Below are 138,050 nucleotides of genomic sequence, written 5' to 3'. Positions count from 1 at the left end.
AGCTTTTTTTTTTTTTTTTTTTTTAGAAGGAAAAGTGTGGTAGAGCTTAGTGAAGCCTGCAGAGCCCTACACTATATAGACCCACAATTAAGGGAGACAAGTGTAAGAATGCACAGGAAACATTAGCTAGCTAGGACGAATTGTGCGTCTCATCATCTCATGCTGTGGCAATCAACTCCTAGTTGGTCGATCTGAAATGCTTTTTACCCATCTTTGTTTGTTCAGCCCCATCAAAGTGCACCAAATGATGCAAGTTCCGTAGTGCATGTCAATGTAAGTTTGTCGCGAGCCTTTCGATTCAGCAGAGTTGATTCAAAAGTTTCATGTATATAGAGCTTGTTTGGTTGTTATGAATGAGAGACCATGCATCATCATCCACCATAATATATAGGCATATATATTTTAACCCTGCCTTTATATATCACAGAAGCAGTCGGTGTGACATTTGATGTGTCTTCACTCTCACAATCTCACTTTTTTTTTTTTTTTTGATGAACACAATCTCACATGTAAGTTAATTCTAAAGGCCCCCACATATGCATGTTTGAGTTGAGACAATGCATGTGTACCGGCATAAATAGAAATTTACTCTTACCTCCCATGCTTATATCTAAAAACCGGACAGGCAAAGAAGATGGTAATATATATAGAATTTTACTAATGTGTGGCCTAAAAGCTACCCAATAATACACCATTTTTTTTTAAAAAAAATTTATTGAAAATTAAAAAAATTTTAGCAACTTTTTTTATTTTTGATAAATTTTTTTTAAAAACAAATTTATTAATATATGATCTAAGAATATATATTAATCGGACCTATATATATATATATATATTATCCATTGCATTTGATAATTGATATTTGATAGTCTCTCCTTTAATGGATAATGGAGGTGAATATTGAATACAAGCATGTGAGAGGCACACATGATGAATTTGACACCAGTGGTCCTGTCGTGTAGCCCTGACATGTGCTGTGACTGATAATTTATAGAGCTAGCTAGGTGCTCTATTTTCAGTACTAATCAAGGCACTAGCTTGACCGCCTGGTTGTGACAAATTAGGTACAACATCATTACCGCATAGAAGAAACCATTATCAGTGTTTTGATTTATCATTGCTTCAAATCTTTCAATCAATCAAACAGTTTGCTAAGGAGTAGGGAAAATATGCCCTGTCCTTTATCCATGTTGTGCTAGCCCACGGGTTAAGTTGGGCTTCAAAGTTCAAACAATTACATTTACCCTGATCCACATGTTTTTTTTTTTGGATAACACTGATCCACATGTAGTTGAAGCTACAGAAACAACCACTGGTAACTTTACAAAAATGTAGACAATAGTCCAACTTAAAAAGGTAGTCAATAGTCAAATTCTTAACACTCATGAGCCTAGGGAACGGTTTTAATGGCACATTATGTAAATGTATTGGCCTATAGGACCTACGAATAATTAAATTACAATAGAATTACATCAGCCAATTATTGCGGGTAGCCTTATATCTTTACTTGTGATGATAGAAAAGGCCAAAGCTTGTTTGCAAAATATTAATGTAACTTCATTCATGTGTAGTTTTATTAGTATAATTTTTTTTGTTTTATTAGTATTAATTTTTTTTTTGTTAAGTTATGTGACTTATTTAAATAATATACATAAATAATTTTATAAATTATCACGTAATAGATATGAAAAGATAAATGCCAAACTACCATGAGCAAAATTTTGTCTAATAAAAAATATAATTGTTGGGATTTCAATAGAATTATGCTAGTATCATCAAATTGGGTACAACTTTGACCCACTAACAAAGGTCAATCACAACTCGTCATATGACGAGTTGTAGCACAAAATTGTCCCCTAATTAAGTGGTCTCAGCATTACTCATTTCAATGCAATTCTTAAGTTGCAAAGATGACATCATTGCATACGAAAGAACAAGATACAATAGAACTGTTGATGTAGTTGATTGAACTAATGCAGAATGGTTTTTCCTTATATGCACGAGTGCACAATAACACAAAGGATGAATAGGAATAAACAGCAAGGGTACTGAAGGATTTTTTCTATCTATAAGGAAGTCATCCCAAAAGCATTGAAGCCCTTATTAAAATAATGGAACTGATATCCATCCTGCATCATAATTTCACTCCAAAATCAGTTTTCTTACTAAGTTGCAAATTTGGCAAACTCGGATAAGCATCCATGCTGATGCAGGTACATTAATTAACCCAAACAGAAGCTCCAGAAAGCTTTACACAACTGTAGCCATGAGGATAGAACTAATTGCAGTAATATAGCTTACAATATTTTCTTACTTCTTATAATTCTCCTCCCAACCGTCCTTGATTTGTTTGATCTGAAAGTAAATACTAAGGGTCCGTTCGGTTAGAGAAGTGGAAAAGTAGGAGGATGGAAAATTGTGAGAAGATGAAAAATATTTAGTTTTCCCTCCTGTGTGTTTGGTTGGAGGGGTGAAAAAGTGGGAGGGTAAAAAACTCTTTTTTTTAGTTAGAGAGAAAAATGGAATGATGGAAAATGTAATTTATATAAATTGACTATTATACCTTTGTTACATAATATGTAAAAAATGGATTTATTTGTACTCATTAAATAATATAAAATTTACCACATTATATATATAAATTTTTTTTTAATTATTATTATAATGTAAAAATTAATGTCATGTGGAAAAAAAAAAAACCAAAAAATCAACAAGAAAAAAAAAAGATTAATGAGTAGTATCATGAGGACAATAGATCAAGTCACGTTGAAAAAAAAAAGAGAAGAAAAGCAAAATAAGTTTGAGGGCATTTTTGTAAAAGTGCTACACTAGCACTTTTCTCCCCAAATTTTCCTCCCAATTTGGGAGGAAAAAAAATGTGGACCCAGAAAGAAAACTTTCTCTTGGGTTTTTTTTTTTCTTCCTATTTTCCTTCCCCAACTAAACAGTGAAAAACAGCATTTTCCACCCTATTTTCCTCTCTCTATTTTTCATCCTCCCTATTTTCACCCCAAACGAACACACCCTAAAGGTCCATTTGTTTAGGTGGAAAATAGGAAGGATGGAAAATAGAGGAAGGAAAATAGGGTGGAAAATATTATTTTCCACTATTCGTTTGGGAAAGGAAAATAGGAAAAAGAGAAAACTGAGGAGAAAGTTTTCTCTTCGGGCCCACATTTTTTTTCCTTCCAAATCGGAAGGAAAATCTGGAGAGAAAAGTGTTATGGTAGCACTTTTACAAAAATACCCTCTTCCTACCTATTTTTTTTTCAACGTTCTCTTCTCTCCCTTTTTTTTTTCAACGTTACCTCAACGTTTTTTTTTTTTTTTTTTTTTCAACATTGCTTGAACGTTTTGTTTTTTTTTTTTCAACGTGACCTAATCTAATTTTTACATTATAATAATAAAAATAATAATAAAAATTTATATACATAATGTGATAAATTTTATATTACGTAATGAGTACAAATAAATCTATTTCTTAAGGGTATAACAGTCAATTTATATAAATTACATTTTCCATCCTTCCATTTTTCTCTCCAACCGAACAAAAGAGTTTTTCACCCTCCCACATTTCCACCCTCCAACCGAACACACAAGAGGGAAAACTAGTATTTTCCATCCTCCCACAATTTTCCATCCTCCCACTTTTCCACTCCTCCAACCGAACGGACCCTAAAAGAAAGTATAAAAAGTAAAAGAGAGAGAAGTCTGTGACAACATAGAATTGATCTTAAGAGGATTTTTGTACTAGAAAACTGCTCGAATGAGATTACAAGATAGGCTCTGTTTTAAAACTTTTTATATACTCTAAACAGACGTCTCTGTTCTCTAGCCATTAAAGAACAATTGTAACCGACTAACAATTTGTTACATCTAACTCCACAAAACCCGCTGACTAATAATATTAATACACATGGTTAACTAATTAACAGACTTACTGATATGAGACACTTAGTTAACAAGAGCTAGGAGTGAGATATTAAACTACGTGACATCTACTTTAAGATGCTTAATACATGGCTGGAGACAACATGTCATGGAGAACATTAACAGTGTTATCTGTTGTACCAAACACAATCAAACTCTACCTTCAAGAGTCATTCATATCTACTTCAACCAAATTCCTAACTGCAAATTCTGATAATTGTGAGTCAAGATGGATCTGATAAGGACCAAGCTGAGATTTAGAATGGCAGCATTGGCTTAAAAGGCATTACATCATTTAAATTGACCAGCTCTGATATTCCAACCTGAACTAAGCGCATTACCGTGCAAACAAAATGCACACATGTTGGGGGGACACCATAATCGTTATCCATGGAATTAAAGTAATGTTAACCTTCCTTTTCAGAAGCTTGAAAGGCTACAACCCCACAGAACAGATACATAGCTTATCTTTCCAGGTGCAAATTTCATATTCAACATATTTTCAGAAAACTCAATGACTTTCCTGCCTTTACTTCTATAAAATGATGACTAAGAGCTATAATGTCACATTATAATTAGGGATCACACTATGTTACTTTCCCAACGCATTCAGAAAATAAAATACACTGAAAGCACCAAGAAAGGTAATGCCAAGGGCATAGTACCATGTAATTATACTATGTTGCTTATTTTCTATATTGATGAAATACATTAACATTGACTAGTTGGGTTCAAGTCAAACAAATAAGATAGTTTTGCAACTCCGTCCAATTATTGTTAACTTTCCATTGAATTTCTTAATGCCAAATATCTACATTGCTAACAAAGCTTTAGCAATTGAATGCAGGACAAATTCATATTATCATCACCAAATGTCTAAGAAAGTTGATAGGCAGCTAACCCATGTTAAAATTTAACCATTAGAGTATGCATGTGACTCTTTTTCATTATATTGGTGCCGTGGTTTAACACCAAAACCCTTCTAATTGCATGTAAGAAAGCTTCTAAATCTGTGACGAAGAAACAAAAGAACAACTCTGTACATTCTCTTCTATAACTGCTGCTGCTACTTTGTTCTTGCTTTTCCCATATTTTATAACAATGATAAATGATAACGTCTTATATCCAACCTCACAGGGACACAGGGTTTATCTGGTCACCAGGTTACCACTCATAAAATGTAAAATTTAGAGCAGGTGGCCAAGCACTTTGCTGAGCTGCTTTATGATATTAAAACATTTCAAATATTTGGAGAGGAGTTAAACACTCCGCACAATAACTTAGGTTCATGTAACAACACAATCAATCACAGCTATTCTAAATTTGAGCATTCATACATTCCACAATGTTTAAATGGGGGCAATGCTGTCTTGATTGTATAACACTTAATTGTGAGCAAAGCCACAGAAAAAAGGAAACTACTCCTCAAAGTTCTTCAAACAAAAACATGCATTCATCTCTCCAAATATACCTGAAATTCAACAATCATTAGATCATGAGTATTATTACATACCACCTTTTACCAAAGACTTCTGCAAAATTGCAAACATGCATGCCTAAGCGATCGAGATGCCCCTGTAAGAAGAGAAGATTAAAAATTAGTCACAATCGAAGTAATGTTACAGAAAAAGGCACAGTTGTTCCACAGAACCAATTAAGAGCCCTTTCACTGGAGAGGAAAGAAGCAATTATGGAAAGGGAAAAGCTAACCCAAAATACAAATTTGATATATAATAAATGGCAGAAGGATAAGGAAAATGAAAAAAAAAAAGTTTTTATGTTAAAAGTAGAAAGACAGTTTTCAAATAGCCCTAAATCCTAATCACAAAACTTTAACTCCAAAGACTCCCATAAGATCAAAGCAGATTTCACAAAACTCCAGGAAATATATCACCTGCAAAATTAATCTCATAAACTATATAGCAAATGAGACTCTAATGCTGAAACAGGGTGCTACTGCTTCTATTTCAAACATTTTAATTCCTTGTTTTCTCCAGTAGAGAATAGGGTTGCTATAAATGAATCTGGTAAGTGGTGTAAGAAAGGATCATACTTTAGAGATAGATGATGGCCATGAGTCCCTCTTAAAATGGATGGGCATAAGAAGAATAAAAAGCTCGTTCCAAAAGAATTGGAATACTTTCTCGCATACAAGTTGTTACTATTACATGGTTTTTTTTTTTGGATAGGTAAGTTGTCATTATTTCATGGTTGGTTTCAAAAACAAGAAAAACTCCGTGATTGTCTACTTTTCTGCAGAATCTCTACTAGTCATCCAAAAAATTCACTGTCCATTTATTGGAGGAGAGTACCATCTAATGCAAACATACAAGAACTTAAATGTTTAGAGAGGTCTCAAACAACACCATGTTTAGTATTATATTTGAGATGCTAAAAGATAAGTGATCATTTTTTTCCTTCTTCTTTTATATAATATAATGTATAGAACTTTTATAAAGAAGAGTTCTTTGGACTTGCCTCTAGTTAGTAAAACCAATGAGCAACTAAGCCCATCGTCACAACCAGTTGCTGGGGTAATTTAGGGGGCATTCACCCCCTAATGAGCTAAGCAGTTTATGCTCCACACAGGAGATTACCAAACTAGAAATACAGATTACCACTCCATTCTCCATTTTAGCTACCCTAACAAAGTAAGCATTGCCCTTGATAGCTTTAACAAACAATACGATGAACATGACCCTCAAGCTGAGATAGATTGTAGGATCAAAATTCAAAAATCACATTTTTATTATTATTTTGGATGACATAGAAAAACTTCACTCATATTAGTTGCACGTCGCAAAGCATAGAGTACAACAATCATCCTTGTTAATCAAATTCCTAAAGGTAAATGACCCCACTCGCCAAAACTAGTTACCAGGTAATTCACGAGGTTTTCACCCCTGATGAGTTTATCCTCATGCCCAGAGCCAAAAATCGATCATTAACAAGCCCGGAGGGCCAGAGCTTGTACACATTTCTTTCTTGTGGCCCAATTTTAGTCAAGACAGAAAATATATTAGTACCCCATTTTACTGTAGCCCGAAATCATCATTTTAAAAATTAAACCCAACATTTTTTTTTTGTTTTTTGGGGGGTATATTTTGTAACTTAGGGGGGAGAAAGCAGGCTTATTATCGGGTGGGAACAGAACATGTCACTCACAAACTTTGTGTATCTAAAAAAAAAAAAAAACCAAGCAATTGAACCATCTACAATTAATGAATAAGGGGTGATTATTTAAAAAAAAAAAAAAAACTAAATTTCATTCTCTCATCCAATCTCTTATTGTTTCAAAATTGATTCAGAGTCTATAGCTCTAACCAGAACAACCATTACCATTTACCACACACAATCAGAACCTCTAAGAACAAATCTAGGAAATTTGCACATACATAAAAACAAGAGCAAAAAAATCCAAACCTAGTCCAAAATAAGAGTGACCTTGATCTATTTGGGGGAGTTGTTGGAGGAGGAGGAAGCGTAATCGGGAGGAGAGTAAAGGACAGCAGCGGCCATGGCTCCCGGAAGAACCACGTACTTGGCTAACACTGCCAGCTTCGTCACCAATGGCTCACCCCTCATCAACGCCATTATTATTATTCTTCTTCGATTGCTTCAACTGATTGATGATTGATCTCGCTTTTCTGCTTTCTCTCTGCTATTGCTATTCTATTAACTTTTGCCCCCTCCTATAATATTAATTCAATATTAGCTTAATAGCTAAATAAAAGTGTATAGTTAATGATACCAACAAGTCGTTGTAGTATAGTGGTAAGTATTCCCGCCTGTCACGCGGGTGACCCGGGTTCGATCCCCGGCAACGGCGAATATATCAATTTTTTTTTTCCACCAAGTTTGCAGCGTATATCATTTCCATTCCACTAAGATGACATTATTGGTGGTCATGGCAGGTACTTTGGCAAATCTAAACACTAAAATATTTATGACATGTCTCTTTTTTTATATATTATTTTTCTACTCTTCGTTAATGTATAAGGATTAAGGATATTTTAATTAGGAAAAAAAGGTATTTTTTTAGGATTTAGATCCTCTAGAGTTCCTAGGGTACTCTACCAAGTAGAGTTCATTAAATCCTAACCACTATTTAATGATTTAATGGTTTAGATTCTGCCATGTCAGCATTTCATTAATAATATTCTTAAAATAATAAAATAATGTTGTAAACAAAACAATTAAGATGATTGTTAATGAAATGCTGACACGACAGAATCTAGACCATTAAATCATTAAAGAGTGATTAGGATTTAATGAACTCTACTTGGTAGAGTACCTAGGAACTCTAGAGGATCTGAATCCATTTTTTTATTCTCTTATTAGGCCATTAAATTAGGAGTGGTACTATAGGATGAAGAGTGTGCATCAATAAGAAGAAGAAGAAGAAGAAGAAGAAGAAGCTTATTGGTGTATAAGTTAGGAATATTCTACAAGCCAAACACTAAGTATGTACGAACTAGCTAGAATTTTATTTTTGAGGGGGTCAAAGTGTGAATAAAAGTTTTTTATTTTTAATTGAACAATAAGAAATATATTTAAATTCAAAACCAAAGTAATACAAGGAAATCTAAACTAGCATGTTTTTAGTACCAAAAATAAATAAATAAAAGAAATATAAATAACTAGCATGTTTTTTAGTACCAAAAATATATATGTAAGTCGCAATTTGCACCTAAGTCCAATAATAGGAAGAATATAGGCCCAAAGAACCCAATACAATAAATTTGTAGAGAGTGGATTCGAAATCTAGTTTCTCATGAGTTTAGATAACAACGGTAGTGCCCAAGATCACAAAATGATAATGATAGACTAGTTTGTATGATGAAAAATTGTCCTCGGACTCAAGCCGAGGAGCTGAATCTTATATTTCTTCTTTCTTAAAGACAGGTTACAAATATTCAGTCTCCCCTCCCCTCTCTCCTTTTTTCCTCCTCCTTTTATACTTCACTTCACCCTCTTTTTACCCTCCACGTATGGATCAGATTGTCGGGCTGAATATTTGTCCCATCAGTACCTTCTTGAAGCCTTTTGAAAATAACTGAAAGGCTGAACACTGCTACACAGACATCACTTCCTCACTAATGTGGCCAGAGAGTTAGCTGCAGCATTCAATGTAGTGACGGTAGCTTTTCCTTTAGATATTTCATGGTTTTCCTTTATCCTATACCCATGTGATGCACAACCTTATCAATAGAGTCTCTTGGGACGTTGTCTCTGGATGGCAGATAATACATTCCAACCTCTGCTTAGCTGATCCGAGGAGATATTCCTCCTTGAACCAACTTCTCGGATGATCACGACCAGACTTTGCTTCTCTATAAACTAATACGGACCCTTAATAAGATGTTTACACATCCTCGGACTACTTAATGTTCTCGGATTGGGCCTCCGGCCCAATATACATATAAATATGTACTCCTGGACCCATCCCCCCACAATATAAATAAAAGAAAAAAACATAAAATAATTATTTGTAATACATTTGTTCTTGATTATCAATCAAAATGAAACTCGATATTCTTTAAATCTTAAAATCATATATGATTCAATCAATACTAAATTAGATCCTAAATAACCAACAGCCAAAATGTCAAACATATTGAATTTTTTTAACCGAAACAAATTGATTCTTATTGTGAAAAAAGGGTGTGAGCTCCACTGACCAGAGGATGGGAGTTTCACCTGATTTAAGAAATATACCATCGCAACATTAACTATTAATTAGGTCGCTAAATAATATCAGTCTCCACAAATAAAAATAAATATGGATTCGCTACATAACTTAATGAATTAATATTTGTTAGTAACTAAACCAAGATTACTTATATATAATGATTTTTTTTTTTTTTTTGGAAAAGGTTAATGCATTAACAATTTTAAAGGACAGTTTTTTTTTTTTTTTGGAATAAATCTTAAAGGCAAAGAAACAAAAACATTAGAAACCGTCTATTTTCCTGGTCAAAAAAAGAAAAGAAAAAGAAACTGTCTATTTCTAACATAAAATTAAGTTTATTTTGTAAATTTTATAAATACTCATCGCAAGTGAATGAACTGTACTTAAGTATCTTAAGTCTAGTTTGAAAAATACAAGGTCTAAACTACAATGACATGTATGAACATAAGAAAATTAATCAAACCTTAATACTAATCTAGTTCAATAAAAACTGGTTATTTTAAAATTAAATAAAACTAGAAAAAAAAAAAAACTAAACTAAACTAAGCAAAGGATTATTAAAGTAGTAAAAATGATGAAAATTGTTCAGAATAATTTAGAATTCAATCTTGTTATCATGAGAGATATTAACATTAAAATCTCTATTTTAAAATCTAAAACAGCTCTTCTTTATTCTTTAATATAAAATCAAATCATTAATTGTATTTGTTAACAAACAAATTATAAGAGATATCCAATTTTAAAATCAAGAAATAATAAATTAAGCATTCAATTGATTAAGATCACCTTAAATCACGAGTAAAATATGATTTAACGCATATACAAAATACCATCTTCGTCAATTGATATGAACAAAGAACAATTAAATCATGTGGGTTCCAGTTAGTTCAACTGGTAAAATCTCTGATGGTTGAATAAGAGATCTGATGTTCAATTTCCGTCTACACCAAAAACTGATTGGTGTCTTGATCTGATGATAAAGAGCTATCATCAAGAACGGACACCATATATAGGTTGAAACTCTCTCCCAAAAAAAAAAAAAACAACTAAGTCATTAAAAAACAATCACTTTAGAAAAAATCATATCTTATAAATAAATACCAATAATCTTCAGCAACTTTTTATTCAACTTTAATTAAAAATTTCGCTACTCATAATAATTGAAAGAAAACGTATTAAAAATTTCTCACACAATGAGTAAGGAAATTCATACTAGGAAATTCGTCAAAATTTGAGAACCATGTTACAGGGCGATTTTGACCTGGTAGAAGCGAGAATTTGGCCTTATAACTACAAACTTGTAGCCGCTTGAGTTATATATGTAAGACATACTTAAAGATATGATTCCAAATGTTGGACCTTTTTTCCTTTTTTACTCCAATTAATTTCTTTCCTTAACTTATTCGTCTTTGACTATGAGTTAGGTTTCTCTACATCTTTTCTTATAGGTCTTTTGAGTATGAGTTGGGTTCAGCCCACTTGAGTTGGAGTACATCCTTCTTGAGGGTCACTCCTGCTCCAAGCAGCAGCGAGAGCTTGTGAATGCTTTGAACAACTCGAGTTGATACATCTGGCCACGTCGTAGTTTTAATCTCTGCTAAAGAAGGAACGAAGGGAACAAAAGCTCGAATGTTATCCAGTATAGCCCATACTATTCCAATCTTCCTCCACTTATCGGTTGCAATATCATACAAACAAAACTCTCCATTTTCCCCTGCGTTTCGTTGATACAAAAGAAGTCGCTCACATCGTAGAAGACGGGAATCCTTACAAACCATTCACTATTTATTATATATGTAATTCGGGTTTTAAGCACCCACTCAACGTTCTTGTAATCATTGAGGATCCAAACCAAGATTTCTTTACTTGAAGTTGAGATGAGGGTAAGCAAACCATTTACTACTCCAAACCATGATGTCCAATACTCAAATGGAAGTGGTAAGTTCAGAGGAAGTTCGATGATCCTAGCCTCTTCTTTTTCAATATCAAAGGCAAGGATATCATTACACTTCCTTATCCAATGTAAGGTCCCGTGAGAATAGATAGGTAGAACATCGTTGTTGAAGTTACTCATCACCATGCAAGTATATTTTGTCGAGGATCGTCTCCAAGACATTGTATCGGATGAGAATATATCAAATTAATAGCTATCCCCATTACTAACACTAATACGAACAACCTTGTAGCGGTGCAAGGAGGAAGAGATTGGTTCCACAGCCAACCCAATTGCATCATAATGGAAAATGTCTATGATTTGGTGTCTTTTGGTAACTGGGTTTAAAACTAAAACACCTTCGGTGGGAAATAAGAGAAGCAAGCCACTACAATAAGCTAAAACTTTAAAACGGCGAGGTAGTTTCACAGAACTCTCAGTTGCTTTGTCAGAATTGGGAGGATAGAGAGGAACTTTGAAGTAGAAATTAGGAAAGTCTTTTGTGCAATGAAATATACAAGAATTGTAAAGAAACAGTTTCGATTCAAACCCTGGGTCGGAGATGAAGGTGTTGAACCTCTTGCTTATGCTTTTGCACGTGACCACGGACTTAAGGAGCAAACGGTAAAGAATATCATCAAAAAGATTGTCGCATAGGTCTTCCATTGTTTTGTTTTGGCTGTAATTTATGAAAGAGAAAGATTACCTTAAGCTCTATAGAGTATAGACGTAGCGCAATAGAAGAGAGAAGATGCGTTCGGTGCCGTCTGGATTTCTCTATCACAACATTTATAGAGAGTCACATAATTAGGGTTTAGGATTTCCTAAATACATACGAATACACTAAATCACATAATTAGAATATAGGTTTAGGATTTCCTAGATACATACGAACTCTATCACATACTATTAATTAGGGTTTAGAAACTACAAGATGATCAAATCATCTATCTCACCGTGAATGTCCCATATAATGGACGCCAGCCATTTTATGACAAGTGTCTATTTTAATATAATTATTTCCTTCTAATCTTCGTTAGTGTCTAATAAGGATATTTTTATTAGGAAAAAAATCTGGTTCTTTTTTTCTTATTAGGCCATTAAATTAGGAGGGCTGGTATTATAAGATGAAGAATGTGTATCAATAAGAAGAGGGTGCGTATTGGTATATCTATTAGGAAAAAACTTTGTATTATGCAAGCACTAAGCATGTACAAACTAGCTAGCTGACTTCTTTTTGAGGGGTCAAAATGTGAATAATTTTTTTTTTAATTTAACAATAAGATTCAAAACTGAAGTAATACATGAAAATCTCAATTAACAGGTATTTAATACCAACAAAACATAAATAAAAGAAAAAGTGCAAAATAATTATTTGTAATATATTTCTACTAAATTATCAATCAAAATGAAACTCCATATTTCTTTTTAAAAAATATCAAAAATCATATATGATTTAACTCAGTATTAAATTAGATCCTAAATAACAAACAACCAAAATGTCAAACGCATTGAATTTTTTTTTTTAAATTTGAATTATAACCAAAACACTGTCATTTAATTTTTTTTTAAATCAAAAAAAATTGATACCTATAACACTTAAGAGCACTCACATTAGTGTGTATAATAAAAAAAATGTAAAATTTACACATTTTTGTCTAAATATGACCAAAACCAATCAGTATATAATTGTATAAATTTACAAGTTTGCTGTAGTAACTGTGTTAATTTAAATTGTCTCTATTAATATTGCATTTAGTTTTTTTATTCTTTTTTTTATGTGTCTAGAAGATGAAGGAAGAGAGTAAATGGTGGTTGTGTATGAAGAAAGAAAAATAATTAAAAAATTAAGAAAATTTGATATTTTAATGAAATATAGTGTAAAATAGATAATCCAATATATGATGTTTTGTAAAGTGGGTGTAAGTGCACAATTGCACCTGGACCCAAGAATAGTTATGGGCTCAGACCCAATGAGCCTTAAACAATAAGAATTTGTAGAGTGTGGGCTTGAAACCCAGGTTAGAAGTGTATGAGGATGAAATGACAAACTAAAGATTCCAAGTACTTAGAGACAAAAAGGAGTAATGTAAATAGTACCTCCTGACGTAAGCGAAAGCTGTTCTTATATTATATCTCTCTCTTTTTCCTTCTTCTTTTTAGGTTACAAAAAGTTCCGTCCTGTTTTTGTTCCCGGTCCCTCCTTAAATACTCCTCTTTTTAATACTTTATCCACGTGTTGCCCCCCAATTCCTCCCTTAGCCTAGATATTTCTTTTCTTAGTGCCTTTGAACAGTAACTAGAAGTTTCCCTTCCACTGTTTAAGTGTCACTTCCTCATTAATGCGGCCAGGGTGGTAGGTGCAGGGTCTTTAATGTGGAGGTAGCAGCCTTTACCTTTGATATTCTTCCAACATCGGCGCTTCTAGGACATTCAAGGGTTCTCTCCCTTTAACCGTTGGTCTTGACCGTATCATTCCCTAATCTTTACCATGAAGTCTTAAGTTCTTCGATGTCGGTCAGGGGAAAACCATCCTCGGCCGGATCCTAGGATCCCTCGGCGTATAGGCCGACCCATAGCACCAACAATCTTAACCCTGGGCCGAGGTCGCCTTCTTTAACAAGGCCCAAAAGGCCCACATTCCCACCAGGATCCTTTTGCCCCACACGATAGCCCCTCAAAACTCTAATTTTCGACATCCGAGGAGAAAAATAGGGTTTCGATCCGACGAGAACTCCGGCTCTACACACTTTATAAGTGACGACACGTGTGGAAATCGTTTCGCGTCCCGAGAAGATGACACTTGGCGGTTTCATTTTCGAAAACGCGCGCATTTATTACTCGTAAGTTACTCTTTGTCTCCCACGCTCAACGGTGAGATGGGCATCCAACGGTTCTCCTCACTCCACGAAAAATTTTAGGCGGGACAGACATAATTCTCGAGGCCGCCTTTTCGCACGTCGTGACGCTTCGGAACTGCGCCTTCATTTAAGTCATCGGATCAATCCCATCAAAACAACAACAATCATTCTTCACCACAGGAAAAACGTGGAAACCCGTACCTTCAACCTTGTAAGTTCTTGCTCTCTCTAGTCTTGACCTTTTCTCCTGGGATACAAGTCCTCGGCTACCAATACAATCACTCTCCCTTTTAAAGTTTAGTCTATCGTCTCTAATGGGAAGATTCAAGTGTCTAGTTGATACCGCCGGGGATGGAAGGCTTTAGAGCCAAATACCATATTCCCGCCGACGTAGGGTTAGAATACTGCGCGCAAGGCCGTGGCCGGTTCTAGGAAAGAGGGAGAGGTTATCATTCCTATGATAGCCTTCATAGAGGGTGGGACGACCCTACCAATGAAACCCGTAATGAGGGAGTATCTTCGCAACCACCGGTTGTGCCCCGAACCAATGCCTTCCAAATGTTTTTAGAGTTTTAGGTAGTGTAGATGCTCTAAACGAGCAGATGAGTTTAAACCTCACATGGCACGATGTCGTGTTCCTATATGAGTCCCACAAACTCTCTAAGGTAGGCTATTATATGAAATCTCGGTCTAGCACCGTTAGGCTAATCTCCTGTCTGCCCAAATCAAACAAAGGCATGAAGGACGACTACCTGATCGTGTCTGGGAACTGGCACGACGGCCTCCAAGCCCAGTTCAGTGGGGGGATCCAGGTGCGACACCATAGGATTAATCTCCCCACAACACAACTTCTCCTAACACACACACAGAAATGCGTATTTGTATTTACTTAAATTCGTTAAATATTTGTGTGAATCTGACCAGGTTTGTTTGTTTGATGTCTTTTTTGCAGATAAGCAACACGTGCGTCCTCGTCTAAGTCACTGTAACGTTGCCGATCTAAACCGAGTACTTCGCTCCGAGGTATTCGTTAGTGCAGGACCTACAACTCCGGGCTGCTCATCTCATTCTAGGATACACCCCCCTTTCCAAAGACTTTCAGAGATAAGGGACGCCATTATTGCCGCGACCGAAGACGAAGAGGATAAACGTAGCTCGGCCCCATTTTTTGGACGACCGTGACCTCCGACGCTCCCGACACTATTTTGTACAACCGGCCGATAGCAGGTCCCCCTCGCCATACACTCACACACAACTGTCATTCCAGAAGAGGAGGTGTCTTCTTCACCCACTCTTGACGACGAGATAGACCAATTCCATCTTGAAGACACCTCGCGGAAACCGGTCCGGACGTGGTACTTTCCGACGAGGAGGAAGAAGCCACCGAGGCCTCTGGAATCGCAGGGTTTGTAGTTGCCCTTCCCGAGGACGGAACATCGTAGAAGGCATGGGACGAATGGAGGGTCTTCTCACTAATAGTGGCTGCCAAAGTTGCAGCAGAAGAAGAAAACGAGGACGTCCCAAGTTCCCCAGCTTTACCTCCTCCTCCTCCTCCAGCTGAGCCAAAACTGCCAGCCGAGGATCCCAAGAAGAAGAGGAAGGGGGATAATGAGGGGACGATTACTAAAGACCCCAAGAAACCACGCCAACAACTCCCACCGGCCCAGCAGCCAGGAGCCGGACAAAGGCAAGGGTAGAGCCCGTTAAGACCGAACTTGGGAAATCGGGGATGAGGCCGTAGTGCACCGAGCACCGGCCACTTGGTCCCCCGATCTAAGGCCGGACGGCGCTCCTATCTCCGTCGAGGCCCGGCGTGTGGGCAAGGCCACGCCCACCACTGGCCGAGGTCCTAGAACGCCCTCTCCGCCGCCCAAGGACATGGAGACCTTGGAAAAGACGGGCCAACCACAACTATTCCTCTCTAAAAAGAGACTTAGCACGGTAAGTGTTTCTCCTTTTAACAATATTTATAAGTAAATTAGTTTTTGTTATTCCTAACTCCATCATGCTTTTTTACAGGCTATTCAGAGGTCTTTGTAGCTGAAAAGTTTATTGAAGACGCTCGGAAAGTAGCCAGGGCTGAGCTCGAAATTAGGGTGGAGACCGAGAAGTCCTTGGGCACGGCCCTTCCGAGAACGAAAAGCTGACCTCGGAGGTAGACAGAGCCGAGGAGAGAGAAGAATGGGGTCGAGTCAAAACTTGAAGACAATGAAGACCCGGATAGAAGGACAGGCGCAAGCTCCTTCATGCAAGAGATGAAGAGCTCTCCCAAGCTCAAAAGGAGTGCTCGGATCGAAGAAGCAGTTGGCGTACGATGAAAGAAGAAGCCAGTTCCTTCCAACTCTCTCTTCAAGCCGCGAGCGGGCAAGTTTTGATGAAGGGGTAGCCACTACCGAGGAGCGCTGAAGGAGGAGTTCGCGGCTTTATGCCGCGAATCGTCAAAAGTACGGGGGGAAGCTTTAAACGTGAGCAGGAGTTCCCCAGTCTTCGGATTTGAGGAAGTCCAGAGAACGTTTGGCTTCCCCTAGAAATACAGGAGATTGAAGAGGCTCCGCCTTGGCTACTCCTACCCCCGAGACAACTCTTCCCGTCCTACCTCAAATGGTCCCACGCAAATTCCTGATCCTACAGAACCTTCGGTTCCAATAAAGAAAAGGAAGGAGGGGTGGATGCAGAGAGGGACTTGAACAGGATAGTGGAACCCAACGTCCTTCCACCAAAGACGGATAAAGGAAAGCGGGTTATGACTCCTTTTGAAATCGGAGTTGAGGAGCCGAGGGCACTACTACGTCACAGCAAGAACCTCCTCCAACAGCTTAGGACTTAGCTTTGGGCTTCTTTTTTTCCATTTTTTTTTGTTTTTGAATTATATATTGTAATGTATATTCACCTTGATTAATGAAGAACAATTTCGTTGCTTTTCACTTGGATTGTGTCTGCTTTTCTTTATTCTTTATGTACTTATTACAAAAGTTTTCCCATTAAGTCATATCGAAGTTTCTCGTAGCATAAAAATCTAACTCCAAGGATTGCATAGTCATAACTTTCACATAATCATGCGTATATTATTAAAGATTTAATACAAGGTGACATGGTTAATTCCTTTGAATAATACCTCGATTAAAAAGGAAAGAGGACTTCATATAACAATTAAGCCCTTATAATGCATAACACGTTTTTAGTAGGTTGTAAGATCCGAGTTAATAAACGTAAGGTATTAACATCCAGGCATAATCAGAAGTTAAGTTTAATCAAAGTCATAGTCCGAAGATAAATCTTAAGCAATCTTTCGTTTAATTCTTCAAAATTGTAACCGTAAATGGTAAGACATCAATTTCCTCAAGGTTTGTGGTCCGAGGACTACACTTAACCAAGTTTCGTTTGATTCTCAAAAATTGTAACTTCAAATGTTAATTTTCCCAAAGTAGGAGGTCCGAAGACCCGGCATAACTAAGGTCTCCGTTTAACAAATGACAAGACATCAATTTCCACAAGGTTTGTGGTCCGAGGACTACACTTAACCAAGTTTTGTTTTGATTCTCAAAAATTGTAACTTCAAATGTTAATTTTCCCAAAGTAGGAGGTCCGAAGACCCGCATAACTAAGGTTCCGTTTAACAAATGACAAGACATCAATTTCCACAAGGTTTGTGGTCCGATGACTACACTTAACCAAGTTTCTGTTTGATACTCAAACATAGTAACTTCAAATGATAATTTTGCCAAAGAAGCAGAGGTCCGAAGACCCGGCATAACTAAGGTTCTGCTTTAACAAATGACAAGACATCAATTTCCACAAGGTTTGTGGTCCGAGGAGGACTACACTTAACCAAGTTTCTCGTTTGATTCTCAAAAATTGTAACTTCAAATGTAAATTTTCCCAAAGTAGGAGGTCCGAAGACCCGGCATAACTAAGGTTCTGTTTAACAAATGACAAGACATCAATTTCCACAAGGTTTGTGGTCCGAGGACTACACTTAACCAAGTTTCGTTTCGATTCTCAAAAATTGTAACTTCAAATGTTAATTTTCCCAAAGTAGGAGGTCCGAAGACCCGGCATAACTAAGGTTCTCGTTTAACAAATGACAAGACATCAATTTCCACAAGGTTTGTGGTCCGAGGACTACACTTAACCAAGTTTCGTTTGATTCTCAATAATTGTAACTCCAAATATAAGAGCTAGCCATAACTTTAAAATATTAATTGACAAAAGCTTATTTGATTAATAATAATACCTTCTAAGGTTATTTACATTCCATGGACGTGGTACAACTCGTTCATCTAGGTTAACTAGCCTATACGACCCTATGCTGCTATTGAAACAATGCGATAGGGGCCTTCCCAAGTAGGTCCTAGTTTACCCCATGCTGGGTTCTTAGAAGTGCCTACAACTTTCCTTAATACAAGATCACCATGTGCAAGTGGCCTTAGCTTCACGTGGGCATCATATCCTTGTTTTAGCTTTTGCTGATAATAAGCCAATTGGACCATAGCTGCCTCACGCCGTTCCTCAAGTAAATCAAGATCTTTCTCCAAAAGTCCCCGGTTATTCTCGGGCTAAAAGAACTTGTCTTTAGAGTAGGAAAACCAGATTCTAGTGGTATCACCGCCTCGGCTCCATAAGTCATAGAAAATGGTGTCTCTCCAAGTGGACTCGCGTGGTGTGGTCCGATATGTCCACAGAACATGAGGGAGCTCTTCTACCCATCCGCCTTCGCATCATCCAACCTCTTCTCGAGCCCATTGACTATGACTTTGTTAACGGCCTCGGCCTCGCCCATTCCCTCGAGGATAAGCCGGGGTAGAATATCTATTTATGATACCCATGTCACCACAATATTGCCTAAAGGCGTTGCCGTCAAATTGAACGCCGTTGTCCGAGACAAGAGTGTGCGGTATACCAAATCTAGTAACAATGTTTTTCCATATAAATTTCTTGGAATCAACATCTGGATATTGGCTAATGGCTATGCTTCAAACCAATTAGTGAAATAGTCGTTCCCACGAGCAACCATCTTTTGTTGCCGCAGGCTCTCGGAAATGGCCCGACAATGTCCAGGCCCCATCGTGCGAAAGGCCAAGGGCTAGACAGGGTTAAGAACCCCTCGGTTGGTGGATATTAGGAGCGAACCTCCGACATTGATCACACTTTGGCATAGTCCTGAGCCTCCCTCCGCATATTGGGCCACCAATAACCCCGAGTAAGGGCTCTATGAGCTAAGGACCTTCCCGTATGACTCCCACAAATTCCTTCATGCAATTCCTCCAAGAATGATTCCGTTGATTCAGGGTGTACACACAACAAATACGGTCGAAAAGGATCGTTTGTATAGCTCGGTCCTCGGACAACCGAAACGCGGCGCCTTCGACGTACCTTCGCTTCAAATTTGTCTTCGGGAAGGATGTCATTTTTGAGAAAAGATATGATCGAATCCATCCAACTAGGACTGGCCTTATTAGATGGACGCGAGGTGCGTTAGCTTCAGGCTATAGAGAAGGTTCTACCAAATCCTCAACGAGAATAACCCTTGGTAGACCTTGAGCCGAGGATGTTGCCAACGTAGCCAAAGAATTCTGCATGAGTATTTCCACTCCTAGAGACATGAACTAAGGCAAAGGAGTCGAATTCAGCCGACGCTTGGGGCCTGGGCCAAATATTCCCGCATTCCGGAATCTCTAGCCTCCATGGTCCCCATGACTTGGCCGACCACTAATTGAGAGTCCGAGAACACATGGATTTCCTTGCCACCCATCTTATGTACCATTCGCATGCCTACAAGCGCTTCATACTCGGCCTCATTATTAGTCAGCCGAGAAAGCCAATCTCAAAGATTTTTCAAAGACAATTCCTTCGGGGACATTAGAACAAGTCCAACGCCGAGACCCTTTATGATTAGCACCCCATCCACATAAACTTTCCAAGCCGAGGGCGATACCGGCTGTGATCACACCAACCGATTTTTCACCCATGTGCGCTACCTTTGAAGTTTCTTCTAACAATGGCTCGCAAACTCTCGCCACCAAATCAGCGAGGACTCGACCTTTCACCGAGGTGCGAGGCTTGTACTTAACATCAAAGGCTCCCAAAATGGTTCCCCATTTTGCCACTTGCAGGAATAATCAGGCACTACGCAACACAAACCTTGAGCCAGAATCGGGTCAAACAACCACAAGATGAGATTGGAAATAATGAGGAAGTTTGCGCGTGGCGTGGACTACCAGGAAGTGCTTTTTTCCAAGGGCAAATAGCGCACCTCGGCTTCATTCAAGGACTTACTAACATAGTAGATCGGCCTCTGCACTCCCTCTTCATTCCTTATAAGGACTAGACTCACCGCATGAATAGCCACGGCAAGATAAGCGAATAAAACCTCGTCCACCTCGTGGCGAGATAAAATGGGTGGCCGAGATAGATATTGCTTAAGCGTTGGAAAGCCGACTCACAATCCTCGGTCCATCGAAACCCTTTCCACTTGTTCAACAACCGAAAGAAAGGACGGCACCGGTCGGCTGACCGAGAAATAAATCTGTTCAACGAAAGAATCATTCCGGTCAATTCGAATCTCCTTTGGGTTCCGAGGCGGCTGCAAATTTTGAATAGCCCTAACCTGCACCGGGTTCACCTTTATGCCCTATGAGTGATCATATATCCTAAGAACTTTCCAGATCCCACTCCAAAAGAACACTTGGAGGCGTTAAGGCGCAACTTATACTTCCTCAGCATTTGGAAGGTGTCGGCCAAATCTGTGATGTGCGAAGGTACCGTCTTACTCTTTACCACCATGTCATCCACGTATACTTCTATGGTTTTCCCCAGTTGCTGTTCAAACATTCGGGTCATCATTCTTTGATAAGTAGCCCCAGCATTTTTTAACCCAAATGGCATGACTTTATAATGATAGTTCCCCATTGGAGTAATGAAAGCAGGTCCTTTTCTGATCCTCTAATGCCAAGGGGATTTGGTGGTAACCCGAAAGGCGTCCAAGGAAACTCATCCGAGGATGTCCGACAACAGCATCTACAGTCTGATCAATCCGTGGCATTGGGAATGAATCTTTAGGACAGGCCTTGTTCAGATCGGTAAAGTCTACACATACTCTCCACTTGCCGTTCTTCTTCTTAACGACAACGATGAGCCAACCATTCAGGGTAGAAAACTTCTTTGATAGCCCCCGCCCTTTTGAGTTTAAGAACCTCTTCCTTCACAGCCTCAGAATGTTCTCGGGAAGATCGCCGAGGTGGCTGCCTCCTCGGAACAATGGCCGGATTGACGTTTAGATGATGACAAATAAAGTTCGGATCCACACCTGGAGCCTCATAGGGGTCCCATGCAAAGAAATCTAGATTATCCTTCATAAATTTCAACAACTCCATCTTTTCTTGGTGTGGCAATCGTATGCCAACTTGAAAGAACCTCTCTGGATCGTCGGTTATTACAAACTTCTCTAACTCCTCGCAAACGCCTCGTCTTCTGTCCTCGCTCCAGGTGCCTCCGGAGCTGTTAATTGCTTTGACTCCTGGACGGGCAAGGTTGATAACTCGACTTATCGACGAAGTACCGCGCGAGATGCATTGCCTGGCCACTACTCATCGCCGAGGATTTCCTCAACATGTTCCCCCGAGGGGAATTTAACCTTAACGTGCAAGGTAGAGGAAACGGCTCCCAGGGCGTGCGGCCATGGCCTCGGCGAGGATGGCCGTATATGGAGAGTACGCGTCAACCACAATGAAATCTACTTCAACCGTTTCGTGCGGATTGAACGGGTAAACGGATCTGTCCTTTTGGCACAACGGCTCTCCCTTCAAAGCTAATAAGAGGTGAGTCATAAGGAGTTAAATCTTCCAACTCCAACCTTAACCCCTTAAATAGATCAGGGTACATGATATCCGCACCGCTGCATCGATCTATCATTACTCTTCACGTCATAATTACCTATTCTGAGGGTAACCACAAGAGCATCGTCATGGGGCCTGGATAGTCCCTACTCTTATCCTCCTCGGAGAAACCCAAGACGGGTAAAGTGCTCTTTAATCTCTTCGGCCTCGCTACCCACATCCTCGGGCGCGAATGGGAAACCGCCATAACCCTAGTAGGACCCGAGCCGTCCTACCAGGTGCAGCGAAGATAACATTAATCGTCCCCAATGCTGGCCGAGATGAACTATTCCGCCGGTTGTTTGAACCAACTTGACCGACTTGCCCTGGCCAGACACAAGTGCCGCTTTAACTTTCCCTCATCGACGAGTCGCTCTAGATGGTTCCAGAGTGGGTTCGACAGTTCTCGCAGTGTGGCCCACATCCCGATGACGACAGAAAGGTTTTGATTTCTTCTCAGGGTCACCTGCCATTTTGCCGGGCCACCTCGAAGAAGGGCTCTTTACGAACTTTTTCTAATAACCGATGCACCTGGTTCTCGGAAAACACATTTACAGCTGGGTGCTGCCGAGCCGGATTGTCCGAAAGTAATCCCTCCTCGGCTTGTTGTTGTGATATCCGTCCGACCTGAAATCCCTTCTCTCCGGGATAACCTTCTCCTTTCCTTTTCCCTCGTTGCCGGTCTTCCTCTACCTTTTTATATTCATCAATACGATCCATAAGACGACGTACGCTGCGGACGGGATTTTTCGTCAAAGACTTTCTTAGGTCGTGATCAGTAGGGAGGCCTACCTTAAAGGTATTTAGCGCCACCTCATCAAAGTCGCCGTCTATTTCATTAAACATCTCCCAATATCTGTCGGAGTATGCTTTCAGTGTCTCACCTTCCTTCATGACAATGAATAGCAAAGAGTCCGGTGGCGAGGGACTCGCTACAAGTAATGAACCGAGAAGCAAACGCCCTAGTTAGTTCCCCAAACGAGCCTACGACCCGACTTGAGACCCTTGAACCATCACATCGCCAGAGGTCACAAGCTGGAGGGGAAGCCTTTTCACCTCACATTCACGTTCTGAGAGTAATCGCCATCCTTTGGCCGAAGTGACTCACGTGCTCCACCGGATCAGTCCGGCCATTATAGATGGTAAACGTGGGCTGGGTGAACCTCTGGGAGCCTCCCCTCTCGATCCTTCGTGAAAACGGAGATTTAGAGAGTTGGTGCAACGCCCTACTCATGGTATCGTTGCCTAAACCCCTAGGACGAAAGCTTCTTACGTCTGGATTGGCGGTCGTTCTCCTCACCGAAGGATGTTGCACAGTGGGGGAATATGACCTTGAACCGTAGCCATGTCCCCCATCCTTCTCTCGAGGAAGAACTAGATGAGGACGGGGAAACCTTACGTTTAGCACGGCGTAACTTCCTCTTCAAACGATTGATTTCCTTCTGCATGGATTTAGAGCCCTCATCGTGGGTAGTGCTACCCCCTCCACGAGTATGGCTAGCCCCCGGATATTCCGTATGGACGCTTCCCTCACGATCCCTACGTTGTTCAAGACGTTCGAAATGATCTTCAGGTCGTGACCCCGTGACTCGCATGATGAGAGCCTAAGCCCTCGCCATAATATCCCTACTACTTCTAGACTCAGATTCCTACGTACGGCGCCAATTGTAAGTGCACAATTACCCTGGACCCAAGAATAGTTATGGGCTCGACCAATGAGCCTTAAACAATAAGAATTTGTAGAGTGTGGGCTTGAATCCCAGTTAGAAGTGTACGAGGATGAAATGACAAACTAAAGATTCCAAGTACTTAGAGACAAAAAGGAGTAATGTAAATAGACCTCCTCGGACGTAAGCCGAAAGCACTGTTCTTATATTATATCTCTCTCTTTTTCCTTCTTCTTTTAGGTTACAAAAAGTTCCGTCACTGTTTTCGTTCCCGGTCCCTCCTTAAATACTCCTCTTTTAATACTTTATCCACGTGTTGCCCCCCAATTCCTCCCTTAGCCTAGATATTTCTTTTCTTAGTGCCTTTGAACAAGAACTAGAAGTTTCCCTTCCATCGTTTAAGTGTCACTTCCTCATTAATGCGGCCAGTGGTGGTAGGTGGGGTCTTTAATGTGGAGGTAGCAGCCTTTACCTTTGATATTCTTCCAACATCGGCGCTTCTAGGACATTCAAGGGTTCTCTCCCTTTAACCGTTGGTCTTGACCGTATCATTCCCTAATCTTTACCATGAAGTCTCAGGTTCTTTGATGTCAGTCCGAGGGGAAAACCATCCTCGGCTGGATCCTAGGATCCTCGGCGTATAGGCCGACCCATAGCACCAACAATCTCTAACCCCAGGGTCAGGTCGGCCTTCTTTAACAAGGCCCAAAAGGCCCACATTCCCACCAGGATCCTTTTGCCCCACACAGTGGGTATATAAAATATAATAATTAGGTTTTTATACTGAAATAGACATGAATATATGCACAAGCCGATGCAAATATCCTAAGAATTCATTATCTTAAAAGGGTGGGAGCTTCACCAAGTTTCACCTAATTTATGAAATGTACTATTGCAACATTAATTATAATAATTAGGTTGCTAAATAATATCACCCTCCACAAATTAAAATAAATATGGATTTTTCATCACATAACTTGATGAATTAATATTTATTAATAACTAAACGTGGAAACTAAGATTACTTTTATAAGTGGGTTCCAATTAGCTCAACTGGTAAAATTTATGATAGTTGAATAAGAGATCTAGAGTTCAATCCCCGCCTACATCAAAAACTGATTGGTGCCTTGGTCTGATGATAAAAAGCTATCATCAGGAGCGGACGCCATAGATTGAAACTCTTTCTAAAAAAAAAAAAAATTACTTTTATAAAATGAATTTTTTATTTTTGGAAAGGTGGATGCATTAATAAGGGAAAATTACATTCTACCACCCTAAACTATAACCTTAATTACACTTTGCACCATAAACTTTTCAAATGCATAGTTTGCACCCAGAATATGATCCTTATTACACTTTGCACTGCAATATCAAGTTTATTGTTAATTTGAATGGAAAAATATGGCACCACGTGAAAAGACTTAATTACCCCTCTTTTCAATGCTTTAAAAATAAAATATAAATTACATTTTACCACTCAAAACTATACTTCTACTTACACTTTACATCCTAAACTTTGAATTTTCATCCAAGTTAATAACAAACTTAACTTTAAGGTGCAAAGTGTAACAAGGATTATACTGTAGGATGCAAAATGTGCATTCAAAAAGTTTATGATGTAAAGTATAGTATAGGAAACGTATAGTTTAGGGTGATAGAGTATAATTTTCCCACATTAACAACAATCTTCAAGGCCAATTTTCTAAATTAAATAAAAAAAAATCTTAAAGGCTAAGAAACGAAAACATTAGAAATAGTCTTTTTTCTGGGGGGGGGGGGGACATAAAATTAAGCTATTTATGAAATTTATAAATAATCACAAATACATAAACCGTACCAAAGTATAATTTGGCAAGCAAGAAGTCGAATGCACAAGACTTGTATGAACGTAAGAAAATTAATCAAATTTTAACCAAATAATCCTTGATCTAGTTTAACGAAAATTGATTATTTTAAAACTAAATCAAACGTCGCAAAGAGATTATTAAGTAAAAATATGTAAACTATTAAGAGAATGGAATTAAGATTCTGGAGACTGCTTGTTAATTCATATATATAGCATATATTCATGATTATAGGTTTTTTCTGAACTATAAACTATATGATAATTTAGAATTCAATTTGAGACATTAGCATTAAAATCTAAAGTATGTGTTTCTCTGCCTTATAAAATATAAAATCAAATCATCAATCGTATCAATTACAAAAAATGTTAACAAATCACAAAAGATATCTAATTTTAAAATTAAGAAATAATAAATTAAGCATTCAATTGATTAAGATCACCTAAATCATGAGAAAAACATTATTGAATGCATATTCAGAATACTATCTTTGTCAATTGAAATGAAGCAAAAATAATTAAATCATCAAAAAAATCACTATGGACAAAATCAAATCTCATAAATAAATACAAATTTTCAACCTCAGTTTTTTAATTAAAAATTTAGCTACTTATAGTAATTGAAAGAAAACACAAAATTAAAATACTAAATATTAAACTAAATAAATAAAATAAAATAGAGAAAAGAATAGTCATTGTGCTGAAAGATCAACTCACTTTTAGGGTCTATTTGGATTGAGGGGGGAGAGAAGGGGAATAGAGTAGAACATAGTTGGCTGAAAATAAACTAATTTTAGGCCAATTCTATTCTATTAAACTCTACTCTCCCTCATTCCCCCTCAATTTAAATAGATCATTAATTCAAGTCAAACAAGGAGTAAACCCTAAAAGAATAAGAAAATTTAGATTGGAAAATTCATAAGATTTTCAAGTCCATGTTAAACTACAAAGTTGTAGTCCTTAGAGTTAATTTCCAACCCAACTTGACTTACTGAGATACATAGAAAATCCTAATTCTGAAATTTGACTTTTTTTACTCCAAGCTTCGTTCTTGAATTGATTAGTCTTCTCCACTTCTTATAGGTCTTTGGGTATGATTCTTACTGTAACACCTCAAACCCATACCAAGGGTTTAGATGCACAACCTGTCTTATAAATAATCAAAAATAATATAATGGAATAGAGCGTAATTAAATATCCTTGAACCAACTTCAAACCATCAAAATCTTTCCTATGAAATCCATAAAAATAACTTAGTTCAACAATAAAGTCTCCAAATACAATCTCAAAAAATTCCACAAATGCCAAACTTACTATCTTAAGTGAATATACTAAAACATGCCATCAACTAACATAGCTCCAAAAGAAGTCTTCAATCTATGGTTTTAATGATCTACCACCAAAAGATATTTCATTGCTCTAATTTGAAAGGGTGGAAAAAGAGGGGATGAGCTAGAAACTCAAAAAGAGACTACATAACATGAGGATGTCTTTCAAAACAAAACAATAGTATCATTGACAAAATATAATCTTTACAAGACATTTACAAATAATTTTAACAGTAATATAATATATGCTATAAAACTGTAAAAAAGAAAACATGTACTATAACACTGTAATCTATAAATAAAATAGTAACCACTTTAGTTAGCAAAAATACACTAAATAGGTAGAAATAATATATTATAGTAATAAACAATTTTTCCACTTATAAAAGTCGATCCCAATAAAATAATAGTTTGATATGGAATATATTAAACATTAGCCAGATAAGATATACGTTGCTAAACACTCGGTGGGTGATTTGCATGGGAACAATAATACTAACCTCAAAGAGGCAACACTGGCTTCAAAGAGCAAACAATAACACTGCACCACATCACAATAACACTACATCGGCCGAAGACCAACACTTAACCCTGTGTTAGCAAAGGTTGCAGATTTTCTAGTTAACCGTTTGAAAACATTCTTACTTTATTACAATATTGTCAATACCAATCACATATCATATAACAAATACTTTCTCAAAAATATAGTTTTCAATCATTCTTAACTTATATAGTTTCAAAACAATATACAAGAAATAATAAAATTCAAGTATGTGTATAAAACATTGACAATGGTATAAGTTTTTGGAAACTTCACTTTTGCAATTATGTGTATATACTAAGGCTGGTTGGGGCCATATGCGGAATATACAAATAAAGGCCGATTGAGGCCATGGGGTTATAATTGTGAAAACCGGCTAGGGTATTACAAAAGTAAGGATGAGCCATCTGATTACAATGCTAAAGGTTGTAAAGAGGAGGCAAAGCTGAGTGAGGTATTTTGAAGTTCTTCCTAAAATTTGAACCTCTGAGGTATTTTGGAACTCTTCCTAGAATTCAACCTGCCTCAGAATAGAGTCTTGGCTGCCTTATATAGACTAGAGGGAGCCTTGGATGTCATCTGAAGATTGCTGGAATCACGGAAGGTGAATTGCTTTTACTGGGGTGAAAACTCTTTCCACCGAAAGCAACAGTGATCCTGAATGATTGTGTCTGTGAACAGTAACTGTTACTGTACATGAATAGTGATTTGTCCCCTTGCTTTTCTAGAGTACTGTTCATCTGTCGTTTTTGGATGAATAGTAATCTGTCGGGGAATCTGCTGAGTGCTAGTACTGTTCATGATACGGGTACTGTTCATACCAGTGGCTGGTGCTGATTTTTGAATAGTAACCGGATTGGAATCTTATCCTGAGTTGCTTGGTCAGGATGCTTTAATCAGTATCAGGAGCATCTGATGGATATCCTTCGTAAGGATCCCACTAGGAATCATCGTCACAATTATGCTCGTGATACATGACATAATGGTTGCATAATCCACAGTATATTAATGGCTCATAATCTGGTTCTTTTGTGATGAACTGACTGGGATTAATGTAACCAACCCTGTGGAGATCTAGAATAGCAGTAGAGTAAGGTTTGTAGGTGAAAACAGAAATTCTTCCTGTGTTACCAACATGATGGTAGTCTCTCCATAAATCTTGCACAGTATCAAGGATCTTATTGGTGGAATGCTTTTTCCAACAGTTTGCAAGAGTGTATGGATAACTATATGATAAGTGGGAATCTCTTTCATACCAGGGCTCTTGATGGGTATGGCCATTAATGAGGACAAGATGAGTGGATGGTTGGACTGTCATCCAGTTGTTTCTTTCCCATTGTGGGATTGTGCTCCAGCATCTGATAGAAACAAAAGGACTTTTGACCTGTTTCACAACCTGTTGAATGATTTGTGGAAACTGGCTGATCTGGTCATGGCTTGATAGTTTGATCATTTTATGAAGCCATATTCGAACATTTTTGATAACCAGCTAGGGTCATTGTCGGGTTCTACTTCAAAGTTTATGAGGAGTCCTGGAAAAGGATGTTGTTGCTCATATACTCCGAGACTGCTCCCAAAATATTTCTCCCACTCATTCTGAACTGGGTTATCACCTGTATCTCCTAAATTTGCATATGGATAAGGAGTGGTGATCAAGACTTTGAAATGCTCAAACCATTCATCAGATGATTCGAACATTGCCTTGGATCCTAAAATACTGGTTTGTATCTCAGGAAGCAAGTTGGCAACAACACTTCTTAAGATAGACTAAGTCTAGCATAGTCAGTGCCCATGATAGTCTTTCTATCCATGGAATGGATATACTCTTTGCCAAAGAGTTGACTAGGGAAGGATAGATTTTCTGCCTCAAGGTTTACTAGGTGGATTTCTATTGCTTTGAGGGTTCTTTGGAAAAGTTTATTGCTGTTTTGGGTAAAGGCCATTTGAAGGTTATCAAGGATTATAATAGAGGCTGGCAAATTTGTATAGGCTCCATTTTTGAAATGGTATTTCCTGGATAAGACTTCCTGCAAAATAATAGCCATATTACCACTAGAATATGTCACCTCTGCTGGGACAAATTCCTAAAGGGATATCGATCCTTTATGGCTGGTAGAGGATGCGCCTTCATGCATTACAAAAGACTGTCTCGCTGGTAGTCTTTTGTCTTAAGGATAGCCCCTTGTTGGTGCTTTACCCTTGTTCTTCTTCTCTGCTGAAGAAGTCATTGTCCACTTATTAGTGGTATTAAATATTGCTTTCTCTCTATCCTGCCAAGAAATGTTTGGATCATTTGAGATTTTCAAATAATTGTTAAAAAACGTTTTGTTTTTAAAACTGATGGATGCAGAGATGCAATTACTTTCATGATCAATGCATGATGATAATTGGGACCAATTGGGGTCAAAAGAATCATCAATGGAGATGAAAGAATCAAGGTGCTAGGCTTGATTATGAGATGGAAGGGGTTGGATGGTGACAGTACTGAGAGTTTTTGATATAGAAGCTTTCTGGAGGGAGCTAACCTCCCAAGGTTCGGGGCTTCTCATGAACTCAAACTTGACAGACTGACCAACGGGATGGGCTGTGATTCCTTCATTGTCTGTGATGAAAGGGTATAACAAACATAAGAAAAGATTTCCTAAGATGACCCTATCTGTAATGTTTTTAACAAGGAAAATTTTTGTCATGAAGGATATGCCGCCTTGGCAAACCTTGGCTTGAGGGAGATTGAATTCAATTTGCATTCTTCTGCCACTTGCAGATGTCAATCGCTCCGTAGATTTTTTGAAGTACTTGGAAGAAATGATTCCTTCTTGAATGCAGTTAAGATCAGCACTTGAATCTATTAAGGCTATGACCTCGAATTCAAAATCTTTGCTAATGATAATCCTGACTTTGGAATGCCATTTATGGAAGTTAATCCTACTGATGGTATCTAAGAACAATTCTTTGGAAGGTTCATTGATAAGATCAGCTGTGGGGTTAACTGTTTCTTCATCATCAGAAGGATTCTGAAATGAGGGACCTTCCTCATTGCCTTGATGAGAAGTATTTTCCAAAAGTTGGACTCTTCGATTAAGAAGATCATAGTCAACCCTGAGAATGGTTAGTTCTTGCTTTAGGGTTCTAACTTCTGACTTGGTCTCCTTATTTTCTCTTTGAAGGTCGTTGATCGTAACTTCCTTCTTGGACTGGGTAAACCTATTGTAGATTTGCTCTAAATCTACCTTGGGTTGCTGGATCCTTAGTTCAGGTTTGCTGGTTTCCTTTACTAAGGTCTGATGGAAAAGGGTGAGCTTCTGAGCTTTGATGACAGGATCTTCTATTGCCTTAATGAGGTCTAGAAGAAGTTCTTCTTGTCTGTTGAGAACATTAATGGTTTTGTTCCTACAACAACCATCTTTGCATGGTGTGGGTTCATTTGAGCTACTAGAGGTACTGGTTTTAGAGGGTTCAGAGGATGACCGATATATTTGTCTGAGTTCACTGTCACTAGCACTACTGAATGACTCACTGTCAGAGTGATCAAGTCCTGGTAACTTAAAGATCTCATGCTTACCGGGTTGGTCACTAATGAGGGTATTGATAAGGGATTTGGCCTTAGCTCTACACTCACTCTTAAAATGACCTTTCTTTCCACAATTGTAGCATTTGCCTGATGCTTGTGGAATGGATTCCTTGGATTTTCCTTTCTTATAGAAATCATCAGTCTTGTACCGCTGTTTTCTATAATACTTGGTTGCTATTTTTTTCCTATGAGATTTCTCAGAGGATTCCTTTCCTTTGTGCTTAGATTTCCTTTTGGAAGGTTTGACAGAGGGTAAGCCATACTGTGTACAAAAATGTCCCATTTCATACTTGGCTTTGTTCTTGTTGACTTGGCTCTGTATTTTGAGATCTCTGCACATCTTCATCCCTTCACTTTGAATGATGCTAGAAATATCTCCATAAGTTAGGTTATCATAATTTATGACACCTAAGGGGCTGCAAAGGGTTTCTTTGACTTTTTGGCCAAAGAGTGTTGGTAATCCATCAATAAATCTCTCCTTCCAAAACGGAGAGTTACAATCACTCCTATGCATGACACGGGTAGTAAAGATATCTTCATACCACCGGTAGTCTCCTAGGGTTTTACATCTAAGGTTACTTAGCTGCTCGTAAATCCTAGATGTGATATTGCTGGGTTTTCCTATGAAGTGTTTCATGATCGTATAGATCAGGGTATTGACTCCATCAGGAACTCCTCTATCAATATTATCAAAGATGGGGGTTCCTTCCTTATCTTTTTGGACTGCATGCTTGATGTCTTCCTTAGACATATCTGTTAAGCAGTTGTTCCACCATTGCAGGAGTTTTCCTGTGAATCCTAACACCATCATATTTATGACCTCTTCATGAGGACGGCCTTCGTCCAGGTAGTTATTGGCTACCATTGTCATATGCTGGATTTTGTTTAGGATTTCTTGTTCCGATAAACCATCTATGTTCCATTCATAGAGTTTACCAGAGGATACTGAGAATTGGTTGCTAACATTTCTTTCCTCGAATTGGAGGTCAGGGGGTGTAGGTCGAGGGTACCAATTCTTGGTTAAACTGGTTGGATTTATGTTGGGATGGTAAAGTCGTTTTACCTGTAAATCCTGAAACTGACCAGTCCATTTTGACTATTTCCCAGATTTTGCTGTCTACATCCATGATAAGAATGTTATCAAAGCCCTCACATTAAATATCAAGACCCATGGAACCCTCATGACGTAGGGAACTAGCCAGATCGCCTTGATATACAGAGTATACTACAAGTGCATGAGAACGAACATGAATGTCGGAGCACTTGACAAAAGGGAAAGAGGTGAGACAACCCTCATCCAAACCACTGACCCTAGTGCCAAGATTCAGGTTCCAAGAACCCTAAAATGGACAGAGGTCACTTTCCCAGCCAATTGGACTTTAGAAAATGAGAATCATACTCTACATATCCAAATCCCAGCCCAGAATCCAGATCTAGAATTTGTCCAACAGCTAGCCGACGGCATGGTTAGGTTAAGTTTTGACAGATCTAGGCTTAGCACTCCTCTAGACTATGAGTGTAAACCATCCCTGGATATATCTCAGTTTAGATACCCAACAGATCTACACCAACCCCATAGGCAGTCACCTATCTACCTTAGAGATAGATCTGCATCCTAGTGTAGCTCAACCAGACCTCTAGGATCGCCATTCCCAAGGTCTAGAAGAGATCTAAGTGTACAGCTCCAGGGAGTTAGAACCAATTCCTAGCTGACCACACCTTGCTACACAACCAAACAAGATTCGATTGTCAATGAGGAAGACGATCGTGAGCAATCCCCCCATCCCCATCTGGAACTGATATGGAACAACCACCATTTCAACAAGAGTCCATAGATAGCCAGCTTCTGGTATTAAATAGAGAATTCATTCCTGACCTAGAAGAATTAGGAAAGGAATTTGGTTCTGAGGAAAACAAAATCAAAAGAGAAGCCTATAAAGCCAATTACACCAGACAACAAAAAGAAAAAGTATTTGAAGCATGGACAGCATTCATGAGGGAAATATCCCGTAATGTCCCCTTTTTCATCTACTTTGAAAGATACTTTGGTCAGCACAAGCAATTTTGTGTTCTCACCAGAGCTTGGACCGTAGAAGGACCTAATGCAACTAAGGAAGTTGTCAGGTCTAGCCATCCACCTCTACAAGTCATAACCTTTAACCACCGCAAGAGAGAGATAGTTGCCTCTCCCTTCAAAATCTCCACTGATGAGGATAAACCAGTCAACAAAGTGATTAAACAGAATAACTATACCAACCAGTGTTTAAGCGTTATAGGAAAACATCTTGACAAGATAGAAGATAGGATTGAAAACAAGGTTATCCTCCAGCCAGGAAGCTCTAGTAAACCTATCCAAGCCTTAGAGAAACCTCTAGTCAAATTACCCATAACTAGGCACACCAGCCTCAGTTACCCTAAGGACAAAACAACCTTAGAAATAGTTGTCTAGAAGCTAGAAAAGCTAGTAAAGAAAGAACCAGCCACCCCTTCACCAGTTGCAACTAGTCAGCTTCACATTTTAGACATCCAATCAGCTTCTAGTAGTTCTAGTCAAGAATCTGACAAGGAAATAGAACAACTAGAAAACCAGTTTTAGGATTTACAGGTAAAAAGGCTTTACCATCCCAACATGAATCCAGCCAGTTTAACCAAGAATTGATACCCTAAACCAACACCCCCTGACCTCCAATTCGAGGAGAGGAATGTCAGCAACCAATTCTCAGTATCCTCTGGTAAACTTTATGAATAGAACATAGATGGTTCATCGGAGCAAGAAATCCTAAATAAAATCTAGCATATGACAATGGTAGCCAATAACTACCTGGACAAAGGCCGTACTCATGAAGAAGTCATAAATATGATGGTGTTAGGATTCACAGGAAAACTCCTGCAATGGTGGAACAACTGCTTAACAGAGATGTCTAAGGAAGACATCAAGCATGCAGTCCAAAAAGATGAGGAAGGAACCCTCATCTTTGATAATATTGATAGAGGAGTTCCTGATGGAGTCAATATCCTGATCTATACGATCATGAAACACTTCATAGGAAAACCCCAACAATATCACATCTAGGATTTATGAGTAGCTAAGTAACCTTAGATGTAAAACCCTAGGAGACTACCGATGGTATGAAGATATCTTTACTACCCGTGTCATGCATAGGAGTGATTGTAACTCTCTATTTTGGAAGGAGAGATTCATTGATGGATTACCAATACTCTTTGGCCAGAAAGTCAAAGAAACCCTTTGCAGCCCCTTAGGTGTCATAAATTATGATAACCTAACTTATGGAGACATCTCTAGCACCATTTGAAGTGAAGGGATGAAGATGTGCAGAGATCTCAAAATACAGAGCCAAGTCAACAAGAACAAAGCCAAGTACGAAATGGGACATTTTTGTACACAGTATGGCTTACTCTCTGTCAAACCTTCCAAAAGGAAATCTAAGCACAAAGGAAAGGAATCCTCTGAGAAATCCCATAGGAAGAAAACAGCAACCAAGAATTATAGAAAACAGCGGTACAAGACTGATGATTTCTATAAGAAAGGAAAATCCAAGGAATCCATTCCACAAGCATAAGGCAAATGCTACAATTGTGGAAAGAAAGGTCATTTTAAGAGCGAGTGTAGAGCTAAGGCCAAATCCCTTATCAATACCCTTATTAGTGACTAACCCAGTAAGCATGAGATCTTTAAGTTACTAGGACTTGATCACTCTGACAATGAGTCATTCAACAGTGCTAGTGATAGTGAACTCAGACAGATATATCGGTCATCCTCTGAACCCTCTAGAACCAGTACCTCTAGTGGCCCAGATGAACCCACACCATGCAAAGATGGTTGTTGTAGGAACAAAACCATCAATATTCTCAACAGGCAAGAAGAACTTCTTCTAGACCTCATTGAGGCAATGGAAGATCCTGTCATCAAAGCTCAGAAGCTCACCCTTTTCCATCAGACCTTAGTAAAGGAAACCAACAAACCTAAACTAAGGATCCAGCAACCCAAGGTAGATTTAGAGCAAATCTACAATAGGTTTACCCAGTCCAAGAAGGAAGTTACGATCAACGACCTTCAAAGAGAAAATAAGGAGACCAAGTCAGAAGTTAGAACCCTAAAGCAAGAACTAACCATTCTCAGGGTTGACTATGATCTTCTTAACTGGAGAGTCCAAATTTTGGAAAATACTTCTCATCAAGGCAATGAGGAAGGTCCCTCATTTCAGAACCCTTCTGATGATGAAGAAACAGTTAACCCCACAGCTGATCTTATCAATGAACCTTCTAAAGAATTGTTCTTAGATACCATCAGTAGGATTAACTTCCATAAATGGCATTCCAAAGTTAGGATTATTATTAGCAAAGATTTTGAATTTAAGGTCACAGCCTTAATAGATTCAGGTGCTGATCTTAACTGCATTTAAGAAGGAATCATTCCCTCCAAGTACTTCAAAAAATCTACGGAGCGATTGATATCTGCAAGTGGCGGAAGAATGCAAATTGAATTCAATCTCCCTCAAGCCAAGGTTTGCCAAGGCGGCATATCCTTCAAAACAAAATTTGTCCTTGTTAAAAATATGACAGATAGGGTCATCTTAGGAAACCCTTTCTTATGTTTGCTCTACCCTTTCACCACAGACAGTGAAGGAATCACAACCTATCTCTTTGGTCAGTTTGTCAAGTTTGAGTTCATAAGAAGCCTCGAACCTTAGGAAGTTAGCTCCCTCTAGAAAGCTTCTATATAAAAAACTCTCAGTACTGTCACCATCCAACCCCTTCCATCTCATAATCAAGTCCAGTACCTTGATTCTGTCATATCAATTGATGATTCTTTTGACCCCAATCGGTCCCAGTTATCATCATGCATTCATCATGAAAGTAATTGCATCTCTGCATCCATCAGTTTTAAAAACAAAACGTTTTTTAACAATTATATGAAAATCTCAAATGATCCAAACCTTTCTTGGCAGGATAGAGAGAAAGCAATATTTAATACCACTAATAAGTGGACAATGACTTCTTCAGCAGAGAAGAAGAATAAGGGGAAAGCACCAGCAAGGGGCTATCCTCAAGACAAAAGACTACCAGCGGGACAGTCTTTTGTAAAGCATGAAGATGCATCCTCTACCAGCCATAGAGGATCAATATCCCTTCAGGAATATGTCCCTCCAACGGTGACATATTCCAGTGGTGATATGGCTATTGTTTTGTAGGAAGTTTTATCCAGGACTTTACAATTCAATGATGGAGCATATACAGACTTACCTTACTCCATTAAATGTCTCCTTGATAACCTTCAATTTGCCTACACCAGAAAAAACCAAGACCTTTTCCAAAAAACCCTCAGAGCATTAGAAATTCACCTAGTTAACCTTGAGGCTAGGAATGAAGTTTTAACCAGTCAACTCTCTGGCAAAGAGGATATCCATTCAATGGATAGAATGACTATCATGAGCACTGATTATGCCAGGCTCAGTCTTAAGACTCGAGCTACTCTAAGAAGTGCCACTGCCAACCTGCCATCAGACTTACTATTTCGTATTCTGAAAAGCAAGGTTATGAACAAATCTCTGAATCTTTGGTATAAACATTTCAAAATACTGGTCACAACCACTATCCCTAATCCAGATGATTCATATGATATCGATAATGTCCTCATGCAAGCCACATGGGAAGAATACTTTAGAAGCAGCTCCAGAGTATATGAAAACAAACATCCTTCCGGGACTTTTGGTCAACTATGAAGACGGAACAGACGATGATGAAAGAGATCCTGCTTGGCTCTCACAAATGTTTAAATCCGGTTTCATCAGACTTATCAAGCTAACAAGTCATGATCAAGTCAGCCAACTACCCTAAATCATCCAAAATGCTGTTAAGCAGATCAACAGACCTTTTATTTCTATCAGATGTTGGAGTACTCTACCAAAATGGGACAAAGATAATTGGATGGAGGTTCACCCCTCGAAGCATCTTATCCTCATCAATGGTTTTACTTATCAGGGCCCATGGTATGAAGAAGACACATATATTTCATACAAATACCCTAATGCTCTAGCATAACGCTGGAGGAACTACTTCAACAACCAAATTCTTGATGTTAGCCATGATCTATGGAAAGATTACCATTTTATAGGTTCTATAGATAGAATCTATGTTTTTGGAAGAAAACCATATGACTCTGCTATTAGGCATCTTAAAAAGCTTGGTCCCGATAATCCTAGGGAGTTCCTTACGGGGAAAAAGCCTGTACATGAGCCTCTTTTATATTGTGGACTTTGCAACCACTATGCCAGGTATCACGAGCATAATTGTGACGACGATTCTCAGTGGGGTCCTCACAAAGGATATCCATTAGATGCTTCTGATACTGATTAAAGCATCCTGACCAAGCAACTTAGGATAAGGATCCAATCCGGTTACTATTCAAAAATCACACCAGCCACTGATTCGAACAGTACCTGCATCATGAACAGTACCAGCACTCAGCAGATTCCTCGACAGATTACTATTCATCCAAAAACGACAGATGAACAGTACTCCGGAAAAGCAAGGGGACAAGTCACTATTCATGAACAGTAAAAGTTACTGTTCATAGACATAATCATTCAGAATCACTGTTGCTTTCGGAGGAAAGAGTTTTCACCTCAGTAAAAGCAATTCACCTTCCATGATTCCAGCAATCTTCAGATGACATCCAAGGCTCCCTCTAGTCTATATAAGGCAACCAAGACTCCATTCTGAGGCAGATCCAATTCTAGGAAGAGTTCCAGAATACCTCAGAGGTTCAAATTTTAGGAAGAACTCCAAAATACCTCACTCAGCTTTTCCCCCTCTTTACAACCTTTAGCATTGTAATCAGATGGCTCATCCTTACTTTTGTAATACCCTAGCCAGTTTTCACAATTGTAACCCCATGGCCTCAACCGGCCTTTATCTGTATATTCCGCATATGGCCCCAACCGGCCTTAGTCTATAACTTACCCCCTTATATATATATATATATACATGTCTTGAGAGATGTCATGTTCTGAAGTCCACTGACCTCTAGTTACTAAACCAAGCTTCAACTCAACTGTCTGAATCAATGTCAACTAGAACCTAAATAAGGATTAAATAAATCAATAAGGACATGTTTCGAATGACTAAAAAGTCCTCTAATAAAACTTTTCCTTAGCCACTATGAAGATTTGGCAATGTAAAATTTAACATATCTTTCTAATATACATCATACCTATTCTAGATTTTATATAATTGTAATGCATTCCCTAAAACTAAAATCTATTATACCTATATATAAGTACACGTAGACCATCTGAACAGTACACGTAGACCATCTGAACACCACCCTAGGACATCAACAAGTGCTTAACCTATATAGGATGTGATGCTACTCCACGTGCATATATGAGGATTTGTTTCAAAATCAAATAAAATAATGTATGTCTATGCAATTGTTATTATAATTCTAATATTTTTAAGCAGCCTAGAGACGAAGGTTCCTTAGTCAAATATGTGTCCAACAATATCAATTAGGCTTGCATAAATAGATGTTTACCTTAATACAACAAATTTGCTGGCTGCTCCTAGTAGTGTCACGGTCTTTTATCCCTTCAATTTGAGAAACCCTAATTCTCTACTCTTAATCTTTTATACGCTAACCACTGATTTTTTTTTTTTAATCTTGCAGTCTCTCTCTACTTGTCACGTGATTGACTTAAAAGACCCAGTATATATACCTTTAAAATAACACTCCAATTCAGTCTAGGAAGACCAATCCGACTCTAATTAGTACTCTTAGATAACACTCCTACTAGGGCTAGAGTCCAAGACTTATTCCCAATTAAACTCAAATCAAGGTTGTTTAGATAGGCTAAAACTCTAAAGAATTCCAATAACACTTAAACTGCTAATCCAAATAGGAAATCTCTTATCCTTTTTCTTAAAAGATAAGGAGACTACTCCTAATCCAAATAGGTTTTAATCTCTTATCATTTTCCTTAACTGATAAGGAGACTAAAAGTTTAATATGAATAATCCACAAAATAACTCTCACGTTACATCTTCTTTTATTTATTTTCTTTGTAGATATCATAAACTAAAATAATATCACCTTCAAAAATAAATTAAATAATTCATCAATTTCACTCTAGAAGTAATTAAATTGAATTTAAGTGAGGCGGGTGTTACACTTATCATACATCCTTCTTGCATCAAATAAAACCCATTAGCATGTAAATTCTCAATTACTTATAAAAAAACATGCTAATTCTCAATTACTTATAAAACATATGCAAATATAAGAATACTTTTTTTTTTCATGCACTATCACTACCTTTAAAAGGAAATCTTCAAGCCTGATGGTCCTCCCACGAGCAGCGAGACGTTGTCAATGCTTTGAACAACCGGAGTTGGTACATCCGGCCATGTCCTAGTTTTAATCTCTGCTAAAGACGGAACAAAAGGAACAAAAGCTCGGTTGCTATCCAGAGCATCGCATGACATTCCAATCTTCCTCTACTTATCGGGTGCAATATCATACATCCAAACCTCTCCATGTTGCCCTAGCTTTCGTTGATGCATAACAAGTCGCTCACCATCATAGAAGCTGGGAATCCTTATAGGCCATTCACTATTTAATATATTTGTAATTCGGGTTTTAAGCACCCACTCAACTTTCTTGTAATCATTGAGGATCCAAACCGAGATTTCTTCTCTTGAAGTTGAGATGATGGTAAGCAAAGCATTTACTACTCCAAACCATGATGTCCAATTCTCAAATAGAAGTGGTAAGTTTTGATGAAATTTGATGATCCTAGCCTCTTCTTTTTTCAGATGAAAAACAAGGATATCATTGCGCTTCCTAATCCAATGTAACGACCCGTGAGCATAGATTGGTAGAGCATCGGAGAAGTTACAACTCATGGAAGTAAATTTTGTCGAGGATTTTCTCCATGACAATATATCGGATGAGATTATATCAAATTGATAGGTATCATCCCTGGGTAATTTTCTAATACAAACAACCTTGTAGTAGTGCAAGGAGGAAGAGATTGGTTCCACAGCCAACCCAATTACAACACAATTTTTATTTTCTATGAATTGGTATCTTTTGGTAACGGGGTTTAAAACTAAAAAACTTTTTTTCAAGAGACGTAAGAGAAGCAGGCCACTACAATAAGCTAAGAGTTTGAAACAGCGAGGTAGTGTCACAGAACTCTCAGTTTCTTTGTTAGAATTGGGAGGATAGAGAGGAACTTTGAAGTAGAATTCAGCCCAGTCATGTGCACAATGAAATATACAAGAATAGCGAAGAAACAGTTTCGCTTCAAATCCAGGGTCGGAGATGAAGGTGTTGAATCTCTTGCTTATGCTTTTGCACGTGACCACGGACTTAAGAGGCAAACGGAAAAGAATATCATCAAGAGGATTGTTGCATAGGTCTTCCATTGTTTTGGCTGTGCATTTGGGGAAAAAAACTGTGTACAATCAAAGAGAAAAGAGTCTAGATTTCAGTGTCGTCTGGATTTCTGTATCACAACATCAAAATATAGAGACATAAGTGGGGTTTAGGATTTTCTAAATACATAGGAACTCTATATTTTACCCCAGGGATAGAACTACTCAAGGGCTGAGGGGGCCACGACCCCACCCCCCCCACCCCCACAACCTTTGAAAAAAAAAATATACTAGTATGTATATTAACAAAAAGAATTTTATATACTTAGCCCTCCCTCCCCAAAAAATTTACAAATTGACCCAAGAAATCCAACAAATAGATAACAAGAAAAATCTATAAAAAATGCACATATCCAGATGATAAGAAAATCTTTGAAGAAATCATAAATCCGGTCTAAGCAAAAACAATAACAACAAGTCAATTACAAATTCTAGCAAAAAAGATAAAAAAAAATATTGATCGCTTCATCCACACATTAGTTAGACCTTGAAAATATTAAGACGTGCCAATTGACTTGCAAAACTCTTGATTATAAAATCCTATTATTAAATTTTTTTTCAAAAGAAAAAAATACAAATAATAATTAATAAATTAATGCTAATAATGCAACTTTGTTAACCTCTAGTATTGATATTCCAAGTTTTTAAAATCTTTGAACAAATAACTTCGGCCCCCCTTAAGTTTGAATCCTAGTTCCATCCCTGTTTTACCCAAAAAAAAAAACTCTATCACATAATTAGATTAGGATTAGGATTTCCTAAATACATACAAACTCTTTTTTTTTTTTAACTCCAAGATGATGATCAAATCTTCTATGTCACATGTCTTTTTTTTTTTATTTTCTTTCTAATCTTCGTTAATGTCTAATAAGAGTTGGAAACTACTCAGCTTAAGGGTGTGTTTGGTATAGTGGAATTTAGGGAGAATTAAAAAAAAAAAAAAAAAAAAAAGAGAGAGAGAGAGAGAGAATGACGAGGGAAACTACTAAGCCTAAGTCTGCGTTTGACATGAATTATTTTTGCCAACTTATTTTATGATTTAACTTATTTTTGCTACAATTCATAGGTCCTACTGCAATTTTTGGTACTATTTATGGCTCCCACGATATTATTTCAGCTAATTTTTATCTTTATCTATAGCACTTTCAGCAAAATAAATGGATCCCAAATGAAAACTAATTCTCTCAATATTATATTCTTTACTATGTCTAATTTTATCCTAACCTGTTTCCAAGTAACAATAATTAAAAATATAAAGAAAGAAGAAAAACCCAAATGAATTGTTTAGTCAAAGCTAGATAACAGCATAGCAACACCCAAATCCCAATCTAAAATTTTAGATTTAGGTCCTAAATCTCAGAAAACCAAAATGTCAAACATATGGTCATTTAATTTGAAATTACAAAAAAAAAAAAATCGAAAAAAGTAATTTGAACCTCTTTTTCTTTTTAACCCAAAAAAATTGATAACTTTAGCACTTAGGTATTTTCGTATTTGTTATGTTAAAAGTTTGGCAAATCCACCAACCACAAGATGCATCTTTTTGAAGGGAATGGAGTGATCTTATCCCATCGCTTTTTGAAGCACTAGAATAGATGGACCATATTCCAGCGCTTTTAAAAGCGCCAGGATAGGTCTTTCCTAGAAGGGAAATCAGTAACACTATTCCAACGCAATAAGACTTCCTATACCAGCGTTTTTGAAAACTGCTGCTATAAGCCTCCTATTGCAGCGATTTGTAAAGCGCCAGTTTTGAGCTGCCGTAATAGGGTTTCCTATACCAGCGCTTTCAAAAAGCGCTGGTATAGGCTTGTCTATTACGACGTTTTTTAAAAGCGTTGAGAAAAAAAACGCTGGGACATGATGATTTTTTTGTAGTTAATGATTGACCGATTGAGTGACCAATTTATTAATAAGATCAAATAATAATGGTGGGAGAGTTCTACCGATCACATCATGGGAGCTTCATTGGATTTATGAAATTTACCACATAACTTGATGCATTAGTAATTATTATTAACTAAATCAAGATTAGTTTTGTAAGGACCAAAAATTTTGTCAACCCAAGCCCACTTAGAATAGTGAGCTTGTAGGGTTCAATTTAGGCCCAAATTAATAAATTTGTTAGAGAGGGAATCAAACAACAAGAGATGACTTAGCCCGAGGATGAGAATAAGGGAGGAATGCCTCATTTTATAAAATATGTAGGTCAGTGCATTAATACAAGCTTGCCCGAGGAGGCTAAAATTACATAGAGAAATGTACTGTTCATGTTCTTCTCTCAATGATCTTTTTACAGTGATCTTTATCTTTTTGTCCGAATCCCCTTCTTTGAAAATCATCTTTTCCTTATATACTCTCTCCTACTTCACATCTTGACCATCCATCCTTTCTTAACCAGCTTCCTCTCATGACACTTGTCTCTTTCTACATTTGAAGAAGGTGGTGGAAGAAATCTGCTTAGTTGTGACTTGCACTGTTCAAGTCATTTTCTTATAAATGTAGCTGATAAAACTGTTGCCCACCATTTAATACGGCCAGGAGGTTAGATGCAGAGTATTCAATGCGGAAGCTATAGGCTACCCCAAGCTAGAAACTTTCCCCATGATCTCTGATTCTCATTTGGTACACCTTAGTACTTTTGACTTATCTCTTCCCCTCCCCGAGCAACCTTCCTCTTCGGGCCCGTGGCTCGTGGCATTCCCGCCCCCACACCACGACTCTTCAACTTCATCCTCGATTCTCGGGCACCCACAAGTTTTATATTTAAAAATAAATAAATAACATGAATCAAGCATAACATTTAACAATCTCAAGGTGGTTATTGTATTTTACTCTCTCTTTTCTTTTCTTTTTTGAACAAGCAAAAATGTGTATTACAACAAAAAAAAAATGCATTTAAGGTTGATTTTCTAGTTGCATACATAATATTCATGTTGTGAATGAAAATTTTGATCCATGTAGATATTTGAAGTTATATAAAATATGTTTATTAATAATGTTCATTGCATGAAAAAAAATAATCATGTAACTTATTTTTAGGACTGTAACAAGGCAGATGAGAATGAACCAATTATCCAGAAAAGGTTAATTTTTTTAAGTTAAAAAAATTGTTTTCATCTCTATATTTTGCTTAAAGTTTTTTTCCTAAATTTCAAAAAATTCTTTCTTTGATATTTAAGGGCCCCTTGGTACATGTATATGAATACATGTTTTCAGTTTTTAAATAACATTACACATATTTTCATACACTTTTTCACTCACATATATTTCCAAAAAATACAAACAACGTTACTAGAACAATGTTACCAAACGGCCCCTAAATTATTGAAAACGTTTACACTTTCTTTCTTTTTTTAAAAACATTTTTCAACCGTTTTTACTTATCAAAAACTTTCCAAGATTTTTTTAGAGCTTAATATGGATTGATTATCTCATGTATCCAAAATATGCATCATATGTCTTAGAGTGCATGGTCTCCACATCTATATGGGATCCACATTAGAAGGATACATCATACGTGTATTATATGTGTTAAGATACTTAGGGCCTATTTGATACATGTGTTTAAACTCATGTTCTCAGTTTTAAAACAACATTACATGCATTTTTACAAACTTTTTCACTCATATATATTTTCAAAAAAATATAAACAATGTTACTAGAGCAACGTTACCAAACAACCCCTTAATAAATAAAAAAATGAAATGCTAACAAATGCCCTTAGGACATTTGATTAATAATTCATTTAAAGAAAGTTTTTATGGGAAAAGCAAAAAAAAAAAAATTATTATTTTGAGAGTTTTTTTCATTTCCTATAAAAGTGATGTCAAAATTTTCCTGAAATGGATTCTTAACCAATACTCTAAGGGTGTTCATTAGCATTTTTCGTAAAAAAAAAAAGCCTTGAGATACCTGGTCAATTTGGATTTGGGCTCATTCCATGAAGAAGGCTTATAACTATTTACTTATATTAGAAATGACGTTAGCATCCAAGTCGTTGTAGTATAGTGGTGAGTATTCCCGCCTGTCACGCGGGTGACCCGGGTTCGATCCCCGGCAACGGCGATTTTCCTTTTACTGCTCGAGCCTGCAGTGATTTCCAATTTTCCACAACTCCACATTCCTTTTCTCATTACGCTCCCACAACTCCGTATCAATTCTCAACTTTTTCTTTGTGCTTTGCGTAATCTCATTGATATTTTAGAGGTGCCCTTCATGTGTTTGCTTGAATGCCCAACTGGTGATTTAAGATTAATAAAGCTTTATTTTTTGTCCTTGCCAGCTAATGCAGTAAGTTAACTTCCTCCATCTCTGAATTTACAAAAATGAAGAAACCTCCAAAAATTTTAGAAAACATATCTGCTTACATTATGTGCTGCACATAGTGTATGATTTTTTTTTTTTTTTTGGGTGTAAATGCAAATCAATTTATACATTTAGGAATTTGCATTCTATTATAGTTGATACATTTTTCCCCCTTGGTGCTAAGAACACTGGGGTGTTTGTTATAGACTTCACAATAGAATTTGTGAAGTGAAAGGCAGATCTGTATCCTGATATATAAAAAGAAAGTGAAAGGCAGATATAAAACCTTATCCTGATATATAAGAAACTTGACTTAAAAAAGAAGTAACTAGTTTGAGAAGTAACAAAATGAGACATTAAAGAAACATATCAACAAAATACATTACTCAACATTAGAGAAATCACTACATTAATCATTAAACCATGCTAGTTTTCAGATCACTCTTTTTAGTCTGCTGTCCAATGGAACTTAAGAAAAATCTTATTCTTTTTCTTGTTTTTGTTTTTGTTTTCAAAACCACAGGCCAAAAGTGTTCAAACCGAGTATTGGAGTGAATTTCTTCCACATTATTATTATTATTCAACGCGGCAGAGTCCAACCATGCTAAAGAAGGTATAAAAGGAATGTACTAGTGCATTCCATCCTTAGAATCAGAAAATCTCTTATCTTGTTCCACTTATACAAACTCACATTATATGAATAAATTTCTTTCACTACCCCTCGGCTCTGCAAAACAATCCACTCCCCATCAAAAAAGATGGGACAGAAGCCATTGAAGACGCTCGTTAGTGGCCAAGGACGTAACACACCCCCATTCACCTTTTTCATAATCAAGGAGTACAAAGACGACGATCTGTGTCCTTAAAATACGTACTAGATTAATTGAACCCCTTCTAACTCCAAATCACGTCATCTTTGAACTTATCAAGAAAACGGGGCTTGCTTATGATTTTTGGCTTGTTTTCCTTTAAATCAAACACAACAATATCACCGGATTTCCTCATCCAATGCAAAGATTTTTTGAAGTAAACTGCTTGACCATGTTTGACAAACTCTCTTGATTCACACTCTAGTATTGCATCCACTCTTTCCCACCATGCAATTTCTTTAGATGAGAATATCGTAAATCCATATTGTTCTCTACCACCTAGGACAATCTTCTTCCTATAAACAAGAACCAACTGGCAATGGTTATTGGAAATCAAAGCACTAGAATGATCATAAGCCAACCCGATATTTTGCTTAACACTTGGCAACCATTCTGTTGGTTTCAGAATATATTGGTATTTCTTTATTGTTGGGTTATAAAGACTAAAGAGATTGGTTTGTAGAATATTGAGCAAAAGAAGCCCATCACAAGAATCAACAACTTGATGTTTAGAAATAGGCCTGATACAACTGTTAAGGGAGTGGTGTTGAGGATGAAGAGAAAGGTACCTTATGTTTTGTGGACTATGAAACGAAAAGTGAAAGAAACCATGGACAGATTGGAGACCAAGAGCATGATCATGTGTTGGCAACAACTTAGGGTCATAGATGATGGAATTGATGATTTGATTAAAACGTTGACTAACACACTTCAACCTGAACAAATATTTGATTGGCCAAACCTGAAAAGATTTCAAGGAGCACATCGTCACATACCATAGTTCTTGATTTGTTGAAAATCCTTGTCAAAACCAAACAAACTTTATTTATTGGATCAAATTCTTGGACCCACGGTGTGGTTTGGATTGGTCACGAATTACTGAGCTGCTGTTTTGGGGAAAAATGAGAAGGGGGGGGGGGGATTTGTGTTTGGTTTGGGAAGGATAAAATAATAAGGATTAGGGTTTTTCGATTTCTAAGCTAGAATGGTATTTTTTTTTAATATTAATATTTTTATATATGTATAAAAGAATAGAATGATATACAATTTGATTCCCATATGTGAAGTCTATGAGTGATCTTATTAGATAGCATAATAAAGTATCAATACTAATTTGATTCCTATTATTATAAAAATACTATTTTCTCAAAAAAACAATTACTAATTTGATTGATTTAATGGACTTGGGTTTTGGGTCAGTAGCCATAATTGGATTGAGTTTGGGTCACTCAGATTTTTATTATTTCTCTTTTGTTTAATCTAATATGTGTAAAACTACCATTTGGAAATTCGTACGCGGTGTTAAAATTCCATATACAATTAACCTCAATTTTAGGAGACAATATCTGTTGTAACAATTGTTCACTAACGCCCTTTTCTCGTATCTGAACAAACATGAATACCTTTTATTATATAATAATAATAGAGAAAATCGAAGTTTATCAAGTATAGTAATTTTTTTGCAAATTTAGTATCGTCATCTGTTGATCTGTTAAATATGAACCAGTTCAACCAATGGCAAACTCTAAATTATATCTGACAGAAACGGGCAAACTCCAATCCCAACAGCCACTCTTGTCTTGCCGTACATTCCGGTTTCAATACCGTTACAACAAACCAAAAATTAAAAAGAAACCAAACCGCCCTTCACAGAATGCCTTGTCTAACTGAATCTTGAAATCTCAAAAACATTTTATGATGAATGTGTCATTGATGGAATGCATGCATAGGTAGATTTTTTGTTGCTGTTGTTGTTGTTGTTGTGGTTGTTCTTTCGATCATTGTTCATAGTTTAGGAGCTTGTTTGGGAGTTATAAAAAAATGGCCGGAGGTGGAGAAGGTGGAGGTGCCAAAGAGCTTGATCAGACGCCCACGTGGGCTGTCGCCGCAGTTTGTGCCGTCCTCATTGTGGTTTCTATTCTATTGGAAGAAGTTATTCATAAGATTGGACTGGTAAGGTTTATGTATTCTCAAATCTTTTTTCTTGTGATCTCATTGGGGTCAATAGGAATCACGAGGGAATGTCTTTTTTATGGGGGGGGTACTTTCATTTTTTGATAGAAACGATGGGAGTTGAATTGAATTTATGGCATCTGTTCTATAATATATATATATATATATATATATATATATATATATATATATATATATTTTATCATCATGCCAAGAAACCTTTTGGTTTTGGTTCTTATAATGAAAGAAATGCTTCTTCTTCTTCTGTTTTTTAGTTTCATGCAATAGTATGAAATATGAATGTTGTGTGATTTAAGTTTTGGATTTGTTTTTTGGTTATTGGATGGTCTTGATTTGGAAAAAAATGATTCTTGGACATGGTTGAAGCACTTAGGGAAATTTTTAGTCTGGACGAACTTAGAAGAATTGGATTGGTCTAGCATTATATTATATGACTTGCTTGCTTTCTTGTGATTTCCCTAAAATGGAAACCCAATAACATGCCACCATGTTCAACCATTTGTTTGTTTGTTTGTTTGTTTTTCCTCCCCAGTAAGTAACATCTTAGAGAACTTGATATGTTGCTCTTCTTTCAGTGGTTTCAAAAAAGGAAAAAGGACGCTTTGGTTGAAGCTCTTGAGAAAATTAAAGGCGGTAAAAGCACCAACCCTGTTTCTTAGTTTTTTTTTTTTTTTAAAATGTATTTCCATTAGTTTTTGGTCTGCCCAATTGACTACCAATATTTCTGCTGCAGAGCTTTTGGTTTTAGGATTCATTTCTTTAATTTTGACACTCGGGCAAACCTACATTGCTAGAATAAGTACAATTGACTAACAATATTTCTGCCCATGTTTTCATATTGACCAAGCTTTCTCTTCCTGGTTAATTTTTGCAGAGCTTATGGTTTTAGGATTCATTTCTTTAATTTTGACATTCGGGCAAAACTACATTGCTAGAATATGTATTCCCGTAGATATTTCAGAGACCATGTTACCTTGTCCCATTAGAGGAGGAAGTGCTGAACCTGAGGGGGGACATCGCAGGCTTCTATGGCATGAGCGTAGATATCTAGCTGCTGAAAGCAAAGGTCCAGCTTGCAAGGCGGTAAGTTTATCTTACTGAGAAGGTAACTTTAAGTCTCAAATAAAAAGGAAGTGTTCCTTCACACAATTGGGCAACTTATTCATTCTAGGAAACTGTCGTTCTTAACTGATTCCTTGAACCCTGCCAAAAAAAGCAAGGAAAAGGATCACCAAGTCAGTGGACCTGAATGTGGTATTAAAAAGAAACAGATTCCTTGTTCTTTGTTATGGACTTCACCAAAATCTTGTATATTTTTAACCTCAGTTATAGTGTGTAGGGTTAGTACTTCATCAGTCCATAGGTTCATTGCCTTGTTGTAATGGAGCTCTATGAATTGCCATTATTAATTCATTATCTGTTTAAAAATGGTAGAGATAAATTCAATGAAGATCAGGGGTTTATCTAGTGGTTCGATGAGAGAAAGTAAGGATAATTTTGTCTCTAGATTTAAGGATTTTGGATGGATTGCATTTATTAGATACAACCATCATATTATAAACAAGTTAAAATGGAATTTCATCTAGTAATACAATATGGTTAACATGCTTTACAGAGCAGGAACTTGGCTATCATGAAATAAATGTGCATAATAACAGAAAAGGTGTATCTATCTATCTACACTAAAAAGTGGGATTGAGGAAGAGAAATGATAGGAAAAGATAATAGCAGATCTCAACGCAGTTGGGGAAAACTGTCTGGTCCTAAAAGGTGATATAATAGGAAATGTTTCATGTGATGCTTCCCTTCAGTCATTTTTATTGAAATAATCAAAACGAGCTCGCAGATGTGAGAAGTGTACATGTTAAAGGTGAAAGTATGTTGAATTTGAAAAGATCTAGGATCTTATGCTCTCAGTTTCATGGCTTTCTCCATGCCAACATGTGGAGCACGACTTCTGTTGACCATGATAGTTGGCATAGAATGAACATATATCTGTGGTGTGCAGGAAGGCCGTGTTAACTAATTAGATAAAAATAGCATCCCACATCTGAATTTTAATGCTTTTCCATCAAAATCTTAGCTTCTCACTGTAACTTTCTAAAGGATATGTATTTACATACAACATGACACTATTTTTATCTCCTTTTACATTCTAAAATTAATCATACACTGTCAGGCAGATTACAACAACTGTCAGCTATTATCTTTTCAATCCAATGACTGATGCCATTGTTTCAAGTACAATTTATTAAATGTCCACATTCTTTCCTTTTCCTGGTCATAACGACTAATGCCATTCTTACTTTATCATAATGTAGGGTTATGTGTCGCTTATATCTGTCAATGGTTTGCATCAGTTACACATCTTCATATTCTTTTTAGCTGTCTTCCATGTGATATACAGTGCCATAACGATGACACTTGGAAGATTAAAGGTGGGTACACATTCAGGATTGTCTATAATTATTAATTGTAGTTCCTAAGTCATCATATAATGAGTACCTGGAAGCATGTGGCAAAAGGGTGTTTGCATCAAGGAAGAAAGTATTCTCTGGGAAGAAACTTATTGAATTTTCTCTTCCAGTTCGTCATGGGGATGGTGTCACACTTTTGAAGAGCTATCTCTGCTGATATTCATTATATATAGGTGGTATCAACATACACTAGTTGTTTAATTATGATTCTCTCTTTTTTTTTGGCAGATACGGGGGTGGAAGGTGTGGGAAAGGGAAATTATTCATGAAAATGAAACCTTGAATGGTATATTAGTGAAAGATGATAATTACTTACTGCTTGTTGCTACTAGATTACATTGTCAGCATGGAAAATTTCATTCGTGCTGAATTGGGTGTGTGCCTATTATTCAGATCCTCAAAGATTCAGGCTTACTCATGAGACATCCTTTGTAAGAGACCACACTAGTTTCTGGACTAAAACAGCAATCTCCTTCTACTTTGTAAGAAATATGTCCTGACTCTGCTTTCAATTACTTTGAATATGGAAATGGTGCCAATTGTTCACTAGTGTACTTTTCTAAGTATGTTCTGCACTTGTGCTTTAAATTTCTGTGTATAATTAAGTGTGTATATTATAAAAAAATTCTTTTTATACCTTTGAGTCAAATGAGAAGTTAAACCTCAAAAAGAAAAAGAAAGAACTTGAATCAAGCATCTTTGAAATTTTCCTAACTGATTTAGTTTTTCTGACCTTGCTTTAGAACCTGTATGTCTTGATGCAAAGCTTGAATGTTCCAATCTTTCAGGTCTGCTTCTGGCGACAGTTCTTCAGATCTGTTCGTAGGGCTGACTATTTGACCATGCGACATGGATTTGTTACTGTGAGTTTCTTCAGTGCAACAAGTGTTTTAGGATCATCTTTATATGGTAGTTGTTGATAATTTGAATATTTCTTTTTTATAGGTTCATTTAGCGCCTGGAAGTAAGTTTGACTTTCAAAAATATATCAAAAAGTCATTAGAAGATGACTTCAAGGTAGTTGTGGGAATCAGGTAAACAGCCATTATTTTTAAATTTTCTGTTCTTAGTTACCAATTCACCTTCCTGACGTTGAGATTATGTGAGTAATCCTTTCCTTTATTATTTTTCTAAATTTGATCTTCATGCTGCTTGCAGTCCACTATTATGGGCTTCAGTGGTTTTCTTTCTGCTTATTAATGTCAGTGGTTAGTCTTTCTTCTTCTATTTCTCTTTAATTTAGGCAATGGAGTTGGTAGTTAGTAGTTTCTTTAATAATATTAAGTGATCTTCATATTTCGCGCTCAAAATTAATGAAGATATAATTGATTTTTTCCTTTTCAGGATGGCAGGCTATGGTTTGTGTGTCCATACTTCCTCTACTTGTAAGAAACTCATTACAGAAATTATCTGAATATGTGGTTTTTAATTCAAGAGCTAATGATTGGGTGGTTTAAAGGTGATTTTAGCTGTTGGGACCAAGCTTCAAGGAATAATATCAAAAATGGCTCTTGAAATCAAAGAAAGGCAATCCGTAGTCCAAGGAATACCTCTTGTGCAAGTCTCTGACAGCCATTTTTGGTTTGGTTGGCCTCAATTAGTTCTTCATCTCATCCATTTCGTCTTATTCCAGGTATTACTAAGTTACCTCCTATTCTTTTACATGAAATATCATAGGTAACCTATGTGGTAGAGTTGCATAAATTCAGCCTGGTAGAAGATATCTGCGTGTTTTGCTTAATGTCTCAGGCAAAAAGACAAAAGCTTTTGTCTTGAGAATCAGTGCAAATGTTAAATGTGTGTGTGTGTATTTATGTTGGAGAGAAAATAAGCGTCCTTCTTCTTCATTTTTCCATGTCAAGACTTAAGAAGATTTTCTAACTAGCTGACTGTTCCTTGTCCAGAATGCATTTGAGATAACATACTTCTTTTGGATATGGGTAATAAAACACTCTCCATTCCCTTTCTAATTATTTTGTATTCACTGCTGGAATTCTAAATGGATAGCCTTGGTGCAGTATGAGTTCGGCTTGAGATCTTGTTTTCATGAGGATTTTGGTCTTATAATTTTAAGAGTTCTCCTCGGGTGAGTCTTGGTTCTTTTATATGTGTGAAGCATCTCAAAGGAAGAATTGTCATCTAATACAACTATTATGTTAGACCAATACAAGAGATCCTAAAGACATTGTAATGGTTCTTAGATGTCATTCTTCCTAGAAGGTGCTTCATGAACATCCTAATTCATATTATCGACGTTGGACTCTCCAAATTAACTTAATTGAACTTCCAATCTGACAGGGTAGGAGTCCAATTTATGTGCAGCTACATTACACTTCCACTGTATGCCCTTGTTACTCAGGTATGCTCATTTTGCTATTCAAACTTAACGTACATTAAATACATGTTGAAATCTATGAGTAGCCACTTACAGACTGAATATTTTGAGTTTGAAAAAGTAATAAATGTGGTCTGGTTTTTGGTAATAATTGATAACTGAGATAATCTCCCTGTACATAGCTTTCACCTAATATGTATATGCTGGCAACAAGCGACCAATCTTCTAGACACGTTTTTTTCAAAATTGTATTCTTACTTTTTTGTTTTTTTCAATTTTAGATGGGATCAACCATGAAGAGGTCAATATTTGATGAACAAACTTCCAAGGCCCTAAAGCAGTGGCATCAAAAGGCTGTAAAGAAGAAGACTGATGTGAGGGCATCATCTCCACCTCGGACTTTGGGTGGAAGCCCCGGTGACTCACCTGTGCAATCCCCACCTCGAGCATTTCCTCATGGCCAAGTATGTGCTGTGGTACCAGACAGATCTTCTCCTGTGCAATCCCCTCCTCGAGCATTTCCTCATGGCCAAGTATGTGCTGTGGTACCAGACAGATCTTCTCCTAAAACGACAGCAAACATCATGGCCAGTGTGGATCTTCCAAGGGAACAAAAATCCACTAAGAATGATGGCTTCCACGACCTACTAAGTGAACCATGATTATGATTATCAAAAAGTGAACCATGATTATAGCCAAAGTGATTGCCATGTGATAGGAAAATTGTGAGAATGTTGATGTTGCGGCTTGCTTCAGTGCCACTATTGGCAGTGGCAGTGTCATTGTTTTCTCCGTTAAGTTGCATTTTCGTTCACACTTATTAAACAGTAAGCAAATTTTCCGCAACTCTTTAAGGCTAAGAAGCATCTTTGTGTGATTGATTTAACATAGCTCAACTATGAAACCAGAAGTCGAGAACTCGTATGTAGTGTTCTTCACAGTTTTGTTATTTCCTATTAGGCCATTACATGCTTTGTAATTTGCACTTGAATCGCATATTCATCAAGCTTCTATTGCATGTACACTATAGCCTGTGTTGCGTGTAAAAACTACATACCATGTGTTGATGGGGATAAAGTATATGCTCCAATTTACATACTTGTTTGCCATGTCATTTATACTATGTTGGAATGGCCGTGTATGATTTTGCTAACATTAAGTTGCACGACTTGGCTTTTTCATTAGACCATCAGTAGGAACCTGTGGCGTTTCATAATTGGTTAGCTAAAAAGACAGTTCAAAAGGCTCTGTACTGGGCATATGCAAACGCATGCCAACACAATGAAAGATCAAGCTGGTGATTACACGTTCTACTATCATTTTGTGTCATGTATATGTGATTGCAAGTAGAGACAATGCATAGGGGATGGTGCAGCCAAGAGGTAGATGGATACTAACCCACTCACTAGTGGGGGAAGGATGACTCGAACCCAAGACACTTTACAAGTGAAGTCTTGTTGACCCAAGACCCCGACCACTATGTCATCACTTACCTACCACGTTGGCTAATATATATAATTTGCACATCTTTACATATCTCTTCTCTACCTCTTTTTCATACCATTGATTTTGCAATAAGTCTAGAGCCAAAAAAAAAAAAAATTCACAAAATATTTTACAAATGACGAGATTACAAATTGTTAATGGTATATAATAAAGTAATGTCAATAGTAGACCCAAATGATAACTAATAAAATTTGTTAACTCGACTATTATGAAAATTGTTATCTTTACAAACGAGATATAATATTAGAAGATGTACACAAGTAACACATTTAAAAGCTGAGAGGAGCAATGCTAGAGATCTAAAATTTTTCATAATCCATTGTAGGTGACTAACATATTGTAATTTGTATAACTCTTTCATGTAAGCTTATTATTGACATTATTTTTATTACGAGGACTAGTTGCAAAAAAAAAGATTGTGGGAATTTTTGTAAAATCAACTCCTCATGTGGTCTTAGAGGGTGACTCTCAAGTTCTTATGAGAGCTTTGGTCAATGATAGTACATTTTTTTTCTCTGATGGTTTGGTTATTGATAATGTACGTTTTAGCGCTAGATGTTTTACTCAATTACGTTTCTCTCATGTAAAGAGAGAAGGTAATAAAGTTACTTAAAATTAACTTAGCTCAACATGCCTTATATATTTCAGATTTTGTGGTGTGAATAAATGATATTCCACCACCTTTTATTTCCATAGTCCTAGCTGACATTGCGGATTTTTCTTAATTAAATGAATTATGTTTTCCTAAAAAATAAAATAAAATAAAGTAAAAAAAAACTCACTCCTACAAGTCGCTCGTATGTTGGTGCATGTGGATTACGAAGGGATATCAAAGTAATTCCGCCGAGAAACGGATAGGAAGATATATACTATAGACCAGTACTGCCATTGGGCGGTTAAAACCTTAACTATGTGTATTTCAACGGCCATGGCTTCAGTTAGGAGCTTAGACAAATGGACCGTTAATCATCGTCAGCAACTTCAAATCTGTGCAAAATCAAGCACAAACCAATCAGAGCGTCCAAACCAACTTGTTCTTCCAATACCCATTTCGAGAAGGTCCGCTATTCTGATTTATTCACTGCCTTTGGGTTTCAGCCTCATTTCACAATCTGCACCATCAGAGGCCAGAGAGAGACGCAACAGGAAGACCATCCCTCTTGAAGACTACCTCACTAGTCGTTAGTTACACACTTCTTTCTCTCTTTCAAAATCTGAATTCACATATAATTTATGTTTGTATTTATATGCATGTGGGTCTTAAAACTCTTCAAGTGTTTGCTTGCTTCAATTTCTTGTACTGGTTTTATGGTCATCTAAACGTTTGGTGACATAGACTTATGCAATCAATCACATTTGATGGGTAATGGTCACATTTTTTTTTTTTTTTTTGGATGAAGACAATTTGTTTATTTTTTACTTTCTCAATGTTACATAACTTTCATTCATTTAAAGACCTCCTTAAATTTTTAAAAATTTTAAACAAGGGGAAGGGGTTTTTTTTGTGCAACATAATAATGAGTTTCTTCAGCCTTGTGACTTGAATTACTCTTCTTTGATGTGCTTTTGGATAAAACTGCCCCAAAAAAACACTAGTGTGAAATGCAAGGGGACAGTGCTAAATGTTGGGACAGGAATGAGTACTTATATGGTGCAACGTGCAAGCGGATGATCCTAATGGAGTTTGAGGGACCATTGAGCGTAAGAGTTTAAATTTTAATACTTGGGTGAGAATTTGAGTTACAATGTGAGGTTTACTGCATCTGGAGGAACAATAGTTTCAACTTTCGACCAATTTCTCTTTCAAGAGTCTTTAATTTGGATATCTGAATTTTACACTATTAGAAGTCCCACACAATATCTTTGCAACAATTTTGAATTTAGTACAAGTTTTTAAGCTGGGAGTATTTGAAGAAGAAAGCAGAAGTGCTTAGGTGAATGTGAAACTCATGAAAAGCTTATATCAGAGTGAGAATATCCTTGATGACAACTAAGATTGTTTGACAGCTTGTGTTGCGAGACCTATCTCTTTGTGTTTGTGGTTTTTAAATATAAATAAAGCGAACAATTTTTTTCCTCTCATGCCTGAGATATTAATTCAGTGACTCAAGTGTTGCTATGCTTATGCTTTAATATGGAGAGGTTGTATATATTATTGTAGGCTATATGGTCCCAGCATATATTGAGTGGAACACATTAATTTTACTGAAACAAGTACCAGAGCTGCAATAACTATGGGAAAGAGCAGTTATGAGCATTCTTAGTTACTATTTGAACTTATTTTGCTTTTCTGTTACCTTTGAAAGCAGCTGAGGGATTAAAATACTATGATGTTGTTGAGGGAAAGGGCCCTATAGCTGAAAAAGGATCAACAGTTCAGGTTTGACTGTGCTGTAAGTTGAAGAAATTCTGTCTTCATATATGTGATATATAATAACCTTTTCATTGGCTTATACTTCATAGGTGCACTTTGACTGCATGTATCGTGGGATTACAGCTGTGTCAAGTCGAGAATCTAAACTCTTGGCTGGAAACCGTAGTATTGCCCAGGTTCTCACCTTTGACTTTGTGTGTGTGCGGTCAGAGAGAGAGAGGGCACAGCTTCTTTTAATCAAAACCAATAGCTAGAAGTGCTAATTCACAGTTACTTGTGATTTGAATAGCCATATGAATTCAAAGTTGGAGCTCCTCCAGGCAAAGAAAGGAAACGTGACCTTGCAGACAACCCAAATGGTCTGTTTTCTGCACAGGCTGCGCCTAAACCCCCAGCAGCTATGTACTCAATAACTGAAGGGATGAAATTAGGGGGAAAGGTGATAGCATCCTCCCTTTTTGGTCAATATATGCTTTTTGAAGGCAGCAAGTTCTCTTTTAGTTTCTCATCTTCTCTATTATTCTAAACTTATGACCCTTTACCTTCCTTCTTCAAAATGATCTCTTATTGCAGCGGACTGTGATTATTCCTCCAGAGGCTGGGTATGGCCAAAAGGGAATGAATGAAATCCCAGTAAGCCCTCTATTCTTAATTTCTGTACATTTACTATTGCTTACACATATACTCTAGCTAGCATATTACAAAATTTATTTTTGGTGTTTACTTTTACTTCTTTTCTTTTGTTACTGTTGTGATAGCTTATTTATCTTCTATAACGTGAAGACCATATAGTAGAAGAAAGTAACAGATGTCATGACCCTCATTTTAACCATCACAAAAAACTATGTTCCTGAACCTCATATATTATATAAAAACTTGTGTCCTACACACTGTTTGTACACATGGGTCAGCGCAAGTGTTTCATTTTGTACAACTTACTTTCACCATGGATCACATATGGTTTTTAATTAACCCATACATCGAATGTGCATACAACTAGCTATGATTACAGATTTGTCCTCATTTTTTATATAGACATAGGAGGTTTAGCAACAGAACAAAAGATCTGCCTTTGCAGAGAAAAGAAAGAAAATCAAATTGCCTTTATCATTGGCATGTAATAACTTGTGGGATCAAAACCTCCTTCCCCACTTATTCTAGAACTTGGACAAGTCATGAACCTCTATAATTTTCACCTAGCAGTTTCTCAAAAATAATAATAATAATAATAGTTTTCACCTAGCAATCATATTGCCAAGTCTTGAGTCTTTCCAACATCACATACATGTTTATTCTTGTGTAATACATGCATTCTTATTTTTACATTTTATACCTGAGAAAATATTTGGGATTATGACTTATGCTCCCTAAAATTATTATGAACTTTTGCAGCCTGGAGCTACATTTGAACTAAATATTGAGCTTTTGCAAGTTGTACCACCTCAATGAAAGTGAGCTTGTTTTGTGTTATGAGAAGCTCATGGTAATTAAATTCCTCACCATCACCTTTGTTTTTATGGTTTTGATTGCAGCAACCACCTTTTTGTTGTAAACGATAATAGTTTTGGCTAATGATTCTTTTGTATGAAAACGCTTAGTTTCACTAAGGGCCCAGCTTATTAGGTATCTACATTTTCTGTGTAAAATTGGGATAACTATTTTTATTGTCCATAGCTGTAATAGCATAAGGTATTGATTGAGGCTACATATTAGTACTTTTAACATTAGTCAGTGACTGCCACTGTCGTTTCTGGAGACTTCAAGAATTACAAGTGAAAGTTATCTCAAGATTGAACTACCTTCTTCTATATTCAGCTGTGCTGCAGAGCCTACAAGTCTTCTTTTGCATTCTAGATAGATGGATTGGAAATCCTTTTCTTTTTTATCATATGATATAAGTAACCTTCAACTTCATAAATCCTGTACTTGTAAGTTTGACTTTGAACTCTGAACCCCAAACTCCTCAATTATCAAAGAATTATCAATAAGGTACTAGGCCATTGGTAGGTAGACAAGGATATATTGCTGTTAATTATAAGATTATCCTTCTATCCATAGAAGTGGGTTTATGGCTTACCTCAGAAAGAGGATGCACCACTTACACCTAGCAAGTTTGCCTTTAGAATGCACTAGGTCCTATTGGGCAAAACAAGCACTACCTTCATAGAAGGATGATCCTTTATGCCGTTTGGAAAATAGTATTCACTTGTGGTTTTTCCTGCATGAAGCCTGATTCCTCCTAAGCAATGTGGAACAGGCAAGCATCTTATGACCAATAAGTATGTTCACATTTTATGCATCTCAAAATAACTGTCTTCCCCAACAATACCTACAGACATGAATAGAGCCTCGTGATATCAAAGCCAGAGCAAGGACATGGGGATGGGGGCTGCTGCCGCTCAAATAAACTGCACAATGCATTGTTTGTCAGCAACTCAGCATCCCAACATTATCACTTTCTATGTTATATGCAGTGCAATAGTTGTATTGCTATAAGCAAAATTGACATGACAGTTTGGCAAGAAAAGGGAGATAGTAACCGAATAATGCAGACAACCTAACGATTTAAAAATGTTAGGTTGATAGATGTGTTGATATATTATAGTGTCAAAACATGTCAAAATTAGTTGTATCATTTGATCTATTTTACAGTTGATTCTAGTTCAAAAGTTACTAAAAAAATGATGAGATTATAATCTGCACAAAGACAATGAAGTGAAACTAGTTTTATTGGAAAGTATATGTATGCAACTTTAAATTTTACCAAATTTAGATTTAAAATGAATAAGATATAATCATAGGATAAAGTTTAGCTACAAAATTGATTGTAGCTTAAAGTTACAACCTTACTCAATAAAATAAATATTACTACATATTTTGAAAATCTAAACGTTAAATTGTGTGTTCATCATGTTCTTAATATACATGTTAAATTTTCACTACAACAAAAGTGGGCTATGGTGACGAAATCTAGTGAGGATAAACAATTTCGTCACCAAATGATAACATTTAGTGAGGAAAAGAAGAATTCGTCACCAAATACTATAAAAATATTAAAATGGGTGACGAAATCAATATTTCGTCACCAAGGATGTACCAATTGGTGACGAAATCAATATTTCGTCACCAAGGATGTACCAATTGGTGACGAAATCAATATTTCGTCACCAAAGATGTACCAATTGGTGACGAAATCAATATTTTGTCACCAAAGATGTACAAATTGGTGACGAAATATTTATTTTGTCACTATAGGTCATGAAAAAAAGGCAAACTTAGGGTGACAAAATATTCGCGTCACCAAAGACTTACCAAAGGTGACGAAATTTTAAATTTGTCACCCATTATTAGGATGTAGGTGTTTTTGGTGACGAAATAAATTTTTGTCACCTATTGTTTAACCAAAGACTAATCGGAGGTGATGAAATTCCAAATTCATCATCCAATATTAAGATGGAGGTATTTTTGGTGACAAAATAAGTGTTTGTCACCTATTGTTTACAAATAATTAAGGATTGCCATGAGCGGGTATACCCATATATACCGGTTTGTTTATCCATAGATATCTATACCCCACCCAAAGCTAATTTTTATAAAATCAACAAATATGCTCAAAAACCACTAAAATAACCAAAATATCCTCAAAATCTCTAAAATAAGCAAAATACCCATGAAACCTTTAAAATGACCAAAATATTCCTACAATCTCTAAAATCACCAATTATGCTAAAAACCCACTAAAATGACCAAAATATCTCTAAATCTCTAAAATGAGCAAAATACCCATAAAATAACCTCAAAATGACCAAAATGCCCCCAAAACACCAAATATGCTCAAAAATCACTAAAAATTACCAAAATATCCTCTAAACCTCATAAATGACCGAAATCCTCTAATCCTAAAAAATGACCAAAGTACACACAAAACCTAAAAAATTACCCCTCGAAACCTAAAATTTGGCCAAAATACCCCCAAAACAAAAAATTATCAAAATAACCCCTAAACCCAAAAAATAACCAAAATAACTTTGAAACCTAAAAACTAACCAAAATAGCCTTAATGCTTTAAAATTACCAAAATACTCATAATCCTTAAAAAATGACCAAAATACCCCCCCAAAACTTTAAAAATTACCAAAATACCCTTGAAACCTATAAAATGACAAAAATGGCCCTAAAACCCATACGATGATAAAAATACACCCTAAACCTAAAAGATGATCGAAATGCCCTCAAACCTAAAAATGACCAAAATACCCCTAAATGACAAAAATACTCATTTTTATAATTTCTGGCTATTTTGGTCATTTTTTAGGTTTTGGGGGTATTTTGGTCAGTTTATTGGGTTTCAAGGATATCTTCGGTTCTTTTTTAGATTTAGGGGGTATTTTGGTAATTTTCATATTTCAATAGTATTTTTGGTCATTTTTAGGTTTCATGGGTATTTTGGTAATGTTTAAGTTTTGGAGAGTATTTCGGTCATTTCTTAGATTTAGGACGTATTTTTGTCATTTTTAAGTTTCGGGGGGTATTTTGGTCATTTTGAAGGTTCCAGGGGTATTTCAATTATTTCTTAGCTTTAGGGTGAATTTTGGTATTTTTTTAGTTTCGGGGGATATTTTGGTAATGTTTTAAGTTTTAGAGGTATTTTGGTAATTTTATGATTTTAGAGGTATTTCGGTCAATTTTTTAGGTTTAGGGTGCATGTCGGCAATTTTAGAGGATTTTAGGAGTACTTTGGTTATTTGCAAGCTTTAGAGGTAATTTGGTAATTTTGATAATTGGGTAATTTAGTGGGTTGGAGTTTACCCATAATAATTTGGTTAAGTTAGGTTTGGGTTAAATTTAATTAGTTAAATGGATAATGATGTGTAAATTACACCCGATTGGCAGGAAAATTGGCATGCATGTTAAGAACAAATAGAACATGTAATCCAACGGTTGAATTTTCAAAATATGATTTCAATAATAAGTTATTGGGTGGTGTAATATTTTTTAGAATTACATCAGGTGTAACTTGAATCCAGACTTATATTTCTTAATTCAATGTGAATTTCGACAAATCTACCGTTAGATTACATTATCTTCATATTTTTTTCATGCTTACAAAATTTCAAGGTGATTAAAGATTAGGCATGTCATCAATCAATTGTCTAAATTCAAGTTTTTGTAATTTAAAATAACGCATAAAAGATGAGTTTAAATATCGTATAGCAAATTACACCCGATTTCCATGAAAATTGGCATGCATGTTCAGAGCATATAGAAAATATAATCCTACGGTTGGATTTCTAAAATATGAATTCAATAAGAAGTTATTGGGTGGTGTAACATTTTTTAGATTTACATTAGGTATAACTTGAACCTAGCCCTATATTTCTTAATTCAATGTGAATTTTGACAAATCTACCGTTAGATTATATTATCTTCATATGTTTTTCATGCTCACAAATTTTAAAGGTGATCAAAGATTAATTGGCATGTCATCAGTCAATTGTCTAAATTTAAGTGTTTGTAGTTTAAAATAACGCACAAAGATGAGTTTAAAGATCGTATGGCAAATTACACCCGATTGACATGAAAATTGGTATGCATGTTCAGAGCATATAGAAAATGTAATCCAACGGTTGGATTTCAATTCAATAATAAGTTATTGGGTGGTGTAACATTTTTTAGAGTTACATCAAAATCAACTTGAATCCAGTCTTATATTTCTTAATTCAATGTGAATTTTGACAAATCTACCGTTAGATTACATTATATTCATATGTTTTTCATGCTCACAAATTTTAAAGGTGATCAAAGATTAATTGGCATGTCATCAATCAATTGTCTAAATTTAAGTTTTTGTAGTTTAAAATAACGCATAAAAGATGAGTTTAAAGATCGCATGGAAAATTACATCCGATTGGCATGAAAATTGGTATACATGTTCAGAGCATATAGAAAATGTAATCCAACGGTTGGATTTCAAAATATGAATTCAATAATAAGTTATTGGGTAGTGTAACATTTTTTAGAGTTACATCAGAATCAACTTGAATCCAGTCCTATATTTCTTAATTCAATGTGAATTTTCACAAATCTACCGTTAGATTATATTATCTTCATATGTTTTTCATGCTCACAAATTTTAAAGGTGATCAAAGATTAATTGGCATGTCATCAGTCAATTGTCTAAATTTAAGTTTTTGTAGTTTAAAATAATGCATAAAAGATGAGTTTAAAGATCAAATGACAAATTACACTCGATTGACATGAATATTGGCATGCATGTTAAGAACATATAGAACATGTAATCCAACGGTTGGATTTTTAAAATATGAATTTAATAATAAGTTATTGGGTGGTGTAACATTTTTTAGAGTTACATCAAAATCAACTTGAATCCAGTCCTATATCTCTTAATTCAATGTGAATTTTCACAAACCTACCGTTAGATTATATTATCTTCATATGTTTTTCATGCTCACAAATTTTAAAGGTGATCAAAGATTAATTGGTATGTCATCAATCAATTGTCTAAATTTAAGTTTTTGTAGTTTAAAATAATACATAAAAGATGAGTTTGAAGATCAAATAACAAATTACACTCGATTGACATGAAAATTGGCATGCATGTTAAGAACATATAAAACATGTAATCCTACGGTTGGATTTTCAAAATATGAATTTAATAATAAGTTATTGGGTGGTGTAACATTTTTTAGAGTTACATCAGAATCAACTTGAATCCAGTCCTATATTTCTTAATTCAATGTGAATTTTCACAAATCTACCGTTAGATTATATTATCTTTATATGTTTTTCATGCTCACAAATTTTAAAGGTGATCAAAGATTAATTGGCATGTCATCAATCAATTGTCTAAATTTAAGTTTTTGTAGTTTAAAATAATGCATAAAAGATGAGTTTAAAGATCAAATGACAAATTACACTCGATTGACATGAATATTGGCATGCATGTTAAGAACATATAGAACATGTAATCCAACGGTTGGATTTTTAAAATATGAATTTAATAATAAGTTATTGGGTGGTGTAACATTTTTTAGAGTTACATCAAAATCAACTTGAATCCAGTCCTATATCTCTTAATTCAATGTGAATTTTCACAAACCTACCGTTAGATTATATTATCTTCATATGTTTTTCATGCTCACAAATTTTAAAGGTGATCAAAGATTAATTGGTATGTCATCAATCAATTATCTAAATTTAAGTTTTTGTAGTTTAAAATAATACATAAAAGATGAGTTTGAAGATCAAATAACAAATTACACTCGATTGACATGAAAATTGGCATGCATGTTAAGAACATATAAAACATGTAATCCTACGGTTGGATTTTCAAAATATGAATTTAATAATAAGTTATTGGGTGGTGTAACATTTTTTAGAGTTACATCAGAATCAACTTGAATCCAGTCCTATATTTCTTAATTCAATGTGAATTTTCACAAATCTACCGTTAGATTACATTTTCTTCATATGTTTTTCATGCTCACAAATTTTAAAGGTGATCAAAGATTAATTGGCATGTCATCAATCAATTGTCTAAATTTAAGTTTTTGTAGTTTAAAATAACGCATAAAAGATGAGTTTAAAGATCGTATGGCAAGTTACACCCGATTGGCATAAAAATTGGTATGCATGTTCAGAGCATATAGAAAATGTAATCCAACGGTTGGATTTCAAAATATGAATTCAATAATAAGTTATTGGGTAGTGTAACAGTTTTTAGAGTTACATCAGAATCAACTTGAATCAAGTGCTATATTTCTTAATTCAATGTGAATTTTCACAAATCTACCGTTAGATTATATTATCTTCATATGTTTTTCATGCTCACAAATTTTAAAGGTGATCAAAGATCAATTGGCATGTCATCAGTCAATTGTCTAAATTTAAGTTTTTGTAGTTTAAAATAACGCATAAAAGATGAGTTTAAAGATCGTATGGCAAATTACACCCGATTGGCATGAAAATTGGTATGCATGTTCAGAGCATATAGAAAATGTAATCCAACGGTTGGATTTCAAAATATGAATTCAATAATAAGTTATTGGGTAGTGTAACATTTTTTAGAGTTACATCAGAATCAACTTGAATCCAGTCCTATATTTCTTAATTCAATGTGAATCTTCACAAATCTACCGTTAGATTATATTATCTTCATAAGTTTTTCATGCTCACAAATTTTAAAGGTGATCAAAGATTAATTGGCATGTCATTAATCAATTGTCTAAATTTAAGTTTTTGTAGTTTAAAATAATGCATAAAAGATGAGTTTAAAGATCAAATGATAAATTACACTCGATTGACATGAAAATTGGCATGCATGTTAAGAACATATAGAAAATGTAATCCAACGGTTGGATTTTTAAAATATGAATGGTACAATACTGGTAATAAGATTGGTCGAAGGAGAACGATACGAACTGAGACACATTGCACAAGTATTAATGTGCAAAGTCGGTGGTATCAAAATGACCCTTTCATATTACCTAGTCAGGCGAAACAAGTTTTCTACCTTCGTGATACCAAATGGGGTGAACCTTGGCATGTTGTGCAATTCGTACAATATAGGGGAGTGTTTGATGTGCCAGAAGTGGGTGATGGAGAATCTAATGATCAAACAGAAGCTAATGAAGCATTCCAACAAGAAGCTATTAGCGATGTTGTCCCTATCGATGTTGAAGATAATGTTCAATATTGTAACGGTGGTATTGAAGTTGAGAATATTCTAGAAGATTTGGAAGAGCAAGGGGATAACAATGAAGATGAAGTGCATAGCATTCCTGATTCTGATATGGATCCTGATATGGATTATGATACGTAGATTTATTTTTTTTTTTCCTTTATATATGGAAACGTGTGTTTAATAATTTTTGATTGCCTATTATTTGTTCATGTATATTTCTATTTGATGTTCTAATTTATGTTTCGTACTTGGGAAGAATTTGTAATGAATAGACATTATATTTTATTTTCTATGTAAATCTATAGTTGCAGAAATGACCAAAAAGCGCAAAGATACTCATAATAAAATAACAGAATATGAGATGGAAAGAGCACAAAGAATCAAGCAAAACCAAGAGAAAATAAATGCTTTGGGATTGAAGCATTTGTCAACTTTTCTGCCTAAATCTGGAAACATGGGAAGAAAAAGAGTAAGTGTTCAGGTAGATGACGACGACTATGTACCAGCTATTGGTGATGATGAGTTATCTAGTCCTTTAAATAATGAGGTAATATATATATGATTTGGTGTATGCAATACTTCGTACTTTTTAATATTGTGATGAAATAACTTTTTTTTTTTTTTTATTTATGAATTTAAAAATCTGTACATATTTTGGTATGATACAGATGGCACCAGGACGTAGCACTCGTTCATGCCGTGAGAAATTTACCCCAACAGTCCAGCATAAGGGTCCATTATCGAGTCTACTTCTCGGTGGAGATTCTGAGGTATTATATACATGATTTGGTGCCTGAGATACTTTGTAATATTGTGTTTGGAATGATCAATGACAATCATTGATTGTAGATATTTTAAATGATGAAATAACTTGTTTATATCTTAACTTGTAATAAATTTAGATATTTTTATATACTTTTGCATGATACAGATGACTCGTTATAAGCATAAGGAATCTACACCAGCAGTCCAGCATACCGGCCCATCATCGAGCACGCATCTTGGTGGAGATTCTCTTGCCCAAATTTCTACTAATGTTGAGGCACAGCTTGTGGGCACACCGTCTACCACGGATGGTGAGATATTTAAGTTCCATTACTTGATTTCATAATCACACTATATTTGGTTCACTTGTTGATTTAATTTTTATTATGTCTTGATAGCATCGACTTGTAGACGTGCTCGTGGCATGACGCGTGGATTAGGGGTACGCGGACTTGTTGAGAAATATGGGAAGCTACCGGTCCGGATTGCCCCAGAGTTTTGTGCTCCTGTTGGTGAACATGCAGGGAAGTTTGCTAGTCAAATTGGCGTACAAGTGCGTACGAACTTGTCCACTATGAATGTTTATAGTTGGAAGAATGTTGATAGCAGTGAAAAAGAGGCGATCATTCAAAATGTGGCGGTATTTTAAATGTTTATAGTTGTCAATGAGCTTGATTTTGTTGTTTTAATTACATTGCTTTATACTTTATGTTGTATTTTATAGTGTATTGTTGATGTTGTCACTAAGCATATTGAATTCAATGAATGATATTTTCTTTATACATACCTCACTTTGCAGGATCAATTTGATATACAAGGAGAATCTGTACTTGTGAACAAATCTCTAAATACAAAGTGTGGTAGATTATTGAGCAGCCACTACAACAAGTTGTTCGCAAAATATAAGAAACTTGTGAAGGACGAAGGAAACACATATGCAAGAAACCACCCACCAAAAAATGTCACACGAGAAAAATGGATTGAACTCATTGATGGAAAGTGGAGTGATGAAGATTGGCTGGTAATTAATACTTTGAAAATTTTAATTACAAGTGAAGTATGTTCTCACCTTTCACCTACATAATCTCTATCTATATATGCATTGGAGTAATATTTTATGTAGATCTTATTATGGTGTCATGTCTACTAGATTATTCGTTATCAAATTTGTTTGATTAATATTTATTTGGAAGGTGGAGTAGATTTATATTGTAATCTATGTATATATATATATAACTTAAGTCAAAACTCTAATATTTTCTTGGTCTTTATTCTTTATAGAAAGTCTCAGCAAGAAATGCTAGAAACAGAAATAAAGAGGGAACGGTTGACAAACACATTCATAGATGTGGAAACAAGTCGCTTGCAGTTAGGGTGGATGAGGCGGTGTGTTATTTCAATTTTTCAAAAGCTTAGTATATTACTTGTTGTAATTAATTAACTTATCTTCTAACATTGAAAAGCATATAATCAGAGACGGAAAAATGGAGGTCATATTCCTAAGCTAGCACAAGTCTACTATGATACCCACTTCAATTCAAAGACAAAACAGTGGGTACACCCTGATTGCGAACATACATATGTATGTATATATTTTATGCCTTGAGTTTGCAAAACTAGAATATATTTATTTTTATTCTATATATGTTTGCAAAACTAGAACATATATATTTCTGATGGTTTCTATTATTTGAAATGATAGCAAGAGATGTTGAGAGTGCAAGATGAGCATTGTAGCACTCCTGAAGCACAACCTTTGACTGAAGAGGAGATATCTATGATGGTTCTTAAGCCGAGATCTGGCTATGTAAAGGGACTTGGCATGAGGCCTTCCTCATCTCTTAGGACGCCTGCTTTATCTTCCTCAACTCAGTATACTCAACAACTCGAGGGTCGAGTAGAAGAACTCCAAGATGCAAACTACAGGCTGGAGGGTCAAGTAGAAGAGCTCCAGGATGCAAACTTAAGCTGAGGAGAAGATGGATTGCATCATACAATATTTGAGGAGCAAGGGTGGCAGTGACATTTGTGAGGTGGGGAGCTCATCTACTAACTAGAACACATCCTGGTTAGTGTTTTATTTGCCTACCTAAGAGCATTAGTATTGGGGCTTGTATATGGTCTATGTTGCTATATTTTAGCATAAAAACACAAAAACAAGTATTACAGAGTTTGTCTCTCAATTATAAACATTTTTACAAGCGTATTTATAGTAACCTCTTATATGTATGAGAGTACCGTAGCACAATTGTGCTATAATTGTGTTTTTTGTTAAATGATGGTGGTGGGTTTTTTGTTTGTGGTGGTAGTTGGATTTTTTTGTTTAATGGTGGTGGTGGGTTTTGTGTTAATGATGGTGGCTGGATTTTTTGTTTATTGTGTGGTTGGGTTTTTGTGTTTATGGTGGTGGTTGGATTTTTTGTTTTATGTTGGTGGTGGGTTATTTGTTTATTATGATGACTGAGTTTTTTTTGTTTATGGTAGTAACTATGATTTTGTATTAATGGTGGTGACTGTGTTTTTTGTTTAATGGTGGTGGTGGGTTTTTTGTTTATGGTGGTGGCTGAGTTTTTTGTTTAATGTTGGTGATGAGTTTTTTGTATATTGTGATGGTTGGGTTTTTTTGTTTATAGCAGTAGCTGAGTTTGTGTGTTAATGGTAGTGGCTATGTTTTTTGTTTAACGGTGGTGGTGGGTTTTTTGTTTATGGTAGTGGCTGGGTTTTGTGTTAATGGTGGTGACTATGCTTTTTGTTTAATGGTAGTGGTTGGGGTTTTTGATTATGGTAGTGGTTGAGTTTTGTGTTAATGTTGGTGGCTGTGTTTTTTTGTTTAATAGTGGTGGTGGGTTTTTTATTTGTGGTGGTGGCTGAGTTTTTTGTTTATTGTGATGGCTGAGTTTTTTGTTTATAGTAGTGGCTGGGTTTTTGTGTTAATGAGTGGTGGCTATGCTTTTTGTTTAATGGTGGTGGTGGGTTTTTTGTTTATGGTGGTAGCTGTGGTTTTTTTTTAATGGTGATGGCTAGTTTTTTTTTTTTTTTTAATAGTGTTGGCTAGATTTTTTATTCGTTATGGTGGGTGGGTTTGTGTTTATGATGGTGACTGAGTTTTTGTTTTGCATTTCACTTTATTTGTTTTGTTTTAAATTGGGATTTTTCTGCATTCTTTATGATTTCTCCGTAGTTTGTAATGTAGGTTTGGTTTTTATTTGATGAGAATGTTGCGGGTCTTCTTTATTTGATAGTTTGGCTTCATATGATTTTACATTATGCTTACTTTGTCTAGTTTGTTATTGGGTATTCTATGGATATTTTTTGCATTGTCTTACTAATAATAATCTTTTTGTTGTTGTTGTTGTTGTAGTACATCTTATTAGGGATATGGGTTTGCAGTCTAGTTTGTTATTAATGTATTTTCCTTGATACTTGTGCAGATTTGGGATTGGTGGCAAAAAGATAGCTTTTGTGAGACTACTTGAACTCAATTAATTTTCTGTAAAGCTTGGAAGCTAAGACATTATTTGTATGTAAATGGTTGTAATTACTTTGTGAACATCTTTATTGCATTTTTAGATTGTATGGATTTTATTTATGGATTTAATGAATGAATGTTTTTTATTTTATTTATTTTTATGGATTTGGTTAGAAATGAACAGGTTAATGTAATGACAAGTAAATGTAAAGAATATTAATAAAAAAATAAAATTGGTGACGATAATTTTTGTTGCCATATTTGACTATAAGCAGAAATTGGTGACGAAATAATTTGTCACTTGATCTATTGAAATTAAAAAAAAATAAAAAAAATGATTGGTGACGCAAAACTTTGTCACCTGATCTATTGAAATTGGAAAAAAAAAAAACATTTGGTGACGAAATATTCTGTCACTAGAAATAAGGTTTAGTGACGAAAATATTAGGTGACGAAAAACTTTTGTCACCTGTCATTTTTTATTGGTGATGAAATTTTTTCGTCACCTATCATTTTTTTTTTGGTGACGAAACATTTTCGTCACCTATACATTCTGTGACGGAGCTAAGGTGACGAATGCTATTTCGTCACCATATGTATTCGGTGACGAAATAAGGACATATTGTGACGAAAGGTTTTGTCACTATAGTCCATTTTTGTTGTAGTGTTTGTGTCAATTAGATATTATTTACTATCTGATCTATAATTTTATATTTTATGCATAACTTAAAACAATTTATTGATGACGTAGTTATTGATTTTTAATTTTCTAGAATTTTTGCAAGTATGGAGGATATAAGATGAAGATATAATCCAATGGTAGATTTTGCATCAGACTTTATTGCAACAGTGGGTAACAATTTTTTTTTTCATTGTAATAACGGTTTATTGCAACAATTTGAAGTTAATTGTAACAAAAAATTTCGTTGCAATAAGATTTTTTTTCTTATAGTGATTTGTAATTTGGTTCTTTATCAGTAATTTCATTAATTTGTATAAGTTTTTTTTTTCAATGTTTCTTTAATATATATTATGAATTATAATTATGAGTATTTTTTAGTATTTTTTTTAATCAAAAAGTAGGATCTTCCGATCTTATGATCCAATCTCTGAATTCTTTCACCGATCCCATGTAGCATCTCGATCCTAATAACCTTAATCATCACCATCTTCTTCTTTAACAACTCAGCGGAAAATATGATTATTTCTTAGTTTTAGTGGCACAGACACCTACTTTACCGACAATCTATATAGGTATTTGAAAAATAGGGGCATTCTCACCTTTAGGGATGATGAAGAATTTGAAAACGAAAGCCTATTTTGGCAGAACTCTTTAAAGTAATAGAAGAATCTAAATTTGCTATAATTATTCTATCAAAACACTACACATCTTTGAAATGATGTTTGGAAGAACTTGCAAAGATTATTAGTTGCATGAAAGAGACAGAATTGAGAATTTTGCCGAAAATTTTGTTGCAACAAATTGTAGTAACAATATTTTTTGTTGTAATAAACTATTTTTAATAATAATAAAAGAATTTTTATTGCAACAAAATTTTTGTTACAATAGTCTATTGCCACAAACTCTATCAAAATAGTGGGCAACAATTTTTTTTTCATTCCAATAGAAGTTTATTGCAACAAAAAATTTCATTGCGATAAGGCTTTTTTCTTGTAGTGATTTGGTATTTGGTATTTTATTAGTAATTTTAGTAATTTTTATAAAAAATTATTATTTTTTCAATATTTCTTTAATATATATTATGAATTATAATTATGAGTATTTTTTTAATCGGAAAGTAGGATCTTATGATCCTTATACCAATCTTATACCAATCCTATGATTTAATCTCTGAACTCTCTCACGATCCTTGTAAGATATCGATCTTAATAACCTTGAACAAGACTATTCTATTCTCTAATGCTAACACTAAAATAGATCATTTAAACATTATAAAAAAAAGAACTAATTAATGTCTAAACTACTAAACCTCATAAACCAACCATATTACATTATATGGATTTTTCCTTAGATTATTATTTAAATTCTTAGATACGGTATTTAAATATTGATTTTTAGGTTATCCTCTAAAGGTTTTTTCATATGGATTTTTTCTTACGAAATAAAAGTGTATTTTTTAATTAAATAGTCACATGTCTAATCTTTAAAAAAAAAATTATGGAATAATATTTTAGGTATTGTGCTTCAATTTTATCCATTTGTATTATTTAAAAAAAAAAAAAACTATATATGCAATATTTTTTTAATTAATTAATAATAATAAAAAAAAACCCACAGTTTTGGTTATCGCGAAAGACAAGGCCATAGTTGGTTCATTTAACTGGTAAACTGACTAAACGATAGCTCATTAGCGCTCTCAGACCAAAAGCCCTTGGAAGTTGGAAATCAAATCAGATACGAAGATGAAGATAGGAGTTAGGTTGGATGTACTTGTCTTCACGATCGCTCTACTTTCAGTGCCAGTGCTATCGGATCTCATCCTCTCCAAGGTTGACCGACGTGTAAGTCTCCTCTCTCTCCCTCAATTTCTCCATTTCACCCTCGCATTTCCTAGTTTTCTAGGGTTTAGGGTTTTAACCCAGATCTAATTTTGTTTTTTTTACGCTTTTGGATATGTTTCTTTAGGGTTTAAATTATCAAAATCTGAAATTGATAAAGCATTTGTAATGCCAAATGAAATGTATGTGAGGCTGTGTTTGGAAAGTGATTTATATATGAAAATTTTAAGATCCGCAAGAAATTTGGTGGTTTCATTTCATGTTGAATCGAATCATTTTAAGAAGTAGGAAGTTCTCACAAAATTTCTCATATTAGACTTTTTTTGTATCAAATAACGTAGAATTTTATTTGGAAAACCAATCAAGCCCTTAAATTGAATGAGATTACAAAACCCAATAGTACAATGACAATTTTTTTTTTTTTTTGGATACATTTTGAGTGGGGAGGGGGATTTGAAACCTGGACGGCTTTATTGCAAACATCAAGAAATGCCATTTGGCCTAAAAGGTTATTGGCTAATGTGATGAGAAATTCTCAAAGTTATAGCTAGTGGTCTGTTCTTTCATTTTAAGAATTTAAGATACTTTTCATATGCCTTGAAATGGGAAACGTCCAATTTGTGGTGAACATTTAGCTTCCAGACATCCAAACGTCTATTTAGTACCCCGCTATTTTTGCCAAGAGCCTTGTAGCTCAATTGGCACCTCCTAGTGTTTCCAAAGGTGACATTCAGGGTTCAAATCCCCCCTTCCGTGCTGTAACTATTGAATTATTAAATAAAGGGGATGATAACTGATCTTAAATTACATGACAATATAACTAAATTGATCTTTACATTTGTGAACTTCTAAATCCTTACAATGAAATGGATCCTCTCCATTTCAAGGCAAATGGAGAGGATCCATGCTTTTCTAGTAAATTAGTACACATTCCTTGCTGAAGACTGCTAGCTATTAATCATGATTCATTTATCTTTTTGATTTTTTAATGTGGTTGATCCTTGATACCTGCTATTGAACATGTTTTTCCGTGCTTGCAGATTGATTTGACTTCCCAAATTGTGCGCATCACTTCAACATTAAAGGTGCCTGATTTCTGCCTTTTACTGACTCTACAAGTTTGTCTTTTTATTTTATTCATATGAATAAAAATATGAGTTGAGTCTTTTCTTTTTTCTTATCTTCTTTCGGTCTGATAATTTGTTGAGAGTTTTGTGATATATGATTCCGGAATGCGGTGATGTTGCCTCTACAAAAAAGATAAATCAAAATCAAGTAAAACTAGGAGGTGCATCCAAAGTTTGCCAAGAAGTTTTTGAGGGAGACTAAGGGGAATTTTTTGTCTATACTTGTGATTTTGTAAGTTGACCCTGTTTTCTACCATAATTTGCAGGTGGAGAATGCGGGAAATGATTTGGTTTCAGAGGTTTTATTGACAATTCCTGATAATCAGGCTAAGAATTTGGCATATTTGACGGCAACGTCTAATGAAGGGAAAGGAAAGGTGAAGGCTTCTGCTGTTAGTTTACCTGTTGAAGTTGTCCACCCTAAAGGAATGCCTCCTGCCTTGACTTTTTATTCAGTATCTTTACCCAAGGGACTGGGCAAGGGGGAGACCTTCACTTTGGATGTCTTGGCTGTTTTTACGCATGCATTGCAACCATTCCCTGAGGAAATTACTCAAGCTAACATACAGCTAGTAGTTTTCTCTGATACTGCACACTATCTCTCCCCTTACACTGTCAAGGTCCAATCACTCATTGTCAAACTGCCTGAGGCAAGAATTGAATCCTATACAAAAATTGAAAATACGAAGATTCACGGTTCCGAGATTAAGTACGGTCCGTATGAGAATCTTCCTCCCTTCTCTTACTCACCTATAGGTGTTCATTTCGAGGCGAACCAACCCTTTGTAGTTGCTCAAGAGTTGGTACGGGAGATAGAGATTTCCCATTGGGGCAATGTGCAGGTGACAGAGCATTACAATCTTGTCCATGGAGGTGCTCGAAGCAAGGGAGAATTTTCTAGGTCTGTCAACATTTTCTTTCTAGGGTTGTATTTTTTTAAGCTGATTTCTTTATTAATCAGATTCAATTATGGCTTATTTCCTGCTGCAGGCTTGATTATCAGTCAAGACGCTATGTAGGAGGTGCATCAGCTGTTAGGAGTCTTGTAGCGAAATTGCCTCCAAGAGCTCACTCTGTTTATTATAGGGATGAGATTGGCAACATTTCAACATCCAATTTATGGAGTGATTCTAAAAAGGTCTTCTTCTTTTTTCCAAATTTGTGTAGACTGAAAATCTGAATTGATTCATGATCGTGACTAGTTTTCTCTCTGATTGCAGACAGAACTGGAAATTGAACCTAGGTATCCAATGTTTGGTGGTTGGAGAACTGCTTTTACCATTGGATATGGCTTGCCACTTCAGGACTTCTTATTTCAGGCGGAGGGAAGGCGCTACCTTGACTTTTCTTTTGGTTGCCCCATGAACGAGGTGGTCATTGACACTCTCATTGTGAAGGCAAGTAATATGATAATATTTTGATAATTGATTTTTGGCCCCTTTATATTATATTTCTTATGTATTTATGAAAATTGATGTGGCACGTATGGCATTGGACCTGCCCCACCCCAATTCTGTTTGGAAAAGCCAGTATCTTATAAAGCTAGCACAGACAATAATAAGATGGGATGGGATGGGATGGGACAACTGAAGAAAGTGGGGCTAGGGTTAAAGGAGTTTCTTGGAGGCTGCTATAATAATTGAACATTCCCCAACTGTTGAATACCTTAACAACTAAATACGGAGTGAACTGCTCTTTTGTGATCTATTACTATATTGAGTTACGTGCTTGCATTCATTTCCATGCACGGGCCTCATGAGGAGGGTAGGTTGGAGGGTAGGTTTGTGTTGATGTTAGGCTGAAGTTTGCTTTTCCAAAAATGGAACAAAATGTTCAGTGAGAGAGAGAGAGAGAGAGAGAGAGAGAGAGAATGCAGCGATCCTCCCCCCTTGCCCTGGATTATGGTGAACTTGTCTATTGAGTTAATTTTTTTGAAGCTGATGTCATCCCCATTAGCTTTCTATGTAATTTCCTCCTTTTTCTCATTCCAGTATTCTTTTAATCTGTATTTTATGTCATATGGTCATTACAGGCTGCTTAGGAATTATTTCTTTGCAATATGTAGTCCATGTGTGGCTAGGAAGTGTTATAGGCATGAATTGCTGTCAGTTTTAGAATAATACATCTCTTTAGCCTTGACATGGTGCATGTGAATTACAGGTTGTTTTGCCTGAGGGTTCTACAGATATCTCTGTTTCCGTTCCATTTCCTGTGAAACAATGGCAAGAGGTATGAAAAGATCTAGTTCTCATGCCAACAATTTTTTGATTCCTTGTTTAATTTTTTTTTTTTCATTTTTAAATATTTGATTTTCCTTTTTTTATTTTTTTTCTGTGCACATGATCCATTGAAGATAAAATTTTCCCACTTAGATGTCATTGGTAGACCAGTGATTGTGCTGGAAAAGACCAATGCTGTGCCAGAGCATAATCAGCATTTCCAGGTATTACGATCACTTCTTTTCAAAGCATGACAACAAAACCTATGATAGTTTGTGGGACAGCAGTAATGTTTTCTATTGAAGCAACTAATAATCTGAATTGTAGAATAGTCATTTTTATATATAAGTAATTATAGAATTGAAATTGAACCAAATGATGTACTCTTTTAACCCCCCAAAAAAAAAATTTGTTATTTTAGCCTAATGGTGTTTATGCAATGCCTCTCCTTTGGGTGGATCTCCTTGTAGAAAAACATGTTGAAGCTCAAAATGCTGTTTTCATCCTCTCTTTCCTCATCCTTGGTCTTGGAGTGGTCATGAATAGGAGATTTTGTAGGAGGGAGGCTCCTTTGTGTTATATTTGCTGTGGTTGCTTCAGCTGAACACTCGATGGCTTGATGCCTTAAAGCTCCTCACTCCATCTCAATTTTTTTGTTTTCCCCAACTCCTTGATGTGTTTGCATCTGCTTTTCAAAAGCTTTAGGGCCTGTTTGGTAGGTAAGTTCAAACAACACCTTTTAGTGTTTAACAGTGAAAACTGTGGGCCCAAAAAAATGTTTGGTAATAGTGTTTAACTAAGGGTGTTTGAGTCACAGTTCTCAATTTATGGTGTTTAAACATTGTATTTTGAGAACACCTCACGAGCAGTTTTCAGTTTTTGAGTAACAATGCTGAGTGGCATTGTTGTAAATATATTAAAAATTGTGGGACCCACTGATGCGGGCAGCACCACATAGACAACTTTTTCTTCTCTCTCCTGCATGACTTTTTTCCCCCCTCTCTATCTTGCATGAACCCACACTTGTGGTCTTCTTCTTCCTTCTCTTATTATTTATTTTTTTGTTTTATTTTGGTGTTTGCTGTTTTGCAATTTTGGCGGTCTTCTTCTTTCAAATCAAACAAAACCCATTTGAATTTAATCCCTACCTTCAAAACACAAACCAAGTCAAACGGCCAAAGAAAAATAAAAGAAATAAACAACAAAGGAGAAGCAAATTCGCATTTAGATCAGAATTTGGGCTGAAAATTAATTGGCTGTGCAACATGTTTGATTCTTCAAATTGTAGCCAGGGACGTGAAGTCACGATGGTGAAAGGAGGCTGGGACCCTGGACTGCTGAGGTGTCGTTGAGAGAGAGAGAGAGAGAGAGAGAGAGAGAGAGGGAGATGGGAGGAAGTCTGAAGGAGTGAGAGAGAGATGAGTCTGAACTTTGAAGGAGTAAAACTGATAACCATGCATGTAGTCCAATGATACTACCACTATAACTTTTGAATGTCATGGGGGGTTCCACGTTTTTCTTCATTGAATCCAAAACTTGAGTTTTCCGTTGAGGAGGGGGGTTCTTTTTTCTCTTTACGGATTTTTGAGAGAGGTCATTCTTCAATGCGCTCTGTTTTTCTGGGGAAGGAAAGTGCAAACCTTTTCTTGCTCCACTTGGAGGATTTACTTTCAAAGAAATCACCTGATCAATATGCAAGAACGTTTAGAGAGGGTAACATGGTGTTCATCCTTCAACTGGGGTCAAACGCACATGGTAAGTTTTTAATGGTATCTGAAATTCTGCATGGTCGACGGAAAGGTACTATTGTGATACCTGAAGGAAGGGTGGGATGTGGCTGGCACTATTTTAGCATAAACCTGAGGAAGATTTTGAAACCACCTCACTCTTCGGACAGGGATCTTCGCAGATATCGGGTGCTATAGCGGTGGAGGCGGCGGTGGTGGGTGACGGCCATCATCTCCAAGGCGGTGCGAAAAATAGGGAAACCAAACACTGGAGTTCCCAATACAGATGTCTCATCTTCCTATGCGTCGGTGGTGGTGGGGCATCGGAAAAATACCACTGGCAGGAGGGGTTGAAGGGAAGAAGAAATCTGCCTTGGGAGGGGTGAAGATTTTGTCGAGGAAAGGCCGCAATTTCAGCAAGAAAAGGGTCCTAGGACAAGAGGGAGCAGGTTGGAGAGAAGCTTGTGTCGATCCAAGTTGCGCTTACCGTGTTTCATGCAAGGCAAGTACCCTTGGTCGAAGGAGCTTCTGGGGGCGAAGGACATGTCTAAGGGAAAGGAAGTCGAAACCGATGGGATGAAATCGAAATTTCCTTGGACCTCTTTATGCGCTTGGAACGTGGGCTTGATGGGAAATGGGCTATTGTGTGGTCCGAGGTAAATGAAGTGGGCCCAACTTTAAAACCCTCAAAGCCTACTACTCTTAATTTTATTCCCTCCCATCGTTCCAAACAAGCCCGAAGAGAATGGAGGCCACGCCAAACCCCAAGTAAAGTTAAACTCGGCCCCACGCGCAGCTCTAATCTTGAAGCCCACGCTCCGGGAGCCAAGACCTCGGTGCCGATGGAGGTCCAGGGGAGTGGGACAAGTGGGCTCGAGCTCTTGGGATGAAGAGGTGAGGTCGGTGTTCTCCGCGGTGATGACCCAAGTGTCGGAATCGATGGAGATGCTTCTTGCAGCCGATAAAGATAGTATCGACGCCGGCAAGGCTCAGGGCTCGGGTTTTCGAGCCCCGACACCGAGAGAGATGCATCATCGGCTTGGGTGTTGGGACTTGGGTGACACCGGGATTTTGATGGTTGGCTCGGATTTGGCAAGGAAGGGGCCGGGGATGTATAACGGATTGGTTCCTAGGTTAGACTTGGGTAAAGTATTGGAGGTTGAGTTCGGGGAAGGAGATGCTAAGGCAGAAGTGGTGGATTGGTTGGGGCTACTCGGTCGGGGAATCCGGGGTTTTTTTTCTTCCTCGGGAGTCCGGTGGGGTGGTGGACAAGGTGGTTGTGGCGTGGAGAGAATGAGACTTGTGTGTTGGAATGTGAACCTCTGTCTCATTGGGTTCCTAACGATCTCAAGGTGGGTTCATTGACTCGGATTCTAGAGGGAACACGCATGACCGAGGTGGTCCCCCTCGGATTGGGTATCCAAGTTGATGAGAAAATTCCCGTAAAATGGTGGGCTTTCCTATTGTGAGACATGAAGCTCAATGTTTGGCCCTTTTTCGTATCCTGGAACAGGAGTGTCTCAAGGTGAAGGACGAAGAGGTGTCTAAGAGACCCGCTATTTCAGGGACACGAGGCCTCAGGGAGCTTAAGGGGCTGATTTCTTATGTCAATTATGAGGGTGCCACTGCTAGGAGTAAGTGCAGAGATGCTTTGACGGACTCGGGGGCTGCTAGTAGTTTTAAATGACACTACGACTACTTTCTTGGAACGTGAGGGGGCTTAATAATCCCCGGAAGAGAGAGGTGTGTAAGAACCTTCTAAAAGAGTGGAAGTGCGATTTTGTGTGTATTCAAGAAACGAAAGTATCGTCTATTGATGGGGCATTTGTTCGGAGTTTATGGGGTAGCCCGTACTCTGCGATTGGCTGTTTTGGATCCTGTGGTCTTCGGTGGGGTCTTGCTGATTTGGTATAAGAGGGTTATTGAGAAGTTGGATGTTATAGTGGGTCAGTTTTTAACATCGTGTATTATTGAGAGGTGTGGTGGATGATTTTGTTTGGGCTTGTAGGTGTGTATGGCCCTAATGACAATGGTCAACGGCCTAATTTGTGGGGGAGTTGTCTGGTGCGAGCTGTGTGGCCCATGGCATGGTGTCTTGTAGGTGATTTTAATATTATCGTATACCCAAGTGAGAGACTTGGTTGTGAGACTTTCACTGCTATGCTCGCATTTTCTGATTTCATAGAGAATAATTCTTTAGTTGATTTACCTTTAGAGGGGCTTCCTTCACTTGGTTTAGAGATTCTCCGGTCTTCCTATGTCAAGAATTGACAGGGGCTTTGGTTTCTCTTGATTGGGAGGAGCATTTTGAGAATGTATCCCAACGGGTGCTTCCTCGAGTTCTTTCTGACCACTGCCCACTTTTGTTAGAAGCTGGTGTTGTTCGGCGTGGTCGCAGTGCCTTTAAATTTGAGAACATGTGGTTAAAGGATGAGGGTTTTGTGGATAGAGTTAAGCAATGGTGGGATGGCTCCAGTTTTGAGGGTTCTCCAAGTTTCATCTTGGCCCAAAAATTGAAGGCTCTAAAAGCAGACCTAAAAAAGTGGAACAGGGAGGAATTTGGTGATTTGGCTTTTAGAAAGAAGAATAAGCTAACTGAGCTGATGGGGTTAGATGTGAGAGAGGAGCTAGTGGGTCTCTCAAATGAGGATCAGAGTCGGCGCATTCAACTCAAAGGAGACATAGAGCATCTGGCTTCTCTTGAGGAGACATCTTGGAGGCAAAAGTCTAGAGCCTTATTTGTGAAAGAGGGAGATAATAATACTCGGTTTTTTCATAGATTAGCAAACTCCCATAGAAATGCTAATCAGATTAAAAGGATGGAGGTGAATGGTATTCTTTATGAGGATGAGCATGATGTACGCTCTCAAATAGTCCATTTTTACCAAGAGTTGTATAAGGAAACTGAGGTGGGGCGTCCTTCTATGGATGGGTTAGAGTTTGCTAGTATTGAAGAGGATGATCGGGTGTTATTAGAAAAGGAGTTTTCGAAGGAGGAAGTCTTTCAGGTATTAAAGGAGATGGAGGGGGATAAAGCCCCTGGTCCTGATGGCTTCACCATGGCCTTTTTTCAGAAATGTTGGAGTGTCGTGGAAAGGGATGTAATGGACTTTTTTGAAGATTTCTATAGCCATTCTTCGTTTGAACGGTCTTTGAATGCTTTGTTTCTCACTTTAATTCCTAAGAAGTGTAGTGCCGTTAATATTAAAGACTTTCGCCCCATTAGTTTGGTGGGTAGTGTTTACAAGCTGTTATCCAAGGTGTTGGCTAATAGGATGCGGAGGGTTTTGGATAATCTCATCTCTGAGACTCGGAATTCGTTTGTTGGCGGAAGGCAGATTCTGGATTCAGTGCTTGTTGCAAATGAATGCTTGGATAGTAGGTTGAAGAGCAGAGTTCTTGGTGTGGTTTGCAAGCTGGATATTGAGAAAGCTTATGATCATGTGAACTGGGAGGCCCTGTTTTATTTGTTAGGCCGGATGGGTTTTGGGGTGAAATGGAGGGGGTGGATCAAGGCTTGCGTTTCGTCTGTCCGTTTCTCTGTCCTAGTAAATGGGTCCCCTGAAGGTTTTTTTGGTAGCTCCCGTGGGTTGAGACAAGGGGATCCCCTATCCCCGCTATTGTTTCTTTTGATAATGGAGGTATTAAGTAGACTTTTGAAGAAGACAGAGGAGTGTAATCTTATTCGGGATTTCGGTGGAGTCTGTGGAACTCGCCTAGGGTGAGTATTTCTCATCTTTTATTTGCGGATGACACCATCATTTTTTGTGAGGCCTCAAGGGAGCAAATCTTGTCTATTAGGATGGTGTTGTCTTGTTTTCAGGCGTTTACGGGTTTGAAGGTCAATGTTGGGAAAAGCGAGATTGTCCCCGTTGGAGAGGTGAATAATCTAGATGCTTTGGCTAATGTGCTTCAGTGTAGAGTAGGCAGTTTGCCTATGAAATATTTGGGGATGCCTTTGGGATCTTCTTTTAAGTCTCCCTTGATCTGGAATCCTATTTTGGAAAAGATGGAGAAGAGACTCTCCGGTGGAAGCGTCTCTATTTATCTAAGGGTGGTAGGCTCATGTTACTTAAGAGTACTCTCTCAAGTCTCCCGACATACTTTCTATCTCTCTTTACTATTCCTAAAGCAGTGGCGACTAGATTGGAAAGTATTCAGAGGAATTTCCTTTGGGGGTCTTCTGAGGGGGGTTTTAAATATCCTTTGGTGGCTTGGGATAAGGTGTGTTTACCCATTGAGATGGGTGGATTGGGGTTAAGAAAGGTGGTGTCGTTTAATCAAGCTTTATTAGGGAAGTGGCTGTGGAGATATGGCCATGAAGATACCCACTTGTGGCGTTGGGTTATCTCTTCAAAATATGGCGAGGATCAAAGGGGGTGGAGGACTAGAGACTGCAGGAGGTCCCATGGGTGCAGCCTTTGGAGAAGCATTAACGAAGGATGGGAGGACTTTTCTAAGCATCTTTCTTTTGTAGTGGGGCAAGGAACTCGTATCCGTTTTTGGCATGATAGGTGGATTGGTAACGATACCCTAAAAGTTCTCTATCCTGAGCTTTATGTGTGTTCATCGGTCAAGGATGCCTGTATCTCTGAGGTTTTGTGGATTCCAGAAGGGGGTACTGTTAGAGTTTGGAATTTAACGTTTTATAGAGCGTTTGAAGATTGGGAGTTGACTGCTTCGTTTTCTCTTCCCCGGCTTATCCAATCCCGCATTCCTCAGGGGAGTAGGAGAGATACCCTTTACTGGCGGCTTAAAGGGGATGGTATGTTTGACACTCGGTCTTACTACCTCGCGATCCGAGGTGCTTCGAATTCTTGGCTTCCTTGGAAGGGGGTTTGGAAACCGAAGATCCCCAAGCGCGTGGCTTTCTTTCTGTGGTCTGCTGCTCATGGTCGGATCCTCACCTTGGACAACCTTATGCTTAAGGGTCGGCCCTTGGTTAATAGGTGTTGCTTGTGCTGCAAGGATGGGGAGTCGGTTAACCATCTTCTTTTGCATTGTCCTGTTACCCATTCTCTTTGGTCTTGTATGCTTCAGACCTTTGGGATTCTTTGGGTTATGCCAGGGTCGGTGGCGGAGTTGATTCCTTGTTGGCATCAGTGGCATGGAAAGGATAAGTCGGACATATGGAATTTGGTTCCAGGGTGCTTAATGTGGATTGTGTGGTTGGAACGAAATCGTCGTTCCTTTGAAGACAAAGAGAAGTCCTTGGTTGAGTTGAATCTTTTGTGCCAGCGTAGTCTCTTAGAGTGGTCTCGTTGTTGGGGACTTTCTAATTGCTCGTCTCTCGCTGAGTTTTTGCCCTCCCTTAACTTTTATTCCTAGTAGTTTTTTCTTATTGTTCATCATCATGAACTCCTTGTATGACGTTATTTCCTTTATTTATAAAAGCTTCCAGATTACTTATCAAAAAAAAAACAAAACAAAAAAATAATGTCCATGTCAGATTAATATCTACTTTATTTAGAAAACACATACACGTACCAAACACATTTTTTACATTGTGAATACTTTAAACACGTATTTTCACAACACTCTTTAAACTACTTTCTTCGCACTTGAAAATTGTTGTTTGAACTCACCAACCAAATAGGCCCTTGGAGACCTAAATGTTTAGAATCCGTAGACAGGGCCTCCTTCTTTATTGAAGTGGGTGTTTTTGGCATACAGTTTACATGTACAAGGTTTTCCTTTCCTATCTTCTAGTTCTCAAAATTAAACTGATTATCATTTTGCGCCTTTCCCAACCCCACTCCCCCCAAAGTTACATTAAGAAGAAAATTCAGTGTTATGCTCTGTGGCCTTTATTGTTCTGTATGTTCGCATCCCGTGATCATTATTGGTTACTTTGCAGGTTTATTACAAGTTCAGCAGTCTTTCAATGTTAAGGGAGCCATTAATGTTGATTTCTGGATTTTTCCTTCTTTTTGTTGCCGGCATTATATACATGCATGCAGATTTGGCAATCTCCAAGTCTTCCCCGTCCTATTTGGCAAAGCTGCAATGGGATGAGGTAAGTAGGTGGTTGTTTCCTACGTAAAATCATAATTTACAATTGGAAAGAAGTATTTGTAATATATATGTGCCTTGCCATTATTTCAGGTACTAGCAGTAATTCAACAGTTCCAAAATAACATCAACCGATGCTTAACAATTCATGATAAGCTGGAGGCATCATTACGTGACCTTTCAAGGACAGGAGATGTCCAAGCTTGTAAAGCAGCTCGGAAATCATTTGATGTTTTGTTGAAAGATCTTTCAAAAGATTTGAAACCATTGCTGGCATTCCTGCAATCTTCTCCGCAGGCCTCTCAGATATTACCCAAGGTTCAGTTGCTGTTTCTTTGTTGCCTTTATAGTATGTATGCTTGCTTTGAAACGCAAATCAAACTGAACATTAGTGCAACCTTTTTGTTTCAAATAAACTCAAATACTTGGTCAGTGTTCAACTCATTAGAAGTTGGAATGCTATTACATAACAAAGTATTGTCTAGTCTATATGTTTGGATCACTAACACTATCTTAACTGCTTTACACCTGTTTTACTGTATGTAATTACTAATTTTTTTTACTGTTTGTATAGGTGGAGGAGCTGGTTGCTAAGGAGAAAGATTTGCAAGAGAAGCTGATGGCGAAACACTCAACGGTTGTAGATGGCTATGAGAAAAAGTCGGGGGGACGGGAAATTGAGAATCGGATTGCTTTGCAGCAGCAGAAAATTACAGCCTTGAGGCAGGAGGTTGATGATCTTCTGGATATTATTGATGAGATATGACGAGTGGGTATTATTATTAGAGTGTTCACCACCCATCGGATTGGCTTTATGTTTCATCGCGTAGACAAAAATACAGCCAAGAGCAACACCTGACTGGGAATTTTGATGTGCTTACTGCTTACTTATATTTATGTAGTTATACATTAATGGCCATGGAATTTTAGCGCTACACTTATTTTAAGTGCATGATAGAATGCCAAATTAACGGGGCCATTGGTCTGTAGTCTGCGTGTGTGGAAGTATAGGCTTATATTTGAGTTGAAACGCATGTCACATCTATTTTCTCTTTCCAGTTTTTTGTTTTTTTGTTTTTGATGAGCCTTTCCAGTTTTTTGTTTTTTCTGAGTCTCACCCAGCTGTTTATTTCTAGTTTTGCAGACCTAACTTTTTGAACACCTATATGCCCATTTAAATGCTACACCTAACTCTTTTTTCTCACTGAAAAATACAAAATAAAACTCTGATTCGTACTATAGCATTAGCGACACATAATCAAATTCAAGCAGTGTAGGTGGCCCATCCTCTGGCGAGGAAGGCTAAAGATGTGAATGTGGTGCTGTCGTGCAAGCTTTGGTTCTAACTGTACTATGTGGTGCAAGTTTTGCGTCAAACTGTTCCACCTGTATATCTCAAGCTTGTACGAAAAGAAATTTACTATGATCAATAACTGCATTCATTTCTCTCAAAAAATTGAAACCCGATTTCAAAACCTCAATTATGTTCCAACAATTCAGTATTTTTTTTTTTTTTGTGGAGAAACAACAATTCAGTATTTGATTTTTATTCATAATCCAACAATTCAATAGTTAATGGTAATATTGAAATTACCAATATCTACACCATCCATGATTTGGTGATCTCAACTTTCCTTGATATGATACATCAAGAATTGGGATGGGGAAATTTGAATTATGGACGTTTTTGTTGGAACTAGGAACTATCAAGTGGTGCAAATTATAGTACAAGATTTTTGGCTTGGTGATCTTAATTATAGATAGGTCACATTCGTCCAATTAAATAGATAAAGAAATTATAGGATTTCAAATATAGAATATGATGAGATTAAAATTTTTAAGGGAAAAAATGAAACAATTCTTAAACTTAAAAATTTAGGAACAACTATAATAACTAAGCAAAGAGACTCATTCCAAAAAAAGTAATTCTTAAACTTAGAGAATAAGAATTTAGGGAATTAGTGACAATTATAATAAGGGAAACGAATGACTTTAGGACAATGGTTAATAATTCATTTAAAGAAAGTTTTTATGAGAAAAAAAATTAATGTTTTGACAACCTTTTCTATTTCCCATAAAAATTGTGTCAAAATTTTCCTAAAATGAGTTGTTAAAACCATTATCTTAAGGGAGTAATTATTGGGTACTCTTGGAGTACTATAAATGCATACTCCTCACTCTCACATAATTATGGGTCTTACTAATTAAATTTATGGTGAAACCTACAATTCATATGGGAGGGGAGAGTATGCAATTATGATACTCGTGGAGTATTCAATAATTTTCCTATTTTTAAGGGCAGCCGTTAGCATAACTTTTATAATAATTAAGCAAATAGACTTATTACAAAAAGGTTTCAAAGACAATTTTTGGATTTATAACATGTGGCCTAGTTTAATGGAGTCCAAATCTTTTATACCACTCTTCGTGCTCCTTTATATACTCCCCAAATAAAAACATGACACATATCAATCTAATTTATTAATTGTTAAATTTATGTCTTCTATTATTTCAATTACCTAAATATGATGGGTTATTTATTTATTTATTTTAGGTAATTGAAATAATAGAAGAAATTAATTTAGCATTTGATAAATTAGATGGACATGTGACATGTTTTTATTTGTAAAGTATATAGTGGAGCAGGAAGAGTGAAACATAAAATTTGGCCTCAGTTTAATGTCACTTTATGAACAATATTTTTTATAACTTTTTTTTTAATGGATATTAACATGATTTATTATGATTGGTGTATAATAAAAGCAATACCAATGATAAAATCAAATGAAAATTAATGTTCCAAAATCTCTCAAGTTGGAACGGTCTATAAAAAAAAAAAAAGTAGTAAATAAATTTTTTTTTTTAATTTAAAAGAAGTCAAAAACTACAGTGATACAAAAAAAAGGTGCATGAATATCACATTGAAACTAGACAAATATGAAATATACGTAACCTAAAGCAACAGAAATCTTGGGCAAAAATAAATCTCCACCCTTCCTTTAGATGACAACGTGGGCCTCAAAAGAGGACAATTCTAAAGAAAAAAAGGAACATAGCGGGCGGCACGGTTTGAATCCGATACGGTTAAAAAAAGAAAAAGAAAAAGAAAAAAACGTAACGTGGCAAACTTGGATTGGGTAAAGGAAGGACACGTGATACCCGTATGTACCTTCTGTTCTGTGAGACTGTGACCAGTAGTTGAAAGATAAACACATGATATGAATACGATTCTGAAGAGTTTGGGTTGTCTGTTTTTGGATTAGGGTTTTATCATTTGGGTTTGGGGCTTAGGGTTTCCAATTTAAAATTTTTATTTTTAACTCAAAATCACAAATGGAGACTTCTCTCAGATATGGTGGTTATTCCAAATCTCTAAGAATCCACGCCAAGGAAAAGTTGCCAATCGACTCCAAAACCTACTTGCAGGTACTCTCCTTCTCTTTCTTTCCTTTTCCCTCTATGCCGTGTTTGGTTACATTGAATATATTTGAAAAACGATAATAAAGTTAGGCCATTTTTGTCATGGGAATGTTAGTGCCTTTTGATTGGATTTTTGGGTGCTACTGCCATACAAACTAGTGTTGCTGCTCCTATTATTTTTTGTGCGATTGAACTGAAATGCTGGAAAGTTATTAGACAAAGTTCAGTGGATAATTCTTTTAGTACAATTTTTTTTTTTTTTTTTTGCAATGAGATTTCGGGTTGGACACCTTGGTCGGGTTGTATTCACGTATGTCTGGCTAAGTTTGTGGTTTGATGTTATGTAGGCTGCCATATATACTAGTGTTTCCCAATTCTCCAATTCTTGAAATTTGGAGCTTTTTTATTACTGCTATGGCTCAGTAATCATGTTTAGTAATTGGGGTTTTGTGGCATTACTTCTTTTTTTTATTTTGTTTTTTCAACTCGGGTTTCTTTGACTAGGGAGTAAGAGCACTTGCATCAGTCCTTGTGAATTGGCCTGAATGCATAATTTTGGCCAATTAACCTTAAAAATCACCCACATTATTCTGACGAAAGTTATGCATCTATGGTCCATTTTCCATTTTAATTACAGTAACCGTGAAAATTTACATGGCTACAAACTGTAGTTGTGTATTTTGCATTTTTGTTTCTTTCTTTATGTTTTCTGAGGATGAAGGAAGAGAGGGGATGGTAGTTGTGATGTGAGAGAAACAATTAAAAAATCAAGAAACATTGATATTTTGATAAAATTGACAATTGAATAAATAATCCGATGTGGGTGTATTTGAAAAATGGTTATGCAAAATAGAAAAAAGAAGAAGAAGATTTTTATGCTAAATAGATGTACATTTTTATATGAGCTTATGCGAATGCTCTAAAATTGAAAGTCATAATCAAGTAGAAGTGCTATTTCAAACTTGTTTATTGAGCCTGTTTTCTTTATTTATATCCTTTGTATTTGTTTGGCTCAGGTCCATGGAGAGCTAGATACAGGAACTGGAGCTCCAAGTTATTTTAGTGCAATGATGAGGCATTTCTACCCAGAAGTGTGTTTTGACTTAATGATTGCAGTGATGGCTTAAGATTTTTTTTTATGTGCATTTTTTTAATTTTTAATCGATACATTCAATTGTAGTTATCAGCAAGCCTTGGGGTTGGTGCACAATATGATAGGCGTGAGAGACTACGGTACAGTGTACGTGGAAAAAAGTCATTTCCAGTCACAACTAATGGCCTGTTAAGCTTTAATATTAAGGGACGATGTGATGTAGACAAAGAATTTAAAGAGGTTAGTGTTTTCAATGGGGTTTGTGAAATATTTTGCCTTGTTGGTGTGAACCCTTTTTTTTTTTTTCATATAGCTTTTGAAGCAATAGATTGTAATGAATATGTCCTTATGCCACAAATATGTCATCATGCTTTGGCAGACGAAGTCAAGAGCAGCTGCTGAATTTTCTTGGAGTATATTCAATTTTCAGAAGGAGCAAGATGTTAGGCTAAAACTTGGCTATGAAGTGCTTGAAAAGGTATATTTTTGGCTAAAACTTATTACTGAAACTCAAACTCGTACATTTTTGGAGCCCTTTGTAGAGAACCTTCTGCTTGCATTGTATGTATGTCCCATGATACCTGATGCCTAGATCTTTTATATTCCAATTTTTGTTGTTGTTCTATTGTGCATTCTTGATGCTGTATATTCCTCAAAGTCAGTTTTTAGTGACAAGAATGCTTAAATATTGGATTTTTCGTCTAGTCTTATAAATTTTGTTGATTGAATTATAATTTTACTCAATACTTAAAAATTACAATTGTACTGTAAAGGCTTCAAATTCATTTCACCTCTTGGTCTTCACCTTGTGTTTTCTTGTTTTTAAAGGTTGCATTTATTCACCATCTTATGCTGATACTGTTCTTTTTTGTTTTGAAATCTTTTATTTCAGGTTCCGTATCTGCAGATCAGGGAAAACAATTGGACGTTCAATGCTGATGTTAATGGTAGATGGAATGTGAGATTTGACTTGTGAGAAACAGAGCTTCAATATTTTGAAGGTGAGAGATGTACCTTTAGAACACATGTTACTTTGTATTCTGTTGGACAGCCCACAAGCAGACGCTGAGTATTGATTAATGAAACTGCATTTTTCAAAAGCCCAGTGATTGAATTTTATTTATTTATTTATGTTTATTCTGTCCAAAATTCAGCCTCCCAAGGCAGCTACAGTCTATAGTGGTTTAGAGTTTGCTGTTTATCTTGGAAGGGGCCTACTTGTCACCCATATTTTGGGCTGGATTGCTTTTGTTAAGGTCAATTGTGTCATTAGAAAGTGACTGTGCAGGGGTATATTGAGCTATGGAGAGTGATGTAGTTGATTGAATTTAAAGGACATACAGGTTCAGTAAGGGTATGCATCATCATTACATTGATGTTCGTATGTGGTGGTATTCAAATGAATGTTGATTATTTATACAGAAAATGTTAAATGTATGCTATTTATTACATAGCTGTAGAATTAAGAGAAAACAAGAGAAGGGAAAGGAACTTTTGATACCTAGTATAGGAACCACTCTTCGTAATATATTATATATCACTACTTTATAGTACCACGAACTCAATGTGGACAAGCACTGTATTGGAATTCGAAGCTGCCTTTACAAAGGAAAATATGGAAGCAATGCTCTCATAAAAAATAGAAGCACTGCTTTGGAGGATTCAGAGTGTAGATCTTTCTCCACTCGTAGAGTTTATACTAGTTTAACTATTTTTTGTATTCAGTGCACATGGTGAATGCGATCTTTGTAATTGTGAAACTTTCCTTGGATGCAGATTTCTATCTTTCCATTATAGCTTATACAATTTGAACATTTGCTCTCCGTTGACAAGAAGAGGCTTATGATACATGTATCAGTGAGCCAACTTATATTGATCTTCACCCTGACTAGGAAGTGACCTATGAGTGATTTGTGTTAATTTTTACTTAATTTTAGTAGTGCTTAATTTAGAAATGCATATAGTTTTACAGACTGGGATTGGGTCCAGAGCTCTAGTCATTGAACCCCAAGGTTGGACCGTAGTTTTACTGAGATTCAACATTAAGTCCAAGATGCTAATAACGTCAGATAATGCTTTCTTTTTGAAGCAGACACGTGAATTGTGATTTGTGAGGTAGGACCATATTAGTCTCATAAGTCATGACCATGTACCGGAGCTGAAATGCTGAACTGTGGATCAGCAACTCAGTAAGCTCAAACAAGAAGAGTTGTTCAATTCGTATTTGGAAACTGTCTAACGTAGAGAATGGTGTTGAAAAGTAATCCAATAGTTAGTATAAGATTCTATGATTATATGCGATGGAACGAATGGAAATATTCTTTACTTGTCTCAAATGTTATAGAGAGATGAGGAATGTTTCTATTTGATTAAATTGCAGTTTGTATTCTTAAAGTATGTGGTCATTTTGTTTTGTCTCTAAAGCTTAAAGTTTAAACGTTTAGATTTTGGATCTGAAAAGTATAATACGCTTTGATATGTGTCCTTTTGTCAATACCCATTGTTGGGGCGGTTGTTAAGTTCCAACTAAGCTGAAAACAATGTAGTTTTAACATACAGTATTAAACTACATCCTGTAAACTATGCTGTTTTGAGCGCATAAAAATTATATTTTCTAAAGAAAAAATATTTTCCTTTCTAGTAAATTACTATTATTTTGGTTTTTTTTTAAAAATTCTCTCTCTAGTCTCTATCCCCCATCGAAACCATACCCATCCATCTACAATTATTGCCACCGACCTCGATCAATGCCACCTGGTCAAGTCTTGAGGAAACCCATATTAGCAGCCCTGAATCCCATCAAAACAATCAGCTTTCAAGACTCTTAACAAAATCCTTTTATTGTTAAGAGTGACACGGAAAAGTGATGTGGTGCCCCTAATAAAAATAATTGAAAACTAAGAGTTAGTGTGCTTATGGGTAGAAATTATTTCTTTCCACGTCTGCGTTTCTATCGTTTTGTGGTTTCACGTTTTTTTTTTTTGCCATGAATATTGACTTTTCCCGTGAACAATGCACCCGTGCACTGTTTATGAGACCCACAAATAACACTTTTCAGCCTTTTTTTTCATTAAAAATGGGTCACACGGTACTATTCACATATTTAAATATTATTTTGCTACAGTGTTTTCAGTTTTCAGCTGTATTCAAACGGACGTTTAATCTAATAATACTCGAACAATTGGAGGAGTATGCCCTGTTATGGGTGTATACTTCCTCCCACTCACAGCTAAGTAGAGTGACGTGGACAAGCGATGTGATGCCCCTAATAAAAATAATTGAAAACTAAGAGTTAATCTAATAATACTCGAATAGTTGGAGGAGTATACTTTGTTATGGGTGTATACTTCTTCACACTCACAGCTGAATGGGTCTCACTAGTTGTGAGTGCGAGGAAATATACTCCCGTAACCGGATGTATTTTTTATAACAGTTGCTGGCAGAGTGGAGCAATTCCCTCAACGTAGTTAAGGGCCTTGATCAGTTTTACAAACACACATCTGCAAAAGCGACACATGGCATTGATGCAATTACCTTTGGAACAATTTGCCTCAGAAGTTATTGAGACTAGTTTAAAATTTGAAAAGTGTCATTAAGAATTAGCGAGGAATCACATGGAATGGAAGGCATAAACTGATAAAAACCGCTAAAATCTTAAGTATTAATAAAGGCACATTTTACAAAAAAAAGAAAAAAGAAAAAGAAAAGGTCACCGCGAATACACTGAAAATTTTGTTGAGATCATTTCTATTTAGTTTTGTAGGAGTAGTGAAGAATTTATGCTTGTAAGTGCCTTCCTTGAACTCTGTAATCAAGTTTAATTAAGTTTGATTCTTGTATCTAGTTGTTGTGCTTGCTTTCAATTAGTTTGGTGTTAGAATGATGACTTAGGATATGGTTTATGTAGTTTACTTTGAATTGAATCACTTTGAATTAGTTTGTTTATGTATATTTCACTTCAAACCAATTTATTTCGAATTAGTTTACTTCAAATCAATGGCATTGTAAATAACTTAAGACTTAGATATCAGTACTTAGAAATTGTAGAAATTGTAGTCATTCTACTCATTGTCTTTCATTGTTACTTGCATTACAGCAAAAGGTCCTCTTAAATGAGGTGTTTCCGAAGCTCAAACTCTAATCCACAAAGTTAGATCTCATTTCATGCCAAAATTTTGTCCAAATGGCCAATTTAGGCTTCAGACTTTTGACAAAGACAAAAATATTAGGTTTAGCGTAGCTATTTATGTACCAGAACGGAATATTCTAGTTAGGATGGAATGAAAGTCAAAATATTAATGATAAAGGCAAAACAAATAGATGGGAAAAAAAAGGTGTTTTTTTAATTTCTTTTGACAAATGTGAACTAATTGAATGGACGTGGAATATATTTTACTTTTTTCTCCACGAGAATTGGTATTTAAAAAAATAATAATAATAATGCTACAAACACAAACTATTTTACAATATTTTACAAACTGCTAATGTAGCTTTAGTATTTTCCAAATAGTTATTGTAAGTAAAAATGTGATGTTAGTGATGGACCCATATTAGAACTAGTAAGAATTCGACACATCAACAGTTTGTAAAAATATTATAAAATAGTTTGTATATATAGCGTTACTCTAAAAAAAATGCAATGATTAAGGAAATAAAAAGGAATCTTCACGATACACATATATACACGATACAGGCAACATATGATACTATATATATATTTAATGATTAATATGAAATTAGGAATTATCTTTGTAATCTTATGCCATGTTTCAAAGTGAGAAACTATAGTTTTTAGTTTTTACTTTGGGGAGTGTTAATGAATACCCTTATGGTATTGGTTAATAATCTATTTAAAGAAATTTTTTATGGGAAAAGAAAAAAAAGTAATTAATATTTTGATAGCTTTTTTCATTTTCCATAAAAGTAGTGTCAAAACTTTTCTAAAACGAATTGTTAACCAATGCCTTAAGGACACTCGTTAGAATGACCCTTTTACTTTTAGCTTTTGTTAACTAATGCATTAGGCACATATATATATAACCGAAACCTACGAAGTTCTCACAATTTTTTACGTCAGCACAATATTTTTATTAGCACAATATTTAAATAAAATTATCATTTTATTTAAATAAAATTATTTTTATTTAGTCCAAACTTAATATCGATTGAAACTTTATTTCTTTAACAAGTCCAACTTAAACTCATACTCATCATTTTTTTAAAACAATTAAATAAAATTATTTTTATTTAGTCCAAACTTAATAAGGAATGAAACTCTATCTCTTTAACAAGTCCAAATTAAACTCAAACTCATCATTTTTTTAAAACAAAATTATGTTTGTTTAATCCAAACATATCAAGAAGTAAAACTCTATCTTTCTAATAAGTCCAACTTAAACTCAAATGTTGATATTATTATTATTATTATTATAATTATTATTATTATAATAATAATAATAATTATTATTATTATTATTATCTCTCTACTTTACTAACGTGATATTTTATGATAGGGTGCAAACTTATAGCCATGAATTATTCTTTTGAATGTAACCCAATTTTTTTCTTATATTTTTCTATTTTTTAGTCATATATATTTTGTTTTGTTTCAATAATTTCTAAGTAGCGAATTATTTGATTCTTTAATATTTTTTGGTCTTTTAGAAGTTTTAATATCTGAATTTTTGAGTAATTTTTTGCAGTATCTGAAATTGTCTGACAATTTTTTTGTATGCCATGGCTTCTTCATTAAATTGTAACACAAATTGAAGTCATACAAGAGCAAATCATATAGTGGTGTAGTTTCTTGATTAATTTTAGATTTTATAAAATTATTTTAGTTTATCTCACAAATAGGTAAGTTCTCGTGCATAGTATGGATCAGTGACTAGTTAAATAAATTTCAAAAGGGGTAATACTAACATGGAAAGATAGGAAAAGTTTATTTATTATTAATTGGCTCGACTTTAGGCTGAAAATGGCTCTACTCCCTATAAAAATAGGGATAAAAGCATAAAACCATCATCAAATTTTAGTGTGCACCTGTTAATAGGACTCTTTACGTTCTAATGTTACTTTTTTTTTTTTTGTTTGGGTGACATTATTGATACTTATTTTGTCTGGTAACTGGTTAAAGTTACAATGGCCGTGGTTTGCAACTTTATATGACACCACCATCCTACTGCCTACATTAGCATAACTTATAAATACATCTACCATCCTCTTTTCTTTCTAAAATTTTCAGGAGTATTGACACAAATTTTGTTGTGTTTAGCTTGTATATTATGATTCGTATTAATAAAATAGTAGATCTAAATAAAAGTAGTGTTTCTTTAATCCTAACTTACCAAACTAACTTTTCCTTAAAAAGAAAAAGAAAATTACCAAACTGACCTATAACGCTTCTATCCAATAAGTAATGTACTCTGCACATCTATAGTATTACTTAGAAGCATAATAAATTCAAATTGAGTATTTTTATATATATTTTTAAGTTTAGATACATGTATTTGTATCTAAATATAATTAACACACATTTTAAATAGGGAAAGAATTTGCTGCAACATTTTAGATAGGGAGAGGATTTGTTGCAACCAGCTTAACCCATGATTTGATGTCACTTCTCTTTGATTGCCACCTTACCCTATATGCAGTAATTGCTGCATACAAGGTTGTAGCAAATTCTTTCCCCTTTAAAGATAATGAGAAGAACACTTGGTATGAAATTGATGTGCATTTAAAATCTAAAGATATTAAGTGTGTGTATATATATATACACACACACTTCGCATTAAATATTAAAGTCTTTAAAAGAATACTTGACCCAAAATTAGAGTGTAATTAAATCAATTTTGGATTTTTTATTGAACTTTCACTTTAATATATTACTATATACTATATGATTAAGAGTTACTATAGAAAAATTAATTAAAAATTTTATATTCTTCACATTATTCTCTAGGTTTATTTGACTGGGCTTATACCACTAATGTTGGAAGAATTTATGCTGAATATTTTATATACAATAAAAAATTATCTTCCTTCACAAAGAACCATACAATATAAATAATTTCAAAAAAGGGCAATCTTGAAATATCACATAAAATCTACATTCCTTTGGATGTAATTGGCGATGTCATGTCCATTTTTCCTTTCTCCACTTTCCCGGACAGGGGTAATAAAATGTAGTAACTATTAACCAGATTCCACATAGTAAAAAAAAAAATTTAAGACCCTTTTTCTTGTTGGGATAAGTAACACTTAAAAAAATGACAGAAAAAGTTGAACAACTCTGGCTTAATAATATTCTTATAAAGAAAGTTTTAAATTAGTTTGGAAGTATGCATTATTTAAGAAATACATATGATTGTTTAAAAAAAAAGTTAAATAACTAATTAAAAAAGTTATATAATTAAAATTATATATAAATGGTCCCTATAAAGAAAAATAATTTCAAATAAATTAAACTTTTTTCCTCTTCTTTTTCCTCAAGAGAAATTGCTTAAAAGGCAGTCTTAGTAGGAGTAGTAGTAGGGTCATAAATCAAAAGAAATTTATTGGACCAAAAACAGGAACTGGAGTCAAAATAAATTAAAAAAAAATAAAACAACTTTTTATTTGAATGGTTTTTAGCAAGACTGAGATTCCTCACTAAACTAGAAAGTCACTACCACACTGACTGACTCACCATCGAACTACTACTCTATAAATAAAATCGTCATAAATTAGTACCTAACATTACATACACATATACGTAAAACATTACACACGCGCCCACACACGCTCTCTCTCTCTCCTTAACAGAAAACAAACAAACAACCTCTGAACTCTCTCTGTGTATCTTTCACATGACTCGTCCTCTGAGATTCCTTAACGACGTGACATCGTCGTCGTCCGAGCCAGTCGAACCGGTAACGGTCGACTCAGACTTCGTGGTAATCCTGGCAGCTCTCCTCTGCGCTCTAATCTGCGTGTTGGGTCTCATCGCCGTCGCTCGCTGCGCCTGGCTCCGCCGCCTCTCCTCCACAACAACAGCAACCCCATCACCACCACCACCACCATCACCACAAGCTGCTGCAGCCATACCGACCTTCGTTCCTCCGTCTCCTTCTTTGGCCAACAAGGGGTTGAAAAAGAAGATCCTAAAGTCTCTCCCCAAGCTCACCTTCACCGCCGACTCGGCCTCCAAGTTCTCCTCCGAGTGCGCAATCTGCTTGTCCGAGTTCGCCACCGGAGACCAGATCCTCGTACTCCCACAGTGTAGCCATGGCTTCCACGTGGCCTGCATCGAGACCTGGCTTGGGTCCCACTCCTCATGCCCTTCCTGCCGTCAGATCCTCGTTGTCACCACGTGTCACAAGTGCGTTGCACCTCAACCTGACTCCAGATTCAAGGACCCACGTCCTCAAGATGATGCTTATAGGTTCTTGCCATAGACCCCTAGTCCCCAACTAGGGGATTGAATTTTTAATTTTAATTTAATTTCTCCAAAAATTTCTTTCTTAGTATTTAGTGGTTGTTGGAAAAGGAAAATTAAGTTTGGTTTTGGATGATTATGAATTCCTCTGTAAAATTATATTTCGTGTATGTAATTAGCACTTGTTATAATTTGTGTACTAAAAAAGTTTCAAATTGTTGAATTAATGAAAGAATTATGATGTAGTATCTCTGCTCTTAGAGCATTCACAGCAGTGGTTGTAAATTGCTATATTGCTATATTTTAGCTTCTCAACCACTAAAACTGATGATACAGCAGTGGAGCTATAGCAAAATTTTTTTTGCTTCCAGCTACAGTGCACATCTATCTTTAGATGTGCACTGTAGCTCAAAGTTAAAAAAAAATATATTATTTTATTAAATTTCTCTCTCTCTCTTTCATTTAAAAAATGTTTTCTCTTTCTTTCTTTTTCTCACTCTCTCCGACTTCTCTTCCTTCTTCGTTTTTCCTTCTGTCTCTCTCTTTTTTTTTTTTTTTTTTTTTTCTCTCCCTCATCTACTCTCTGCTTTGCCGGCCTGTTCTTCGCCGACCTGTTCTTCGCCGGTCCTCGCCGACCTGTTCTTCGCCGGTCTTCGCCGACTTGTTCTTCGCCGATCTTCGCCGACCTGTTCTTCGCCTGTTGGTCGCCGATCTTCGCCGATCTTCGCCTGTTCTTCACCTGTTCGTCGCCGATCTTCGCCGACCTATTCTGCGCTGATCTTCGCCGACCTGTTCTGCGCCGATCGTCGCCGACCTGTTCTGCGCCGATCTTCGCCTGTTCGTCGCCGGTCTTCGTCGACCTGTTCTTCGTCGATCTTCGCCGACCTGCTCTTCGGCGATCTTCACCGACTTGTGGTGTTTTTTTGTTTTGTGGGTGTGATTTGTGATTTGTGTGATTTGTGCTGATGGTTTTTTTCTGTGATCTTGGTTGGTTGGCAGTGGTGGTGGATCGGATTGGGGAGTTTTTTTGTTTTGTGTTTGTATTATTTTATTGTAATAGAAATATTATTTTATTGTAATGTTTATATTATTTTATTGTGTTGAAAGCTAAAATAGATGCACTGCTGCAGTATGTTTTGTAAAGTGTATAGGTAAAATAGATAAAGTAACTTTTTGTATAGCTAAATTGCTAAAATTTTAGATCCACTGCTGTGGATGCTCTTAGCGCACTAATTATACTAAAGGAAACATGGATATGGGCATCCAGCATTGCTAGAGTTCTGTTTGTCAATATGAAATGGACGTTGGAACTTCTTGCAACACAAGACAACCCAACTTTACAACTAATCAGAGCTTTCTTTTAATAAAGAAATCGTTACCATTTGTTAATGCTGGCCCCGAGGTTGTTGAGTGATTTAGGGAAGGAATGTATTCCCAATTCCTATTCGTGTTTTAACCGACTACAGCTGTGTTAAAAAGAAAAAAAAAAATTAAAATAATAAAATTTGTCTGTCAGCGTCAGCCGCCAAGAGAGTGAATCAATGATCAAACCGCCTAATCCGACGAAAACGACCCAACCCTATCCCGACATCTCTAATTGGTTTATGTAGACTGGTGAGTCAATTTATATTGGAATTTTATTTTAGGGCTTGACTTCTCTTTAGTCCCTCTAGTGCACTAGGTAGTGTATTAAATTTCAGGTTAATAGTTTTTTCAATTCATCATACCTAATCTAACTCACCATGAGTATAAGTTTATTTTGTTTTACTACTATTATTTTTTTTTTTGGTAATTTTATTGGTTTCTATATTTAGAATTAATTTTGATGAGTTTGGAAATTTGGTATATAATTTAAGAATATTATATAGATCATAATGGTTTATTGTAAAAAATTTATAAATAATTGAAGAAAAATTAGTTTTTTTTTTTTTTTTAATACCCAAATCAGCTCAACCTGATCCATGTGGGTTGGGTTGGGTTAAAAAATTCTCAGCTCAATAGGATCGAGTTTGATTAAAAAACCTTCCAACTTAACTCAATCCGACTAATGCACATCTTTAGTCAACGTGGATAAATTTGTAACTTAGTACATGCAATTGAATTTCTTTTAACTTGATACTCTCTTTTATTTTTCTTGGTCAGAAAAACTTGAAACTTCATTTATTTTTATAATTTAATAGTTACAATAGTTGGAGAAAGAGAACTTTGAATTCATATTCTCCTAATAAAGAAAAACAAATCAAAAGACATTAAAAACTAGAATATTCTAAACCAAACTTTATTTAGTTGAAATGGAAGACAAATTTCTTTGAAATTCTAAAAAAAATGGCTTTTGCATAATCTCTACGGCTCTACCCTTCTGCGACGGGGTGAAAATTCACATGAAAAGCCTTTTTCTAATCTTATTAATTAGATTCGATTCTTGAAAATGTAAAGTAAGCTTATAGTAACGATCGTAACATGACCCCAACACCTCAACCCCAAAAGCGAAACGAAGAAAAAGTAAGCATATATATGGATGGGAAATAATTACTCCTACACCTAGTCATGGGAAGAGCCCGATGTGTGATTTAATTTAGTGCGGGCCATGGAATCAAGAACAATGTATGGGGGACCCAAAGCAAAGGAATCCACCTAACGTTTTGAAAGGGATCCACTAGCTAAGGGTTTGTCTATAATGTCAACATTTCCTTTTACTCCCACCACCAATTTCCGACTCATGAACTTCTTGTTGTTATTTATTGTTTTGACAAGTTGAGCTCTAAAAATCAACGGTGCTGTTCTATTCAATTGGAATTTCTAGGGGCTAGTCTCAAGTGCTGAGTGGGAGACTCTATAGCCCTTTGTTAATTTCTATTTCCGATTCGAGTAACTCTTAGCAACAATAACACTAACTTTATATATAATAAGGAGAGCTCTAAAAATCAACGGTGTTGTTCTATTCAATTGGAATTTCTAGGGGCTAGTCTCAAGTGCTGAGTGGGAGACTCTATATAGCACTTTGTTAATTTCTATTTCCGATTCGTGTAACTCTTAGCAACAATAACACTCTAACTTTATATATAATAAGGAAAAAGTTAAAAGATGCTCTAAATGACTAAGCATATTGATTAAAAAAATAATTTGTAATATTGATCTTTTTTTCTTTGCATCAAACAGAAGGAGATGCAAAGAGGACACACACACACACAAAGACCCATAATTCATAATACAACAATGCAGATTATGGAAGCTAAGATTTAGGAGTTATATTAAGAGAATCATTATCGAACATGTCCATTCCAACCTTTAGGATTATATTTATTGATAGGGATAAATTCCAAAGCAGATGGATCCAATTAACAAAGTTAGTTGAAAGCGACGGTGATGCCAAAAGAGACGGTTTAGATAGCCTAACAGTCCAAGAATTGGTAGACGAAATCATGTCTTGGACGGACTCAAGGGAGACGAATGGACTCTTTAAGGTAGACGGGCTGAAGGGAGACGGGTGGCAAAGCCACGTGACACCTACATGGCCTAAGTGGTCTCCAAGGAACCTAACATGGAAATCTCTTGCATCCAACGCTTAACCGTAATCAGAGATATCCCTACAAGGAAAGAATCCCATGATATATGAGCATTAAAGAGGATCTTCTTTACAATGAAATATATTCTCCATCAAGAAATGGAGGTTAGCTTTACACTACTATAAAAATCTCATGATATATGAGCATTAAAGGAAACCACTAGCTAAGGGTTTGCCTATAATGTCAACATTTCCTTTTTCTTCCACCACCAATTTCCGACTTATGAACTTCTTGTTCTTATTTATTGTTTTGACAAGTTGAACTCTAAAAATCAACGGCGTTGTTCCATTCAATTGGAATTTCTAGGGGCTAGTCTCAAGTGGTGAGCGGGAGGCTCTAACTCTATAGCCCTTTGCTTCTATTTCCGATTCGAGTAACTCTTACTAACAATAATACTCTAACTTTATATATAATAAGGAAAAAGTTAATAGCTGCTCTAAATGACTAAGTATATTGATTGAAAAATTAATCTGTAATATTGATAGTTGCATATATCAAAATTTCATCAATTTCTTCATCCGCTAGCATCAAACGGAAGGAGAAGCAAAGAGAAAAAAAAAACACACACACACATAAAGACCCATAATTCATATAATACGAGGCCAAAATGGGCATTTGCCTTTTTCGTCAAAACTTTCCAGCAAAATGTCCCTGTCTGAAACTATTTGGGAAAATGCTCTTATTTTGAAACTCGATTTTTGGACAATCGAGTTATAGGGAACTGAAACTCAAAAAAAAAAAAAAAAAAAAAATTTTGTGGAACTCAAGTTCTTTGAAATTTTTTTTCTAGAACCGGAGTTTCAGAATTTTTTTTTCTAAGTTCAATTTCGCTATAACTCAATTGTTCAAAAATTGAGTTTCAAAACATGGACATATCCTTTAATAGTTTCAGATAAGGGTATTTTGCTAAAAAGTTTGTGAGAAAGGGATAAAACCTCCTTTTGGCCTATAATACGGTAATGTGGATTATGAAATCTAAGATTTAGGAGTTAGATGAAGAGAATCATTATCAAACATGTCCATTCCAAGTCCAACCTTTAGGATTATATTTATAAAGTACATTTCCGTTTAGGGTGTCGGCATTTGAGAACGGCCAAAGTGGAAAAACTATCAGGAAAAATACAAAAGAAAAAATGTCACTATGAATTAGGAAAAGGCTTTTCACAATGGCCATTACATTGGAAATTGGGAGAGAGGCTAACGTGTAACGTAGTTAGTGCCTTATTTAGCAATATTGGGTTGGTTGATTGAGTTCATTGATAAGCAAACTTGTTCTTATTATATTAATATAGTCACGCACTAACTAACTACAATTAATAAATTAATAGCATAATTCAACAAAAGTATATTATTGGTAAATATACTTTGCTTCATGATCTTTAAAAGCGATTCATTATTCAAAAAAACTATTATCTCCATTTCTCCATTGTTGTGTTGACCTCCTCAGTCCTAACGAAGATAGTGTAAGACCAACTTATTCGAGATAATAATTAATATTTCATTATTGACAAAACCATTTATTCCTTTGTCTTTAGACCGTCAAATAAAATAAAGGGGCGGGTCACCGAAGTACGGGCATAACCAATTACGTGGGGGTCATGTGTACAATTATGATTCTGATAATAGTATAATACTACAAAAGTGATCAACAAAGCACAACTTTTTCAAGCTCAATATATTTTCCAGAAAATCTTGTGGGTTACTACACCTTTTCATGGTTTAATAATTGCACACATTACTGTTATGGTGGCTGTGCTCCTCAACTCCCACTATCAATGACAATGGTGTGTTTGATTTCGACAATATGAACCCATTATATATACATCTATCATAGTACTGTTTAGGAAAAGAGAATTTCTATTTTCTTTTAAATAATGAAAAGAAAAGAAAAGAAAGGCTGCGAGTTGAAGTAAAGAGAGATAGAGTTGCATAAATCACGTAAAGAGAGCATGCAAAGTGCAAACCTTATGAACCGGGAAAAAGGCCTTTAATAAGTTTTGGTGTTTTCCTTTCCCTTCGTTTTCCCCATGTTTTTGGATCACTTCACGCAGCTTGCATGTTTGATTTCATCGTCACCTTCCACTCTCAATTTGCAAATATACTAGAGAGCTCATTTGGGTATTTGTTTTTCTTCAACAATATGAACACCAAATTCTCCTCGTATTCCAACAATCCATATTATTCGCACGCTTAATTGCAAAAAAAAAAAAAAAAAAAAAAAAAAAAATTCCTCTATTAAGTTGAAGATCACAATATATTATTTTGAAAATATTTAGGGAAATAACAATAACTCATAACATTTTCTCAACACTCTTAGGTTGCGTTTGGTTCAACGGTAAACCAATTTCAGAAATTATTTTCCGCATTTGCGTGTGTTTGTTGAGCACAGAAAATTTGGTCAATTGAAATTATTTTACAGTTTGACCGTAAAACAGCTCTTATACGATGGAAAATCAAATTCGTTCCTATTTTACCTTCAAATCACATTTTCCACGGAAAACAGAGAGAGAGAGAGCACGAAGAGAGGGAGACAGAGAATGAAGAGAGGGAGACAGAGAACGAAGAGAGGAGAAAGAGAGAGAAGTGCCGATGAGCCGACAAGTTCGCACCGGCGAGATCGAGCCCCAAGCCCAGACGCACAGACAAGCCCAGACCGAGCCCCAAGCCCAGACGACCTCGCGCCAGCGAGATCGAGCCGCGAGACCACCGTCCCAAGCCCAAACCCACCTCCGTCGTTACCAATCTGGCCGCCGTTACCGATTGCTTTTGATCTCTGATTTTTTTGGTGTTTTGTTGGCTTTTGATCTCTGATTTTGTTGTTGTTGTTGCGGTGGTGTGAGTGGTGGTGTTTTGGTGGTTTTTGTGTTGTGTGGTGCTGGTGTGTGGGTAGTGGTGGATTTTTCAGTGGCTGCTGTGTGGGTGTTGGTAGATTTTTTTGATATAAAATTTGTTTGGAAGCTGAGAAAATGTGAGAAATTAGTGAAAATTTTGCATTTTCTGAATGTTACCAAACACTTCAAATTATTTTCCAATATAATTTTAAAATTGCAACCAAACACTAGAAATTATTTTCCTTTCCCGAAAATATTTTAACCTGAAAATATTTTACACCCGGAAAATATTTTACACCCAACCAAACGCAGCCTTATTTTGAGTTTTGATGGGTAAGGATATACTTTTTATTTTGTTTTGATCTATGATAGATTCACACCTTAGCTTATTATGAAAATTTTGTGAGATTTTATTGTACACACTCATTACATGCACATGGAATCTCTTACATAGTATATATTTTCTTTTCTTTTTTCACCAAAAAATAAAAATTCACATATTTTCTTGCTTACAACCATAGTTGATAGTTAACATAACCGTACAATATATATATATATATATATATATATATATATATATATACTTAGCTTATTGCTATACACCAATGAAAATAGACTAATACCAAAACCAACACGGCTACCTTGTTTGGCTCATTAACTTATTTCTTTGTATGCAACTTTTTTATAAAAAAGAAAAAGAAAAAGAAAAAAGGGTCAACACACTAAACAGGCCAAGTGCTTGTATAAACACTATTACTCGCACATTTCCTGTGCCACACGTAACCCACCAAGGCTATACTGCCAATAGCATTATAGCACAAAATCTAGTGAGGCCAGAAGAGTGTGTGCCGAGAAGAAAACAAACAAGTGGCTTATACTAATCACTCAGTGCATATCAAATACCAAAAGGCCAGGTAAGGCAAATGATCTCCCACGAATGAGGAAAATTGTGCTTAATGGCCACTATGTGACTTGTGATGAGCTCCTTTATCTTTCTTTTTGTAAAGGTAACCAAGAGATAAAAAGGAAAGGATCCAAATTTCTACAAAACTTTGGTCGGATATTAGGATTGGATTCAATGCATTGCCCTCAACACGTATTAGAAAGAAAACAGTAGTTTTGGGCTTTACTGGGTTTAAAAAATAAGGGGGACTTGAAACATTAATTTCATTGTACACCCAAATATATTGTATTACTGCAATGTTGTAGTTACTTTTATGGAAGGAAATAGTGACAAGCTAGCGATTGAGGTTTATGTGGTATTTGTGAAATTTCAAAGTTTGATCCGGTTTCTTTGCCTCTGGAGTTGTGTTTCTAGGACTTGATGCATTGAGTTGTACATGAACTGATATCATATGTAAAGGTGAAATTAAAGTAAAAGGGACTTTACAAATATAGTATCTATCTATGTGGACAAGCTCTGCATTGGCTTGGATCTGCCTTTGCAAAGAAAAACATAGAAGTGATAGAACTGCTTTGGAGGATTAAATTGTATAAATCTTTCTTGGATCTATGTCTTCATTAGTATAATTATTTCGTACTCAGTGCACATGGATCCAGCTTTTTAACCTTTTAATTGTACCATTTTAACTGTGGCTATCCATTGACAGGGGAGGCTTATGGTCATGGTACATGTGTATAAGTTATTGGTGTGGATAAGTTTTCAGCACTTTCGTTTTTTGTGTGACCCACATTGGTAAAGAGTGATTATAAGATATTATAAAACTCTTTTGATATCTTAGGATATAAGGCCTAATATAGGATTCATCTTATTTATATCTCGCCCTATCCTGTCTCATCTTACACGTATGAATCCATATCACTTTTACTTTGGTTTTTTTTTATCTTTTTTTTCCTCTCTTTTATTTGGGCTTTTAAAGTTGTTTATGATCATTTAGTTTAGTTTATTGGTAGTTAACTTTCTTTGTAAGCTAATGTGTTACTTTATTATTATTTAACTACGTCAGTGGCTTATTTAACACACCATATATTTACCCATCAAAGTTATTACTTCTTTCTTAATTTGGATTTGCCTTTGCAAAGAAAAACATAAACTGTTTTATTTATTTATTTATTTACTGAGTAAAAAAAACTTAGAACTGCTTTGGAGGATTAAAGTGTATACATCTTTCTTGGATCTATGACTTTATAGTAAAATTAATTCGTACTCAGTGCACATGGATCCAGCTTTTTTTATCTTTTCATTGTATTGTGTGAACTGTGGTTATCCATTGATAGATGGTACATGCGTAAGTTGTTGGTGTGGAGTGTGGACAAGTACACATCTGCTCAGCCCTCCAAGCTGAAGCCCATGCCATTCTTTGGGCAGTTCAACTTGCTCAGATTGAAAGATGGAGTCAAGTTATCTTTGAGGATGATGCAAAAGCTTGCTTTGATCCCCTCTCATCTCCAAACTCTTCTCTAAATTGGTCTATCAGTAACATTATTAGTAATATTTTATGTTATGCTGTGCCTTTTTTTATTGTTGCTGTTTCTGTTGGGTCAAGAGGGAGTGTAACACTGCAGCACATGTTACTACTAGGTTCTCCCTAGAGTCTTTTCTGCCTCTCTGTTTTAATAATCACAATATACTAGTTGTCATAGAGTCCGCTTGTAAGGTAGTTTTGAAATAAACATTATTGAAGTTTATAAAAAAAAAAAAAAAAAACACTTTGATCTTTGTTGTGAGTCTGACGTTAGTAAGAAGTGTTTATAAATGATTGTGGATCTCTTTTAATATCTTAAGATATAAAGACTAAGTGGGTTTGAGCCTTATTTATATCATATGCATGTCTTGTACTTTCTCATCTCGTCTTGTGCATGCGAATCAAGATTAGTTTTACCTTGGGTGTTTTATAGTTGTTTACTTGTTTATGACCATTTGGTTTAGCTCGTTGAAGGTTAGCTATTGTTGTAAGCTAACTTGTTATTTTATTATAATTTGACTAAGTCAATGATTTATTTAAAATACCATAAAAATATTTAACCATCAAAGTTATTATTTCCTTCTTGATTAGAACATTTTTGTACTGTTCTTTTCTTCTCATACAAATGTTCTTACTCTTTGTGAGCTCATTCTTAAACTCATTTTATATTTTTGTTTTTGTTAATCATTTTATATTTCCAACTAAAGTGAGCCAATTAAATCTTCATCTTTGTTAAAAGTAAGAACAAAATTTGTAGGATCAAATACACTAGGAATGTCTGATTATATAGGCTATAGAAAGTTAACAACATCAAGGACAAAGCGATGATCCTTGATTTTAGCTTAGTTAGGGATGTGATATATATGAAATACACATCTATAATACAAGATATAATATATGGTGTATAATAACATCTCCCTCAAACTAGAGGTTGTGTGGAGGAAGTCATTTTGAGTTTAGAAACGAGAAGGAGACATCCAGTTGATGGGATTTGATGAACACATAAACAAGTTAGTTTGTAGAAAAAATGTAAAGTGAAGAAGTGAAGATTGTCTTACCATAAATAATGGTCAATGAAGTGATAATCAATCTCAATGTGCTTAGAGTGCTCATGAAAGACATCATTCTAGACAACATGGATAGCACTTTGATTTTCATAATGAACAAGAGTGTTGATGGTTTGAGAAGCACCCATAATGGAGCCAGAAGAGTTCATAGTGAGAGCACTATACTTAGCCTTGATAATGGAACGAGTGACAAGGGATTGTTTTTTGCTAAGTTAAGATATGAGAGAAGTGTCCAATGAAAAATAGTAAACAATAATGGAGCAGTGGATAGTAAGATCTCCTACATTTGAAGTTGAAAAACGGGGTGGCAAAGAGAGAGAAGGGTGGGATTGCCAGCTGAATTTTGTTGTTGTTGTTATTTATTTTTATTTTTAATTTTTTGCTTAAATGCTTATTTTTATTTACTATAATATTTTTTTTTAGAAGAATATTTTTTATTTACTAACGTGGTATGTTAAAATAAGATTGGATAAATTGAAAATATTGCGAAACAGTCTTAAATGTTGGGCATTCAAATAAAAGATTCTATATATTATGGATTAAAATCAAATTAAAAAAAAAATCAAATTCATTAAGGGTGTAATTTCTATTTTAGTAAAAGACTATGTATCAAATTACTAAAATTTTTTTATAGGAACAAATTACTACTACCAAGGACTTTGGAGGGTGTAATTTATCTTTCAGTTAAAAGGTATATATCAAATTACTGGGAAACTTTGGTCGTGCTAAGATTTCTTGCTTTCACATGGGCCATAGTATGCTAGAAGAAAACTACTTTGGGCTTTTACTGATGAGTAAAAAAATCTGTAACTTTCTGTTTCAATTGGGCTTGGAAATTGAAACTTCTCATTTCCCCAATAGAATACGACGTCGCTTGGACTCCAACAGAATACGACGTTGTTTTATAAAAAAAAAATAAAATAAAATGGGAATTGAACCCGACGTGAATCGAACACGCAACCTTCTGATCTGGAGTCAGACGCGCTACCATTGCGCCACGGATCCACAACTGGTAGTTAGCACAAATATTTAATACTTAATCCATAGGTTTTGGAGTATATGATATCTGTTTTCCGTTAATGCGACCCTCTCAAGTCTAGTCTCAAACACAGGAAGAAGGAAGAACCAACTCCTCCTGGAGCTGAGTGGGTTCTGTAATCTTCACAAAAGACCCAAACACATTATATATGTGTGAGATCTTCGAATTCCAAATCAACAATCCTAAATGGCACCAATTTGGACTCTTCAACTCCATCCCATTTCTTTCCAGGTATTTCTCTTTCTGTTTCATGCATTGCCTTATTATCTAGTATTTACAGATATTTCAGGGTTTAATTATTTCTATTTAAATTTGGTTATTGTAGCCTTCAATTTGGGTTTCAAAGCATCAGACCCATTTGAATTTTATGAAACTCAGACCGGAATTTCGTTTCATAAGTAGTAGTAACAAGCAGCTGAACCGGAAATTTGTACTGGGAGCCAATTCCGGTTCGCCGAGTGACCCAGATGAACCGGCGGTTAAGACTCAGACAATCACCGTCGCTGTAAAAGACCAACTCTCCAAATTGCACGGAACAATCAACTCTTTCCCTCCCCTCGTTTTCGTGGTAAAAAAGATTTCTTTTTTCTTTTTTCGTTACAACAAAGTTGTTGCTTTTGAATATAGTGAGTAAATTTGTATGTTATGTTATTTTTATCTATGTATGAATTTTTATTTATGGGCATTTCTTTTTTTGGTCTAAGATGAATAGATATGGTGGGAGAAATCTCGCAATAGGGTTATGTATTGCAATTGCATTGTTGGTCATTGCTGTAAGAGTGTATGCGGCGAGGAAGTTGAGGTACAGAACTCCTGGTTCTGTAGCTGATCTCGTTAGACGCGGGCAGCTGAGGTCTGATAGAAGAGGCATGTATGATCCCAATCCTTAAACCCGGTGTTAGATTTGATTTCCGAGTTTTTAGTGATCACATACTCTTTTTGATGCAGCTCGAGGCCTCTCATGTATGAAGACCCGTTCAATAATCCAATGGTGAAGGTTGGGAAGAGCAATTCGACTGTTGAAATGTGTGGAAAGGTTTATCGTTTAGCCCCAGTTACTCTGACAGAAGAGGAACAAGCCATCCATCAAAAAAGGAGGTCACGGGCATACCAGTGGAAGAGGCCGACAGTGTTCCTTAAAGAAGGGGAATCGGTACCTGCTGATGTTGATCCTGATACAATTCGGTGGATTCCTGCTAATCATCCTTTTGCAACGACAGCTAGTGACATTGATGAAGACTTGGCACAGAATAATGTTTATCAGAAGCATGGTGTTCCATTTCGTATTAAAGCTGAGCATGAGGCAATGCAGAGAAAGCTTGAAGCACTACAAAGTGTAAGTACCAAGTACTGAGATGCAACTATGTTTACTACTAGAAACGGGGGGAAACATCTCCATGCACAATAGCTTTATAACAGGCACCACTTTTATTAGAGAGAATTTCTTCATATTGCATTTGAATATAACATCCAGTGTCTTGGAATTTGCAGACCTTGATGTAGTTGAACGATATCAAGGTAGGGCCAAAATGGCCATTACCATATCTGGTCCTACAAAATTGGGGTACTTGTAGCCAACCTTAAGTCTGGCTGAAGACTCTGTTGAGTTTAGTTTTACATGTAGATGATGTTGCCAAAAACAGGAGATATAACAGTTCCCATATTTAACTCATCTGATTGGGGTTGGATTCTTAACACCAATGTCGATGCCAACAGTGATGCCTTCATATCAAGGCATGACGTTTTGGTTCCGGCAGAACTATCATAAATCAAACAACTATCATAAATCAAACAACTGTGAGATGTTTTCAAATCTGTTGTGCTGGGATAATTGAATCCTTCGTGTCATTAACTTTCTCCTGAAGTGAGGCTTACGCTGGTTTGAGTAATTGCAATTAGTAATGGATCCATGTTTCAGGCTAGAGTTCCATAAATGTATCTTACTTAGTGCTTATATTTTCCAAGCTGGCGCCTTCTATCGACAAGGTGGTTGAAATAGGTTGTTTTAACCTTGACACCTTACTACCTTAGGCAATTTTTTCTTTCTAAGTCTAAGCATGTTTCCATGCAGCTATCTCAACTTACGGCTCTATCTACCCTGCATCCATCCATTTGTATAATTGACCAAGGAATAGAAATTGTTTAATTAGCCTAGGAACTTGAATGAAATTGTATTTATTCTAAGTCATGTTTTTGCATACTTGAAATTGACAAGGAGTTGATTACTAGGACTTTATGGCATAAAATGTCACCCCCATATTGCTCTCTGAAAAATCTTTTTTGTTTGCAGGAGCAAAAACTCAACAATTTAATGATAGATCCCAGAAATGCTAAGGATTTTGAGAGACCATTCAAGGAACATCCAAGGTCTCGTGAGCAAGTAGAACAGAGTTCCTTTAATAATCAAACCAGTGACTCTATGCCCCCCACATCAGATCCTGCCCCAATTTCAGTTGAAAGCAATTCATCCTCAGAGGAAACACAGAAACTATAAGTTAAATCTGGCTTCTAGGAATGCTACTGTCATCTGTCAAAGAGACTTGTTCTGCAGCAAACATGGGATTCCTGAGTTTTACAAAATACATATCCAGTTGTTGGTATGAATTTGCTTCTAAATTTTGAATTTTAACAACGTCCATCTCTGATATTCAACTTGAAAAGCGAAGGCTGGATTTAAATAGAAAGTCTACTTATTTCAGTTTATTCTACGTAGATTGCAATGTTTTTCCATAGATAGCCTTACTGCATAAAATATGTTGTTGTACACATGGTTTTTGTATTGGCTGCATATAAATCTCTCTCTCTCTCTCTCTCTCTCTCTCTCATATATTTGTGTGTACTGATGGAAAAACTATCTTATGAGACCGGTGTATGGAGCACACCTCTCCCATGTGGATCACACGTCTGGGGGCCCACCAAATGTGAGAGCGGGGTGCTTTGTAGGCTAATCTCATGAGATAACTTTTTCATGCTAGTAGGTGGTGAATGTGTGAAATAGTTGGATTTGAACTAATTTAACTATTGAAACCTTTTTTAGTCATTTGGGTGATGAAGACGCCAAAATGAAGATTCAACCAAATCCATAATTTCTACCTGACTATTGTGTCAGGTTGAATGGTTGATACATATTATTTTCATCAAATATGTTTCCTTCGGCATATGATGGAATTGTTTCTTTTAGTGTATGTTTGGCAAAAATTATTTTTGCCAATTTATTTTACTATTCAGTTTATTTTTACTACTATTCATGAGTTACACTACACTTTTTGATACTATTTATGAGTCATATTGTACTATTTTAGCTAACTTTTATCTTTATCTACCGTACTTTCAGCCAAAAGTTTTCAATTTCAGTAAAATAAGCAGATTTGAAACAGACCATTAGAAGGGAAGATGAGGTTGGAGTTCAATGAGATTAAATGTTCCTCTATAAGTTAAGAGAGAGAGAGAGAGAGAGAGAGAGAGAGAGAGAGTGAATATCAGGAAATGTTGATAAAAATGCCATTGATTTTTTGAGAACATGTCATCCTTGGGTGAAAATCTAGCTAATTCTAGAAAGAAAATTTAAACACAAAAGGTAAATAGAAAATCCAACATTCCTCAAGAAAGAGAGTACTATCTAATGCTTGATGGTTGTTAACCCAGATTCCTAATTACAAATGCTTAGGCCAGGGGGGTTGATGTTCAACCGGTTAAACTCAGATGAGTCACATCAATATATATATATATATAAAAGCAGAGACCTCATGCAAAAGTGCATGAGGTTCTGTCATGTGGCGTTTTGTATGAGCATTTTTTCGTTTAGTCTTTCATCTTTAATCTTCTTTTCAATGATTAGTTTAAGCCATAAATGCGAAAAATTAAAATATTTGGTTCTACTCCCTTTTCTAACTTCTCGAACTCTTCCACTTTTAAATTCATTAATTTAATAAATGAAAGGTGTTCTCCGTTCAATGTTAGTTTTCATGTTCTTTTATATATTCCAGTTTCACAAAATATCAAAAGGCCAAAAGAAAAATAGAACTGGAGAGATAGAGAGACAAAGAGTGAGGAATTAGTGTAAAAAAGAGTATGAAATTGGCTTTGGTTTCAATTGTATATGATCTACACTTCTTAACAACACTATCAAAGCTTGATACAATGCTTTTACAACAAATGGGGTTTCTAAAAGATATGAGTTTTTTGTTTTTATTTATATTTTTGGAAAGTGTTTAATTTTTATAAGTGATTAAGGTACTCAGATATAAGTAAAATTAAACATAATATATAAAGTAGTGTAAATTTATATTTCCCTATTCAATTATATTGTTTTATTTTTAATCTCTTGGCATGTATATTTAGTTTTGCGAATTAGAAATTATAAACATTAAATTTGAGATGTTTAACCTTCAAAAGTTCACGTGTTTTCTTTTTTAAAAAATACTTTTAAAAAAAGAAAAGGAAATAATAAAAAAATTTATATTGAAAACGGTCAAATGTAAGAATTAAATATACATGTACACCTGATCAAACAAAAAAGAGCATATAGTGGCTTTTTTAGAGTCTAATTAATTATGGTTACTAATGAAAATATTGTATTACAATTTTTTTTTCATTCATTATTTTAGTGACGTATACTAAATCATCGAAATTAATTTTTCAAACATTTAACACATGAGTATTACAAAATAATTAATAACGAACACGCGCATCGCGCAGGACATCCACTAGTATTTTGAAAGTGTCGCAAATTTAATCCATAACGAAACTAGCTGATTTAAAAAACATGAAGAAAAAAAAAAGTATCTGTATCAAATTGATATAACATGTAACCGAAACTTTTAACAGATCCGTAGAGGTCCAAATCATCCATAGAGGTGGGAGTGGGATGAAGTGGTATCACTATTAGTACATGAAAGACCAGGTTGGCTACCAACGGACATCGAACTATATCAGCTATGCTCTTTATTAGAAGTCTCCAATAAATAATCATACTATAAGGCAAAATTTTTTCAACGAGTTTGAATCAGAAGAATACTTTCATTCTTAATGCAACCACAAGAAGCAAAAATTTCAGAACGGAAGATTAATGACATCTTTAGCAGCTGATACTGCCGAAAAGTGGCTAAATCTGTTGAAAGAATTCAATCACTTGCTCTTCGCAGCAGCAGCTTGGCTAGCACCAACAGCAAACATCTCAGTAATGACCTCGAGGGGCATGCCTTTTGTTTCTGGAACCTTTAAATAGATGAATATCCAGGAGATGACACACACAACAGCGTAAATGCCAAAGATACCACCAAGGCCTGCAACTTCAAGCAGTACTGGCAATGTGTAAGTGACTATGATGTCTGAAATCCAGTACACCAGGGCACAAATGGCAATGCAGAGGCCTCGGACTCTTGTAGGGAAGATCTCAGAGCAGAGTATATTAGGAATTGGCCCATAGGCCGTGACAAAGACGCAGAAATAGATCACAACACAAGCGGTTGAGAGTGCTGCATTAACAACAGTGCTTATTGTGACAAGTTGGGAAAATACTAGAATGATAAGTGACACTACCAGCACTGGAATTGTAGTGAGCAATAGCTTCCTGCAGTAACGGGTTTTATTAGTTCTAATCATGAGAGTATAATTCACGAAAGTTACATATGAAAATTATCATATGCCTAGAATTGTAAAAAGGACGTATATAACAGAACTGCAAGGCAATAAGAAATATGGATGCAAGCAAGTGCAGTTCAGCAAATAAACTGAGTTGTCTCTAACTAGACAGATAAGGCATAAAAAGAGTGTCATTATCTGTTACTGTTTAGGAAAAATATTTAAGCATGTAAGAAAAAGAGGATCTTGGATTTAATGATTCCCAACATAGTAATAAGTGACAAAGTAATTCATTCACCTTCTGCCAGCAGTATCCATGAGCCTCATGCCTAAAACAATACAAGGAAGCATCAACAAGGTTGTGACTGCACTAATAAGGAATGATGCAGACTCTGAACTAAGGCCCAAGTCTGCAAGAAGTACTTCAACACCTGCATCTTCTAGAATTTGAGGAGTGTAGTAGAGAACCCCATTTATTCCAGAAAACTGCACACGCATATAGAAAAAAACTTAGTTATTATGTAAATCATTATAACTCAATTGACCAAACAGAGAATTTTCATGCAAGGAAAACAAGAAGAAGAATTCCCAAATTTTGAATACAAAATTCAACGAGTTAAAGGAAACTAAGGAAGAAATGAGAAAAAAATAAGGCAAAATGTGAGTAGAACAGCAACTGCATGGATGCCACGGATGAAATTTAGTTCATAACCATCATTTCTTTAGAAAGTTTCTGCATAATGATTCTTTAGCTATATCCAAATTGAAAAAAATTCAAAGTGGTAAGAGCTCAATGGTTATGGTAGGTTTAAGAATGACTTAGGTCAAATTCTCTGTACCTTCCAAAGATTTTGTGACTTGAAAAGTGGAAACCACCACTTTAAATTTAAGATACAGGGACCCCAATCAGGAAACATGAAAGAGAGGATCTTAAAAATAGAAGAAAAAGAATGAAATTAATTCAAAAGACATGCATGAACTGAATCTGTGCCAACTGGGTCACAGCTTTTACATTGACTTACCAGGAGCAAAAGTAGAAGAGAAATATAATTTTTAAAAGGTAGTAGAGAAATATAAGTTAATCATAACAGATATCCAATTACAACCTGCAAAAGACACCTGTATTCCGACCTATCATAAACCACATGCTTAACTACTGGTTTGAGAGGACTAGCCCAGATTGGGCCTCTCAAGCAGTTTACAAATGGGTAAATCATCATGAAAGAACTGACAAGAGAAAAGAAAGGGTTTCAAAAGAAGAAGCACGAGAAAGAAACTAGAGTAATCCATTCACATGGATCAGAACAGTGTTAATCAATTAAAGATTAAGTAGAGCAATAAAAATAAATTATATATAAACAAGTACTACCTGCTGAAGTAACTGAATTCCAATTCCGACAAACAATGCACGCTTAACCCCTGGTTGAAGAAGAGCAGCCCAAATTGGTCCTTTTGAAGCAGTTTCAGCTGGGTGGACCATTGCTGGTCCAACTGGATGCTGCTCCATAAGCTCCTTGGTATAAAGAGCAGGCTGGCTTACTAGAGCAGCAGCCTGGATATACTCGCCTTCTGCTGGAACATCTCCGCCAGCAAGTGAAACAAGGGACCCACGTCGGGTTCCAGGACCTCCCTCCTGATGCAAATAAATCCTTTTAAATCCTCCTTCCTTCTTTCCATCCTCACCTTCTCTCTCAGTCCATTGCCATGCCAACTGCCAGCCACCACCAATACCTGTACTACTAACTGTTTCCCCTGTTCCTTGCATAAGACTGCTGTGGCGCCTCATGCTCAGTACACTGCCATGGGAAGTAGGGGGGACCATGTCCTTTTCCAAGCTGGTTGTTTGACGAGAGATCAACGGACTATGTAGATTGTCATCAGAGTCTTCCCCAGCAGCCTCTGACATGTAATCCTCACCTTCTCTATGCTGGCTCTCTTCATCCCAGCGATCAGTTTTAACTGGTGGCTCTGCAGTGCTGAACATGCTGCCAAAATTAGGAAAAAGCATGCTACGCGTACTTCCTGACTCAGGGAGATTTTCATGGACACTACCAAACAGAGTCACAAGAGGGTCCATGAGTGGCACACTTTGGTTCACCATGCTTCCCTGGCGGGAGGCAAGGCCAAGTGAACTCTGTCCAGTGACAGGTTTGGCATCCCATTGGAGGCCTTCTTCAGGTCCGTATAATCTGATTGTGTCTTTATCAGCAGTTGGCTCCTGACCATCAGCAAGTTCATCAGCAGGGCCTATTATGTATTCTTCTATAGATGTTTCGCCCCCAAGTCCAAGACCTTCAACCAGCAAAGCCATCTCACCTGTGGTTCAAAGATGCCTCAGCAAGATCAGTATGATAAATTAGTCAGAGACAATTAAATTATATCATAAAGAATGTTTCAGATAGCCCTGAAACTTCTGTTTTCATAGATTTTAATGCAATATGATGCATAACAAGCAAGGCTCAATTTTTTTTCTTTAACAGTAAACACAGTAACTGGGATGTTTATATGGAACACAATGTAAGGAGAAAAAGAGGAGGGGGAAAAAAGTTACTCATTTAACAATGGAGGAAAGAGACAACATATTGTGCCAAACGATGACTATCTTGGACATGGTTATGGTACAAGCACATAAGCTCATTTAAGATTGCTTCTTTAGGTCATAGTCAATATCAAACTCTCTTCCGTTCAGAAAATAATGATTTTATGCCTTCCAACCATTGGATTTATGGAAAATCTCTTGGAAAGTTCTAGAAGAATCCTGTTCTCTGCTGTTTATCTGATAATGCCATAACTTTTGTAACATATCCCAAAAAATTTCCACATTGACCTCAATGGTTCCAATTTTAACAAACATAATATGTTAAGACAGTCAATTTATAAAATTTAACATATTTTTGACAATCTTGTGCATCTTGAATGTAAGGAGAGAGTTTGAGATATTTATGAATCAGTTGCATGTAAACATTTTTTTAATAAGGATCTTGAGGGACTTCTTTTTTAAGTTACTATTCCTAATTCTGTCACTTTAGATTCAAAATGATAGCATAAAATTCATTATTATGCATCTATTTCTCATCAGCAATTTGACTAATGGACAGACCAAGGTAGGTGGCCAACTGATGGTGTAGTGCCTTCAAAGGAAGCCTCAATCCAGCCGAGAACATGGCATGATACATGCCGATGTCCGTGGTCTTACCAGAGTAGCATTTCTCATACTTCCCAGGTAGACGGATTCGGATATTATTAGGAATTTGGAAACGGTCCCTTAAGCCATTGAATATTTTGGTCGCCATTGTCAGATAAAAGTCATTCACTATCCAGATTTTGGGGAGAATAAAAGGACGAGTGTGACCATCACCAGGGCTCCCAGAGCTTCCTTCCTCAAGAGCTCCCTCATCGCCCCCGTCATCTTCACTCGTGTTCACTTCAACCTCTCCTCCCTCATCATCACCGCCGTCACCCTTTACTTCCTCTCCCTCGTTAGGAGAATGGGCGGACGGCTCCCTCTCTGACGACCCTGAGAAGCCCTCCTCGGGCTCATGACCTGACGGGAAAACTTCATCATAGCCCGCTCCATCACAGACTGATGACTGCTCACTCGTAGCTTCTATAGACATCTATTTACCTACAAGCGACAGAGGTATTCTAAGAACCTAAGTTGACGATCTCTCTGAGATTAACGACTAACTAGAATAACGAAAACAAAGGTAAAAGGGCTTACTTGATTAGCAGACGGCTCCTTGAGGGATGGCAGTCTTAGTAAGCAGATGGCACGCAAAAATGATGAAACCACCAAGTTGACAGGCGTAAGAAAAATCAAAATGATGAGTTCACTCTCACAATCAACAAAGATGAAATAGGAGAAATGAGGAGAGGGAGGGAGATATATATATATATAGACAGAAAAGGCACGAAAGACGAAGCGACATACTCGTCCAGAAATGGGGCCAATTAGCTCATGCCACGTGCCCAATCATTTAATAAAGGCTGCTCAAGGAATCACCCATAAATGACCTTTCTTTTCTCTGAATAAGTAATAATTAATAATAAGATCTATAAAACTAACTCCATCTTCATAACCCGGCAGCTTTAGCTGACGAGGCTATGGAGTAGGGGGTTGCTGATAAGGGTAATTTTGTAATACTCATGCTCACCCGTGACAAGGCACAAGGCGGTAATCATAAATAAAGTCGTCAGCTTCACTCATGAGAGACAACCTTGTTGTAAAGTCTACGACTCCACCCCATACCTGATGACTGCATCTTGGGCATAGTAAGCTGAATACAGCAATAGGCTGAAAATGATAAGCTGAAGACAGTAAGCTGAAGAGGATAAACTGAAGACAGTAAGCTGATGACAGTAAGTTAAAAGCATAAGCTGAAGGCAATAAGCTGAAGGGGATCTATGAATCTCTGACAAGTCTGACGTGGCCTTGCTTGGTTTCCATGCATGTGTGTATAAGGAAATATCTTGCACCCCACGCTTATCCCTAATCAAGAAGACTCCTATAAGGAAAGGATTCCAGAAGATACGTGGATTAAAGAGGTTCTCTCCTATAAGGAAAGAACTTCTGGACCAAGGAATGGATTTCGGCCCTACACTACTATAAAAACCCCAAAACCCTCACAAACCAAGGTACGCATAATTCACCCTAGCTCTGGCACTCTAAAGTTGTGAGAAATTCTCTAACTTGACTGTCAGAGGGTATTTGGCCGGTATCACGCCGGTATCACGCCGGTACCCCTCTTAAGGTCTTCAACTTTTGTGTTGTGCAAGATCCTGTTTAGGGCACATGAGGATCGTGTGGCTTACTGACAATTTTAGGCATCAAGTCCATAAATACAACTGATGGTAAACAACAATGACCCATTTATAAGAAGCAAACCTTATTTACAAATTCTCAAATCACTAATGTTGAAAGCAATATTTTGGAACTCTTTGAATGCCAACTAAAGAAAATGTATAAAGCCTTTGTTATCTTTAATTGAATGATCAATCTTGCATGAACTGGTTATATGAAAAATAATTTGAGATGATTATGCACACCATTCATGATTCAACATCAGAGTGTAGGCAACCAAGTGGATCCACAAAAACAAGCAGGGGGGCCTTCAACTACAAATTATTAACTTGCAATAAAGAAAGAACCTGAAACATCTTCTCTGCCACGCAATCTCTGGAGAACCTTTTCCGCCTGAGTCATCTTTCCTTTACTCACAAGCCACCGAGGAGATTCAGGCAAGTAAAATACTGCTAGTACAAAATATAGGAAAGAGGGAATGGAAAGAATTCCAAGCATCATCCTCCAGCTGGGTGAGGTCGTCAGTGACATCCCAAAAACCATACAATATGATAAAAACATACCACCTGAACCTGTGAATTGTGGAAGAGTATTTAACTGACCCCTTATCTCTGGTGGGGCAGTCTCAGATATATACACCGGGGCAAGAGTAACTGCAAGACCAATTCCAAATCCATCTAAAAGCCTTGCTAATAATAGGACATAGACGTTGGGTGACCACAACATTACCAAACCACTTATAAAGTAGAGCACTGATGAGATTATAAGCATTGGACGCCGACCAAGCCAATCAGATACAGGTCCTGAGAATGTTGTAATAACTGTGGCTCCAATGAGTGACATAGCCACCACAAGCCCTTCTACGGTAGTTTGCAAATCAAGGTCGTCCGTTATGTAAACAATAGCCCCTTAAGATAAACAATTCAGATATCAGAAGCATACCTTTTCACAGTTAAGCATTTGAATGAGGGCATTCAGCACCAAATGGGGACCAAATTGAAAAGAATACAAAGAAACAGAACAAAATGCAATGTTTGGAGACCATAAAACAAATTCAACTACCATCAATAGTAAATTCCAGTTAAGTTAAATTTCATTGCACACCTAACTCTCAAAACATGAATTAAGGAAGGAAGCTTTCTAGATTCACATTCAAAAAAATATAGAAACCAAATAAATTCAGGAAGTACCAGCAATTGTAGCATTATCCCATCCTTGCAAAAAGTTACCAATTGCAGCAGCTACAGCCACTAGCACAGCTCCCTTCATCTTTACACCAATGAATCAAATCCCCAATCTAGGACTAACCTGTGACAGATAGAAAAACCCAGATCACATAAATTAAACAACCAACCATTCCCAACACTGAACCAGATCTAATACACTCATCAGCAACCCCTTCTCACTACAAGAGAGCCAATGGGATTGCATTCCCATGTCCCAGAAGTCAAGGCCATAAGCAGAGTACATGACAACCATAAATTTATATAAATTCAAAATGCCAGCACACCCACATCCCAAATCAATAGTAACCATTTAATAAAGAACATTAAAGAATAAACTAGAACACCCATCAATCAACATCAGCAACACGAAAATTCAGATCAATCTAATTCCTTACCAAGTAGGAAACAGGCCAGGCTTTAGAGAGAGAGAGAGAGAGAGAGAAATGGAGTGATTTTGGAATATCCCCAAGACTAAGAAGAAAAAGGGGCAATTTGGAAGAAAGAGAGAGAGGAGTAACCGTTAAAGAGTACAGCTTTGTGCCACTCTAATCTTTCCTAGCATATAAGGAAAAAATAGATACAAATACCATTAGCTCTGTGAACAAACTGAGTTCTTGAATGGAATCTGTGTATGGGGACAAAAGATATTGCTGTAATAATAGATAGAAAAATATTAATTTCCCAGATGGAGCTCAACTTTCAAGAAGAGGAAGACAAGTACTTCGGCAGCTTTGCCAACAACCCTTCAAAGCCCTTGCAAGTTCAACTCTTTGCTCTCTGACCCACTCTCACTCCAGTGCTGACTCATCAATACTCACACAAATATTGGGCTCTCCTGGCAAAGACAGATTCAAATTCATTTAGACCTTAGAACTAGAAAAACCTTTGTATTTTCAGACAATAAAACATAATGAACAGAATACAAGAACATCTGTCAAGAATGTGAGAAAATCCTAATAAAAATATATGAATATACCCAAAAAATAAAAAGTCTATAGCTTTTCCATAAGCAAGTTTATGAACTAAAAATATATATATATATATATTTTTTTTTGGTTTAGTTTAAAGTTTACCTTTTGAGAGACATATAGAGAGAGAGAAAAAGTTAGTCTTTGTGTGTGTCAGAGTTTGAGTCTGGAACCTACTAATCTTTGGCTTCCAAACGGTCTTAACTGATCCAGAGCCACTATATTACAGTTAGTAGATTTTGTTTCTTTTCTTTTCTTTCTATTATTATTATTATTATTATTATTATTTATGAAGATTGAAGAAGATGGAAATTGTACCTGGTAATGGGTCCGTGACTTGACATTTTGTACGTATAATCATTTTCTGCATTTGCCAATGGTAATACAGACAATCTTTTAGGCACCGATTTTTGCCTTTTTTTCTGTAAATCCCGTTTGTCCAATCTTTTTATTAATCAAAATAGCAAAAGTCAGACACGTATTCCAGTATTGCAAAGAAAATGAATATTAGTGATGGCGGTAAATGCCGGTAATGAAAGTCCAGGTCCAGCTTGCAAATTATTTGTATGCTCAAAACCCGTTTTGTACATCACTAAAGAGACTTGAAAAAAAAAAAATTATGATATTATTTTTGCATGTCAAACGAAAGAATTGCGTGAGTTGTGCACGGTATTTTGAGCCAATTTAGAATACTAGTTAAAAAAAGCTACTATCGTGTTTCTGATTAGATATGTTGTTGTTGTGGCCACGATTTTCCAGACCCTAGAGGTTGAGAGTAAGTTTGGTACGTGTTTAAAAATTGAAAATTATTATTTAAAAATATTTGTAAAAATATATGTGGGTAAAAAAATGTATAGAAATACGTGAAATGTTATTTAAAAACTGAAAATAGTTGTTTAAAAATACAAACCAAACACCCGTGAGGCTTCCACATTTCATTCTGCCCAAGTCCAACCTATGTTTATCTCACTCTCTTCAGTTATTTTTCACCTTTGGGTACGAAAGTATATACCATTTTTCTTTTTCTTTTTTGGAGGGGGATGAAGTATATACAAGTTGGTAGGCAAAATAGATATTTGCTTTAATTTACAAATTATGTAACAAAATGTCTCTATTGAATTAAGTAATATTACACCACCTAATAACTTGTTATTGAATTAATATTTTGGAAATTCAACCGTGGAATTACATGTTCTATATGTTATTAACATGCATGTCAATTTTCATATCAATCAGATGCTATTTAAACTCATCTTTTATGCATTATTTTAAACTACAAAAATCTGAATTTTAACAATTGATTGATGGATATAGCTATTAATCTTTGATTACCTTAAAATTTTGCAAGTATGAAGAATATATGAAGATAATGTAATTTAACGGTGGATTTGTCAATATTCGCATCCAATTAAAAAATGTTGAGTGGTGTAACTCCAAGCAATGTTATACCACCCAATAACTTATTATTGAATTAATATTTTGGAAATTCAACCGTTGAATTACATGTTCTATATGTTCTTAACATGCATGCTAATTTTCATATCAATTAAATGTTATTTACTATTTGTTTCATAAACTCATCTTTTACGCATTATTTTAAAATACAAAAATTTGAATTTTAACAATTGACTGATGACATGGCTATTAATCTTTGATCACCTTGAAATTTTGCAAGCATGAAGAATATACGAAAATAATGCGGTGGATTTGTCAATATTTGCATCCAATTAAAAAATGTTGAGTGGTGCAACATTGCTTGAGTTACACCAGATGTAACTTGAACCCAACTCTTTGAAAATATTTAATAAAATATCCTTATTTTTTAAACTCAATTTTAACAAAATTGAGTTTTATGTAAAATTTGATATTTTCACAATCGAGTTTTATGTATATATTTAAATAGCAAAATATGCATAAAACTCAACATTACTAATGTCGAGATAGAATCTTACTGTATAATTTGTAAATTAGGGCAAATGCCCATTTTTCCCAAGCTAGTGTATGTAACTAACAACCACATGCAAATAAAATTTTTCCAAATAATCTTATAGACTATTGTCAAGAAACATGTTCTTGGTCAGAAAGATAAATAGAAGGATTTGGAATTGTGTACAATGACAGATCAAATTATCTAAGTTATGCACTTGTCAACTACTTTCCTCTCTTTTTTTCTTAGTTTTGTCGGTCATCTTGGTTTGACACGCTAGGTTTAGATAGTGGTATACCACCTTCTCTCTAAGTTGAGTCACTATACATTCACTAGGTGATTTTGACAATTTTTATTCATAGATAGTATTCAAAGAATGTGAGGTATATCATTCACTTTCAAAATAATATCTAATTTAAGCACGCTCATTGACTAAAAAGATTTATCCAATCAAGGACTTGGCTGGCTCAACTAATTGATGTAATTTATATACTAGTTCAAACCAAAATACTAGTTTCCAGTATACTATAATTAGAAACCCGAAATTGAAAATGTGATATTTAAGAGTTTTTTAGTCATAGAAATTTGTAACACTTACCAAAAGAGTAAGGAAGAAATCTTAAATCATATCCACGCTCACAAAAATTTGATGGAGGTCCCACGATCACTACAAAAAAGGGGGTCTATAGCCACGTTTCAAAAATGCGTTTTTTGTAGTGGTCATATATGTTTGTTTATGTTATAAAATTTGTTAAATAAAAAATATTAGAAGAAAAATACACTTTGCCCGTCTGATAAATGAGGAGTTAAATTTGCTAATTTAAGAGCAATCACACCTTGCATAACCCAAGGTCTATCTTGCTAACATTCTTCAAACTTTATTAAAACAATATTGTGATTGGTGTATAATAAAACTGATGATCTCAAATATTCCTCTCCTTGCAAAAGCTATTGCCCTTCATGCCACCTTTGCCTCCTTTTCCGCATGATCATTTACCATGATTAATTTTTTTCTTTTTACTAAAAGCTGCAACTACTCTTCTCCTTCATTCCTGATTATCACTACTAATCTAGTCTCATTTTGAGGCTTGATTAACACACTGTCCATGTTTATTTTATACTTACCTCTTGGTGGATATGTCCACTTCACGTCTTTGTCTATTTAACCATCTTTTGCTTTGTAATAACTTGTTTGATCTCTTGGATATACTTTTCATAATAAATTAAGCTCATGCTCCATACGTATCTCACAAATATATGTGTTTAGTTATAATTGGTGCATAATAGAATTGATAACGATTAGACCCTCATGAAAGTGATGTAATTTCTTTCACCAAACCATATCAACAGACATGAAAAATGATTATATCCCTAACATTTCTTGTTTACCATTTCTAATTCTCCATCTAAATGATGCATGGCTATAATATATATACCTATCACCTTTTTGAGATTCAAGATAAACATAGTACCTAGTACCTTATAAGTTGGAAACAGACATCCTTTGACAATTAGGAAAGAAAAATTATTGTTTTGATCAAATGAATGACATTAAAAGAAAAGTAAATGACAATTGGACCCTGAAGAAAAGGTCAGAATACAAAAACAAACTCGTAATCCTAGATTCATAAATTATATATACAAATAATATAAAGAGGAGGCAGCTATGATGGAAAGTGAAAAGTAAAAAAGATTATGGCTAAAAAAAGTATAGTTTGAAAAAGGTAAGAAAAAGAGTTGATACTAGCTTTCTGATCTACTCCATCTGTCCTACTTTGTTTGTTCTGTTTAAAAAATCAAACTTTTTAAGAGAATATTATTTATAAAAATGTATAAGTTTACAAAATTACCCTTAAATAAATTTATCAACTTTTTTAAAAAAAAGTTATTCTTAATGGGCAACTAAAAAGGTGACCCAATTTGATTGATTTTTTAAATATTTGTTAGTTTTCTTTTCAAATAGTTTTGAAAATAAAATAGGGGTATAATAGGAACATTAGTAAATTAATTAATTTTATTTTTAGAAACAAGAGGGACATCCTAAAATGGAATAGAGGACAAACAAACTGGGACGGAGAGAGTAATTGTTTATGCTATATACCAGGATGATAGTAAATATTATTAATAAAATTCTTTTGGAAATCATTTGCCAAAAACCATAATATAATAATAATAATATGATTTAGTTGTGCAATATAGACTCCAGACTGAGAGTGATGGATTTTGAAAGTGTTAACAACAGGGATGTCAAGACAATGCGTCTTGGATTGTTTAGGAGAGGTGTGGACATCAGACCAAAGAGGAGGATTACTTTGTTTCTTATCAAAGTCTTTGACATGAGTCAAATTATCAATATGTTTCTTCCTATACCAAAAAGCATTAGGAACATCATAGCAAATATCATTCACCAAGATTTTCTGAAAATTATCAATTTTGGACTGCAATAATTTATCAGAAAGTTGTTCAACAATTTTCTTGTATCTAACTTCTTGTTTAAGGAAGTTGAGATGTTTCTCCTTAGCATGAATTAGATTAAAAACATTATTAGCATCAATTTCAAACTTTGGACAAAATTTGAATTTTACTTTCTGTCTGAAAGGATCAGTAGTAATTCCATCATTTTCAACAAAGAAAGGGTACAAGGTAGCAATGAAGGGCAAACCAAAGATCACCTTATCGGTCATATTTTTAACAAGCATAGAAGGTATCTTAAAACAAAGGCTTACTGCCTTCATCCATATCATAACCAGATGTCAATATGTTCAATGTCAAAGCTTTAACAATATTAGGATCATCCAAAGCAAAAGCAAGATCAGGATAACAATCAAAGTAAACTTTACTTTCTGACCAAAATGATCAGTAGTAATTTCATCATCTTCAACAAAGAAAGGGTACAAGGTAGCAATAAAAGGAAGTCCAAGTATCACCTTATCAGTCATATTTTTCATAAGCACAGAAGGTATCTTAAAACAAACATTATCATGACAAACATGAGCATTACTCAATTCATATTTAATCTTCATTTGAGTACTATTAGCAGAAACCAATCTTTCAGTTGATTTTTCAAAATATTTGAAAGGGATCAAACCTTCCTGGATCTTTAATTGCTGATCTATTTGGTTCAATAAAAAACAGGTTTTTGAAATATTGTTTTTTAATGTAGTGGGAGGCATTGGGGTCTCTGGGATATATATATATATATATATATATATATATATATATATAGGGTCCATTTTTGGAAATATTTTATCGGAATTTAAAAAAATTGTCAAAATTTTTTCAATTCTCAATAAAACTTTTTTTCAAAAATGGTATAGTATTGTGTGCCCTAAGAACACACGTTAGTAAAATCCATATATATATATATATATATATATATATATATATATAATTATAAAAAAAGAAGAAATTAAAAAAGTTCATAACCATATATATAAAAATCGATTGTGACAATAAAGCCTTCATACACGCTTTATTACATGCTTAGAGCATTCATGACTGGTGAGAACTCAACACAATCACCGTGGAGATTTGCCACGTGAAGTCGCTCTTCTCCACTATTTGAATACGTTTGTCACTTTTTGAGTTTTGTTGGCACCTTTTTTCACAATGAAATATTCCTAGGAATACCGTGAAGTCGATCAGAGATATTTCTAGGAATAGACTAGGAATGAATATTCTTCACGCTACGAATTGCATAAATCACAATCATCTTCAGATCTTTTATATTGTAATTAATTCGATGATTTTGATAATACAAGAACACTTTTTTGGACAAGTATAATAAAAGAAAACTATCAATTAGTAGTAAGATTCGTTTTTAGTAGAATTAGACAACATTAATTTAAAGTTCGAAGTATAATACCCACGTTTGGGATATCTCTATCATTATAAAGATGTATATTGTTAAAGAATTCACTAAAAAATAACTCAACCTTTTACTATATAGTAAAAGATGAGTTATTTTTTTTCACTGTTTTTAATGAATAAATTAAAAATGAGTCACAAATGATTCTACGTTCTCAATTTTTTCATCACAAATTTTAATTTATTTATTTATTTAAAGAGTTTCAACTTATGGCACTTAATGAAGGCTATTTATTATTAAGGCAGAAATTAAATTCTGAATCTCTTATTCAATCATCAAACATTATATATAAGCTTATTATTAACATTATCTTTTTGATAATTTGCCATCTAAATTTTTTTTAATTGACTTATACAATTACAGTCTTGCCGACTTTCTCTTCTCTCTCTTTAATATGAGTACAATTGTATTATTTTCTTACTTTTATATATAAAAAAATGTAGAAAATAGAGACTGAAATGCTCTACTTTTACGGGAACCAGAAGAACTACCTGTCAAAGGTGGTATTGCAAAGAGAGAGACCATTAGCTAATAAAATGTTGGTGCAACGTGGGGGTGTGTGTAAAAAAGGGTCTTCGATTTCTCTACGTAAACCATTGGGACTGGACTGGAGTGTGTCTGTTTCCAGATGATTTGTCCATGCAAGAAACACTAAAATCCAAGTTTGTCAAAACATGGTCCTATATTCACGTGGCACGTTTCTTTCTGACTTTCTCACATGCTAACTCTCAGATAAACTTAATACGAACACCTTTGCAATTGCATGTGATAGGTGTAGATATTTAATTATTAACAATTAATTTCGTACCCGCAGGAGAGCTGATGACTTTTCCATAAAGATGGGGAAAGGTATGCTAGCCTAGTTATTATTAGATCTAATACAAGGTTATCATTGAATTATATATATATATATATATATATATATATATATATATATATATATATATTAATAATAACTTATCATTTAAAATTTATTGTAAAATTATTATTAACGTAGCATTTTTTAATATCGAGAAATAAGGAATGAAGTTTGTGTGCACCCAGTACGACTAGTGGGCCTTAGAGGTACTTAGGCTCACAATCTATTTATGTGGTGGACTTTTGAATTTCCTACTATGGGTGATGCTGTGCTCGGCTAGCCTAACTCTATAGCTTACCCTAAGGTGGCGTTTGGTACGGGGTATTGTTTTAGGATTCCTAGGAATGTTTAAAGATTTCTATGTTTGTTTGCAAATTACACTAGGGAATCAGATGCCAGGAGAATCCTTAAACCCCTCTCAGTAGGAATGTAGATTCCCTTTAAAATAGGTGGGAATCCAGATTCCCAAGCTTAAAAGAAATTATATTTTTTATAAATTGACAATTTAACCTTTTTTCCTTATCATTTAAGCAATTAAGATAAATTATAAAACAAATTATCAATATCTTCTATCTTGTCTTTATCTTTTTCCGCCATAACAACATAAACAGGATAAATAACTCTGCTAATAGTTATTTTTGTATTATTCTTGTCATTTTGAAATGTTAGATCACAGTTTTAATGAATGTGTTGTTAATTAATAGTTTATATAATGTTTTTTATCTATCTATTTAGAGTAAGATATTTTTTTAAAGGACTAATTAATAGTTTATATATATTTTTTCATTATTTATTTAAATGAAGATTTTTTTTTTTAAAGGGCTTGGTACTTCACATTCAAATCTAAGGACAAAATAGGAAAAACAAATAATTCATTTAAGATTCCTGGGAATACACCAAACATTATTATCTCACATTCCTGGGAATCTCCCAATGAAACCAAACATAGGAATAACTACATTCCTAGGAATCTGGATGCGAGGAGTAATGTGGATTCCCCGTACCAAACGCCACATTACTCTAGAACCTTCATTCTTCCTTTTTCTAAGTGATGACCCTTTTAGTTCTACGACTCTTCTCCCAGAATTGCGAACCCCTCTTCCCCAATTTCCTTCGCCTATTTATAGAACAAGGTAGTGGGATTGGCATGATAGCTTTCCTGGTCAGTGGAAGAAGCGGTCCAATGTCGTTACCCTTGAGTGGGTGCTTTAAATGCAAATGAGATAAGATGAAAATGGCATCGAAACTAGTTCCACCGTTGGGTTTGTTGCTCGGCCGAGATGTTCCCTAGGTAGTGGAAGGGAGGTCCAATACCATTGCTCCTGAGTGGGCGTTTGGTGGTGGGTAGAGGGTGATAATGGCAATAGAACTAGCTCCACTGTTGGGTCTGTTGCTTGGCCGAGATATTCTCGAGGTGGAACCGTGCTCTCTAAGCTATGGCTGTTCGGGTAGCCTAATCATCGGGGATGATGAAAACTCCCGTTGCTGACCATGTCATAGACGTCTTCAACTTTAGCTCTCAGGGTTTCAAGGAGCACCTAAGCTTATCCAAAATGAGATCATGCATTTTGGCCGACACTAGATTCTACGCTGTGGCGTTAGCATAAAGGGCTTTCATAATCATCTGGGCTTTGAAGAGAGGGACGCCCGCACAAAGTTAATAGGAGTATCATCATAAATTTGACATTTTTGTAATTACTTAGGCAGGAGCCAAACGGTCCATCATTGGAATGTAGTTACGCAACCATGGCCACTGCTTCATTCATTTGCAATTACGTGCTGTATGTAGAATGCTCTCATCTGTAAGAGAGATAGAGATATATGAAAATTACACTTCTTATCACTAATATGGTTTGGAGGGGAAATATCGGTACTAAAATTTATGTGTAAGCGATTATGTGTTGTATGCACTTAATGTGTAAGTGAGAAAAGATATGTGAAAAACACTTCTTTCTAATATGGGGGTATATAGTGAATTAACACGAAATTCTCAAACCTGTAAAAAACAAAAATAAAGAAAACACACGCCAAAGAAAAATAATCACATGCACAAGACAGTATTTACGTGATTTGACAATTTGTCTACGTCTATTGAGTTGCAGGGATTTCACTATTATCAGGAAAAAATACAAAGAGCGGCCGTACAGTTTTTCACTCTCTTAAAAAAACAACAAGAACAAGAAACCCTAATCACCAACATTAAAAACCCTAAGCCTCAGAAAATCTCCCATTAAAAACCACGCAACGTTTTTCGGGTCGAGTTAAGTCATCAACCGGATCAAACACAACTAGGCTCCACAAAGCCCAACAAATCTCCCACTTGGAGACTAGTTCAATCACCAACATCAACCGCTATCTTCCAAAAACAATCCCTCATCCCTGTAACTCATACTCTTGTCCTCAAGCTAGAAGACCAACTGAAGCTGCACACAGCTTTAACTTCTCAATAGTGACACCCTTAGTCAACATATCTGCCGGGTTCTTAGATTCACAAATCTTCTTAAGTATTACCAGCTTATCTTCAATAAGGTACTAGATAAAGTGGTATTTTTTCTGTATATGTTTCGACTTTGAATGAAAAGCTGAATTTTTAGCAAGAAAAATTGCACCTAACTATCACTATGTAGAATGCCCATCTCTTATTTCTTACCCAATTCATCGAAGAAGCCTTGTAGCCAAATCATCTCCTTTCCAGCTTCAATTAATGCAACATACTCAGCTTCTGTAGTAGACAAAGTAACAATCTTTTGTAAATTTGAAGCTCAAGATATAGTTGTACCACCCAAAGTAAATACAAATCCAGTAGTACTCTTTTACTATCAATATCACTAGCGAAATTAGCATCTACATAACCCCTGCAGTTTCAAACTTGCACCCGTGAAGCAAAGACATGTATTTGATGAACCTTTCAAATATCTCAGAATCCATTTAACTGCCTTCCAATGTTGTTTTCCTGACCTACTCATGTATCTGCTCACAACTCCCACTGCATGTGCAATGTCTGGCCTTGTACACACCATAGCATACATCAAGCTACCAAAAGCTGAGGCATATGGCACCTTGCTCATATAGTCTCTTTCTTCTTCTATCTTCGGTGATTGCTCTTTGCTTAGTTTGAAATAACTACCCAAGGGTGTGCTCACTAGTTTAGCTTCATTCATGTTGGATATGCTGAGAATTTTCTTCACATACTCTGATCGTGAAACCTTCAATGTACCATTAGCCTTGTTTCCAATAATTCTCATACCAAGGATTTCCTTTGCAGCTCCCAAATCCTTCATTGCAAACTGTTTTGACAATTTCTTTTTTAGATTATTAATCTCCTCAATGCTAGACCCTGTAATAAGCACATCATCCACATACAACAGTAAAATGATGTAAGAATTGTCAAAAGACTTAACAAAGTAATAGTGATCAGCTTCACATCTCTTGAACCCAATTCTATGCATAAAACTGTCAAATTTCTTGTACCACTGTCTAGGAGCTTGTTTTAGGCCATACAAGCTCTTTCTCAGTTTGCAGACTAGATTCTCTTGTCCCTGAACAATGAACCCTTCTGGCTGAATTATGTAAATGTCTTCCTCCAAGTTATCATGAAGGAATGTTGTCTTCACATCTAACTACTCAAGATGTAAGTTTTTTGCAGCCACCATTTCCAGTACCAATCTAATGGTTGATATCTTCACAATTGGAGAAAATATCTCTGAGTAGTCAATGCCCTTCTTCTGCTGGGACCCTTTGACAACTAATCTGGCCTTGTAATGTTTGCTACCATCATGCTCATTCTTTATTCTATATATCCACTTGTTGTGCAAAGCCTTCTTTCCTATTGACAATTCAGTTAGTTCCCATGTCTGATTCCCCAACAAGGAATCCACCTCATCCTTCACGGCTAACTCCCACTTGCTTGAATTCTCATCTTGCAAGACTTCATCAAAACACTCTAGCTCCCCACCATCAGTCAACAGAAGATAATTTAGAGCGGGTGAATAACGCTGTGGAGGTCTAATGGTCCTGGAAGATCTATGGACTTCAGCTACATATGTACTCTGATCTACCTGTGAATCTACATTCTCCTTATCTTCTTCATCCATTTTCTAGACAATACTTTCAGTCAATTCATCTAAGTTGACAAACTCGGATTTATTTTGATCTATCTTTGTAACATCTGGCACTACAGTTGACCTATCCTTATACATAACCTGTTCATTAAATATCACATTTCTACTTCTGATGATTTTCTTGTTTTGTTCATCCTAAAACCTATAGCCAAATTTCTCATCACCATAGCCAATGAAAAAACATATTTTAAACTTTGCATCAAGTTTACTACGAGCATCACAATCAATATGAACATAAGAAACACAATAAAAAACTTTTAAATGGGAAAACTTTACCTCTTTACCGCTCCAAACCTCCTCAAGAAGTTTGAACTCCATGGGAACTGATGGTCCTCGATTTTATTAGGCAAGCCGCAATGCTAACAGCATCAACCCAGAAAGTTTTTTGTAGTCCAGCATGCAACCTTATACCCCTAGCACGCTCATTGAGAGTTCTGTTCATACGCTCAGTCACACCATTTTGCTGTGGTGCCCCAGGAATGGTCTTCTCCATCCTAATTCCTTATGCAACACAATACTCACTGAACCCTCCATCTATATACTCTCCTTCATTATTTGATCTCAAACATTTTACTTTCAAACCTATTTCTGTCTCAACCATGGCCTTCCACTTCTTAAAATTTTCAAATACATCAGATTTATTTTTCAAAAAATAAACTCATACCTTTCTGCTTGATTCATCAATGAAAGTAAAGTAGTACCTTAAACCTCCAAGGGATGTAACCGGAGAAGGCCCCCACAAATCAGTGTGTACTAACTTCAATTTTTCAGCCTTCGGTGTCCTACTAGTTTTCAAGAAGCTCACATTTTTCTGCTTTCCTAAGATGCAGCTTTCACACATGTCAAAATCAATGGACTTTAATTCTGGTAGTTTTCCTTTTGACAGCAGCATCTTCATCCCTTTCTCACTCATGTGACCAATTCTGCGGTGCCATAGGCTTGTATCAGTACTTGCTTCAGCAACTGCAATTGTGTCTCTTGGACTTGAGGTCATATATAGAGTACCAGTCTTCTTTCCACGAGCCAATACTCTGGCTCCCTTTGTAACCTTCCAAGTACCACCAATAAATAGTATTGCATGCCCTTCATTATCAAGTTGTCCAACAAAAATCAGATTCCTCCTTAGGTCAGAAATATGTCAAACCTTCTCTAGTAACCAAACAGACCCATTGGACAACAATATCCGGACGTCTCCAATACCTACAACATCCAAGGCTACACCATCAGCCAAATACACCTACCAAAATCACCTGCAACATAATTTTGTATGATTTCTCAGTGTGGAGTGGTATGAAACGAAGCTCCTGAGTCCAAAACCCAATCATCAAGTGGACTGCCTACTACACGAAGTAATGCATCCTATACCTCTTCTGTTACAGCATTAGCAAAATCATCTTCTTCTTAGGACTTTTGCATTGCCTCCTAAAGTGACCTGTTTTCCCACAATTCCAGCATTGTACTTGTTGGCTTGATCTAGATTTACTTCTGGTTTGATTAGAATTTCTAGATTTTGATTTGCCCCGATTTGAATTTCTATTATTATCTTTGCCTCTTGTCTCAAGGTTTAGGGCAAAACCAGATCTTGAGGTTTCACTTGCATCTCTTCTGCGAATCTCCTCAGCCAGAATTAAATCTCGTATGTCATTGTACTTCAGCTTTTCTTTTCCTTTAGAATTGCTTACTACCATCCTCATTGCCTCCCAACTGTTTGGCAAAGAAGCCAAAACAATCAGAGCACAGATATCATTATCAAAATCAATTTCTACAGACGACAATTGATTTGTGATAGTGTTAAATTCATTCAGATGTTGTGCTACTGATGCGTTCTCTGTCATCTTTAGATTGAACAGTTTCTTCATCAAATATACCTTGTTGTTTGCTGACAGCTTTTCATACATACCAGACAAAGCCTTCATCACAACATTGTATGCAACTGACCTTGACAGAGTTAATCTGATAACTCCTAGCACTTGTTTGTCAAGAACAGCCCATTCCTCATCCTTCATAGTCGTAGGTTTTTCCCCTAAAAGCGGCAGATGCAACTTCTTCCCATAAAGATAATCCTCGATTTGCATCCTCCAAAATTCAAAGTCTGTGCCATCGAACTTTTCTATTCTAGACGCGTTTTCTGCTTCCTCTGCCATTGCTCCCACTCAAACCTAACCCTACGGTCTGATACCAGTTGTAGAGAATTAACACGAAATTCTCAAACCTGTGAGAAACAAAAATAGAGAAAATACACGCCAAAGAAAAATAATCACACGTACAAGATAGTATTTACGTAGTTCGGCAATTTGCTTACGTCCACGGAGATGCAGAAATTTCACTATTATCAGGGAAAAATATAAAGTGCAGCCGTACAGTTTTTCACTCTCTCAAAAAAACAACAACAAGAACAAGAAACTCTAATCACTCAGAAAATATCTCATTAAAAACTACGCAACATTATTTCGGGTAGGGTCGGGTCTGGTCGTCAATCGAATCAAATACAACTAGACTCCACAAAGCCCAACAGGGTAGAGTGCTAGCACTTATGAGACATTTATTTTCAGTTAGCTCAACTAATTGATAAATAAGAAATTTGGATTTGAATCCTACCTTCATAAAAAAGAAACGTATTGATATTTTAGTTTGATGATAAAGAGCAATTATTATGAAATAGATCCCAAATTTTTTAAATGTTATCTATCCATAAAAATTAAAATATATAATGAGATACCTATTACATAATATGATTTAGGTTAAATTACAAATTACATTCTCTAATTTTGACTTGTTTTCCCTTGCATCTCTAAAGTATGTGTTTTATATTAATATATATATATATATATAAAAGTTGAAATATAGAATTTAATGTTGCCAACATCTTATTGTGCCACACCATCCACCTATTTTCAGCTCTTACTCTCTCATTTTTAACTCTTCTTCCCTCTATTAATTTCCCGCTTTCTCCAACATTTCCTTCTAACTTTTACCTTTTGATCTTCCCACCCCTCTCTACCCTATCATTACTCTTTCTCTATCAATTCATTTTCCTGTTATTTTGACAATTCTTATCCCATCTTCTTTACTATAAATAAACTATTATCTCTTATTCAATCCATATTTCCCGCACTAGAATTTGATAACTCTCTCTCTCTCTCTCTCTCTCTCTCTCTCTCTCTCTCTCTCTCTGATGTGTGTGCGTATTCTTTTGATGTATTTTTAATTCAATCTTGCATCTCTACTTTAAGTTGAACTAATTTGGTTGCATTTTTAAGCTGTTATCTTTTTTTATTCTTTGACTGTTAGATGTGGTCCTATTTTATTATAAATATATTATATAATAATATTATGTTATTATACTACATAGCATGGTTTTGATAATTTGGTGTTTACAACTATATCTTTTATTTTGAATATTCTTCTCATTATCTTTTGTTTTATATTTATTATTCTCTCCCCCAAAAGAATTTTATATATATATATATATATATATATATATATATATATATATAAATTCTTTCTTGCAACTCTTGACACGTTTTGGTATTGTGTTTTTTGAGTTCGCATCACAAGCCTTTTTAGTTTTTACTCCCCCTTATAGCTTTGGGTTGATATTTATTTGAGTTAATCCTTGGTTAGTTTGGAAGTGAGAATTTAAGTTTATATCAAAACACAATCTACATGACTATCATAAATTTAAATGTGTCTGTCAATTATTTGAATAATGTCAATTGTAATTATGTGATAATTTTTTATTATCATGATAATCACTTTGAGAGAATGAAAATTTTAAATAATAAATTTGAAAATTAAAAATTTTAGTTGTACTAAAAGAAATTAAGAAAAATATAATTCATAATAAATATATTCAGAAGAAAATGGAACACTTCAATCAAAAGGATAATATCAAACAAAAACACCAAAAATGATAAATTTATATATTTGTAAAAATAGAGAGATAAAAATTATTTTTGGAAATTGTTTAATATTTTTGGAAGAAAAAATTATATACAATTAAGTTAAAGAGTAAATAATATATTAGACCACATCTCAAAATAATCATTTATTCCCACGCATTGAGTGGGTCTGCAACTAGTTAAAATTTAAATTCTAGTCCTTTAGCTTTCACTCATTTTCAATGTAGCTCTTTCTTCCAAATCCACCAAAAATCGCGTCATTAGACCCCTCCAAAATGACATATTTAAGTTTTTCAACGTTTTAAAATTAAAAAGGCTATGAAACTAATATTTGGTAAACATGATTCTTTCGCAACAAAATTTTTATAGATGAATTTGTTAATTTTGAACCCCTTTGATAATGAGATTTAATTTTGTAAGGATGTAGTGTAAAACCCATGTTTTTTATTTCTCCAATCTAAATATATCACAACATTTTATCACATATTTAGGAATAAACACAACCACACTCAATCAGTTCTAATACACATATATAAATTTAATTAAATTGGGAGTTTATTGAGATGTTATTAGGTGTGATAGGATGTAATGAATTTTAAGTAAAATGTTGATGTGACAATCTCTTATTAGATGGTGTAAAACATGAGTTTTATAACACTCCGTCCTTACCAAATTCAGACTCTTTGATAATTGATCTATAAATCATATTTTTAAGGAGGCTAATTTGTTACCCATAGTTTCAAATGGGCTATTTTGTTTGAGTTTGAGGGAATGATTCCCATCTCATCTGTACGTGATTTTGCCTAAAGTCATAGGATGGAGAATGATTTGATTTATTCCATTTGTAATTGGTTTCATGTTTTCTCTTTTTGTTTCCAATGAAATATTTATATCCCCCCAAAAAAAAAAAGGTTAATGCATATTGTTGCCTTGGAAAGAGTTGCAGTTGAAATTATAAATTGATTTATCCTTTTTTTTTATATACAAGATAAAATTTTTACTCTAGCCTAATCTAAGTGTATATGTGTGTGAAGTTTCCTCCTAAAGACTTGAACACATACCCTTGCCCCCCCCCACACCCCACAAGCATTAATACTTGAAAGCTTTGAATTGAATTAAATTTTTATTAAAGTCCCAGAATGGATGAACACATGGTCAAATTAGAAAATTGGAGCATTATACTTATCTTTTCACTCTAACAACTTTTTTTTCTTTAATAGGATTCACTCTAACAGCTTTTATTATTATTATTATTATTATTATTATTATTATTATTATTTATGGGAGATTCACTCTAAGTCTCTAACAACTTTTATTTTTGACAAGAAAGTCTCTATCAACTTCTTTTCATGCCCCCCCCTAAAAAAAAAAAAACTTCATTTCATGTGTCAGTTATTTTGCATCTGAAAAATCATAAGCTACTATATAATAAAAGTTGAGCTTAAAAGTCATGGTTGTGCCAAATGACTACTCTCATTAATTAGTAAATTAATTATATATTTTTTGTTAGGATATATTTTCTCAAATTAAGGGAAAATATTTAACAACTATATAATTAAAAAATATTATAATTTTTTTTTAAACTTAAACCCCACGCAACACACGTTTTTGTTTTTTTTCCTTAAGTTGCATCTTTCATTTTATTATTTATTATTAAATTAATATTTATTAGGATATTAAGTTACAAGGCTCTATAATGGCTTTAGAAGCTGTGGTTGCACCAAGTGGTTATTCGCACTAATTATTAAATTAATTTTATATTATTTGATAGGATATATTTCCTTAGATTAAGGGATAATATTTAGCAAGTATAATTTGAAAAAATATTATAAAAAAATTCTAAACTTTTTTTTTTGACAAACAAACAGTGGGGTGCAGGAATTCCAATAAGGTAATTGCGCTATGTGTCATACCCATGGCCGAGAAGGACCATTATCATGCCGAGGAGGCCATACCCTTGGACAGCAAGGTCACGTCAACAGCACGTCATCAGAGGAGGTTGAACTGCAGAGAAAGAGTTTCGAGGAAGGGGTTAGCACTGACATGACTGAAGGGATGGTGGCTACCACCACATTCAATGCATCCCACCAAACCTCCTGGCTGCATTTATGTGGAGAAGACCCCTAAACAGTGCTGCCTTGGCTGTCACGACTCACAAGGGGTTTGGGAAGGTGTCTGATGGGACAGACACTCAAGTAATGGCCTGGATGATTAACAAATGGAAGGCCAAAATCATCTAAGAGGAGCTATATAATATAAGGGACCCTTCAGGGACTAAAAAAAAAAAGAAACCAGAAAAGAAAACATTGGAGGAACAAGAATTGTAATAAGATCTGAGTCTAAGAGAAATATATGCCAGGATCATTCTCATCGGATGTTGCCGAGGAGGGTTTCCTTTGCTTAAGAGTTTGTTCTCCTTAATTTCTTGCTATCTTTTATTCACTGCGTGTATTCTTGGATTCATTTAAGCCTAGCTTTTAATCTCACTCTCTACAAATTCATTGTATTGGGCTCTTTGGGCCTTAATCCATTCATCTTTTGGGCTTAAGAATCAAAACTTGCTCCTACAATTGGTGCCGTCTGTGGGAAATAGCTTGAGTTTTAGTGGGATTAACGTTCAGCTATGGTAGGTTCAGGGCCTAACCGAGAAAAGTTTGTGGGTTCCCCACGTCACATGACACAAACTGGCACATGAACAAAGAAGGGACCGTGAGGTTAGCGTGCACATGACACAAATTGGCAAGAGCCAATCCCGGGGTAAGAGTCATGTCTCTCATGAAGAAAGTACTAGAGGCCTGCAGCGAGAGATAGACCGTTTATGAAGGAGACTACGCCGCGAGCAATGCGGAAGGACTCCTTCGAGTTTTGATCACTCTTCGGGGGATGATAGTGATAATAGCTACAAGCCCAGGCCAAAGACTCCCCCTAATGAGTCTTTTTGTGTGACGGGAAGCGCCACGATAGGCAGAAAGGGAAAAGCCCATCTCACAAAGGCCTGGGCAACGATGTTATGAGTAGGGCCTTGAATCAGATTTCCAAGTCACCCTTTACCTAAAGGATAGAGGTAGGAAGACTTCCTCGGCGGTTCACCCATCCTACATTCACCATGTATAATGGCAGGATGGACCCGATGGAGCACGTTAGCCATTTCAACCAGAGAATGGCTGTTCACTCGAAGAATGAGGCCTTGATGTGCAAGGTGTTCCCATCTAGTTTGGGGCCCGGTGGCGATGAGATGGTTTGACAGTCTCAAAGAAGATTCTATCAGTTCCTTTAAGGAGCTCACTAGAGCCTTTGGGGCCCATTTCTTGACATGCAGTAGAGTTCCTCGGCCCTTGGTGTCTATGACCATGCGAGAGGGAGAGACCCTGAAAACATACTCCGACAGGTACTGAGAGATGTTCAACGAGATAGATGGGAACTTTGATGAAATGGCTATGAGGACTTTCAAGGTCGGCTTGCCCGCTGAGCATGATCTGAGAAAGTCTTTGACCATGAAACCGGTTAGGATTGTGCATCAGCTCATGGATCGTATTGATGAGTATATGCGGGTCGAGGAGGACCAATAACAAGGAAAGGGAAAAGCAATGGCAGTCCCACGGGATAGAAGGGATCACAAGTCGGATAGGTACAACAACAACCAACCTCGAAGAGACTTCACGGGGCATTCTAGTTCTGCTACTACTCATGTAGTCAGTATTGTGTTCTGAGAGCTAGTGCACCAAATCTTGGAGAAAATCAAGAATGAACCATACTTTCAATGGCCAAACAAGATGGGAGGAGACCCCTCGAGGCGCAACCAAAGTCTTCACTGCCAATACAACCAGGAGCTGTGGCACACCACTGAAGATT

General features: G+C 35.8%; 12 protein-coding genes, 1 long non-coding RNA gene and 3 other non-coding genes across 23 annotated transcripts; 10 read left to right on the top strand and 6 right to left on the bottom strand.

Moving 5' to 3' along the window:
- Positions 1-5,113: 5,113 nt before the first annotated feature.
- On the bottom strand, positions 5,114-7,620 carry LOC142638585 (uncharacterized). Its single transcript, XR_012845030.1, has 2 exons — positions 7,354-7,620; positions 5,114-5,505 (listed from the first exon to the last, which is right to left on the bottom strand). It is a non-coding gene; the product is annotated as an uncharacterized LOC142638585 (long non-coding RNA).
- A 67-nt stretch (positions 7,621-7,687) lies between these two features.
- Positions 7,688-7,759, top strand: TRNAD-GUC (transfer RNA aspartic acid (anticodon GUC)). The gene has a single exon. It is a non-coding gene; the product is annotated as a tRNA-Asp (tRNA).
- Positions 7,760-11,064: 3,305 nt separating this feature from the next.
- Positions 11,065-12,221, bottom strand: LOC142619005 (F-box protein At1g20360-like). Its single transcript, XM_075792112.1, has 3 exons — positions 11,845-12,221; positions 11,489-11,727; positions 11,065-11,336 (listed from the first exon to the last, which is right to left on the bottom strand). Exons 1-3 carry the CDS (start codon positions 12,219-12,221, stop codon positions 11,065-11,067), a joined length of 888 nt encoding a protein of 295 aa, XP_075648227.1.
- Positions 12,222-39,757: 27,536 nt separating this feature from the next.
- LOC142618917 (F-box protein At1g20360-like) lies at positions 39,758-40,690 on the bottom strand. The gene has a single exon (XM_075792012.1). It carries the CDS (start codon positions 40,688-40,690, stop codon positions 39,758-39,760), a length of 933 nt encoding a protein of 310 aa, XP_075648127.1.
- Positions 40,691-44,695: 4,005 nt separating this feature from the next.
- On the top strand, positions 44,696-44,767 carry TRNAD-GUC (transfer RNA aspartic acid (anticodon GUC)). Its single transcript has one exon. It is a non-coding gene; the product is annotated as a tRNA-Asp (tRNA).
- A 1,134-nt stretch (positions 44,768-45,901) lies between these two features.
- Positions 45,902-46,642, bottom strand: LOC142618839 (putative F-box protein At1g20795). The gene has a single exon (XM_075791908.1). The coding sequence runs from the start codon at positions 46,640-46,642 to the stop codon at positions 45,902-45,904; it is 741 nt and encodes a 246-aa protein (XP_075648023.1).
- A 708-nt stretch (positions 46,643-47,350) lies between these two features.
- On the top strand, positions 47,351-53,684 carry LOC142621774 (MLO-like protein 9). Its single transcript, XM_075795131.1, has 15 exons — positions 47,351-47,829; positions 48,426-48,483; positions 48,725-48,933; positions 50,172-50,288; positions 50,556-50,613; positions 50,721-50,809; positions 51,116-51,190; positions 51,273-51,361; positions 51,486-51,535; positions 51,672-51,712; positions 51,787-51,960; positions 52,232-52,267; positions 52,346-52,413; positions 52,626-52,686; positions 52,944-53,684. The coding sequence occupies exons 1-15, from the start codon at positions 47,698-47,700 to the stop codon at positions 53,322-53,324; spliced, it is 1,638 nt and encodes a 545-aa protein (XP_075651246.1). The 5' UTR covers positions 47,351-47,697; the 3' UTR covers positions 53,325-53,684.
- Positions 53,685-55,014: 1,330 nt separating this feature from the next.
- LOC142606148 (peptidyl-prolyl cis-trans isomerase FKBP18, chloroplastic) lies at positions 55,015-70,328 on the top strand. 4 transcript variants are annotated; one of them, XM_075777550.1, is made up of 7 exons: positions 55,015-55,349; positions 56,475-56,548; positions 56,632-56,718; positions 56,832-56,981; positions 57,116-57,175; positions 57,935-58,025; positions 70,254-70,328. In XM_075777550.1, the coding sequence occupies exons 1-6, from the start codon at positions 55,079-55,081 to the stop codon at positions 57,989-57,991; spliced, it is 699 nt and encodes a 232-aa protein (XP_075633665.1). In that variant the 5' UTR covers positions 55,015-55,078; the 3' UTR covers positions 57,992-58,025; positions 70,254-70,328. The 4 variants fall into 4 exon arrangements, with proteins under 4 accessions (XP_075633665.1, XP_075633670.1, XP_075633660.1 ...); XM_075777555.1 differs by lacking the exon at positions 70,254-70,328 and adding an exon at positions 58,878-59,315; XM_075777545.1 differs by lacking the exon at positions 70,254-70,328 and having other exon boundaries at positions 55,016-55,349; positions 57,935-58,254.
- Positions 65,484-67,983, top strand: LOC142618752 (uncharacterized). Its single transcript, XM_075791798.1, has 8 exons — positions 65,484-65,793; positions 65,915-66,016; positions 66,178-66,322; positions 66,410-66,651; positions 66,811-67,032; positions 67,293-67,397; positions 67,486-67,593; positions 67,714-67,983. Exons 1-8 carry the CDS (start codon positions 65,560-65,562, stop codon positions 67,981-67,983), a joined length of 1,428 nt encoding a protein of 475 aa, XP_075647913.1. The 5' UTR covers positions 65,484-65,559.
- A 1,488-nt stretch (positions 70,329-71,816) lies between the features above and the next one.
- On the top strand, positions 71,817-84,143 carry LOC142613547 (dolichyl-diphosphooligosaccharide--protein glycosyltransferase subunit 1A). Its single transcript, XM_075785931.1, has 10 exons — positions 71,817-72,003; positions 73,041-73,085; positions 73,394-74,028; positions 74,118-74,265; positions 74,348-74,524; positions 75,288-75,356; positions 75,481-75,570; positions 82,931-83,089; positions 83,179-83,403; positions 83,660-84,143. The coding sequence occupies exons 1-10, from the start codon at positions 71,905-71,907 to the stop codon at positions 83,849-83,851; spliced, it is 1,839 nt and encodes a 612-aa protein (XP_075642046.1). The 5' UTR covers positions 71,817-71,904; the 3' UTR covers positions 83,852-84,143.
- On the top strand, positions 78,599-82,159 carry LOC142616177 (uncharacterized). The gene is made up of 6 exons (XM_075789045.1): positions 78,599-78,981; positions 79,082-79,170; positions 79,289-80,774; positions 80,897-81,101; positions 81,209-82,053; positions 82,142-82,159. Exons 1-6 carry the CDS (start codon positions 78,757-78,759, stop codon positions 82,157-82,159), a joined length of 2,868 nt encoding a protein of 955 aa, XP_075645160.1. The 5' UTR covers positions 78,599-78,756.
- Positions 84,144-86,252: 2,109 nt separating the features above from the next.
- Positions 86,253-88,698, top strand: LOC142622939 (outer envelope pore protein 21, chloroplastic-like). The gene is made up of 5 exons (XM_075796509.1): positions 86,253-86,511; positions 87,522-87,596; positions 87,686-87,838; positions 87,978-88,076; positions 88,491-88,698. Exons 1-5 carry the CDS (start codon positions 86,419-86,421, stop codon positions 88,572-88,574), a joined length of 504 nt encoding a protein of 167 aa, XP_075652624.1. The 5' UTR covers positions 86,253-86,418; the 3' UTR covers positions 88,575-88,698.
- A 6,636-nt stretch (positions 88,699-95,334) lies between these two features.
- Positions 95,335-96,262, top strand: LOC142642463 (RING-H2 finger protein ATL8-like). Its single transcript, XM_075816826.1, has one exon. The coding sequence runs from the start codon at positions 95,446-95,448 to the stop codon at positions 96,031-96,033; it is 588 nt and encodes a 195-aa protein (XP_075672941.1). The 5' UTR covers positions 95,335-95,445; the 3' UTR covers positions 96,034-96,262.
- A 10,575-nt stretch (positions 96,263-106,837) lies between these two features.
- TRNAW-CCA (transfer RNA tryptophan (anticodon CCA)) lies at positions 106,838-106,909 on the bottom strand. Its single transcript has one exon. It is a non-coding gene; the product is annotated as a tRNA-Trp (tRNA).
- An 87-nt stretch (positions 106,910-106,996) lies between these two features.
- LOC142643919 (protein MULTIPLE CHLOROPLAST DIVISION SITE 1) lies at positions 106,997-109,653 on the top strand. The gene is made up of 5 exons (XM_075818633.1): positions 106,997-107,174; positions 107,269-107,511; positions 107,648-107,814; positions 107,892-108,279; positions 109,234-109,653. The coding sequence occupies exons 1-5, from the start codon at positions 107,130-107,132 to the stop codon at positions 109,435-109,437; spliced, it is 1,047 nt and encodes a 348-aa protein (XP_075674748.1). The 5' UTR covers positions 106,997-107,129; the 3' UTR covers positions 109,438-109,653.
- A 2,058-nt stretch (positions 109,654-111,711) lies between these two features.
- Positions 111,712-119,773, bottom strand: LOC142611753 (monosaccharide-sensing protein 2-like). 5 transcript variants are annotated; one of them, XM_075783903.1, is made up of 7 exons: positions 119,627-119,773; positions 119,251-119,388; positions 118,518-118,635; positions 117,675-118,235; positions 113,896-114,842; positions 112,825-113,012; positions 111,712-112,515 (listed from the first exon to the last, which is right to left on the bottom strand). In XM_075783903.1, the coding sequence occupies exons 3-7, from the start codon at positions 118,594-118,596 to the stop codon at positions 112,071-112,073; spliced, it is 2,220 nt and encodes a 739-aa protein (XP_075640018.1). In that variant the 5' UTR covers positions 118,597-118,635; positions 119,251-119,388; positions 119,627-119,773; the 3' UTR covers positions 111,712-112,070. The 5 variants fall into 5 exon arrangements, with proteins under 5 accessions (XP_075640018.1, XP_075640024.1, XP_075639994.1 ...); XM_075783909.1 differs by having other exon boundaries at positions 119,275-119,388; XM_075783879.1 differs by having other exon boundaries at positions 118,949-119,388; positions 119,627-119,772.
- Between the last annotated feature and the right edge of the window lie 18,277 nt (positions 119,774-138,050).

This window comes from Castanea sativa, chromosome 1, assembly GCF_040712315.1.
Source record: "Castanea sativa cultivar Marrone di Chiusa Pesio chromosome 1, ASM4071231v1".
NCBI lineage: Eukaryota > Viridiplantae > Streptophyta > Magnoliopsida > Fagales > Fagaceae > Castanea > Castanea sativa.
Note: the sequence above shows the minus strand (reverse complement) of the source record. Positions and strands in the feature narration are given on the sequence as shown.

Bases quoted from the DNA above. Each gene is read 5' to 3' on its own strand.
- LOC142618839 (XM_075791908.1), bottom strand. From the start codon at position 46,642: ATGTGCTCCTTGAAATCTTTTCAGGTTTGGCCAATCAAATATTTGTTC.
- LOC142618752 (XM_075791798.1), top strand. From the start codon at position 65,560: ATGACCAAAAAGCGCAAAGATACTCATAATAAAATAACAGAATATGAG. The intron at 66,323-66,409 runs GTGAGATATTTA...ATGTCTTGATAG, and splicing joins CACACCGTCTACCACGGATG to CATCGACTTGTAGACGTGCT. The intron at 67,033-67,292 runs GTAATTAATACT...TATTCTTTATAG, and splicing joins GGAGTGATGAAGATTGGCTG to AAAGTCTCAGCAAGAAATGC.
- LOC142618917 (XM_075792012.1), bottom strand. From the start codon at position 40,690: ATGGAAGACCTATGCAACAATCCTCTTGATGATATTCTTTTCCGTTTG.
- LOC142611753 (XM_075783903.1), bottom strand. From the start codon at position 118,596: ATGAAGGGAGCTGTGCTAGTGGCTGTAGCTGCTGCAATTGGTAACTTT. The intron at 118,236-118,517 runs GTACTTCCTGAA...GTTTATCTTAAG, and splicing joins GGATAATGCTACAATTGCTG to GGGCTATTGTTTACATAACG. The intron at 114,843-117,674 runs GTTCTTTCTTTA...TTTGAACCACAG, and splicing joins TGGCAGAGAAGATGTTTCAG to GTGAGATGGCTTTGCTGGTT.
- LOC142616177 (XM_075789045.1), top strand. From the start codon at position 78,757: ATGACACTACGACTACTTTCTTGGAACGTGAGGGGGCTTAATAATCCC. The intron at 78,982-79,081 runs GTATAAGAGGGT...TTGGGCTTGTAG, and splicing joins GGTGGGGTCTTGCTGATTTG to GTGTGTATGGCCCTAATGAC. The intron at 81,102-81,208 runs GTGGAAGCGTCT...TTCCTAAAGCAG, and splicing joins GATGGAGAAGAGACTCTCCG to TGGCGACTAGATTGGAAAGT.
- LOC142621774 (XM_075795131.1), top strand. From the start codon at position 47,698: ATGGCCGGAGGTGGAGAAGGTGGAGGTGCCAAAGAGCTTGATCAGACG. The intron at 47,830-48,425 runs GTAAGGTTTATG...CTCTTCTTTCAG, and splicing joins TTATTCATAAGATTGGACTG to TGGTTTCAAAAAAGGAAAAA. The intron at 51,362-51,485 runs GTAAACAGCCAT...TGCTGCTTGCAG, and splicing joins AAGGTAGTTGTGGGAATCAG to TCCACTATTATGGGCTTCAG.
- LOC142619005 (XM_075792112.1), bottom strand. From the start codon at position 12,221: ATGGAAGACCTATGCGACAATCTTTTTGATGATATTCTTTACCGTTTG. The intron at 11,728-11,844 runs GTTGGCTGTGGA...AATGTCTTGGAG, and splicing joins TTCCATTATGATGCAATTGG to ACGATCCTCGACAAAATATA. The intron at 11,337-11,488 runs GTAAAGAAATCT...AACGAAACGCAG, and splicing joins TACCCTCATCTCAACTTCAA to GGGAAAATGGAGAGTTTTGT.
- LOC142606148 (XM_075777550.1), top strand. From the start codon at position 55,079: ATGTGTATTTCAACGGCCATGGCTTCAGTTAGGAGCTTAGACAAATGG. The intron at 56,549-56,631 runs GTTTGACTGTGC...TATACTTCATAG, and splicing joins AAAAAGGATCAACAGTTCAG to GTGCACTTTGACTGCATGTA. The intron at 57,176-57,934 runs GTAAGCCCTCTA...GAACTTTTGCAG, and splicing joins AGGGAATGAATGAAATCCCA to CCTGGAGCTACATTTGAACT.
- LOC142622939 (XM_075796509.1), top strand. From the start codon at position 86,419: ATGGAGACTTCTCTCAGATATGGTGGTTATTCCAAATCTCTAAGAATC. The intron at 86,512-87,521 runs GTACTCTCCTTC...TGTTTGGCTCAG, and splicing joins ACTCCAAAACCTACTTGCAG to GTCCATGGAGAGCTAGATAC. The intron at 87,839-87,977 runs GTTAGTGTTTTC...ATGCTTTGGCAG, and splicing joins TAGACAAAGAATTTAAAGAG to ACGAAGTCAAGAGCAGCTGC.
- LOC142613547 (XM_075785931.1), top strand. From the start codon at position 71,905: ATGAAGATAGGAGTTAGGTTGGATGTACTTGTCTTCACGATCGCTCTA. The intron at 72,004-73,040 runs GTAAGTCTCCTC...CCGTGCTTGCAG, and splicing joins TCTCCAAGGTTGACCGACGT to ATTGATTTGACTTCCCAAAT. The intron at 83,404-83,659 runs GTTCAGTTGCTG...CTGTTTGTATAG, and splicing joins CCTCTCAGATATTACCCAAG to GTGGAGGAGCTGGTTGCTAA.
- LOC142643919 (XM_075818633.1), top strand. From the start codon at position 107,130: ATGGCACCAATTTGGACTCTTCAACTCCATCCCATTTCTTTCCAG. The intron at 107,815-107,891 runs GTATGATCCCAA...TTTTTGATGCAG, and splicing joins AGGTCTGATAGAAGAGGCAT to CTCGAGGCCTCTCATGTATG. The intron at 108,280-109,233 runs GTAAGTACCAAG...TTTTGTTTGCAG, and splicing joins AGCTTGAAGCACTACAAAGT to GAGCAAAAACTCAACAATTT.
- LOC142642463 (XM_075816826.1), top strand. From the start codon at position 95,446: ATGACTCGTCCTCTGAGATTCCTTAACGACGTGACATCGTCGTCGTCC.